Source organism: Pimephales promelas, chromosome 13, assembly GCF_988280905.1.
Source record: "Pimephales promelas chromosome 13, fPimPro1.hap1.1, whole genome shotgun sequence".
In the NCBI taxonomy this organism is placed as follows: domain Eukaryota; kingdom Metazoa; phylum Chordata; class Actinopteri; order Cypriniformes; family Leuciscidae; genus Pimephales; species Pimephales promelas.
This window is the reverse complement of record NC_142781.1, coordinates 1,533,534-1,655,429: the sequence shown is the minus strand read 5'-3', so window position 1 is coordinate 1,655,429 and position 121,896 is coordinate 1,533,534. Positions and strand designations below refer to the sequence as shown.

General features: G+C 38.4%; 3 protein-coding genes and 2 non-coding genes across 9 annotated transcripts; 2 read left to right on the top strand and 3 right to left on the bottom strand.

Annotated features, from left to right (window-relative positions):
* Nucleotides 1–3,740: 3,740 nt before the first annotated feature.
* On the bottom strand, nt 3,741–68,579 carry cdk19 (cyclin dependent kinase 19). Of its 4 annotated transcripts, none has more exons than XM_089118288.1 (13): nt 68,440–68,579; nt 60,965–61,040; nt 41,406–41,516; nt 37,991–38,131; nt 28,931–28,988; nt 28,109–28,240; nt 27,889–28,032; nt 27,113–27,182; nt 26,445–26,517; nt 25,132–25,229; nt 24,702–24,780; nt 20,551–20,754; nt 3,741–4,347 (listed from the first exon to the last, which is right to left on the bottom strand). In XM_089118288.1, exons 2-13 carry the CDS (start codon nt 60,986–60,988, stop codon nt 4,234–4,236), a joined length of 1,248 nt encoding a protein of 415 aa, XP_088974414.1. In that variant the 5' UTR covers nt 60,989–61,040; nt 68,440–68,579; the 3' UTR covers nt 3,741–4,233. The 4 variants fall into 4 exon arrangements, with proteins under 4 accessions (XP_088974414.1, XP_039522190.1, XP_039522191.1 ...); XM_039666256.2 differs by lacking the exon at nt 68,440–68,579 and adding an exon at nt 67,770–68,036; XM_039666257.2 differs by lacking the exon at nt 68,440–68,579 and adding an exon at nt 67,770–68,036 and having other exon boundaries at nt 20,551–20,748.
* Nucleotides 68,580–68,585: 6 nt separating this feature from the next.
* Nucleotides 68,586–85,324, top strand: amd1 (adenosylmethionine decarboxylase 1). Its single transcript, XM_039666259.2, has 9 exons — nt 68,586–68,904; nt 74,064–74,150; nt 76,233–76,359; nt 78,913–79,015; nt 79,100–79,142; nt 80,088–80,232; nt 81,027–81,119; nt 81,207–81,362; nt 82,992–85,324. Exons 1-9 carry the CDS (start codon nt 68,792–68,794, stop codon nt 83,130–83,132), a joined length of 1,008 nt encoding a protein of 335 aa, XP_039522193.1. The 5' UTR covers nt 68,586–68,791; the 3' UTR covers nt 83,133–85,324.
* A 12,203-nt stretch (nt 85,325–97,527) lies between these two features.
* ppil4 (peptidylprolyl isomerase (cyclophilin)-like 4) lies at nt 97,528–116,351 on the bottom strand. Of its 2 annotated transcripts, XM_039666261.2 has the most exons (14): nt 116,200–116,351; nt 115,836–115,903; nt 115,523–115,587; nt 115,318–115,435; nt 115,088–115,230; nt 110,099–110,195; nt 108,725–108,838; nt 108,521–108,645; nt 105,160–105,226; nt 104,664–104,775; nt 101,988–102,084; nt 101,152–101,254; nt 101,000–101,065; nt 97,528–97,852 (listed from the first exon to the last, which is right to left on the bottom strand). In XM_039666261.2, the coding sequence occupies exons 1-14, from the start codon at nt 116,267–116,269 to the stop codon at nt 97,685–97,687; spliced, it is 1,413 nt and encodes a 470-aa protein (XP_039522195.1). In that variant the 5' UTR covers nt 116,270–116,351; the 3' UTR covers nt 97,528–97,684. The 2 variants fall into 2 exon arrangements, with proteins under 2 accessions (XP_039522195.1, XP_039522196.1); XM_039666262.2 differs by lacking the exon at nt 101,000–101,065 and having other exon boundaries at nt 116,200–116,350.
* A 1,781-nt stretch (nt 116,352–118,132) lies between these two features.
* trnad-guc (transfer RNA aspartic acid (anticodon GUC)) lies at nt 118,133–118,204 on the bottom strand. Its single transcript has one exon. It is a non-coding gene; the product is annotated as a tRNA-Asp (tRNA).
* Nucleotides 118,205–121,318: 3,114 nt separating this feature from the next.
* Nucleotides 121,319–121,436, top strand: LOC120475549 (U5 spliceosomal RNA). The gene has a single exon (XR_005621980.2). It is a non-coding gene; the product is annotated as a U5 spliceosomal RNA (small nuclear RNA).
* Nucleotides 121,437–121,896: the final 460 nt, after the last annotated feature.

Below are 121,896 nucleotides of genomic sequence, written 5' to 3'. Positions count from 1 at the left end.
TGCAACATATCATAACATGGCAATTATTTTAAATGCTGTACATATAAAACTCATTTTAAAAACATTCATTGAAAGCATACGGATTATAAATAGGACAATAACATATGGGCATCTCCTTCAAGCTCGTCAGATCATGACTGTGGAGAATCAAGATGATTTCTGTCTTGTATACCAATCATAAATCCAATCACAAAACAGCAACACCATTGTTTCCAAGAAAAACAGTATTGAAAAGACAATCTGCAGAAATGAAAGGGGGAAAAAAATCCATGAGCTCAGATTTTTCAGTATAAAGATTACAAGGAGAGATAGATAAACACACTTATTTCTTGCAATGAGGTGTAGAAGAACTATTGGGCTGCTCAAAAGAGGACTTGACCGGTAGACAGTGCAACGAACGACGCTAGAGCCGAATCTCTAAACCAGCAAAGGGAGAGTCGTGACACACAAACGGGTCTCTTATGACAGCGGGGGAAACTATGGCAGAGACAACTAAAATAAGGGCGTTTTACATATAGCAAAACCTGAATGCTTTCATCAATACGACATGCTACATGCTACTTTTTTTTAAATAGACAGATGTAGGGAAATCTATTCTGGTTACTTTAGTTTTTTAAACTTTTTTAAAACTGAATCAGCCTCGAAATCCCTATAAGCATCAGGAAAATATCTGCCAATTAACACTGTTGCATTCTGGACTGCACTGTGTGTACAAGAGTGGACTGTTTGTATACTTAATTAATTGTACTTTATGCCTATTACATGTTTTATAATGTTTTTACATTGTAGTATATTGATAAATGGTTAGAACTGGCTTCGGGCTAGGTGCTCAAAATATATACTTAATAGTGTAATGCAATTACACTGATAAAACTGTATTTCAACATGACAAAATTATGATACAATTCAGTCAGTCTTATGATGCCAAATGTTTCTAATTCAAACACTAAAATGTTATTTACTGTAAATGTCACAATCTACAGAAACAAAATGTTTGTCATTTTTTTTATTTTGCTAACCCTTATGCTGCATTAGGGACATTTTTGGTCTTTTGCAGTTTAATTTCTTTGACCATTTTGGCTGTTTTAATGCAAATGGTATGAAATTTGGCAAAATTGTGACTTTTTGGATACATGTAAAAAATGGGATCCCATTTTGCAAAATATGTATAACACACACTGTGTAGATCAAATAGTAACACTCAGCACCATAAAGACCAAAAATGGCCCATTGAAACCCATTAAAACTGAGGCTGTCAGTAATACATGAAACATGATTTTTGCACAAACATCCTTTCATTTTGAAGCAAAAGCATTATATTTGCACCAGATGACGTCACTACATATTTATTCCCTATGGGTGGAAATGCACCTTATTTTAGGCAATAGGCAATGTTTAATAGGTGGCCATTTTTGGTCTCTAATGCGCTAAGTGGGATTTTTTGCAAAGTGGGACTGTGATAATCCAAATCTAAAGTTTTCTCTTTGCATTTAGTTTATTGAAAATAATTGAATTTTTGTGTTTTTTCCTCTTATACAAATCGATGGTTTCGCAAACAAAACTGGTAATTAAAGGGTTAAAATCCTGAAATTGAATACATTTTTGGTAGTTATGATGAGGACTGATGCTGGTTAAAAGATTTAACTTGGTAAAAGTGGAAAATAATAATAATATATAATATTTTAGGCAATGTTTAATATGTGGCCATTTTTGGTCCTTAATGCACTCAACGGTGTTAAAAATCTAATGCAGCACAAGGGTTAATAGTTAATTTAGCTCAAAATATGGGGAAACTGTAAACAAAGGAAATGTCAAGGAAGAGAGTTGTAACATTAAACTGAAGATATGATATGCACAATAGATAATCTTAGGATGAAATAAAAAACATCATATGAAACTGAAATGAAACTCGTTTGAGACTTATAAATATCAGAAAATGTGATAAACACATACAGAGTCACATCCTCATTAAGAAAAGTACCCTATGTACACTTCACATCAATGTTAGAAGAAACCCAGAAGTGACATTGGATTTTGATCACTTTCACGAGAAATACAAAGTATATTACACAAAAACAAAAAAAAACGGGACACAAGAGTTTGCTGGCAGACGCTGACCGCTAGCTACATTCTTCTACGAACCGTACGATTGAAATCAATTGTCAGTCTCAACAATTCATGGTGGGTGACAGCAATACTATCCTTCAGGGCCTTTTAAACTCACTTTCAAAACACTAAAAACCAGAGATTTCCTTCTAATCCCGCTTGAGCTCGTATCTCCCCCATGATGCCTGATTAATCGTGCAGCTGTCACACACTTTCAGTGTTTCAAAGACAGCTTGGAAGATACACAGCTTTGCCTGATGAGACATCTAACTTTTAGTGAACTACTTCTTAATGAAAAAAAATAAAAAACTCGCTTCCAGTCCACATACCGAGCTCAAATAACACAAACAAAACAAAAACCAACAATAATCAGATTATAAAAGCATAGAAAACACTCGACAAAATAATCACAGAAGCAGTTCAACTGCTAGCTGCCCCAGATGAGACGCACATGCAAGTCAATTCACGTGCAAATTCACACACACTCACTCTCTCACACACACACATTTCGAGATTTTAGTCCTGACCAAAATCATAAAACACATTCTTCTGCAAAAAAGAGAACGAGTAAAGCATGTCCTCTGATGTGATGTTATATAGCTGAGAGACAGAGGCATGCTGGGTTTCATTTCTCTCAGTAAGTGCTCTTTGTTCTTCAGTCTTTATAATACACACACATCCAGTCTCTGCTCTACTGTCTGCACATGCAGGAGATGGAGGACGCGTTTCAGTTCCTATGTACAATTGCTTATATACCGTAAATGTCTCCATGTGATCCGTTCCAGGTGTGTCTCAGAAAGGCTTGAGATGATACATCAACACTAATCAACCCACCAGACAATTTTCAGTTCCAAAGGGACACACACACACACCATCACAGACATCTACAGGGTGATAAGTCCAGGAATTGTAACACCACCGTGACAGGACGGTCCGAAATCATAACTCTACATCAAACGTGAAATACAGTGGTGTGAATAAGTGTGCCTAAAAAGAGGAATAAAAAATCATCTTTTGGATATTGATCTTAATGCCTTAATTGGAAAAATGAGGAAAACTCCAACCTTTAAGGACACCAATTTTCTTTGTGAATGAATAATGTATCATAAATAAATAAATGTTTTCCCTTAAAATACAGGGTGCATAAGTCATTGTTAAATTCCCATAGAGTCAGGCAGATTTTTATTTTTAAAAGCCAGTTATTTCATGGATCCAGGATAATATGCATCCCGATAAAGTTCCCTTGGCCTTTGGGATTAAAATATCCCCACATCATCACACACCTAGAGATTGGCATGGGGTACTTTCCATAAGATCATCTTTCAATGCAAATCAAACCAGCTATTAGGCTAACTGAAGTAAAACCATGCCAATCTGAAGGTGTGTGATGATGTGGGGATATTTTAATCCCAAAGGCCAAGGGAACTTTATCAGGATGCATATTATCCTGGATCCATGAAATAACTGGCTTTTAAAAATCAAAATCTGCCTGACTCTATGGGAATTTAACAATGACTTATGCACCCTGTATTTTAAGGGAAAACATTTATTTATTTATGATACATTATTCATTCACAAAGAAAATTGGTGTCCTTAAAGGTTGGAGTTTTCCTCATTTTTATAATTAAGGCATTAAGATCAATATCCAAAAGATGATTTTTTATTCCTCTTTTTAGGCAACTTTAGCATGGGGTGCCAACACTCATTCACACCACTGTATCTGGCAGAAGTTTGACATTCAGTGAGGATGGACGTTACTTTGGACTGGCTGAGGTTTGGAGGATGTCTGCCTCGTGTCTCTTCTTTCTCGAACCTCGACCTGAACCGCATTTGGCTGGTCTTTTTGACAGTCAGCAGATTGTATAATTGGAGCTGGTCAACTTTTTAAATGTATTGAAATCTTGTTGATTATGGATCTGGTTCTTCAGAGGTGTTTGAGGGGAAGGGGTTGCAAAGATGTGCTTCGATTGGTGTGGCGTTTGTTGAGAATTGTAGACGGCTTTGATTTGTGAAAAAATGAGGTTTTGTGTTTATTTTGGGACAAACCCCGACGTTTCTTCGGATGACAACACCGACTTATGCTCGTGGTTAATGTTTCTTTGCAGTGCTCATGTATGGGTTTGAGTCTCAGTATCGATGAGACTGATGAGAGTGCTGAGATGAGGACGAATATCCCATAGTGCTTTGCGACTGGGTGGAGCCTTGGACATTGCTCTGGTAACCGAGCCGAGAACTGGAGTGCTGCAATGAAAGAAAGTGAGAAGAAAGTTCAATTATTATAAAAAACTGAAACTGAACCGTAATATTATAGGTCTTGTTTATTTACGTGCATATTAGCGGTTATTCGACACACGTGAACTCACCATACCATATTATTGCCATACGCCAAGACATTTGGTAAAAGGTTCACAAAACATCTACTGTTGATTAAAAAAATGAAATGTAACACCAGGATTGTGAAGCTGAAAATACAGCTTGATTTCTGTCACTAAATAGATATATTTAATATCATGTAGGACACTTTTACTGAAAACAAGACATTATCAGGACACACAGATATCCCCCAATGCATTATTATTCATTATATTCAACATTAGATATAGTAGTTTAATGTAGTACTGACACTAAAACTCTGTAAACTTGAACTTTTTCACACATTAATTTTCATTTTGGGTCAATTATACATGACACATTTAGTCACTGCAATATAAGGTTACAACGATATATTGTTACGCCCCTATTGCATATTGTTATATGGTATAAAACCTCATAAATGTCCTAATTAACATTTTTGAGTTGACTACATATACAATTTGTTGAATTGTACCTTGTTATGGATATGTTAATTGTTTGAATCCCTCTTTGTTTGTATGTTTAACCTAACTTTGTAAGCGAGCTCTGTGTATTACTCTCTCTGTGTGTGTGTGTGTGTTGTGCTTTAATGTTTATTTGCTTCTATTTCCTTTCTTCGTTAAGCAGCCTTGGCTGTTGAAAAAGAAGCTATATAAATAAAATAAAAAATCTACTAATACTATGGTGCTATTCTATACTCAGAAAGCCCAAGATGATAAAGTGGCAAATAAAAGCCAGAACACAGAGCTAATTAATCATTTATTAATGCCGAAATGCACTCTGGGGGACAGCATAGTACTCGTGTCTCATAATAAGTCTTCTTTTGAACACATTTTCTTGTTATCTATATGTTACATGTTATCTATACAAAGTTTTATTAAGCTTTAGCAACTCAAAAATAATGAAGAAAATTACAGTTGGTTTGCTGTTGTAATAATTCAACTTGTTACAGTTTACAGTGTAAAGTTGGAGTGTTTTGATGGTATTTTGGGTGCTGGGTCATTTCGCTACACTCTTAGAAGAAATGGTTCTATTTAGAACCAGAAATGTTTCCATCCCCCGCTTCATTTATGGAACTCCAAAATGGTTCTATATATTTTTTTTTGGTAAAAGGTTCTATTGGCCAAGTTTGGAACCCCAGGGTTCTATATAGAACCTTTTTTTAAGAGTGTATGGAACCTTTTAGGGGTTCTAAATACGTAGCGCTGATAGAACCTTTTAAGGTTCTATATAGAACCTTTTCTTCTAAGAGTGTATACACCATACAATTTACAGAAAGAGAAAGCTGCAAACCATCAGAAGAGCAAAAACAAAAAGAATGATTAGAGATGAATGACATGTATAGCAGCATGCGGTTTATGATATATCATACAGCCAGATCTATAATAAAGACATTTCCAGCCCTATTGACATCATATCCGGGAGATAAGTCGGTAAATGCGAGTAAAATCACAGGCTTCGCTTATCCCGTGCGAATGCGTCACACGAAACCCAGATGTGTGGGGGGGGGGGTCATTTCAAATTGACACAAGATACTAATCCTATGTGAATAGGGCTAGAGTCTCTCACAGAGTGATTTATTCTATCTATCAGACAACACTGATCCAGACCCGCCTAATGCCTTGATCCAAGTCCAGATATTACTTCCACAATCTACATACAGTAATAATGTGAAATATTAGCATAATTCCTACCCAGAGTTGTTGTCAAGATGTTGAGGTTAAGATTTATGAATAAAGTTGTTGCTGGACAGAAATTAGCGTGTTTCAGAGAGACTGGGAATAGAGGAGCTCCAATAATGTACAGTATGTGACAAATAAATGTGTCTTAAATAAAGCCTGATAACTTATTATATTACACACAATAATCCAAATAATTTTAAACTTTTAAAATAGCATCATGTGACCGCTCTAAGAGAGCAAGACTCGTCAAACATCCTTTCTAAATCCACTTACTCCTTCCAGCATACATTATGAATGATTACTCAATGTCTTTAATAAAGATGTAAAAAGTACAGTATTTATATGTTATATTAGTTTAGTCCGTTTATTATGTTCACACCAGAATGGTGTCTGTTTAAGGATGATGCTGTTGTTATCTCTGGTTGGACACTAGGTTGTGCTAGAGCACATGTGCAGTGTGTCTGTGTGGACAGATCGAGGCTATTCTCTTTGTGAATGACCAAATATTATATTGAATAATAATATATTAAATATAAATTATGTTGTATATATATTCCATTCACTGTATATAGGCCTATATAAAATCCCTTTTTGTTAAATATCAGTTTAATGATCAATATTATAATGTTTCATATTTTTTTCATAATATTCTGCAATTGATATTACATTGCATTTGCTGTTCTTCTTATTGTTGTAATATTATACCACTTACAGCTATGCTGTTAAATGATTGTACCATTCAGTCACTATTTTACTTATTTTCTATTGTCTAATACTGAATTGACATTTCTTATTCCATTAATATTATAGTATTAATATAGTATTTATTATACACAAACTATATGCTATTATCAATAATGTATGTGAATTATACTATTCATTACTATTTTATTTGCTGCACACTGTTATACTACTCACTTTATCTTATATTTACCATATTTGCATTGCACTGTAGTTGTACCATATCATATGTATTACCATAACGGATCCATCAGTTATCTTTGTTACTTCTCAAATCGGGTCAATCACAGAAAATGCTTTTTCCACAATAAGAAAACTTTGTCAAATTGAATGTGAAAATAAATTGTATCTCAGTATTGGGGTCTTCACAATTCTTATCCAAGAATAAAAAGCCAGATACATGACAAGCCTGAGCTTTGACAATTCGTTATTGAAAAATATATATATATATATATTTTAATTAAGTCTAACTATCGAGATTTTAAATAACTTAGAGATGGAACGTTTTGTACACCACGTACAAACCACTGAAATCAGTTGATACATTATTTTTTTTTGTCAGTTCTCTATTTACTTGCATTTGATGTGTGCAGTCTTACAAAATGGCGGATGTGTTGACATATCGCAGCAGTACGGAGGCGTATTGCATTCACTTGAAGAAAAAAAATCTACTCTGTTTTTCTGAATTAACAAGTTAATTTTTCATGAAAAAATTTTTTTTGCTCTGTTTTTCTCAATTAATGAGTTCATTTTTCATGAGAAAAAAAAAATTTTGCTCTGTTTTTCTGAATTAACGAGTTAATTTTTCATGAGAATTTTTTTTTTGCTCTGTTTTTCTGAATTAATTAGTTAATTTTTCATGAGAAAAAATTTCTTTGCTCTGTTTTTCTGAATTAATGAGTTAATTTTTCATGAGAAATTTTTTTTGCTCTGTTTTTCTCAATTAATGAGTTCATTTTTCATGAGAAAAAAAAATTTGCTCTGTTTTTCTGAATTAACGAGTTAATTTTTCATGAGAATTTTCTTTTTGCTCTGTTTTTCTTAATTAATAAGTTAATTTTTCATGAGAAAAAAAATTTTGCTCTGTTTTTCTGAATTAACGAGTTAATTTTTCATGAGAAATTTTTTTTTGCTCTGTTTTTCTCAATTAATGAGTTCATTTTTCATGAGAAAAAAAAATTTTGCTCTGTTTTTCTGAATTAACGAGTTAATTTTTCATGAGAAATTTTTTTTGCTCTGTTTTTCTTAATTAATTAGTTAATTTTTCATGAGAAAAAATTTTTTTGCTCTGTTTTTCTGAATTAATGAGTTAATTTTTAATGGAATTTTTTTTTTTGCTCTGTTTTTCTGAATTAATGAGTTAATTCAGAAAAAACAGCAAAAATAAATTTTCTCATGAAAAATTAACTCGTTAATTCAGAAAAACAGAGCAAATTTTTTTTCTCATGAAAAATTAACTCGTTAATTTGGAAAAACAGAGTAGATTTTTTTTTCTTCAAGTGAATGCAATACGCCTCCGTACAGCAGCGCTCCAAAGCGGCCAATAGGGCGTCGATGTATTTATTATGTTTATGGCCTCATACGTCTGCACATACGGTCACCTTGTAATCCATTTGCTAATTCTGGATCATTTAAAAGCAAATACTGCGGTGCAAAAATCCCAAATACGACATTTCCGGAACAGGATCTGGTAGGATCCGACTGAAATTAAACACTGATCTGGTCTGAATAATATTTCCATCTGTGGTCTGGCTATTCCGATCTCTGATCATACGCTTATTACTGTTGATTTTACAAAAGTAATGTTGAGGCTATCCTATAAGCCTGGTATAGATGGCATGGTGTTCTCAACACGTAGCGGAAAAATCCAAAGGTCCAAACATTTGCTCTCTTTGGGTGGTGTTCCCGTTTATTATAGATAGAGGTACAAAAAGGGAATAATTTACATTAAAATGATAGGCTACTTCACCCAGTTGTAAATATTAAAGTGCTGTTGGTAAATGAGTGCTCACGGCTACGGTAAGAACTGTGTGTCCCACACCATACCTAACTGATTACCACACCTGTAAATATACTTAATTCCCAGCGATGTCATGCCCAGTGAAACACTCCCACCAAGTGGCTAGACTAGGTAATAGCAATACTAACCTATCTATAAAAGGTGAAGGTATAAATGGCTCCTACAAGTAACTTTAGCCAGACAGTTTAAGAACTGGACTGCAGATTGTATCTCGATCCCACAAGCGGGTTGTGAATGTAAAGATCGGGACGTTGTTAAAGAGTCTCTGATGTGTGTGTTGATTACATTGTTCCTGAAAGTCTGTAAAGGTATATATCCAAACATCAACCCATGGATATATAAATCACTCAAGGGACTGTAAAAAAAATGACAGCATGTATTTTAGGAAGGAGATGAATTGATTAAAAAAGAAAGTGAATTTGGAAGTAACTAAAGCAATGCTGCACTACACAGAAAAGATGGGATGACATGAAAACCATTGTTGGCACAAAGCCTAAAAGAGATTCTAAGGTGTCATTGAAAGAGTACAGAGACGAATGATTATTAGCTTGCGTAAGAGATTTTATGAATTTTATGTGAAGATTGATGCACTTGATTTTAGGAATATTATTTGTGAGCAGAAAAGGAGTTTATCTGGCAATAGACCGGCAATAATTCATATGTTTATCATTCTAAAGTGAGCAAAAACCCGAGTCCTGATCATAGCGAGGATCGGCTGCTCAATTCCTCGGCCTAGCAATTGGGATCTTTTTATTTGATCATATCTTTCAACTGATCCTCATTCAAACAGAAGCTGCAGAGAAACCTCCAGTCATTCCAGTGGCTGAAAACAATCACCCAGTAGTGTAAATGATCCTTTAGTATGAAGTCTTTTTTTTTTTTTACTAGAATGCTTCTTATAAAGGTAGAAGATTCCTCCGATCCTCTTCAGTTTGCATATAGGGCCAAGCGAGGGTTTTAGTACCGTAAAACAAAAACAACTGCTGTATTTTACTGTAATTTTCACAGGATTTCTTTTTTTTTTTACACTGTAGAGGATGCTAAGGCCATTTCGTTTAATTCGGCACTTAATCATTTGGAAGGAACCAAGACCCATGCTAGATTTTATTTGTTGATTTCTCATCTGCTTAATAAGATACGACCTCATATTGAGCTTTGGTCTTGATTTTAGCATTGTTGGTTGGATCTTTCCTTGGTCAACTGACCTTTCTCCACTCCTGTATATTTGCCAGGCATGATAAAAGACTTCTCTTAAAATTAGCAGACGATTCAGCTATTGTTCGCCTCCTCTGTGCCAACGAAAATGACCCTGTCTGAAAATGATGCTGTAGATGATTTTGTCTAGTGGTGTGATCCCTGTGTTTAAAATGCGTATTGATTTCAGGCGTAATCAAATCGCTTTAAAGAGAACAACTATCAAAGTGCAGGGTGTTGAGGGTGAGGAAAGTATTTGTGATTGATAAGACGTTGAATTTTAATTTCAATGTGGAGAAGATGGTTTGTAAAAAAGGCCAGCAGTGCCTGTTCTATCTGTGGAGACTGTCCAAGTTAACGTTTGTTTTAACATTGGCAATTTTATTATGGTATGGCAGTCTAAGGGCCCAATTTTAAAGGGGTTATATAATGGTACATGCACTTTTTCAAGTTGATTGTACTGAAATGTGTGTGGCGTTGCCTGTACACAACCATCATTTAATGATAAAAATCTATCCAGTGTTTTTGTTTTAATCTCTTGTCTTTATATGTTTTCCCTTGCCTCAAATCGAGCCGTTCTTGACGTCCCTTGATCGGACGCCCCTCCCACGACTGTTGATTGACAGCAGCGTTTCCACAGAGACGCGAGCTGTCATCATAGTCCGCCATTGTTGATATACGCTGGAGCAGAATGGCGTCTAAGCGATTGCGGTGTTCTGTTCTCGGATGTAATAACGAACACAGAAATCATGTTGATGTTCCTAAATCCGAACCGCTGAAGACGCAGTGGCTAAGTTTTGTTTCTGAAAGGAATATTTCCCACGAACAACGTCAATACTTTCATGTTTGCGCGATTAACGTCATCTTGTTCTGGTGCGACTCCGGTTCAAACTGATACGGTTGCACTCGGGGTGTAAGGATTCACTCGTTTTCTCGATGCATCGATTCTAAATCCTGACGATGCAGATGCATCGATCCTGAAACATGTATTTTGAATCGTGAATCGTTTATTTACGTGAATAATCGATTTAAAAGGCAAAGAATTGAATTAATCGCGATTTTATAGCGATTCAGTGGTTTAAAATATATAAACACAACCTTAAAGTGTTCCTGGTACAAGCTGCCTCACGCATTGGCCGTCATAAGACATCCGCATTTGATTGGTTTCACGCGCTCACACACCCCTGATATCATCACGAAAACGTCAATCTTTTATCATGAAAACGTCTCCATTAATTTGTGCATCTAGTCAATTAATGCAATACTTTAAAAGCCTTTTTCAAAATATTGGCTACTTAGGTAGGTTTCTACAAATGCTAATTTGTAGGCCATTGATTTTTTTATAATAATATATTCATTAAAATCATTAAAATTAAAAACAAACATTGTAAGTGTAGAAAATGTTTTGTCTTTTATTTTGTAATTTACGTGCGCTTCCAGGTGTGACGGTCACATGGGTATTGGTGGGTATATACCTGATAGTGTTTCCTGTTTGGGGGTGTGGAGAGGGGGTGAGTAGCGGGGAGTGCTCACTTTCTGTTGACCGTTAGCATGTATGTTCTTCATTGTTTCTGCGTGTATGTCAATAAAAGCTACTGAATATTCAATGCAAGAAAACGCGTCACGGATATTTCCTGCTGCCTAGCCTCTCAGCGGCTATAGGTTGCCGCTACATTTAAGTCAACAGAAAACTACACAACGAAGGGATTATGGACGCAACTTGGAAACGGCTGTTCCTGCATACAGCATAGTGGCGGACGTGCACTGCAGAGTTTGGATTGACGGACACGACGCACATACAGACGGCAAATGAGGTACGTTCGCGGTTTCAATGGATTGTGCTGTATCGCCGTAGTGGAAGTTGTGGAAGACGCTGTTGTTGTCATTGGATTGGCGTTGAGTTGAACGCGCTCTGTGTTGCTCTGGTACTTATGGGCTCTCGTGTGATTTACTGCCTGGTTACGTTCATTCATTGTTTGGCTCTGTGAGCGTGCGGTTTGGAACGGAGCTCGCATTGTCCGTTGCGTTGGAGAATGATGAATTCAGAGGATACGGATAACGCTGTTGTTGATGGCAGCAAACGAGAGCATAAACCCACGACAAAGGCGTTGGTGGCTAAGATTGAAGCCTTGCAAAGGGATCGCAAGAGTAAAGTAAACAAAGTGAAGAATTTGATCGGATCAATGAAAGAGCTGATGAAATGCGATGATAATGCGTCTCAAGTGTGTTCTATGTTGAAAACGATACAGGTGCTTATGGATGATGCAATTGCGCTACATAAAGGAGTATTGCCTCTGCTACCTAACGAGGAACGAAGTAAACAAAATGAATGGTTTGACTCCATTTTGGAACATTATAATGGTTTTGTGGATGACGTTCAACGATGGACAAACGAAGCTTGCACCGCTTCTTCTATTATCCGTGGGCCTGTGGTTGGGGAAGCCATTGTTACATCTCAAGGAGTTTGTGCATCTGACATTACATCCTCTATTGACATGTTGTCTACAGCACACAATACTCGGCCCTTCAATGTACATCACCTACAAGCTGGAATGTATTCCGGGAACCTTGAAAATGAAATTCAACCAACGGACAGTGCTTCAAATATAAGCAGTAAAAGATCTTCTGGAGCTACATCTCATGGGTCTCGATCCTGCCGATCTTCTATGCGTCTCAAGGCTGAGGCAGAATTGGCTGCTTTATTGGCTTCTCAAAAGATGCTGCAATTGAAACATGATTTAGAGGAACGAGGGGAACAGTTGAGAAAAAGGAAGGAAAAACTGGATTTGGAAATCAAATTAGCTGAGTCAATGGCAAGAGTAAAAGTGTATCAAGACGTTCAATCCGTATCCTATTCATCTGTGGATAGGAATGTGCTGAAACCCCTACATTCGGTAGCAGAACCATTTGTTCCTTCTGCTAGTGTCCCAGCAGCATCAGAGTCCATACCGGTAGCACGTACATCACATATCAATGGTACACAAAGGATCCCAAATTATTCTCCACCTCGTTTAGGACAACAACAATCAACAAGACCTAAAATGAAACCTTCACAAGCTACATTGCCTGATTTGTCATCATTGGATATTCAGAATCGCGATGGTCATGGGTCAAGAAGACCAAGTTCCCAAATTGACACAGGCCATTCAAGCATGCTTCAGCTTATGGGTAAGCAAAATGAAATAGCTGCCCTATTGGTTAAACAGCATAACTTGTCTTCCCTTCCACCTAGAGAAATACAGTACTTTGATGGAGATCCTTTGCGCTTTCATGAGTTTATGCGTACATTTGAGGAAGTGGTGGAAAAAAGGGCAGACAACCCAGGAGATTGTCTGCACTTCTTGGAGCAATATACACGAGGACAGTCGAGAGAACTTGTTAGAAGTTGCCAGCTCATGACCCCGTCACAAGGTTACTTGAAGGCTAAGGCTTTGCTTAAAGAGAACTTCGGCAATGAGGTAAAAATAGCTTCGTCATACATGGAAAAGGCTCTTTTATGGAAGGCTATAAAATCTGAAGATGCTAAGTCTCTGCAAGAGTATGGTCTTTTCCTAAGGAGTTGTTGCAACGCTATGCAAGATATTCACTATATGAATGAGCTGAATCTCACCACTAACATGCAAATCATCCTCTCAAAGCTTCCTTACAAACTCAAAGACAGATGGAGAGTCGTTGCATACGAGTTAAAGGAGCGACGCCACAATCAAACCACCTTTTCTGATGTTGTTGATTTCATCGAGAAACAAGTAAAAATTCTATCTGATCCTGTGTTTGGTAATATTCAGGATGTGTCACCTGTTGGAGGTAGGAAGATGAATTTTAAAGCGGGTCAGCCGAAAACTAGAAGCAGCTTTGCAACTACTGTCACTGCTATACCTGAAATGAAAGAACACCATAAGATATCAACTAACAGAACCTGCCTCTTTTGTAATGGTAAACACATGCTGGATGTCTGTAATAAACTGATCAGAAAAAGTCACAAAGAAAAGATGAATTTTCTGATGACGAGAGGAGTTTGCTTTGGCTGCTTGCATACAGGTCACCTTAGTAGGGACTGCAAAATGAGAAGTGTCTGTAACGTATGTGGTCTTAAACACCCAAGTCTTCTTCACATTTACCCTCATGAGAAGGTAGAAACATTGGACAAGAAGAAAGCTGAATTTAAGTCCGCAGTAGCTAGTGCTATGGTCTCTCTCCAAACTAGTGGTCTTACTGGGGCTGGTAACGACAGCTGTGCATTACCTATCGTCCCAGTTTGTGTCAAATCAAGAAAGAGTCACAATGTGGTGATGACGTATGCTTTTCTCGATTCAGGAAGTTCTGCTTCTTTCTGTACCGAAAGTTTGATGAACAAGCTCAACCTCTCTGGAAAGAGAGTTAATATCCTTCTCAGAACTATGAGCCAAGATAAATCAGTCGGTAGCTACGTTCTAAAAGACCTGGAGATTTCTGGATTGAGACAAGAAGATTACTGTGCATTGCCGGAAGTGTATACACAAGAGAGCATGCCCGTGACCATGGAAAACATCGCCTCACAAAAGGATCTTGAACGTTGGCCTTATCTGAGTCATATTTGTCTACCTACGATTAATGCTGGTATAGAGCTTTTGATTGGAGCTAATGTTCCAGAAGCATTGGAGCCTTGGGAGGTCATACGTAGTCAAAATAATGGCCCATATGCCGTAAGGACCCTGTTCGGATGGACCGTTAACGGACCACTCAAAGGAGTTGGCATGAATGGAGATGATGCTGCTAACCAAATTTCTGTGACTGCGAATAGGATTGCAATGATGAAGTTGGAAGAGTTGTGGAAGCAGCAATTTAAGGCCGATTTTCCAGAGACTGCTCAGGAAGAGATGGTGGGAACATCTAAAGAAGATCAGCAGTTTATGAATTTTGTGTCCAATTCAGCAAAGCTAATTAATGATCATTATTATATTGGTCTTCCATTCAGAAATGCCGAAGTAGTCATGCCTATGAACAGGAGAATTGCAGAACAACGTGCTCTAACTCTACATAAGAAGTTCAAAGTGAATTCTTCCTTTCATGCAGATTACACCACTTTTATGGAGGATGTGATTCATAAAGGTTATGCCGAAAGGGTACCTGCGGCTGAACTGGAGAGACGCGACGGACGTCTGTGGTATTTACCCCATCACGGTGTCTATCATCTCACAAAACACAAGATCAGGGTTGTGTTTGATTGTGGAGCTTCTTTTCAGGGCACATCACTGAATAGCAAGCTTCTACAAGGTCCAGACTTAACCAGTTCGCTGGTGAGTGTACTAGTACGATTTAGATTGGAACCCATTGCCCTAATGGCTGACATTGAGGCCATGTTTCATCAAATCAGAGTTCACCCAGAAGACTGTGACTTCTTGAGATTTCTGTGGTGGCCAGAAGGTGATTTAAATAGCAGTCTGGAGGAATACAGAATGGTGGTTCATCTATTTGGGGCTACATCATCACCTAGTTGCTCAAGTTTTGCATTGAGGAAATGTGCAATGGATCAAAAGGATCTATTCAACCCTAAGACAACGGAAGTTGTTCTCAATAACTTCTACGTGGACGACTGCCTTGTTTCCGTATCTTCTGAATCAGAGGCTGTGCAACTGTACAAGAATCTTACAAGTATGTGTGCTAAAGGTGGATTTTGTTTAACAAAATGGACGAGCAACAGCCGTGCTGTGTTGAGTGTAATACCTGAGAATGACAGGGAGAAAAAGGTAAAGGATTTGGATTTCGATCGTGACATCTTGCCAGTGGAACGAGCATTGGGAGTACAATGGTGTGCTGAATCGGATGCCTTTCAGTTCAAAGTGGTAGTCAAGGATAGACCTCTTACCAGGAGAGGAATTCTCTCAGTGGTTAGTTCCATCTACGATCCTCTGGGGTTCTTGTCACCTGTGATTCTGTCTGCCAAGAGGATACTGCAGGATCTATGTAGGGAGGGAATTGGATGGGACAATGATATTCCATCAGTGTATGTTCAACGTTGGATGAACTGGCTGGATGATCTGCGTTGCTTGGAGGGTTTTGAGGTCAGAAGATGTTTGAAGCCTGATGGGTTTGGAGATGTAACTACTGCTCAAATGCATCATTTTTCAGACGCAAGCGAACAAGGATATGGAGTGGTATCCTATTTGCTGCTCCATAATGACCAACAACAGGCATGTTCTACCCTCTTAGTGAGCAAGGCAAGAATTACACCATTAAGATCTGTTACAATCCCTCGCCTGGAACTTACAGCTGCCACTCTTGCAAGCCGTATTGACAAAATCTGGATGAAGGAACTCAAGATGCCCTTTCAAAACTCAGTTTTTTGGACTGACAGTACTTCAGTACTCAAATACCTTCGAAATAGCACCACTAGATTTAAGTGCTTTGTGGCTAATCGAGTGTCCGAAATCCTGAAGGTTTCCGATGTAGAACAATGGAGGTACGTGAATTCATCAAGCAATCCGGCAGACCTGGTGTCTAGAGGAGTGAAGGTGGATTCACTTTTGAAGAACGAGACGTGGATTTCTGGTCCTGCATTTCTCACTCGATCACCTAACGAGTGGCCAATGGACCTTACCTGTAGGGATGTAATATTGCCTCGTGACCCTGAGATTAAAAGGAGTGCTTTGGTAAACATGATAAAAGTCAATGAAAATTCTGACTCCATATCGGATCTCTTTGATTACTTTTCATCTTGGATTCGACTAAAGAAAGCCGTAGCATGGATCCTTCGCCTGAAACGAATTTTGATGGACCGTAGCAAGGAAAGGAAACGACTGCAGACTGTTCTCGTCTCCTCTAGTACAGATCCATACGTACAAGAGATGATCGTTAATCAGGAGATGCAGAAGTTTAAATCTACATCGTGTGAGGACTTACTTTCGTTGGAAGAATTGGAAAGGGCCGAAATGGAAATCATCCGACTTTCTCAAAGAAAGAGGTTCCCGGAGGAACTAAATAGTCTACGCAAACATGGAGTAGTCAAACAAAATAGTCCTCTTTATAGTCTTAATCCAATACTTCAGCATGATATTATCAAGGTTGGTGGACGTCTTGCTAACACATTGATCCCTGAACACTCTAAGCACCCAATTATATTGGCCAAAGATCTACACATTTCTAATCTAATTCTGCGACAAATTCACGAAGAAGTGGGACATAGTGGACGGAATTTCATGTTGGCGGCTCTTCGACAGCGATATTGGATCCCTGGAGCCAGCGTAGCCATAAGAACATTTCTGTCAAAATGTGTGGTGTGTAAAAGGTTTAACGCAATTGCAGGTCATCAACAGATGGCTGATTTACCTCACGATCGAGTCTCACCAGACAAACCCCCCTTTACTCATGTTGGACTGGATTGCTTCGGTCCATTTGAAGTAAAGAGAGGAAGAACCACACTAAAACGTTATGGAGTCATTTTCACTTGCTTGAACATTAGAGCCGTTCACATTGAGATGGTTGCTTCACTGGACACCGACTCATTCATTCACGCACTTAGACGTTTTATCGCTCGACGAGGACAAGTGACAGAAATACGTTCAGATAATGGAACGAACTTTGTCGGGGCTGATCGTGAATTAAAAGAAGCGATACAAAATTGGAACCAGAGTCAGATAAACGACGTTCTTCTACAAAAGAAGATTAAATGGACTTTCAATCCTCCTACCGGTTCACACCACGGGGGGATCTGGGAAAGGCTCATCAGATCTACAAAGAAGATACTGAACTCCATTCTGCGAGGGCAGAGTTTGAATGAAGAAGGTCTTCATACTCTCTTGTGCGAAGTAGAGTCTATACTTAACAACCGACCCATAACCAGATCATCTTTGGACCCTGATGACATGGAAGCTTTAACACCTAATCATCTTCTCCTTCTAAAAACAAAGTTTACATTACCACCTGGATTGTTTGAGAAGGAAGATTTGTATGCCCGTCGAAGATGGCGTCAAATTCAGTTTTTAGCCAACCTGTTTTGGAAAAGATGGATTAGTGAATATCTACCTTTACTGCAAGAACGCCAAAAGTGGATGGTAAAGACGCGGAACTATCAGTTGGGAGATGTTGTTCTGTTAATGGATGAAAATGCACCAAGAAGTTCCTGGATCATGGGTAAAATTATTCACGCAATAACGGACAAAAAGGGATTGACAAGGCAAGTTAAGATCAAGACTAGGAGTACCTGCTTAACCAGGCCGATTACCAAAATTTGTCGTCTTCTGGAAGCTGAGGAATTTAAAGATTAACTATGACTGACATTTGAGAGCTCTCAACTGACTTTTGACATGACCTTTTGACTTGGACTTGACTGATTTACGGACTTTACTGACTTAGACTTGAACTTTGTATGAACTTTACTCCGTTACAATGATGAACACTTGAGTGCCTTGGACACTTTCGCACACATGTATTGTTTCACATTTCTTAAGCCTTTGTGAGAAAAAAAAAAAAAAAAGGAGAAAATCATGTATAACAATTATATGTGTTAATATTGTTCATGTTTTGATTATATTTGTGATTATTGCATTAGTATTGTGTAATAATCAGGGGCTGGAATGTAAGTGTAGAAAATGTTTTGTCTTTTATTTTGTAATTTACGTGCGCTTCCAGGTGTGACGGTCACATGGGTATTGGTGGGTATATACCTGATAGTGTTTCCTGTTTGGGGGTGTGGAGAGGGGGTGAGTAGCGGGGAGTGCTCACTTTCTGTTGACCGTTAGCATGTATGTTCTTCATTGTTTCTGCGTGTATGTCAATAAAAGCTACTGAATATTCAATGCAAGAAAACGCGTCACGGATATTTCCTGCTGCCTAGCCTCTCAGCGGCTATAGGTTGCCGCTACAAACATGAACAATGGACAAAATCCCCACTATCTGACCCCCGAAGGCCACTGTGTAGGCTAATTCAAACCCAGACAAAGACCCATTGGGTGAAGCATTGAAATAATGCATATAAAAAATTAAGAATCGAATCGAATTTGGATGTGAATCGCATCGAATTGAATCGTTCTGAATTCGCACAAATCGTTCTTGAATCGAATCGAAAACCTATGAATCGTGAATCGAATCGATTCGCTGTCCACCCAAAGATTCACAGCCCTAGGTTGCACAGATGTGTCCTCAAAGACTCCCGCTGCCATTCTCTCTCCAAAATATACCCTCAAATATAGACAGTTGGTAAACATGGTGACGTTTTTCTGTGGGCGGAGCTTAGGTGGAGGCAGAAAGATCGCTCTGGCCGCTTCACTAACGCTAGTTAGCAAGGATTGTTAGCTTGTTTTTTAACAATGACTGGAGAAAATCCGATATTATCTTAATGTGTAAGGTCACTCAGTGTCCAGGACCGCGATTGTTATTTCCAAAAGTTATTTTTAACGGACGGAACCAGATTGGCCGACCCGTAGCCGCCTACACGCTCACTCGATGCATGGACTACCTGACAGGATTAGCGTACGTTACCTCGGTTGAGTGGCCTGACTTCTACGATCGTAAATAGTAACTGAGGGCATATACATTTTTAAATGCCTATGGTCCTGTACAAGACTTGTGTGTACGATCCGCAGTTCAGCGCCGAGACCACGACAATGTAAAGAGTGACATTACGGTGCGATTTTAATGATGTGAATATTTTCTAGAAATAAAAGTTCCAGATACAGCATATTCATTTTTCATCAATTCTTGCACCAAACACCACAACAAGATGACATTTAATAATAGTAACAATCATTTAAGCTCTTTATTATGTAGCCGAATCTGTGCTGGTTTGTATTGGCCGCCTCCAGTTTACACTTTGTTTTGCCTCCAGCTAGCGCCGTGACGTAACTGTGACGTCAGCGCAAAAGGGGTCTATACCCACTGCACGTGTGTTGTGTCGAAACGCCCGCAGAACAGAGGGGCGGAGTTAGCGAAGCTCATTATCATTTAAAGACATATGCACTGAAACGGAGCTGTTTTTGACCAGGTAAAATCAGTGTTTTCTTTCGAGTTGTACCCACCAATATGGCCTACATTACAAACACGCTCTTTAAATAAATTAAAAAAACACTGCGCCATTGATTGACTTTAGAGCAGGTTTCAGTTGGTTGATGGCTCAGTCTATTTCAGTGCCTTAAAAATAACAATGCGCCAGAACACACACCTCGTTTTCAGACCAGCAGCCCATGGGCACACATACATTTGCTATTTAAAGACCGTTTTGCAAGATGTAAACAACACTGGTCCAGTTTGTAACTGTTTTCTTTATTTCACATGTAAAGAAAAACATCTTAAAGATGTTTGTTTAACTTTTTGATTCAGTTTTACATGTTCTGTTGGTTGTATTTTATCCCAGCTTTTATGTAGTGTTAAAAAACTGAAACAGGAAGTGCTTCTGGACCAGTGTTGTTTACATCTTGCAACAACGTGGCGCAGGACGTGAAAATGATGACCTCTGCTTCCTCTGACGTTTCTTCCTCTTACCTGGTAGTCTGTTTGAAGAACGCCGGTTCCTGAGGTGCGAGGTTTTTTGTTGGGTGGCCCCTGGTCCTGGCCGTGCTGCAGGGAGGGGCCCGTGTTGGCCCCCGCAGTGCCTGATGTGCCGTTGGTCTGCGCTGAGCTCTGCTGGGTCGGAGCCTGCTGCGTCTGCGTCTGCGCTGCCGTCTGCTGGTGCTGCTGCGTCTGGTTCTAGAGGACATGAAGGATATCTCTGAGTTTTCTTTTAGTTATTCTTTTCAGGATCTTATTATTTCATATTAACACACACCAAAACTTTTCAATGACCACATTAAACAAGACGAGCACAGTTTTATTTCAGGGTGGACCATAAAATAATAAATGAATAAATAAATAAATTGCCCTTTCCTATTAGTTACTGTCAAGTTGTGCAACCATTGATTGTCCTGTGTCAGAGTACATGGAGAGAGAAATGGATGGTTAATTTAGAAATTAATTTAGCATTTATATATAACCTTAAAAAAGGTAATACAGAAATGGATAACGGAGAGGTCATTAGGAAGAAAACATAACTAAAAAGAGAACCCTCCCATTTTATCTAGATTAGGACATGGAGATAATATTAGTAACAATCGAAATAGAATAAATTACAACATTGCAACATATACAACTGTGTAAATCATAACATTTTTCATGTTTGCTGTGGACATTGTTTTTAAGTTACAAAAAAAAAACATTTTATATAGACCCATATTTATATATATATATATATATAACTATTACATATATTTCTTTATTTGTGGAAAACACTATACTAAGATTACAGAATCAAGAAGTTTCTATAAGGTATAATTTTTAATCAAGATTTTTATTTTTATTTTCAAATGGATTGATTTTAAAATTATTTTTTGTATAAAATATTATGTAAACAATTGTTATTTATGTGATATTTACAATCTTTACATTAAATAGTGTGATATAATTTATATTGTCTATCCACCATCCCGCTCTATAAGGGTGTTTTCACATATAGTCGATATGAGTGAACCGCTGATTAAAAAAACATACACGTCTGCCTCTAAAACCGCTGTAATCAACCGAAACTGTAAGATCATAGAAGTGTCCGATCAATGGCTATTTGCTTACTCGATGGACGCAAGCAAGTCACATGTGGGCTATGTAGGATTATATGTAGAAAACATTATAATATTTCATTTATTGACATGCTGAACTGCCGTGGTTAAAGGCTGTCAAAGCATTTTATCTTAAATATAAATATACTTCTGAACAAAACACAGGAAGCGATTGAATCCCGACAGGAAAGCCCTGGGTATGTGATGACAATGCCTTGTGTTTTGTGCGGGAAACACACAGAGAATGACACAATAGAACGAAAGACGCAGCCTACTATTGGTAGATCAGCTTTTTTGCGTGTGCATCTTGTTTTTCCTACATGCAAACCTTTGGTAAATAAGGGTTTTTGTGTGGTAGAAAGAAACCCGATCCAGTGTAATGATGGAAGTGTGTTTGCGAGGTTCATTTACTACACAGAAAAAAATGAGTTGGCTAAAGTCACTAAATGTAAGAGTAAATATTGGCTCAGTCAAGCATTGGAGACGTGAGATGGTTGCTTTGTGCTGCGTGTGTTTGTTTGTTTGCATTTGTTTGCCTTTTGCCTGGATACCTTTCATCCTTCATTGCTCAACAACACTGCTATCTGAGCAGTCCTCATTTCTCACACTCAGATTCACTCTTGGTTTCACTGGAATGAGTAACATTAGAGATTAGCTGTGGAAACGGTAATAAAGCAATCATTTTAGCAGAAGCTTTTATCTCGGTACACTTTTTGAGGGACAGACTCCCTGAAGGACCAAAGTGCCCTGCTCATGGTCACAATGTCCTGTGCAAGGTTGACATCAGCAACTGCTTATGCCTATTGCCTACACTAACCCACTGTGGGTTAGGCTGGTCAGGCTGGCAGAAAAATTGTGAAAACAAATACATTTTAATTGAACTGTAAAAGAAGTAACAGATTTTATGGCCCTATTTTAATGTTATAAGCTCATGGTCTAAAGCACAGGGCGCAAGTGCGAACCCACTTTTGCTAGTATAACGACAGGAAAAATGGTCGCCGCTCCCGGCGCATGGTCTAAAAGTGTCGTCCCTGTTCTCTTAATGAGTAATGGGAGTGTTTTGGGCGTAACAGGAATAGGTACTAAACCTATTCAGCAATAAATCAATCAGAGTCTCGTCTCCCATTCCCTTTAAAAGCCAGTTGCGTTCGCGCCGTGGCGGATTGGTTTTTACATGACGGAATTTGCCAGCGGAAAACCTGAACGCTTCTCCAGAGCGCAAACGGATCTGCTCGTGCGCGAGGATCAAGAGCATCTTCGGTACAAGCCGGATTCCACCATATCTTTATGTACACACTATTAATCTTTTACACTGTAATCCTTTTATTTTTAATACTAGGCACACATTACAAACACGCTCTTTAAATAAATAAATAAATAAATATTGCGCCATTGACTTTAGAGCAGGTTTCAATTGGTCAATGGCTCAGTCTATTTCAGTTCCTCAAAATAGCAACACGCCAACATCATTTTCAGACCAGAAGCCCAAGGGCGCACATACATTTCCTATTTAAACAATGTGGCGCAGGACGTGAAAATGATAACTGCGTCGGGCTGAAACTAGCAAAAAAAACACTTGTATTGCACCAGGTGTATAGTAGGGCTCTTCATTTTATGCCTCAATCCTTTTTCACGACCTTGGATTTAAAACAGTTCACATGTTCACCTTTGAGCTATAAGTGTTCACGCGGATTCGAAAGAAGTCAATTGTTTGCTTATCTCAATTCCATTTTGATGAACATTTTGAATGTATCTGAGGATGGACTTGATCCCAACCCTCCAACCTGAATGAATAATCTGTTTATGGTTGAAATGAAAACCATAAGGTAGGTGCAATAAGACCAGGGGCTTAGTCGGACTCGTGAATGTATGTTAAAATCACCAAGAATTAAAATATTATCATAGGATTAAAATATGACAAAAGTCTGAAAACTCCTGATAAAATCTTCATTGTATTTGTAAGACCACACACAAAAACGATTCATTAAGACTCAAAGCTCTGATGTCCTTTATCGTCATTCAGCGAAGTCCGATCATTTCACTGTGTATTAAAGAGCAACTAAACCCTGATCCAACTTTTTTTAGTTAATGATCTGTAAGAATGGATCTTTATTAGTACCACTCATTGATTCGAGTAACTTTTGTGACATTTGTGTATAAAGTGTTTTATTTCTACAATATATGGTGTAAAAACGTCTTAGTGCTGCCCTCTTCAGGTTGAACGGTGGCTACTGCAGTTGGATTTTCCTATTGGATGTTCCGCACTTCGTGACGTACGCAGGTTTCAGCTCACCACGTATAAAAACCAGCTTGTTTAGTCAAAACCACTGTAGCGAGTCAGGAGTTGTAATTGTGAGAATTGAAAACGATCAGGATAGAGTGTTTTAGCATCTATTTCGTCGCCTCTATCTCCGCTAGGGGGTCTGTCCACTTTTCCAGCATTTTCAAATATTGCCAGTGGGTGGAGTCAGGCTCTGACCAGGGGTTTAGTTACCCTTTAAATGAGAATGGTTCTTGTACTGACAACTAATGAGACGTCTTAAAACTGATCATATGAGAGATACTAAAAACATGGGCAAAATTTCCAGTCTACTCACATGTGTCTCTCGCCATCGCTCCGACACCTAAAGGGATCACCCTTATGTTGTTCCAAACCCAATAGGATAATATCTGAGTTTATGAGTTTCTTCTGTTGAACTAAACTGATATTTTGACGAATGTTGATAACCAGACAAAAATAGGACAAAAATACTATGGAAGTCAATGGCTACCGTCAACTACAAACATTCATCAGAATATCTTCTTTTATGTTCAACAGACGAAAGAAACTCATACAGGTTTGGAACGACATGAGGGATAGTAAATGATGACAGGATTTTACATTTTGGGTCAACTATTCCTTTAAGTCATAGTTATAGCAACCAATGCAGATATGATGGATACTGACTACACTGTGCAAACTCAGGAAAGTCAGTGTTATAAATCACAAATCAGAACTGGATGCAGTGTGAGAAAACCTGAAGTTTCTTGATCAGGCATTGTTACCTTCTCTGTTTTCTCCTCTGGTTCATCCTCACTTAGGAACTCTCGTTTGGGGTAAGGAATCTGACATCCGGCAAACACACTAAAAACACAAAGAAAACGTTACAACTATTTTTATAGGAGCTGCAACTGTTTCCCATATAAATAGATGACAGGTGAACGACCAGAGTTCATGTTTATGACAGGAATATTTGTGTTGTGCTACACAGACACCCCCTTCTAGGCAACAACACAGAATAACACTCCTTTTCTCTTCCAAATCCCCAAAGCCTTGTTCTGCATCAAGTGGAAGGCTTTAGGAAAGGTCATGCTGACCAGACACATACTGTATGGCTGTGGAGTTTGTTTGCTTTTTTTTCATAAATCTGATCCTTCTTCCAGATCTCTCGGCATGCATTTAAATGTGTGTGTGTGTGTGTGGGATGAGTCTTACTCAGATGTAGGTAAGGGGTCCTCCAGGAAATAAGGGTCCTGCAGTGCCTGCTCAGAAGTGATTCTTTTGGTGGGGTCCATCGTCAGCAATTTCTGGAGCTGGATCAGATTAATATTCATCACTATTTCTGTCACGATGTGTGTTTTCTGTTCCGTTTTCAAGAACTTTAAATTTGCTTGTTGTCTTTTTTCTTCCGTCGCCATGGTTATGCATCGATTTACACACACCTATTCCTAGTTTGATGATTAGTTCTCTGTGTATAGAAAGTCTAAGTCCCGCCCCTCCGCTTCCGGCTCATGGGACCTTATTTTGTAAAAAATATGAATGGTAGTCAATGGCGAGAGACGACTTATCTTTTTATTCCGTCTGAACTGTGCCCTCAATTACACATATGATGTTTGTCTATTTAAAAGATAATTCTGAAAGTTAAAAACGTCGCAGTTTGTCATAAAACAGAAGAGTAACATTTAGTTTTATGTGAAAATCGCTCTGTGAACTACATCTCCCAGGAAGTGAAACAACGAGTGAGATTCGCTGCTCGTGTGTGTGCAGTCTGGTACAAAACACTCGTAACGTTACGATTATAACGTAAGACTGTAGAAACAATGACGGACGTTAGCCTCAGTAAAGTTAGCTTCATTCATTGGGAGAAAATGTGCGCCTTTGGGGTTTGTAGTCTTTGTAATTATGTATTTTCACAGTCTTATACCTCAACGGTTTTACATCAAACTGCCACTTTCTTTACTTTAAAATGTATATTTTAAATTGACAAACATCATATGTGTAATTCAGGGCACAATTCAAACGAGATCAAAATATTTGTTGTCTCTCGCCATTGACTACCATTCAATATTTTTCCGAAATAAGGTCCCGTGGTGGTCGACGGGAAGGGGAGGGGCTTAGGCTCTCTATAAACTGCCCTCAGCTTCTTTAGGTCACTGTCTGGTGTTGTCTGTGCTATTACTCTTCATTTTATCCAGTAAAGTACACTGCTTATTGGTCCGCTTCGCTGCCTCGTCTTCATCCTCAGCCCAGCCTTGACAACTTCTAAGGATTTGCAAAACCAAATCTGCATAATCGAGTTGGTGGGATTTTGTGAATGATTAGACGACTAGTGTCCAGAAAGCCCTTTACAGTGTGAGTCTCTGTGAGCCAGATCTCTGTGTGGACAATACCAGTATCTGTAGTAGGAGTCTGGATTATTACAATATTTGCAAAAGTATTGAAATTTATTATACATAAGTAACCATTTTAAAAGAAATGTTTTTGTGAATCATATAATGTAAACGTTGAGATAAGTGTAACAGACTCACCAATAGAAACACTTTGCTGTCTGGTTTGACTTTATGTTTCTCCATGTATTTGATGAGACTGCTGTTGGCATATCTGTAAAACACATCTGAACAATCACTATATAATGCTCATGCACACGGTGGTAAAATCTACTCTAGGTATACACAAAATGCTCTCAAACTCAAATATAATGGTAGACAATTAACATTTCAACCCTTCGAACGATGAAAAGAATCACATTGCCATTCATTTTAATCTCGTGAAACATAGTTTGCCCTCTTTAACGTGTTTTGGTATATGAAGAAAAGTGAGTAGTATCAACAATTTAGTTCCACAAAGAGATTACTTTTAAGTTGTAATCTTACTGTCCTCGTGTCAAAACAATGTTTTGTCTAGTATAACATGTTTGTGAAGATTGTGCTGTCATTTAGTTCTTATTTGAAGGCCTTTTTAAAGCTTTTTGGTCACGCACTGCTCAAAAAGCTCATTGTTTTTGGGATGCGCACATACCATTTCATTTTGTATTAGCCTTTTATGTCATTACATGAAATATATAAAGTTAGCTGTGTTCAAACAGTGCAGCACTGTATTGATAGACAAAATTTAAAGTTAAACACTCACATAAATGAATATAAATCGTGATAATCAACACTCATTTTGTTTTTGCCGTCGGTGTTTCAGCACTCACGTGGTTCTTCTGAAGTCTTTCTGTAAAGTTGGATATTCTGGCATTTTCCGGATATCCTCCCAGTCTTTATCTAGGAATTACAAATATAATAGATTATATAATAGCACACAGTGACAATTAACAAGGCTAAGAGTTAAAATAAGCATTTGTTACATTGTACAAGTACCTGCACTGGTTGCACTTGTTAACCCATAACCCTAACATATTTCTAAGTATGAAAGAAAATCAATTACATGCTAAAATTTAATAGAATAATACAAAGAACGTTGCTTATGAGTCATGAATCGTTCAGAACAAATCAACAGAGAAACAGAAAAGTGTCTATGTTACACTTGGGGGGGGGGGGGGATCATTTAATAATACATAAAGGAAAGTAGTACTGGATATGTGAAATCAACTGACTATTGAAAGAACCAATCAGAACAATGGCTGAACTATTCATATTTGCAAGTTATATACTTGTTGAAACTCAAATACATGTGAGAAGAGGGTCCACACAAGCCCTCAAACAAACAAAACAAACTAATATAGGCTTCGAGAACACGTAGATCAATTAAACTTAATGGAAATGGCAATATCAAGAACACTACTAGGAGATTTTTATTGTTGTTGAAATTTCATAATAATGTATTAAGTTGTTAGTTCCTTGTTCCTAACCTAAAGAAATATAAATCTCTGCGCAGACACCAACAGGTTGTAATTTGACTATCATCGTCTATTTTAACACTTTCTGTGGGTATTGCAGCTCTCAAACTCATAAGTTCAGGACCAGTCACCTGCTGGGAAGCCCATGACGCTGAATATGCGATCTAACTGGTCATGATGGAAAGGATTGCTGGTTTTTATGTCCTCTTGTCGACAATGGAAGATTGGTTCTGACGTCAACAGCTCTGCAAAGATACAGCCTATTGCCCAAATATCTAAAACGAAACAGAATATTAAATACGGATTAGATACGGATAGGGCAGCCTGAAATACACTCAGTGCATAACTTACCAATTGCTTTGGTGTAGTGTCTCGCCCCGAGCAGTAGTTCGGGCGCTCGGTACCAGAAAGTGACGACCACTGGGTCCAGATCAGCCAAAGGCTTCAGTGGAGAGTTAAATAGTCGAGCAAAACCCATATCGGCTATGACACACAAACACATTAACATAATAAATATCCTCACTCCGATCACAGGTACTCAAGTTTTTCATTTATAGAGGAAGAGAAGATTATCTGATAAAAAGGACCAATAATGAAGGTAAAGGACTGTGTTATGGTCTCTGGACCGGTGGTTTCAGGGCTAGTCATAATGTGGTGTCATAACTGTATTATTAAAATAGTCAATTTACATTGAAAACATTCTAGGGATCATTTGATTCATATAAAAAGTTGAAATGTTGCCATTTTAAAAAATGTAATAGGAAATAAAATTGTGTGAGAGATTAAATTAAAAGTTGTGAAGTGGCTCCAATGCTCAAGCAAACACTGAAAGCAAAAGCGTAACCAAACACAAAAACAAATTCCAATGGTGATAAAAATAGCGGCCACAGCCTTCAACAGTCATCACCCAGAATAGTGCTTTATGTAAGACAATGGCTTCACATTTACCCAGACTGAACCTATAGCCCGCCTAAGCTCTCTAAAGCTTGACGATATCACCTAAAAAGGAAATAAGGTTGGCCAAAAAAGAAAAGGTTCAGCAGAATTACATAATATATCACATAATTTGCTACAAAACTCTAATTGAAGGGATTTTTCACTAAGACAGCCTAATATAACAGTCCTATAGTTATATTAAAATGATATGTACTGTAGCCAGTACAGCTTTTTTACCAATTTTGACTCTTCCTCGCTCTGGGCCCTCCCCCATTACCAGGATATTGGCAGGTTTCTGAAAAAGAAAGGTCACAAATTCCCACAAATGATATATCTGTTTCTCTGAGAATGGCATGTGAACTTGTGGTGCTAAGGCAAAACATCCTCATCAAATGGATAAGCTAATTATTATTTCAAACTTTGGGGTAATTCATATTTTTGCCTTGATCAAGTCATGGCCTCTTAGTGGCTGTATATCTGTATAATAAAAACTATTATAAAATTTAACTCAGATGATACTGAGCCTTAATTATACGAAAGAGGATTAAAATTTGTAAAATTTAAAGAAAAAGTCGAAATTCAATCTTGATAATAAACTCATTAAATATTGAGAATAAAGTCGCTGTGTTTCGAGAAAAAACTTGTTAAATTTCGAGAAAAAAGTCGAAATACAATCTTGAGCGTAAACTCATTAAATATCGAGAATAAAGTCGCTGTGTTTCGAGAAAAAAAACTCGTTAAATTTCAAGAAAAAAGTTGAAATACATTCTTGAGAGTAAACTCATTAAATATCGAGAATAAAGTTGTGTTTCGAGAAAAAACTCGTTAAATTTCAAGAAAAAAGTCAGAGTACAATCTTGATAATAAACTCATTAAATATTGAGAATAAAGTCGCTGTGTTTCGAGAAAAAACTTGTTAAATTTCGAGAAAAAAGTCGAAATACAATCTTGAGCGTAAACTCATTAAATATCGAGAATAAAGTTGTGTTTCGAGAAAAAACTCGTTAAATTTCAAGAAAAAAGTCAGAGTACAATCTTGATAATAAACTCATTAAATATTGAGAATAAAGTCGCTGTGTTTCGAGAAAAAACTTGTTAAATTTCGAGAAAAAAGTCGAAATACAATCTTGAGAGTAAACTCATTAAATATCGAGAATAAAGTTGTGTTTCGAGAAAAAACTCGTTAAATTTCAAGAAAAAAGTCAGAGTACAATCTTGATAATAAACTCATTAAATATTGAGAATAAAGTCGCTGTGTTTCGAGAAAAAACTTGTTAAATTTCGAGAAAAAAGTCGAAATACAATCTTGAGCGTAAACTCATTAAATATCGAGAATAAAGTCGCTGTGTTTCGAGAAAAAACTTGTTAAATTTCGAGAAAAAAGTCGAAATACATTCTTGATAATAAACTCATTAAATATCGAGAATAAAGTCGCTGTGTGTCTAGAAAAAACTGGTTAAATTTCAAGAAAAAAGTCAGAATACAATCTTGATAATAAACTCATTAAATATTGAGAATAAAGTCGCTGTGTTTCGAGAAAAAACTTGTTAAATTTCGAGAAAAAAGTCGAAATACATTCTTGAGAGTAAACTCATTAAATATCGAGAATAAAGTTGTTTCGAGAAAAAACTCGTTAAATTTCAAGAAAAAAGTCAGAATACAACCTTGAGAATAAACTCATTAAATATCAAGAATAAAGTTGTTGTGTTTCGAGAAAAAACTTGTCAAATTTCGAGAAAAAAGTCGAAATACATTCTTGAGCGTAAACTCATTAAATATCGAGAATAAAGTTGTTTCAAGAAAAAACTTGTTAAATTTCAAGAAAAAAGTCGAAATACATTCTTGAGAGTAAACTCATTAAATATCGAGAATAAAGTTGTTTCGAGAAAAAACTCGTTAAATTTCGAGAAAAAAGTCTAAATACAATCTTGAGAATAAACTCATTAAATATCAAGAATAAAGTCGCTGTGTTTCGAGAAAAAACTTGTTAAATTTCGAGAAAAAAGTCGAAGTACATTCTTGAGAATAAACTCATTAAATATTGAGAATAAAGTCTTTGTGTTTCGAGAAGAAACTCGTTAAATTTAGCAAAAAAAGTCGAAATACATTCTTGAGAGTAAACTCATTAAATATCGAGAATAAAGTCACTGTGTTTTGAGAAAAAACTCGTTAAATTTCGCAAAAAAAGTCGAAATACATTCTTGAGAGTAAACTCATTAAATATCGAGAATAAAGTTGTTTCAGAGAAAAAACTCGTTAAATTTCAAGAAAAAAAGTCAGAATACAATCTTGAGAATAAACTCATTAAATAGAATAAAGAATAAAGAGAATAAAGTCACTGTGTTTTGAGAAAAAAATTGTTAAATTTCGATAAAAAAGTCGTGTTTCAAGAAAAAAAAAACGTGTTAAATGCTTTTTATGGTATCCTGGGAAACCACGAAACCTTGATGAATCGCGCATAGGTGAAGCCAGCGATTACCTTGCATTTGTCCACTGGTTGTCATTACATGTTGGACAAAAACGAGTATATCTTTTATATCTTTAAAGTTCGTATGATAATTATTATTCTGTCATAATTAGCTAAAGTTGATAGTATTGCTTTGTTACTGAAAGAAAGTCTAAATATATAGTTTGACTAGTGATCCAACTCTGCCATGTCCTCTATCAGTAGGCTATGCAATGAATACTGATCGAATGCGTTATTCTCTACATTTCGACTTTTTTTCTCAAAACACAGCGACTTTATTCTCAGAATTTAATGAGTTTATTCTCACGATTATTTTGACTTTTTTTCTTGAAATTTAACGAGTTTATTTCTCGAAATGTAATGAGTTTATTCTCAAGAAGAGTTTAATTTCGCATTATAATGACTTTAATCTCAAGATGGTTTTAATTTTGTATTATTGCTCGGCCCTAATCCTCTTCCGTATAATTCTGCAGGCCACGTTTAAGTGAATATACTTTCTATGCCGGAGGAAACAAGTTTTTTTTTTTTAACTGCATGAAACCTAAAAATGACTTTAAAATTCTAATAAAGCATATATTTCACAGATTTTCATATTTTTATATATATATTTTTAGTAGGATTAGTACTAGCAGCACCAAACAGAACTGCAAAAATAATTACATTTCCAAACGGCACAACATTATTTTTCTGCCGTTTTCAAGAGATCACAAATTATTTCATGGCACTGGTTTCTGTATGCTTGGTGCCACTAACACAGAAATGATATACATTAACTTTAAATCAAATAAAATGCACGGACAGAGAGACGCAGAGACGATATTACTGCATGTGGTTGTGGGTGACTGATTGTTGCATGTCTTCTAATTATTCCAAGACTCTTGAGTTTCTACGAGCCTTAATGAGGGTATGTTGCTATGGGAACAGCAACCATAAGGTTTCTGTAATTCAATCAACACAACACTGCATCTCAAAACTGCTGTTGTCATTCCCTTAACATTATTATGTAATAAATGTAGTCGTCATTTACTCACCCTCAAGTTGTTCCAAACCTATATGAGTTTCTTTCTTCAGCTGAACACAAAAGAAAATATTTCTAGATATACCCTAATCCTAAACCTATAGTGAGTACATAACATTACTTAATATTACTCAGTACTTAAATGTATAATCCCAGTGTAACAAAGTCACTGTAAAATAATTGTAGTTATTCCTACTATGAAAGTTAATGGCTTCCATCAACTCTTTGATTACCATAATTCTTGAAAATATTATTTCATGTTCAACAGAAGAAAGAAACTCATACAGAGAGGGAGAGTAAGAGATGACAAATTAAATTATTAGGTGAACTATTCCTTTTATATGAATAGACATCATTGAATGCAGATTCCATGTATGCTTGTGAAATCATTTACATACCAATCTGTCAACATATCTAGCAGATTATAAACCCTCAAATAAATTAAAGTCAGTGTAAAACTGCATGGACAAAACATTGAGGGAGTCTCACACACACACAAACACAATTTTTACTCTACCTTAATGACATCTTTGGAGCTTGAATCCTAACTTAATTATTATAATTATTAGGTAATACTTTACTTGAAGGGGTTTGCATAAGAGTGACACAACACCTTCATAATCATAACATGGATATTTTTCCTTGACCTCAACTACAGTGGTACTCATTCAATTTGTCATTAAAAAGTTATAATGGCCTCATGACAGCCAATGTCAAAACCAATTACCTGACAGTTTAATGTAATGTTAACCCATAAAACTAAGTGATTTCTTAAGTTTGATCATTAATCTGCTATGTCATGTTTATGACAGGTTGTGTTGTCTTAGTAATGTCAAGTTGTCATGACAAAGACACTGACAGGTTATGATTTATTGGTTTATGTCAAGGTGTCATAACAAAGACATCTCAAACAATGTCATATTTGCATTAAAAATGTAATTATTGCGCCAATGACACTTAATGACGGTTGTCATAAACATGCATAAACCCTCCTTCATATTTCGTGCCATATGTCATGTCATGATTATGAAGGTGTCATGTCAGTCTTATGCACACCCCTTCAAGTAAAGTGTTACCAGTGTTTAAACTACTATTTATTAACATTTAAATTAACAATTTGATATAATTTTTGTACTCATATCTGAAAAATAATGGTATATAATTATTTTGTGTAACTGCATCTGTAATTACCAAACAATTATTCATATTTTAGTTATATTTTAGCAAATATAAAGTGGAGCCCATTTTCATTGTGTGGTGGGAGAAAAAATATCTAATTTAAAGATCTTCTGTAACAGAAGAAAGAAAATCCTACAAGTTTGGAAGGACACAAGGATGAGTAAATGATGACAGAATATAGAATTAGTATAGAATTACTTTTATGCAAGTTTGAAGTTTCTAATGAAAGAACTGTTTACCTAAAAATAAATACTGTGTCATTATTTACTCACCTTCATGTAATCCATTTACTTGACATATATAGCGTTTATGTAATATTGTTGTATGAAAAAGCATATGGGTTTGGGATGAAAGTAATTAGTGAAATAATTTTCCTTTTTTGGGGGTGAACTATTCCTTTAACACTTGTTAACACTGTAAACTGCACAAATTGTGTCTGAGGAGAGTAAAAAGAGACATATGCTTCCAAAATACAAAAGCATTGCATATCCTGCTGACAGATCACATTTATAATTCATGCCGACTCTAAGTCAGTTGTTAAGCAGTCTAACAAAGTCTATTTCTCTAATACACAACTGGGTTAATGACTCAGAGTAAGCTATTGATCCACACACACACCAGGGATTGATGGGATTACACAACAGTGGAGAGACAATCAGACAGCCACAACTTTCCATTGGACTGGATCCATATCAGTCACCATTAACAGCTGCTGAACATTACACACACATTGTAGTTTAGTTGAGATTGGAGGAAAAAAGAGCCTAATATAGTCAAAATACAACTTTACATTTACATTCTTCTTACTTTGACTGTAAAATGTTTTCATATGTAAAACTATTTGCATAGGCTGGAAAATGGGCAATGTTTTAAATAAGCCAAAACACCTTCAATAAATGTAGACATATGTAGATTACGTAGATATTTTCATCATTTTGTCAGACTTTATTAAATCTAGAGCATCTGTGCAGTGCATAATCCTGCCCGCATCGCATAAGACTCTTCTGCTGACGGAGATTTGACTTATGACTCTCTTCTGACTGCCGTAATTCATCTATATACTGTACAATATTTAAACCTAAAATATTTTAAAACAATTAAAGGAGTAGTTCACTTTAAAAAAAACTTTTGCTGATAATTTACTCACCCGCATGTCATCCAAGATGTCCATGTCTTTCTTTCTTCAGTCGAAAAGAAATTAAGGTTTTTGATGAAAACATTCCAGGATTTTCTCCATATAATGGACTTCAATGGGAACCAAACAGTTCAAGGTCCAAATGTAAGTTTCAGTGCAGCTTCAAATGGCTTTAAACGACACCAGACGATGAATAGGGGTCTTATCAAGTGAAAAGATTGGTCATTTAAAAAATAAATAAAAAAAGTTTAATTTTTATAAGCAAAAATGCTCGCCTTGCTCTGTTCTGTGATTAGCGTTCGTGACTCTCCTGTTCGAACTCGTTCATCAAAATGAGCAAATCTTTTTTGATTCATGACTCGAAGGGTCCTTGATAAGACCCTTATTCATTGTCTGGTGTCGTTTAAAGCCCTTTAAAGCTGCACTGAAACTGTCATTTGGACCTTGAACCGTTTGGACCCCATTGAAGTCCATTATATGGAGAAAATCCTGGAATGTTTTCATCAAAAACCTTAATTTCTTTTCAACTGAAGAAAGAAAGACGTGGACATCTTGGATGACATGCGGGTGAGTAAATTATCAGCAAAAGTTTTTTTTAAAGTGAACTACTCCTTTAACTAACAGTTCAATACTAACTAACAGGTTTATTGCACTCAAATATTACTGAAGTTATGTGAACGCAATAACTGAAACAGAAGTCACATTGAATAAGTTAATTGTAAAAGTTTAACCATTGTTGAAGACACCTGCGGTTGTCGAGCAGAATCACTGAAGGAAAGAGGAACAAGAGGAACAAGACCTGAAGAAGGACAGACATAAGTCCATCAACACACACCTAATGCTCGACAAGTCCTAATCCCTTCCTGGCTCCACACCATTAGGCCGTTCTGATTTGCATTTGAGATGGTATGCTTCTGCTTTTGGAGTGGAGATACTGTACATGTTCAGAAGAAGTGTATTTCAGCGAAAACACGGAAAGGCAGGGGAGGGGAGCTTCACTGAAAAAAGTGTTGGCTTTACTTAACTTTTTCATGTAAACAGGTTCCACCGGCTGCACATAACTTTGTTTTGTTAAACAAACATAATTTGTTCATGTAACGTCAACATCATGGAAGTCATTTTAAGCCATCCAATCAAACTCTGAGCTGAGTGTTAAATGAACACTGAAGCAGTGTTAAAGTTAATGAGACAATTAAGTGATTAATTGAGTGATGATTGAGCATTATTGAAGACACCTGATGATAACAAGCAGAATCACTGAAGGAGAAAATCACAAATTGTAAGCCACCGTTATGGAGATCAGTGTTTGCTTTAGTTGGGCTCTTGACCCCCACATTATTTACTTTAGATTTTGTCTGAGTTATAACAGCCAGATAATCAACTAGAAAATGTGATCTGTGGATGTTGGTTGTGTTTTCACGAAATCATTATATCACAATGATTTGACCTGAATCATTGAACTCATACAGATGCAAATTTCTGATTTATCTTATGGATTATAGCAGTATATATATATATATATATCACCTCTGAACTAGGGCTGGGCGATATATCGCACAATATTGTTATGCGCATCTAATCAGTAAAGCCGGTTCCTTGATTAGTAGTAAATCTCCTTCACCTGCTTTCAGATGGACGATATGAGTGTTAAATTAAGACTCAAGAGTGTTAAAGTTAATGAGATAATTAAGTGATTAATTTAGTGATGATTGAGCATTATTGAAGACACCGGATGATAACAAGCAGAATCACTGAAGGAGAAAATCTAAAATTGTAAGCCACCGTTATGGAGATCAGTGTTTGCTTTAGTTGGGCTCTTGACCCTTATATTTATTAACTTTTATATTTTAATTTGCTGTTGCACCTGAGTAATACCTGCCAGATGAAAAAAAGATAAACAATTATAAACTGATGTTGGACATATAATGACATTCATCATTTGAAATTTATGTCTGTGATTTATTCTGTTGGTTAGTGTATAACTGAGATTCTGTATAAATATCCAGAATGTTCTCAAAAGTTGTTTTTTTTAAATATATTTCTTTAAGGCAACAACGGTGACGAGTAGAATATTCAAGTAGGAAAAGTAAATTACATAGACAATTCAGATCATAATTTATTCATACCGCAATGCATGATGGGAGCCATTAATGAGTTGTGATTGGTGGCAACAAGGATTATTATTGTCACCATGGTTGAGATGCACAGGCTGATTATTGATATCTGTTTCTACATAAAGATTAAAGTGATTTGATCAGAAAAGTTTTATTAAATATTTTCTGTTATAAGAAAATACAGATGTGTTGAACAATCACTAAACTGTTGCTAGCAAGTTAATCCTAACCATCAGAATTACAATTTTTTGGAATTTTCAGATCACAGCTTGATTATGTCAAAACATAGTTTTCTTTGTTCATTTGACTGTTATAAATCAATAACAGCACACAAACAAAGTTTAAACTTAAGTTTTAAGGATCAAGAGCCCAACTAAAGCACACACTGATCTCCATAACGGTGGCTTACAATTTTAGATTTTCTCCATCAGTGATTCTGCTTGTTATCATCAGGTGTCTTCAATAATGCTCAATCATCACTCAGTTATTCACTTAATTGTCTCATTAACTTTAACACTGCTTCAGTGTTCATTTAACACTCAGCTCAGAGTTTGATTGGATGGCTTAAAATGACTTCCATGATGTTGAAGTTACATGAACAAATTATGTTTGTTTAACAAAACAAAGTTATGTGCAACCGATGGAACCTGTTTACATGAAAAAGTTAAGTAAAGCCAACACTTCATTTTTTCAGTGTTTTTCTCACAAATGAGAAACACGTGATTTGTTGATTGTCTATTGCACTCAAAAAAATTAATTGTTGAATGAACGTGATTTAATCGTAGCACCCATTATGCATCTAATCAAATCAAGTAAACTTTAACTACTTTGAATATTTTATATGAACACAATATACATTTGAAGAGTTCAGATGCAAAAGCCTCTAAATGCCATTTGAAATTTTCTTCTTTAATGATGATTTTTATCAAACTTGTATATTTAAGTTCAGTAATTTCACTTAAATAACAATTAATAGGTAATTATCATTGCCATTTAATTGAAATCACTGAACTTAAATATACAAGCTTGATAAAAATGATCATTCTAGAAGAAAATGTCAAATGGCACTTAGAGGCTTTTGCATCTGAACTCTTCATTTTGTTTGGCTGCTGTTACTGAGTTATAACAGCTAGATGAACAAATGGTCATGGTCGTCTGATAGTGTTGGTTGTGTTTTAACATAATCATTAGTTCACAATCATTTAGTGATATAGGGCTGGGCGATATATCGCACGATATTGTTATGCGCATCTAATCAGTAAAGTCGGTTCCTTGATTAGTAGTAAATCACCTTCACATGCTTTCAAATGGACAATATGAGTGTTAAATTAACAATCAAGAGTGTTAAAGTTAATGAGATGTCAGCCGTGTGTTCAGGACTCACCAGGTCTCTGTGCAGGACCCAGTTGGCATGCAGGTAATGGATGCCGTCTAAGATTTGGTAAAGCAGCGACTTCACCATCCCCCTCGGCAGTTGCATGGGCTTCTTGTTGGCCTTTGATGCTCGATGAAATTTTATGATGTGCTGCAACATAAGAATGGGTAAAACCTGAGTCTGAGACAGTTGTGAATAGGCATATGATCACAAGAAATCTTCTTCCTCTAGTGTTTCTGCTGCCAAGGTCACACACACCCAATTCGAGATCAGTGATGTTTACCAGTAACACCAGTTCTCCTGTCCTCCTCCACCTCACATATCTCTCATTACGGATGACTTTGCATACTTTCTCACTGATCAGGTGACAACCATCAGTTCAATCAATATAGCACTGGCATGTCTATGACTGAGTGTCAAGGTCAACAACCAGATACATAAAAAACAGTTTAACAAATACTACTGAAATGACATTTATGAATAAATAATTCATGCTATTTTTATTCATTATATATATATATATATGTATGTATGTGTGTGTGTGTGTATCAAATGTGTTTTTGTTTTTAAAAACGTGAGATCCCACACAATAGTGTGAAACAAAACTGCAGAGCCCCAGTGTTGTTTAATTACTTTACACTGTAATTTAATTACTTTTCCCTTGAAAATGCAAAGTAAGGGATTACTCTTCATTTACCTGTAATTAAATTAAAGTTACTTCTGATGTAATTGAGGTAAATACTGTGTATAGATCAATCCGATCTCACAGTGATTCGTATGCATTTTATGAGGTGCCTAAATCGTACGACCGCACTCGTACAAATTCGTATGAATTATTGTAAAACATGTATGAAAAAAGTGTGAAATGTCATGAGATCAGACATAAAACAATAGTGGGTTTAACATCAAAATGTATTGTCTGATGTTAAAAAGTGTGTTTTTATAATGTAACCTTCTCCACCTTGGCCTGTTTAAGGATAATTCATGCAATTTTATAGTATTTATTTGAAAGAATTAAAACAGATTCATGTCTATCCTTGTATTATTCAGCTGGTTGAGATTGATATGGGATTTTGAAAGTAATTAGTAATTAAAAGTAATTAAATACTTTTTAGAGAGAGTAATTAGTACAGTGATCTAATTACACTGTTGAAGAGGTAATTAGTAACTAGTAATTAATTACTTTTTTAGAGTAACTTACCCAACACTGGCCGCAATGATGATAAATAAAACAAGAAGCCAGAGTCTCGAGATATGTTTTCCAAAGAGTAACTTTTTTCTGAATTTTTCATTTTTTTTGTGGTATTTTTGCCTTTATTGGAGCTAAACTGTACGAAAAGTGGAAGACAGGAGACAGGATCTCAAACACAGAAGCGCAGCTGTTCATGAGGAGATCTGCTCTGACAAAGCTGAACTTCTTTTAACTTGGCAGAGTGCGCAGAGGTCGTCTAGCTCATGTTTATATAGAAAAACAATGACACAGCAGAGCAGTGGATCACAGTGTGGACTGGCACTAAGATACACCTGCACACACAGGGCCGGATTAAGAGTTCAGAGGCCCCTGGGCACAATGTCACTTAGGCAGGCCAAATGTATATTTTGTCCAAGGACATTTTAATGTGGCATTTACAGTTTTTCTGACTTAAAAGGAACTTTGTCGTACTATGCTGGAGTAAAGTTCATAAATGGTTGTTCTTTCCCATAGGAATTTGTAAAATTTGACCTCTGTGCCTCTAGGGGGGTTCGGGGGCATGCTCCCCCACAAGAACATGTTGTACATTTTAAGGTTAAATGCATCAATCTCGTGCTCTTTGAGATATCAAAATTAAGAGCTTCGACCCACGAACTGCTCGGTTAAACAAAGATAAAGCATTGATTTGTACCAGGACAATAAAGAGGGCTCAAACATTTTAATTATGAGAGTCTCAGTCTACATTACATTATCAATAGATGCCAAACGATTATTATAATAATGTAATAATGATTTATATAATTATTCCTATGACGTAAAATCCATATAGCCTATAAATGTACTTTATAAATGAAAATGAATATTTCAAAAGTATATTTTAGTCTACATTACACTATAATACAGGAAAATTAAAATACTTTTGTCTTTATTTCTATACTTGAAAGAAATAAACCCTTGAGCTTATATATAGGAGTAAACAGCAGATGACCATGATGATCGCATGAGCAAAGTAATCACCCAGCACAAACAGGATGCCTATTTTTAAAGTCTTGTGCTGTTTTATAAAGGCACAAAGCCATATCATGGTTTCGATTTTAGTTCGTTGGCAAAATATAACGCTAGAGACCTTAATGTTAGGTTATACATTTTCCATCTCATATGTATTGGGAAAAGGGAGAAGAGAGAGTTCGGCAAAAAGCGGACTCGGGTCGAGCACATCAAAAGCTCTTTCAAGCACTTCACGGCCAACGACCTATGCCACTGTAGCTATTTCGTGACAGGCGTCTTTTTGCTAAAAACACATGCAAATATACCCTCCATTATCGGAAATTAAAAAAAAAAAATTTTGTTCCCCTCAAAAGTGCGCAAGCGAACTTGCAATGAATACATTTAATCAGACCGGCCCTCACGCCCTCGAAACACTACCGGCCCACCGGGGAAACCTTAGATGTCGTGGGCCCCTGGGCAAGTTGCCCTAATGGTTAATGCGGCCCTGGGTACACATACTATAATGAAGGTGTAACTAAAACGTAGTGTTGCTATGATTGTTTTTGTGACGTGTTTTCTCAAAGATTTTATATATTTAAGATATAAATAACTAGTCAATTGTTCAGTAGCTTCCTCAGCTAATTTCTCAAAGGATTATTTAAACCGAATATGAAAACTTAATTTACTCAATCTCATGTCTTTTGAAACTCATTTGACTTTCTTTCTTCTGTGGAACACAAAAAGAGTTTGTTATGGCAGAATGTCCAAGTTGCTCTCCTCCTAAAAATGAAAGTGAATAGGCAACTACGGCTATTAAGATAGATTTTCAGTAGAAGTAGTAGTTTGAATACCTGAAAAATTTATTAATAAGTAATACTAAATAATAATAAATAATAAGTTTCAGTCAATTTCACGCAGAGCTATCGTATGAATTTAGATGACCTTGAATATAATTTACAAGTATAGACTTGTTTTGTGATGCTTTTTGAACCCCAGTCCCAATCCACTTACATTGCATGGAAGAGCACATCTGAGACATTCTGCTAAACATCTGCTGTTGTGTTTAGAAGAAAGAAGAAAAGAAAGAAAGTCATACAAAACTGAACCTAAAATGAAATGGGGAGGGGGGGGTAGAAAATGGTCCATAAGATAAAAACTAAAGTGTAACTATTAAAGCATTGCTGAACCTAATAAAGTAAATGGTAAAAAAGTATTAAAGTACCAAATGTTTGTATACATACTCACCCACAGGTCGTGCTCAGCATAGTCGAACAGGAGCCAGACCTTGCGGTCACTGTGAGAAAGAAAAACTTTCTGCAGGGCGATGACGTTTGGATGCTTCAGCTCTCTCAGTAACTGCAGCGAGAGAAAAAACATTGTTTATTCACCAAACATATTTGGCTTACACTTTATTTTAAGGTGTCCTTGTTACAGTGTAATTACTGATTATTATTAATTAGCAACATGTACTTACTAAATAATTATGGTTAGGGTGTGTTGCTTGGAATTATGCATAATTTACTTATACATTTTTACTTGAATAATTTTACTTTACTTTCTATATTTAACTTATAGTACATGCAAGGTTAGTAACAGGGACACTGTAAAATAAAGTGTTACCCACCTTTGATACAGATACAGTACATGTAGAGGACATTTACATCAGAGAATGCAGAACACTGAACTTGTTAACACCTGGTATTAACCAAAGATATGTGTGCCTAGATGGTATTAACCGTAGATAAGTATGCCTAGATGGTATTAACGCTAGTTACGCATGTAACTGTGGTTATTGCCAGCTAGATAGGTCGAGAGAATATACCAACAAAGTCACATGCCATGACGTATGCTGAGCTCTGGAGGGTAAGCTAGAGTAGCTCAGCACTCTACCTTGGTATTTCGATTGACTGAGAACTCTGGTGGTCATCCACAATTCACAGAACCTCAGTTACATGCGTAACTAGCATTCTGTTTCATTCTTGCTGACCGCCAGAGGCAGTGTAAACACTGTGGATGACATATACCAACATAGTCATGAGGAATCCCACCCACCTGATAAAATTAAGGCTGCTCCCGAAGAATGGCAGAACTAACAGCATGACGAGCAGCAACGTTGACCTTATAAAACTGGGCAAAAGTGCATGAAGAAGCCCAGGTAGCGGCAGAGCAGATATCCGCCAGGAAACTCCTCTAAAAACAGCCCATGAAGATGAGATGGACCTAGTGGAATGGCAAGTTAGTCCCCCGGGCAGTGGTCTCCCTGCTGCCTTGTAAGCCAGTGTAATGGTCCCTACTACCCAGTTCGACAACCTCTGCTTTGACACAGGAGCACCCTTCTTCACACCACCATGGCAGACAAACAACTGGTCTGAGTGTCTAAATTGAACAGTAGAGCTCACATAACACCCCAAGGCTCGAACAGGACACAAAAGTTGGGCACTTGAATCAGACCCTGAAGAAGTCTGAAAAGAAGCCAGTTCAGTGTGCTGATGTACTGAGGAAAAAGGACCTTCGGAAGAACAGAAGGATTAGGTTGGAGAACAACCCCGGAGTCATCCGGTAACCAACGCAAGCACAGTTCACAAACAGACAGCGCTGGCAACTCACTGACTCGTTTTGCAGTAGCAATAGCTAACAAGAAAGAAGTCTTCAAGGACAACCATTTAATGTCAATGCTTTGCAAGGGCTCAAATTGGGGTGAACACAGGAATGCAAGCACGAGTGACAAATCCCGCACAGGAAAATGAGGATTCCGAGCAGGGTTCAGACGACACATGCCCTTCGGAAAACTGCATACAAGACTGTGAGAGCCAAGAGAAGAGCCACCATGTTATGCAGAAATTGCAGCAACGTACACTTTCAACATGGAAGCTGCTTTTCCTTCCTATGGAAGCCCCCATTCCTCACACCATACAGAAAAAATCTTCCAACGGGAAGCATAAATCTGTTTTGTGGAAGTAGTGCTAGGGCTACTACAGATGGTGTGAACAGCACCAGGGTCACAATGCTCCAAGAAAAGATTTAACCCAATGGCAAAACCCAAAGCTGCAGACGAGCTGGGTCCGCGTGCCAGACACTGGACTCCAGCTGGGAGAGGAGGTCCTTCCTGGGGGGAAGCTTCCATGGATTGCCTGTCAGAAGTTTCAGCAACAAAGGAAACCATGATCTGGCTGGCCATTGAGGTGCCACGAGTAACACTCTGTGCTTGCACAGGCAGATCCTGTCCAACGTCTCCCATGACAGAAGGATAGGTGTAAATGCATAGAGCAGGCAGTTCAGCCATTCGTGAGACCAAGGGTCTGGACACTTTGTTCCTTGCGAACCATAAGCGACAGTGGGTGGTCGTCTCTTAAGCAAAAAGATCCACCTCTGCTCTCCCAAAACATAGCCCGATCCCTTGCACTTCCTCTGGATGAAGCCTCCATTACCCTGGATGTACTTGATCCCTGGAAAGAGCATCCGCTGTCTGGTTGCATACTCCTGGAATATGAGCTGCCCTCAGTGAAGCGAGTCGTGAGACCTGCGGGATCTCGTGCCGCCCTGGTGGTTCAGGTGGAACACTGTCGAGGTATTGTCTGACCGAACGAGAACATGGCAGCCTACCAGAACCGGCACGAAGTACTTTAGAGCAAAGAACACTGCAACTCAGTTCTAGCAGGTTGATATGTTCTGTGACCTGGATTGGTGTCCAGCGCCCGCAAATACCCCATCTGATTCCACCTTTCCCCCCCTTCCTGTGAGGGAGGCATCTGTTGTGACCAACTCCCAACGAGTGGGGACAACACCCAGGGGCACTCCTGCGTTCATAAACTCTAACTGTCTCCATCGCCTCAACACACATATGCAACGGTGAGAAATTATAACCAGTCGATGGCGATGTCTGGTGGGGTCTAGCCGCAAACAGTTGTTCCATAACTGGAGTGGTCTGAGGTGGAGTAAACCCAGGGGGATCACCACTGTAGTCGCTGTAAACATCCCTATCAGTTGTAGGACCACCTCGTACTGCAAAGACACACCCGGCCGAAAGCGAGCCAAAAGTTGCCGAATGCTTGTCACCCATTTCTGAGAAAGGGGGGCAGACATTAGGCAGGAATTCAGGGTCATTCCTATGAACGTAATGGTCTGTGATGGAATCAGACAGCTCTTTTTCTCGTACACAGAAAACCCCAGCTTCTGCACATGTTTCAAAAGCAGTCATGTCTCAAAAGCATGCAGTACATAGCATTCGAAAAGGGAGGACCTACAGGAACAAATTCAGAAGCCTAAAATCGAGAATTGGGTGGAAACCACTGTCCCTGAACGAGGGGATGAACTTTTTCTATGACTCCCTTCTCTAACAGTGAACAAATTTCCTGAGAGAGAGAGCCACTGCGCAAACCGCATCTCTGACAATCGTAGGAACAATTCTTGAAAATCTGGGAGGCCGGCATCAAAACTGTAGAGTATAACCCCTGCTCAGGGTTGCCAACACCCAGGGATCTACTGTGCATCTCCAGTACTCCAGTTAATCTTTGGAAAAACAATCGACCGCCGGCCTGACTGTCTCAGGCTTTATATGTGTGATTTTTAGTGGACGCGGGGGGCGCTGACGGGCATTCTAAAGGTAGGGTTGCACTGTACCTGTGTCAATTGACGAGTGGCTTCAGACAGTTTCACCCTCTTTTCCAACAATTCCGGAATATTTGGAACAAAAAGAGCCCAGGAACAAATGGAAGGTCCCTCAAGGTTTTCTTACAGTCTTGGGCAAGCCACACTTGGCGGTGGGCTGCCAGAGGTGTGGCTGTAAGACTGCCCAGCTCACGGGTCACATAGCCTGTTGCCAACAGAGCAGTTTGCAGAAAATGTGAAATACAGGGATCCACATTTGCAGATTCCAGCATATTAGAGGCAGCAAGAATTAACTGGCAGATTGTGTTTTCTGCTCGAGTAACATAGGCAACAGACTCATATGCCTTCTTTAGCAAGGAATCCAAACGACCACATTGTGCGCTGGGACAACACACATTCCCTCGTAGAGCCTCATCAGGCGACACCACCAAAGCTGCCACAGGCTGGTCTATGTCCAGAGCACAACCCATCCCAATAGAATCTGCTTCAGTCATCAGTCATAGATGTTAGCATTCGAGCAATCCTTGAGTGCCGCTTAGGTGGACCAGAACCAGTGAGAGCATTTGAGAATTCAGCCACAAAATCCTTACATGTTGGCATGGCAAAAGTTGTAGTAGCTGTGGTCTGTCTAAAGAACATATTTGTTTGAGCAGATTGGACAGGTGGCACATCAAGTCCTAGATGAGCAACTGCCATTCGAAGCACAGCCAAAGTATCATCGGAGGAAGACTGGGTTTGTCCAGACGACTGAACTGACCCCCAACTAGACCCCTCGGCTGCAGAGTAACCAGTGAAAACAGCCTGAGGTGATGGTTGTGCAGAAACCTCCTTAGTATCCCCGTGATCATGAAAAAAAGGAATCAGAAGCACTTGTAGAAAGCACATCAAACTCTGAACGATGAGAAAAACAAGGGGGATCCAGAGACTCTTTCCCAGCCCCCGGATACTGAACATTCCCATCATCCTGTGTTATGATGTAGATGCAGATGTGACAGGATGAAGCGAGTGAAGTAAGCTTTTCAGTTCTGCCATCTCTGAAGAAAGCACAAACACCGTCATCAAGGTTCATCAACTCACGATTTGGCCTTCTTAGCTGGGAGGGGAGCACCAGCTGCCCCAGACGCCCTGCGCTTCGGAGTGCGCAATGGGGCTACATCGAACTGCCCAAGTTTCACTGTTCAATTAGGATCCAACTTTGCAAAACGGAGTCGTCGTTCCGAAATAGGCAAAAGGCTGCAGTGCATAAATGGGTCCATGAGAGCCTCTCGCAAATGCTGAACACCTAAACACGACGGGCAGATGTCATGACCGTCGTCAGGGAGAAGATTATTGGGGCACAGCTTACAAGTCAATGGAAAACTAGTGGTGATCGAGCTGTGAGTCATATTTACTGGCTATAAACACCTTTGCACAATAACACAATTAAAACGATTACCTCGGGTGAACCGACAGGTAATACCAACAAATATCTCACGAAAGATGAAAAGTGTCTAAAATGACCGGCGGATAGAACCGAGGGACAAAGTGTAACTTGGATTCGAGGAAAAAAGCCCTCTAAATATGTCAACTGGAGACCATTAACTAATAGGCACGGAAACACAAGCCACCGGATTGCACCGAGAGGCACAGAGTGTTACCGACAAAGCAATTTAATTAAAAAACAAAATTTACCAAGTGCTGTAATTAATCAAAATCCTTGAAAAGCATAGAAACACGCTGTCACAGCTTGTGAGGACGTATCTCACTGCTCTTGTAAGCTGCACTTGACAGCGCGAACATCACTCAACCAAAACAATCTATCTCAACCAGGCGAGAAAGCGAAAGAGGTAGCCCTCCAGGGCTCAGCATACATCACGCCACGTAACTTTGTTGGTATATTCTCTTGACCCATCTAGCTGGCGCTGCGATAATCCGGTGTTTACACTGCCTCTTGTGGTCAGTAAGAATGAAACAGAACCGTAGATATGTATGCCTACATGGTTTAAACCATAGATGTATGCCTAGATGGTATTAACCGTAGATATGTATGCCTAGATGCCACATTCGACTGCTTCAGACACATGAGTGTCACTTACAGTAAAAATGAATGATGCCATAACACTGTGAAGCTTCTGGTTGTGAATCAAGAGATGGGATAATCTTTCAAGGGTGAGAATGTGGTTTGTGTTTTTATATGCATTTACTCAATATTATAGGTTTTTATACTATGGTAACTTTTAAATGTTTCGGTAGCTGATACCTTCATCATGTATTAGTTTAGTTTAAACTGTTATTTTGATACAAATTGTCTGATACAATTCAATTCAAATAAAACACAGTGGAAAGGTTAAATGTATAATCTAAACCTCCCAAAGGATGCAACCATGCATTGTGATTCAATTCAAAGCAGTAAATTAACAGAAGAGTACGGTAGTAAACAATTGCTACAGTTACAGTAATACTAGGAATATAAAATTAAAAAAAAATATATATGAAAATGAGAGTTCCAGCAATTCACCCTAATCTCACCAGATTCCCAGAAATGTGTAAGAAAAGTAAAAACCTTGACTGAAGCATATGTCTTGTAAATATACCAAGAGTTGACAGTAGAGCATTTAGAAAAGAAACCATTTTGAGTATCTAATTACCAAAATATCCACTATGTACAACAGATATTCAAAAACAAATTAAAGAAATGATGTATATAGGGTGACCAAGCCAAGTCCTAAATGATGAGTGCTTTAAAGGGATTATGCAGTTTTTTTTAGCTTAACTGAACAGCTTCATAGTTATTGAAATGGTTATATGACTTCTTTCTTGTTGAATGATGGCCGTCTCACAAAAGTTACTACTGCAGCTTTAATGACAAAATGCTCAGGAGAACAGAGAAACAACAGACATTACACAAACAAGACCGAACAAGGAACTAAGGAGACCTCCGGACTTAAATGTGTGAAACAAACAAGGGAACTAATCAGGAAACATCTGAACAGAATGACTAAACAAGCAAACAAGACTAAAACTGAACATAACAGAATACACACTTTACAAGCTACTGCTAAACCTCTAACATCAAGGCTAACTTACAAAAATGTGTTGGCACAACTACACCTTTTTGTTGTTGTTGTTGTTTTTTTCCATGGGAGCTACTTAAGGGGGCATTTATCTTTTTAAATATAAACAATATCATCTGATAGCTGTTTGGTCTAATTTATTACACTAAATGGAACTAATGAAACTAGATAAATAAATAAATAAATAAATAAACAGCATTAGATATTTAGCTATAAAAATAGCTGAAATCAATTAGCCAAAGTACAAATAACGATTTACAAGCTAAATTAAACACCTGTCTCCTTTCACCCAGCCCTGAAACAATATGACTATTGTTTTGCCTTTCCAAGAACGTAAAAAAAAGAGGTCGGAAAATGAGAGTGTGAGAGAGAGAGAGAGTGTGTGTTTGATCTTTTGGTAATATAAGTCCAAACAGGTATTTAAACACTATGTGAACTGTATGTTAGCAACACACTAGACGAAGAATAACTCAATTTAAACATGACTTACAAAAGATGTGCAATCAATGCAAGAACAATGCTCAGTGGCGTGACTCACACACAATGTGGCCTTCTGAGACCTTTACACCCATGACATTTAAACCCAACAACAATGTTGTCATGCGGTTGTTTTCAATCTCAGGAAAGACCGGGGCAGATTGGGCTGCAACTCAATCCATTCTGTGTACGGCTACTTTGGTTCGTTTGTAAAGTTCTCTTTGTATGAGGTTTAGAAACTGCATGTTTTGGACATAAATGCCAACCGGGAAAATACTATTACTACTGCTACTATTGCTAAGGACTGAATTATTAAACATCTTTGCCATTTGGGCCATAAATTAACCATTTATAACACCCTCTAGCATGTGCACAGCTAACTCTGAGAATTGGCAACCAAACACCCAAGCCTGACCTAGTACACTTCACATTTTCTTCAGTAATGTAAAGATCTGTGATTGAAGATACTAAACTATGATACATTAGTACCAAAAAATGCAGTTAGCATTGAACATTTCATTAATAAATCACACAAATTCTAAATAATAAACAGGTTGCAAGAAATAAATGGGTAACACTTTAGTTTTAGGTACAATACACTCTCAAAAAAAAAAAGGTACAAAAGCTGTCACTGGGGCTGTACCTTTTCACAAGGTACACTTTTGTACCCAAAGGTTGCATATTGGTACCTTAGTGGTACATATTAGCACCTAAAATGGACATATTACCACCTAAAAAGGACATATTAGCTCATTAAATTGACATATTAGCACCTAAAATGCATATATTAACACTTAAAATATACATATTAGTACCTAAAATGGACATATTAGCTCATGAAATTGACATATCCTGAAATGGACATATTAGCACCTAAAATGTACATATTAGCACCTAAAATGTACATATTAACACTTAAAATTTACATATTAGCACCCAAAATGTACATATGAACACCTAAAATTTACTTATTAGCTCATGAAATGGACAAAAGTTTACCTTTTGAAAAGGTACAGCCCCAGTGATAACTTTTGTACCTTTTTTTCTGAAAGTGTACTCACTATTAAAGTTGCTTATAAGCACGCATACTAGGATATATGCTGTTTATTCGTACTTATAAAGCAGGTATTAATGCCTTTTTCTGCATGACCATATTCTACAATCCTAATGCTACCCAAATAATTTACTAATTGTTAATATGCAGTAATTAGGAGTTTATTGAGGTTAAAGTTGTAGTTAATAGTTTGTTAGTGAGAATTGGACCCTTATCTAACGTGTGACCAAAACATGCTAAGAAAAAACTTGGAATTTAATTTAAAATTATTGCAATCATGCATAGAGATTGTAAAAAAAAAAAAAAGGCTTTGGGCATATAGTAAAAAAAAATTAAATAATAATGTTTAGAGGCATTGCGTGTGGTATAATCCACAAAGAGAATGCATGACACACAATGAACAATGAAAGATACTTGAACACCAAGAACACCAAGAACATGAAACGCTACACATATTAGGCTAACCATTTACAAGGAAAACTGAGGAAACATGTGCTGTGTCCCAAATCGCCCTTGAAGGGTCATGAAACCCCCTCTTTCAGCTCAAGTACTGCTCACAATCTTTTTGAAAAATGATTGTGAGCTAGACTTGAGTAAATGGTAAAACGTGAGGAAATGCTAGATTATTTTATATAGCAAGCAAAGTTAAAGTCTTATGAAATACACTGACACTTTATTAGCTATTGTCCTTTCAAAAGTAACTGAATGCTACATAGGCTACAGTAATCGTAATTCCATTTAAAACATATTAATGTAGGCTACTTGTATAATTATAATGTCATTATAAAATATATAGAGGTTTATATAAACACTATAAATGCATTTGAAAATTATTATGATGAACTGAAAAATCTAATTTTCCTTGAGTTTTTGACATTTAAGAGGTCATCATATTATAAGAATATCCTGTAAGTTTCAGAACTGAAAACGTCCTTGTTAGTCCAATAAAAGCTTTTATTGACACCAGCCTCTGAAAACGACTCGTTTTTAAAAAGTGGGGAACTATGACGACAAAGAGGATAAAACACCACCCCACGGCCGGTTTAGCCCCGCCCACCGATTCGCACATTACATGCATAGCTAAATAACATAGATGCCTACCTTGTGATGACTAACCGGATCCAGCTACTGAGCAATACAGAATATTGTGCAGTGGCTGGTTGTGGAAGAAGACAGTCGCTGCATAAGCTTCCAATAGGACTGCATGAATAAATTTTATTTTTAATGGCGTTCCAGCTGATGAGGTAAAACATCGTCCGTCTGTTCGCTTCATTTCACTGAGGATTGTAAACAAGACTGGATTTGCAGAGCGATTAAGAGTAAAGAACGGTGCTGTGCCGACTATATTGGATCTGACAGGAATGGTGCAACACACGGACTCTGGGTCGAACATGTATGGGCGAATCATTCCGGTTGCCATTTTACAACATAGGACGTTTTCAAAACGATTTCCCCCACGTGAACCGACGGGTGAGTCGAAACTCATTATAATATGCAAAACTGTTCTCCACTCACAGCAGTGGGCGTTTACTTCCAAGTCTTCAGTGCGACACGCCCATAAAAACCGACCGTTTTTCAGGAAGGCTCACAACTTAGGGTAGAAAATAGGCTATTACTTGTTCATTTGGATGTTTTTGAATGCAAAAACCAAGCGAACGTCAATATAACAACAATATGATAAAAATTTAAAAAGCCAGTTCATGACCCCTTTAATTTTCCGCTTAAAAAAAATCCTTCCGTGCATAACGGAATATAAAGCCATCGGTAACACTTTATTTTAAGGTGCTTGTAATAAGCAGAAATTAACAGTTAATGAGACACATGCATATAAGTATTAACTACTTCATATAAGGGTTAATTAAAGCAGCCCCGGAGTGGTCATGACCCAGCTGGACCCCAGGGGATGGAGTCGGCACGTCGGCAGCACGGTTGAGTAGAGCGGGAAAAGTTCAACAAAGCGTCCTCAGACGTTATATGAAGTAGTTAATGCTTATATGCATCTTATTAACTGTTAATTACAAGCACCCTAAAATAAAGTGTTACCCCAAGATCTACGCGCCCCCTGAACCCCCATAATAAAGATGGCACTGCGGAGGTGGATGACTTCTCATTTTAAACACGCCTCTGAAGGGATAGCAAAGTCCTCGGGACTTGGTACCGCATCACTCGCAAGACACAACTTGGATTGGTCGTCAACCAGGCGAAGTCCAGCACTTCTCGCAGCTCTCTCTCGTCAAAATGTTGGCGGCACACACTATAGTTTAGATCGTGTTTAGATGCGTCCGTGGTTGATGGCAAACCAACCCGAGTCTGGCCCTGGCAGCATCGCGGGGAACATATTCAACACACTTGGACTTGGCACCATGAAAACAAACACTTGCGTCCCATGATTGCCTCTCTCATCTACTGTGCGATCTCACAGTTTGACATGTCTGACGTTGGAAAGATCCACGTGTCATGAATAATTAAGAGACCGTGTCTTCTCATAGGATATGAAAACTCAAGTCTCGTTAATAATTATGAGACACCAATGAGTCATCAAGCACTCACAGTGTACGGCCACATCACAGCCGGTGCAACCCGGCCTCATCCCAAGACGTCATATAACTGACGTCTTGTGACGTCTTTTGACCATACGTCAATATTCGCCTTTTTAGGGCCCCCTTAAACGTCGGTAGATGAGGTTATGGGATCCTAACTCTACCCCAGACCTAAACCTAACCCTAAACCTAACCCGTCACCTAACTGACGTTAAAGGTAAAGCGTCAGTTGTATGACGGCCCGGGATCGCCATCTACCGACGTTTAAGGGGGCCCTAAAAAGGCGGATATTGACGTATGGTCAAAAGACGTCCCAAGACGTCAGTTATATGACTTTTTGGGGTGAGACTGTGTTAGCCGGTGACATGGACACGATGAACATTTAAACTAGGAGAACGAAAAAAGCGGGGGAAAATCAAATTTAACCATTTTAACCCTATTATTAAATCTAACAGATGCTAACATTGTCTTCAATGGTGTTCAAAACACATATCTCTGTTAAAATCTCAGAAAATTTGGTGTGGGGTTTCATGACCCTTTAAATAGGGCACTATTTAATAGGGCTGGATATTGACACACATTTCACAATTCGATTCGATTTCGATTCACAAGCTTGCAATTCGATTCGATTCCGATTCGATTCAATATTGATTATTTTGGATATCAGTTACAATAAATGTCAAATTTTCTCAAGGGAATCAAATCTCTTAACTAATGCTGTAAACTATGGGAGTCTAGTTGTAGCCTATAGGCTTCATTAGCCTAATATAAAGGTAATAATTAACTGTTTTGTAGCTATACAAGCACTTAAATTACACTTTTATTTATTTTTATAATAGGAAGATTATATGAAATATAAACATTTAAATGGTGGCTGTCATAAAAACTTGCCAGATTTATTCAAATATGCATTAAATATTGAAGAACATTAAGATTATAATGCATATGTAATATGGTGTATATATTTAGCAAAATGCTCCTCTCTAGAGTTATTTTTTCTAGCTGACTAACGAGTTTATGTGGGTTTTCGGAGGTAAATATGACGATATTGATTACAAGCTGTTTAACTGACGTCTTTCCACGGTTGAAACGCTGATTGAGTGAATCAATGTGACATGATATGGATTTGGATAAGTTGTACTCTATCTTTAACACTCTTTCAGATGCTCATTCATGTTTATTTGGCGCTGTGACTGGTATTATTAAGCCGGAAGAGAGATCAGCGCTGCTGCTTCTCCAGAGCGATCTCACGCCAAAACGGCAAAACATTATTTATGTTTCTGAATTTCTAAAGAAAATGGACGTAATTTGAAAACTGAGACTTTGTTTCATATCAATAGTAACAAAGGACAAAGATTATTGCGATTTTTTTGGATGCAGGATGACTAATCGACGACTAAATGAAACAGGATGACTAATCGATTCTTGAGATTTAAGAATCGATATCGGTTCGTAAAAATGAGAATCGGTTAATATCGAGAAATCGATATTTATTACCCAGCCCTACTATTTAATCATTCACTATTCTTTAAATCAGGGCACTATCCTTCAGTCTCATTATCACGATCATCCACGCACTACATTTCCCATAATTCACTGCCTGATCTCATCTTCACGTACCATGAACGTCCAACAACGTCTTATCCCATAACACTCATAATGCAATTGTGCAACCGTTGTACACCCCACGGCTTGAGAATACCCATAATGCAACTGTGACATCATGCTGAAAGAATTTCTGAGTCTGACCCGAAGATGCATGCATTTTCCAAAGCGCCGGTCCAATGTGGCGACAGGTATTAATTCCTTTTAATTGATTATTACGTTGTTTAATCAAGAGTTGCACGTAGTTTCCATGATGGAGTCAATAGATCAATGGTTTCATGTCTAGTGGAGCTGCTTACAGTATTGTGAATGTTTCCATTTACAAAGTTCAGGCAACAAAAAGTTCCTGTGAATGAAGAAATCCCCCATTCAGAGGACCGCAGCAGTCAGTGTGTTTGCATTTAGTCTGCACACTTCTGTCGACAGGAGTTACTGCAAATACCAGCAAACCTGTTTCTGTTCAAATATGTCCACACCTTAAAAGACTTTTCGCCACATTTCAGTCATTTCAGAGGAGACCAACTGAGACCAAGAGAAAGTCTGTGACGGACATTGTGTTTGAAAACAAAGATCACACACCCACAATCTAGAGTACAGAGGAAACACACAGGAGAAAATGCCAAGCACTTCCCATGCATTCACTGCTAGGATATGTGCATTTTTATATATTTATGTGCATAAGCATTTATCGCAGTCCTATAATATTTATGGGCCATATAGTTTGCCCGTCCTTTAATCGTAACAGTCTCCATGTAAATTAGACAAATTCACAAAACGATCCACCCTGAAGTGTGTGGCATAAATCGCTGAGATCAGACTGAACTTGTTCTTCAGGAGCGAGCATGGACACACTCCACCGCACTTACTCTTGGTTTCTTTGGACAGGGACATTGTACATTAATAAAACATTCCTGTAAATGTACCAGGCTATTTTTCATCAAGTCAACCTGAAGAAACAAAACTATTAAGAAAATGCAATAGAAAATGCAATAGCTGCACAATGCAATAAAATCTAAACAATTTTGGATCAATTAAAAACAATGCAGCAAAATACAAACGATAACAGGATGGCTAACAGATCCTCTTAAGTGTCACCCCCCCCCCCCTTTTTTTTTTGAATAGACATGGAAATGCTCATTTCAAACTTAAATGGTTGTAATTTCAGAATGCTTTGGAATATAGACGTAAGATTGGTCTCGTTTTAAAGAAGACATTTGGCAGATTTTCCTCAAAGTGAAATAAATTAGGAAAGTGAAACAGAAAAAAAGTTATAGAAGTTTGAGTTTATAGAAATGTACAATGTAAAAAAAACAATTATTCATATTTTATATAAAATATATGTTTTCAAAACCTGGGCTACTCTAAAACTGCAGAAAAATCAAAGCCAAAAATCTGAACAAGTTGTGTTTCAAATTTTAGGTTGATATCTCCAAAAATGAGCTTTCTGTGAGATTTTGTTTGAGCGCAGTACCGAACGCTTCCACTAGGGCACAACCAGACTCCATTACTGCCCATATAAGGGCGCCTCCATTTCCATTCGTGTTTTGAGTGATATGAACCATTATTTTCACAAATTTCACACAATTTATGAAGTAGAAATCCTATTCAGAAGTAGTATGGGAAGTTTGGCAGATTTTGATATGAATTCAACCTCTAGGAATCACATACAAAGCACACGCATGCGCGTTATAGCTTATTGCCATAACACAAATGGTGAATCTATTTTTTTTTTCGTAATATTTAAAACATTTTCAGACCTTTTTTTCAAAAATAATTGAATAGATGCGATCTTTCGAACTCTTGGCATGAAATCAAACTGAGGTTTCTAACTTTTTTTCATGATTTTTCATGTTCACTGCTATTTCAAAATAAAGGTCTGAACACACTTTATGAGTATGAAAATATTCTTGTTGCAAATTGATAAATTACGGCTCCTGTGTATATTATTTTGAAAATCAGTCACCAAATATGGAAATTATAGATTGTAAGCTTTCAAATGATATATAGTTTGTCAATATTACTTAAGGTCTTTTCTAAGATATTATTGTTTTAAAAATATAATGGCAAGCGTCCCACCTGTGGGACAGTGACAGTTAAGTGGATAAGATCCCGAGGACTGATTCACCAGTTCTTCAACTGAACCCTAAATCAAGCAGATGTGTCCAGATCTTATAGTTGTCATGAATATATTCCATTCTTGTGCAGATTCGACAGAAAAAGCAGAGTAGACTGGCGAAATTTACTTACAAGATACAGTCTTGTCTTAATACGAACTAGCTGACCAAGAGCAGGAGAAGATAAACCATAAAGCATTTTATATATCAAATTTGCGTACTTAATCATGTTTTCACAACATAATAAATGATATTCAAAGACCTTAAGTGTACGGCTTTAGAGTCACTGAACTCGCATGAGACCAGGTGGATAAACAGAAAGTCATGTGAGAAATAACCAATTAATTATTATTAGTAGTAGTATATGCAGAGGGACTTTAAAGTCCCCATGAAATCAAAATTGACCATACTTACTTTGTTTGCCTAAATTGATCATTTTGTGGTGAACAATTCATACATGCAAGTCAATTTGTTGGCTTCGTAATCTTTAATCAAATTTTGAAAATGCCCCTCCCCTCTGCATTGGAGGACCTTGCCCGATGACGCAGGCTTTACGGTTTGGGTGTCTCCTTAACATCCATAACCACGCCCCTCCAACTGACAGCTGTTGTGTGTTTGCGAGCGCCGAGCGAGCATTGATTGACAGCGTGTGTAAACTTGCGTCATCCTCCATTTCAGAATGAAACACCTATTTTTCTAGATCCAATCAGGTGCTAGTTGGAAAAAAAGCCACGCCCACTATTTTGCCTCATTTAGTATTCCGTTTCTCTCGGAAATACGTCACAACACTGGAGAAAAGTCGTTTGCAACTTCCGGTTCACGGGGACTTTAAATACAGATTGATACACTCACCTGAAGGATTATTAAGAACTCCACACTAATACTGTGTTCGACCCCCTTTCACCTTAATTCTCCGTGGCATTGATTCAACAAGGTGCTGAAAGCATTCTTTAGAAATGTTGGCCCATATTGATAGGATAGCATCTTGCAGTTGATGGAGATTTGTGGGACGAAGCTCCCGTTCCACCACATCCCAAAGATGCTCTATTGGGTTGAGATCTGGTGACTGTGGCGGCCATTTTAGTACAGTCAACTCATTGACATGTTCAAGAAACCAATTTGAAATGATTCCAGCTTTGTGACATGGTGCATTATCCTGCTGGAAGTAGCCATCAGAGGATGGGGACACGGTGGCCATAAAGGGATGGACATGTTCAGAAACAATGCTCAGGGAGGCCGTGGCATTTAAACGATGCCCAATTGGCACTAAGGGGCCTAAAGTGTGCCAAGAAGACACACCATTACACCACCACCACCAGCCTGCACAGTGGGAACAAGGCATGATGATCCATGATCTCATTCTGTTTACGCCAGATTCTGACTCTACCAACAGAAATCGAGACTCATCAGACCAGGCGACATTTTTCCAGTCTTCAACTGTCCAGTTTTGCAAATTGTGGCCTCTTTTTCCTATGTGTAGTGGAGATGAGTGGTACCCGGTCTTCTGCTGTTGTAGCCCATCCGCCTCAAGGTTGTGTGTGTTGTCTGCATACCTCGGTTGTAACGAGTGGTTATTTCAGTCAAAGTTGCTCTTCTATCAGCTTGAATCAGTCGGCCCATTCTCCTCTGACCTCTCGCATCAACAAGGCATTTTCGCCCATTTTCACTGGATGTTTTTCCCTTTTCACTCCATTCTTTGTAAACCCTAGAAATGGTTGTGTGTGAAAATCCCAGTAACGGAGCAGATTGTGAAATACTCAGACACCAACAACCATGCCAAGCTCAAAACTGCTTAAATCTGTTTTCTTTCCCATTCTGACATTCAGTTTGGAGTTCAGGAGATTGTCTTGACCAGGACCACACCCCTAAATGCATTGAAGACACTGCCATGTGATTGGCTGATTAGAGAATTGCATTAATGAGAAATTGAACAGGTGTTCCTAATAATCCTTTAGGTGAGTGTATATATGATATAAAGCAGCTTGGTTAGTTCTTCAGCTATTCAGGAATAATAGTGTTTATCCTGTTCCCTCCTGGTTACAACAGAATCTGATGACCTCAGCGTATGACCCATGACATGTTCCCTACATGGGTTAGGGTTAGTGTGGGTTAGGCATATAAATATATGCTATGTTTGTGATGTTACTTTAGCTAAATATTTTTAGTTTACATTTCAAAATATAAAGCCATGTTAATTATGTTCTTGATTCTTAAAACAAAATAAAGATAAGAATACTGTTACAAGCACCGGGTCGATAAGCAGTATCGGTAAGACCAGTAATACCATTAAAACCTTAGCGATGCCTAACTAAACAACAATACAAGAAGAAATTACAGTGTGTTATCTTCTAGAAACTAACACTAAAGTTTCCATGACAAGAAAGAATGTGTTTCAGCGGTGGTTATGCAATGTGTTAGCAGCTGTATCAACAATTGGAGTGTGTTTTACTGGAGTAATGTGTGTTTAATCCTAATTCTTATTTGGCTGTTTCCCAGTTTCAGGGTTTATTGGTCTTACATGTTTTTTGTCCTGTTTTTTCTGTCTTGCTTCACCTTATCAATGAATGTCCATGATTTGCACATTTAATAACTGTATAAGTATATGTGGTATGATGTACATGTGATTGTGATAAGTGACTGAGTGAAACCCAGCTAGCAGGGAACGTTCTCAGCACATTGGCTAACATTGCCTGTTTGGTTAATGTTTTAAAGAAATGTTCAAAGAATGTTTAAGGATGTTTTCTCATTTCTCATGTTTTAAGGATGTTTTCTCAAATGTAAACTAAAATATAACGTTTTAACTGTAATATTCTGAGGATGTTTTGGGAAAATTGTTGAGATAAAAGATTATACAATGTTCCATAATAACAAAGGAGGAACATTATCAAATCAATGTTCGCATAATGCTGAAGCAAAAGCATTATTGAAGACACCTGATGATAACAGGCAGAATCACTGAAGGAGAAAATCACAAATTGTAAGCCACCGTTATGGAGATCAGTGTTTGCTTTAGTTGGGCTCTTGACACGATTTCACTTTATATTTTATTTGTCTGCTGTTATTGATTTATAACAGTCAAATGAACAAAGAAAAGTGTGATCTAAGAGTCTTGGTTATGTTTTGAATAATCATGCTGTGATCTGAAAAATGAAACTTATTCAGATGATTTGGTTTATAGCAATAGTTTAGTGGTTCTGCGGCATATGATAATCACTATTTTTCTTATAATCTGAAACATTTAATAAAAATTATTCTGATAAAACCACTTTCATGTTTATTTAGAAACACAGACATCAATAATCAGCTTGTGCATCTCAACCATGGTGACAATAATAATCCTTGTTGCCACCAATCAAAACTCATTAATGGCTCCCATCATGCATTGCGGTATGAATAAATTATGATGTGAATTGTCTATGTAATTTACTTTTCCTAATTAAATATTCTGCTCGTCATCATAATTGAGAAGGATTGACTGAATCTTGCGGTCTACGTGTGCCTAAAAGAAAGATTATTTTAAAAAAAAACAGCTTTTAAGAAATCCATTATATTATATCTAAAATTCTGGATATTTATGCAGAATCTCAGTTATTCTTTAACCTGTTAACTGTCACCCCCCCTTTTTTGAATAGACATGAAAATGCACATTTCGAACTTAAATGGTTGTAATTCAAGAATGCTTTGGAATATAGACATATGATTGGTCTTGTTTTAAAGAAGACATTTGGCAGATTTTTGTAGAAGTGAAATAAATTAAGAAAGTGAAACAGAAAAAAAGTTATAGAAGTTAGAGTTTATGGAAATGTACAATGTAAAAATATTAATTATTCATATTTTACATAAAATATATATTTTCAAAACCTGGGCTACTCTAAAATGGTAGAAAGATCAAAGCCAAAAATCTGAACAAGTTGTGTTTCAAATTTTAGGTTGATATCTCAAAAAATGAGCTTTCAGTAAGATTTTGTTTGAGCGCAGTACCAAACTTTTTCACTAGGGCACAATCAGACTCCATTACTGCCCATATAAGGGCGTCTGCATTTCCATTCATGTTTTGAGTGATATGAACCATTATTTTCACAATTTTCATACAATTTCTGAAGTAGAGATCCTATTCAGGAGTAGCATGGGAAGTTTGGCAGATTTTGATATGAATTGAACCTCTAAGAAACACATACAAAGAACACGCATGTAAGTCATAGCTAGCTGCCACGTCACAAATGGTGAATTTATTATTTTTTTCTTGATATTTTAAACTTTTCAGACCTTTTTTTTCCAAAATAATTGAATGGATTCTATCTTTTGAACTTTTGGCATGAAAACAAACTGAGGTATCTACCATTTTTTCATGATTTTTCATGTTTATTGCTATTTTAAAACAAAGGTCTGAACACGCCTTATGAGTATGAAAATATTCTTGTTTTATATTGATAAATTATGGCTCCTCTGTAATATATTTTGAAAATCAGTCACCAAATATGGAAACTAGAGATTGTAAGCTTTCAAATGATATATAGTTTGTCAATATTATTTAAGGTATTTACTAAGATATTATTGTTTTAAAAATATAGTGGCAAACGTCCCACCTGTGGGACGGTGACAGTTAAGTGGTTTTAACCAACAGAAAACACCACAAACATATATTTCAAATGACGAATGTCATAATATAACCAACACCTTTAGATCACTTTTTTTCTTTGTTCATCTGGCAGTTATAACTCAGATAGAGCAGTCAAACGAAATCTAAAGTTAATAACATAAGTGTCAAGAGCCCAACTAAAGCAAACACTGATCTCCATAACGGTGGCTTACAATTTTAGATTTTCTCCTTCAGTGATTCTGCTTTTTATCATCCGGCGTCTGCAATAATGCTCAATCATCACTCAATTAATCACTTAATTATCTCATTAACTTTTATCGCTGGAGTTTTTGCTGTGTTCCCTTTCTAGGAGAACATTCTGGGAACCAAAATAGAACTACCCGCTGAAAACATTACTAGAACTTTGTGGTGTGTTCCCAGAACAAAACATTTCTAGCTGGGTACATTTGGGTTTTTACAAGATCAGAAGTTGACACAGATGCCCTAGACAAAACTAAACCTCCAAAGGTTATCTTCACAGGAACCAAGCAGAAATTAAAGGCTTTCCTATACGCTGGTCACACCATTGTGTTGATTAAATGAAAGATGCTAATATGTTTAATCAGCCTAATACTTAAGAATTACGGTTATATTTTGGAAACGATTCCCAGTGCTGGGTTCCTATTAACACATTATTGTAGACACATTTTAGTTTGTTTAAAAAAAAAACGTACGGGGTAAAGCAGTTCAGAAGTAGATTAAAACATAACTTACAGCGATTTCCCTGCAGGCAGACATGGATATACCAGTGCCTTCGATCTGTTTCAGTGCATACTCCTTCTCATCGTTCCTGTAAAACACAAACACAGCGTTACACAGGAGACACACACACACTACAAACACCTGTGCCACAACAACATTCAACCACTCATGTAAGTTTATAACGATACATTTCTCATTTAATTATTAAATTATATGGAATTCAAAGTAATACACAAATACCATACGGCCGCCAATTCAGATCTCTTTCACGTCTTATTGCACTTGAATGGTCGACTCCACACGCTATCATGTCAAAATACCCATCGTGTGGAGTATTTGTTAAGTCTCAAGGGAAAGTAAATAGGACGTCTATCAGTATGATGGATCTACCCTCCTTTTTGAGAATGGATATTAAAATGCCCAATTCAATGGATATGGATGCCCTATATAATGGATATTAAAATGCCCGATATAAGAATGCTTTGGAAAGTTTGCTCTTGTTTTAAAGGAAACAGTGAAAACAGTATGAAAAAGTATGAAAAAGTTATGGAAGTTTAAATTTACAGTAAATCAAATATATTGTATTTTGTTTTCTTTTATATAAAATATATATTTTACAAAATATTTTTTACTATTAAAATTACTATAAAATCAAAGCCATATCTCTAACCAAGTTGTGTTCCAAATTTGAAATTGATATCACCAAAATTGAAGTTTTTGTTTAGGCGTAATACCAAAAATAGCCACCAGGTGACTTCCATTCTGTTGAATTTGGTTGGATTGCTTTGAAGGAGACTTGTATGAGTGAACAGTGACACATGTTTGACCACACCTTCAGAAATCATAAAAAAGATCACAGTCATCCTACAATCATCAGAGCAAAAACAAAGAAAACAATCACTGTTCACCATCAAATAACAGTGTGTGTAATCAGTCACTCATCAGCTCATTAGACGTGTGTGTGTGTGTGTGTGTGTGTGTGTGTGTGTGTGTTTCAGGACCAAATGTGTAGTGCTGCTGTACTCTTCTGCATCATGTTATTTTTCCCACATATCGCAGTGACCATTTGGAGAACTATGATGTCACGATCAAGATCAAGACAAACAGCCAATTAGACACCAGCATACTTTGTGTTGTTCCTCTTGATATAATCTGATGCATGACTTTTTTAAACCACATAATGTAATGCCAATGTTGTCTGCCAGAGCGGCTAAACTTGTTCAATTTATTTAATGAAAATAAGGGAAAATAAGCCACACAATTGCTGAACATTTTTGCCACGGCTTAATTTCATTCATCGAGTGAAATATGTCAAATTTAAGTTTATTAAATTGGTGATGGGACTACATGAATCATTTCAGTTGCATTTACATTTAGTCATTTAGTAGATGTTTTTATCCAAAGCGACTTACATCTGAGGACTAGTCAAACAAGTCATCGTGAAGAGGCAACAACAACACAAGAAGTGCTCAAAATACAAAGTTCAGACACATTGCTCAGAGTATAAACCAAGCGAGTAAGGTTTTATTTATTATATCAAGTGCTCACGGAAGAGCTACTTGCATTAACTGAACTGATGAGGGATTTTTAGTTCCCGGCCTGTGTGCCTTGCACAGAGCCAAATCAGATTAGGGCTTCAGAGCCAGACCAGTGCATCAGGGCCTGATCAGAGCCAGACCAGAGCCAGACCAGAGCCTGATTAGGGCCAGATCAGAGCATCAGAACCAGATTAGAGCTTTAGAGCCAGATCAGTGCATCAGGGCCTGATCAGAGCCAGACCAGAGCCAGACCAGAGCCTGATTAGGGCCAGATCAGAGCATCAGAACCAGATTAGAGCTTTAGAGCCAGATCAGTGCATCAGAGCCCTGGTCAGAGCCAGATCAGAGCCAGACCAGGGCCAGACCAGAGCCAGATCAGTGCATCAGAGCAAGACCAGAGCCTGATTAGGGCCAGATCAGAGCATCAGAACCAGATTAGAGCTTTAGAGCCAGATCAGTGCATCAGAGCCCTGGTCAGAACCAGACCAGAGCCAGATTACGGCCAGATCAGGGCCAGATCAGAGCACCAGATCCAGATTAGGGCCACATCAGAGCATCAGAACCTGATTAGAGCATCGGGGCCAGATTAGAGCAAGAGCAAAGCCACATCAGAGCCAGATCAGAGCAAGATTAGAGCCAAACCAGAGAAAGATTAGAGCATCAGAGCCAGATTAGGGTCAGATCAGAACCAGACCAGAACCAGATCAGGGCATCAAGCCAGATTAAGGACAGATCAGAACATCAGGGCCAGATCAGAGAATCAGGGCAAGACCAGAACCAGATCAGGGCATCAGAGCCAAATCAAGCCTTCACACTACATGATTTTAAAACGACGAGCTGAACTGTGCGGTTCACACTACATGACTTGCTCTCTGTGAAATCAGGAGTGTTCAAGTTGTTGAGCTGTTCACACCACACAATGATTCTATCTTGTCTACAAACCTCATGATGTCACGAAAAATCACACGATGAAACGAACCAAAAATGACGTGAAACGGCACGCACGCCAATAGAGTGCAGAAGTGATGACATCAACCCTCAGGTGCTCTTCGTTTCGGAGTCACACTTGTTATCTTCCCGGTCAAAAGTGACCGGACACCTAAAAATGAAACTTTCTCCATCCCAGTAAAACCAATGCAATTTATTTTTGTTCTATAATATTTATTCTTTTTAATTTAGTATTTTGAGACAATTTAATTGAATTTATTAATATTTATGCAATATTTATGGTTTATTTTTGCCATGGAAAAATATTTTTTTTTCTGTATATATATTATTTTTTTTCAAAAAAATATTAATGTAGTATTTTAGTTTAATATAGAGTCTAGGCCTTCAGAAAAAAATATCTTTTGAAGAAAATTAGCACCATCTGGTTACAGTATACAGAAAAAGCGTAGAATCATGGTGTAACCACTAGATGGCGTGTACAGCTCTCTATGGAGAGGCATGTGAATTCCCCAGCTGTTTATGAACACTTTTTTTTGTTTGTTGGTGGATTTGTATATATAGTTGAAACAATCTCAAAAACTATTTCTTATAAAAAAAATGACAAAAAACAAATATTCACAATTTTTTTTTACAATTTCCCATTCATTTCCTATGGGGGTCATTTTTGACCGAAGACCACAAGTGTGACTATTTTTTTAAAACCACTTAGCATGCTCAGATCATGACCTCATTTTTTTTGTGTGTTCACATACATAATGCCATAAAAGTCACCAAGTTTCATAACATCGCGATGAAGCTGTGATTTTTAAAAATTCAAAACATAATTTTTGTAATCAAAATGTATTGGTGTGTATGTGTATAAAAGTGTGTTTGTGTGTGTGTGTGTGTGTGTGTTGGTGGGTGTGTCTGTTTTGCACTCTAGATGTTGTAGAGTGTCACCCCTTTCCTGCGGTGTACTTTTTTTTAGAATTGTGGCCGATTTGTAGATTGTACATACAAAAATTCAGAGATTTTTTCATTCATTTCCTATGGGTTGTCATTTTTGACAGATGAGCAAAAGTGTGGCTCATTTTTTTTACGACCACTTAAATTGCTCGATTCATGACCTCAATTTTTCTGTGTGTTCACATACCCAATGCCATAAAAGTCACCAAGTTTCGTAATTTTCTGAAGAAGCTGTGATTTTTAAATATTCAAAACAGATTTCTTTAATCAAAATTTATTGGTGTTTTTGTGTATAAAAGTGTGTATGCGTGTGTGTAGGGGTGGGTGTGTACTGCACTCTTGATGTTTTAGAGTGTCACCCCTTCAATGCTGAGCACTTTTTTCTGCATCGTGGCCGATTTGTAGATTGTATACACAAAAATTCTCAAAGTTTTTGTCAAATTTCCCATTCATTTCCTATGGGGGTCATTTTTGACCGAAGACCACGAGTGTGACTATTTTTTTACGACCACTTAGCCTGCTCGGATCATGACCTCAATTTTTTTGTGTGTTCACATACCCAATGCCATAAAAGTCACCAAGTTTCATAACATTCCGATGAGGCCGTGATTTTTAACATTTCAAAACAGAAATTTTTTCGTCAGAAATGACAGAAGAGCACCTGAGGGTTAAAGCCCTTTGAACAGTTTGCACTGAAACTGTCTTTTGGACCTTGAACCGTTTGGTTCCCATTGAAGTCCATTATATGGAAAACAATATCAAATACCTTAATTTCTTTTCGACTGAAGAAAGAAAGACATGGACATCTTGGATGACATACGGGTGAGGAAATTATCAGCAAAAGTGAACTACTCCCTCAAGAGTAATCAGTCTTACTTTTGGGCATCAAATTCGACCAATGTACATTTCAATGTAACTGACTTAAAGTTACAGAAAAATAATGATGACTAGTTTAATGCTAGTTGTTTAATGTTCATTTATGCTTGATATTTAAAAGAGTTTCTCTAATGTTGGGGTTTTGTGGTTAGCAGAAGAGGTTGTGTGTGTGGACACATCAATGAAGTCAATAGTGTGTGTTGCTTCACTCACTGAGCAATAGCTGTGCTAAATAACTTTACTAAATCGGAACTGATGCAAAGTGAATAACATTACAACAGTCTTCAGTACAGCCTTCCATAGCCGAATGAACTCATTTCATAATTGAACTGGAGCTGAATCAGCATTGTACACACTTCGAGTTTAATGACACGATTGTCTTTTTCACAGCAGAATTGAATTGATTCTGTAATTTCCTGTTTATCATGTAAAGCTGCTTTGAAACAATCTGTATTGTGTAAAGCGACATATTTAACTTGACTTTAGTGAGAAAAATCTAAGATACATAAAGCTATTAATTCAGTCATGGTGTCAGATGAGCATCAGGAAAGAAACCAACTACTTTTATCCACTGATCTGATCAAGTAGTAAAGATAAACCGATTGATTTGTATATTTCGATTCTTCCGTAGGTGGTTTTACCTTTTTTTTTGTGTGTGTAAAATGGATGGAGTAAGTATCATTTCAAAATCAATCTTTTGTTCCCTCTCTTGACAAGAAAGATGCAGACAGACCGAAATACAGCTAACACCCGCACATACAAACACATCCGGTGCGTTTCACATGTCAAACGCCTCCTCTTGAATAGTAAAAAAGGCAACGTGACCACATTATTGAAGATACTGCTGCCTTCACATTTAGGCGTTGTGTTTGTTATGGTCTTTTTATATCACATTTTGGTTGATTCATATCACATATTCTATTATGCAACATAACGGTGTGATTGTTCCAAGTCAATAGAGGTTAAAAGGGGCGGGACATATTGAACAGCCCCTCCCCTTTTTTAAAAATAGCCAATAGTGTTTAGCTCATCCCAGTGTTCTCGTTAAAGCCAGTTTCCTCTTAATCTCTAACCATTTCTATTCCCAATCTCCGCCATATTACTTTAGAATTCAATATACATAATTCAAACAGGTCTATGTTTTCTAGTCTGGACTCACTAACATGAAACCAGTCTACCATCCCAACGGAAAACATGTCTGAATCATTCCCTATCCACTATATATAGTACACTATCTGCCAATCACTATAGAAAATAGTTAATGTGTGAACAAGTGACCGATTTCAGCCACAGCTTCAAGTCCCCGTGAAATCAAAATTGAACCTATTTACTTTGTTAGCGCATATTACTAGTCTTGTGGTGAACAATTAATCCGTGCAAGTGAATATATATTAAAAAAATGTTTTACCTTAGTAATCTTTAATCAAAATCTGAAAAGTTACTTCCGGTCTGGAACGGTTTCTTTTTCTGATGACGTAGGTTTCACAGTTTGAGTGGGGAAACGCTTAACCACTCCCCTCAAACCGTTAGTTTGCTATGAGCGAGAGATGGAGAGGAGGAGCGCTAGAGTAAAACCCTGCCTTCTGTTCAATATTCCGTTTCACTTGGAAATACGTCACAGCACTGGAGAAAAATCGTTTGCAACTTCCGGTTCACGGGGACTTTCAGTGACTATTTGGGGGCAGGGCTTCAGATTCAAGCGAGATTTTAATTGGACAGAAAATATGATGAGAAGCTGAAGTGCAGAGTGATGTCATCAAATTGGCGGAAATGCACTAGTTGTCATTCACTAGCTTATAGATAACCTTGAGGCTAACATAATAACTAAAATTTTGATTTCATGGGGACTTTAAGCTGCAGGAAGTCGTTTCCCATGTTTTGTGCAGTTGGAGGAGAACAAGAGCCACCCGAGGCCACCCCGCTGTCACTCGAGTATTTCACATACGTCACAATAACACCATTTTTAACTGGCATAATCAATCAGTTATTGGTTCTGGGTGGAACTTGCTGAATCCGCTATGAGTCCAGTAACTCGTCACGTGACTTCTGAACAACACTTGAATGAACACATGAACTCCCGCGAAACTGCACACTATACATAAATTCATGAAAACACGCTAACTGCACCTTTTAGAAAAGTGTGGACTTGTGCACAAATCAAGGTGACTTCAGAACTGCACAAATGAACATGCACATCTGGATTCCTGGGCATATAAACTCCTGCACAAGCGAAAAACTGCACTTATTAAAATATGAACGCATGAACTACTGCGCATTCGGATATATAAACACGTGAAACACACACACACACGTTGGTTTGGGGGGTGGACCGTTGAAGTGCGTCCATGAAAACAAAAACAATCACAGAGGGTAACGTTAGAGATTACAGCGTAATTCCCCCGATACACAAGAGCATCCCGAGCGCACTCTCACACACTCACACACACACACAGTGACAGCAGAAGCGCGTGCAGTGAGTGAAACGCGTCGATCAATCGCGTGTCTCTTACCCGTCTTTACGCTTCGCTTTATAAACATGCCCGTATGTGCCGCGACCCACTTTACAACCTTCATATTCAAACAGATCTTCCACTCTCTCCCTCTCGGCGGCGAGCTTCGTTTTGAAGTCGTAGTCCATTTTAACCCATAAATATTTCTTAATTTACAATAAAATAAAATATTAATTATTACATGCATTAATTAAATGATCCGATCGTTTTATTACCCCACCATTTCCTTGTTTGGGATTTTGGTCGGCTCCGCTTAATGATCACGTGCTCGGTGACGCTATTTATTGTGGCGGGTGGCCTTCTGGGATATGTAGTGTTCTCAGATCAACCCTGCGGTTTGAGTCAACGACGATAGGACTTGTGGAAAACTACAACGCGCAAATCGCGCTGTGGACGTCTTTCCTACCGTCGTTACGTTCCCTTTCAAAAATGCATTTTCAAACAAACATTAGTTGTGATTGCAGCATGAGGACAATCTAACTCTTGTTCTCAAAATGTGACGCATGATGAATAAAATGTGTAAAATACACTCCCTTTTTCCTTCAGTAAACTGGTGAATAAACGGACACGTATGTCTATGCACTGGTGGTGCAGCGTTATAGCAACGCGAACGCGAAATGTTAATTCATCTATACACGGGCATGTGCGGATGTGCCGCGTGAATTCATACCTTTACGCAACATCTCATTTGATTGAAAACAGTCACAGCCAATCGCTGCCGGGACGAGCGCCGCCTCTTGGCCGTGATTGGTCGCGACCGCGATGACGTCAGCTGGTAGGTAATAAAACCTCCGCGCAGTCTGCCGTTCTGCGCTTACACAGTATGGCCGGCGATATTAGCTAGCACTCGCTCACGGTATTCTCTGAAAAAGGGAAGACGGTAAAAAAAACAAGGCAACTACATCTGGACTGCTCAAGGACTGTAACTAAGCTTATAAATTATAACTACCAATAAAGGACTAATTAAATTGGGATTCCATCCGACGCTTAAATTTCTGTTGTTCGAGTCTGCTTGTCTCACGATGGAAGAGGACAACGGTGCACACTTCTTCGAGGGGACCGAGAAGCTCCTGGAGGTCTGGTTCTCCCGGCAGGACGAGGCCAAAGGGACCGGGGATCTGCGCACTATCCCCAGGTGGGTGAATCCGTATCAGGCTGGATTTTCCGTTAACCGAGCCAGATTTGACGTTACTGATCTGATTCACGACACCCTGCCCATGAAGCCCTGCCTAAAACATGACAATGCTGTTAGTAATGTTAATGTAATCGCTAAGAGAGTGAGTGGGTGAGTGACATGTGGCCCTGACACCCGTGGCGTGATCAGCAGTTTTGGCCATTTCTGACACACCATCCCCCTTTTCACCCATTCATTTGTGCTGTCATGACTGGAGCTGAACCTCGAGCCCCGATTAGCTTTTTCTGCAGCGCGTAACGTTACTTAAATTATTCCAACGTCAACAACGTTTACCAACATATTGATGTAACGTTATCTCGCAACATCAGGCTTTATCTGTTGATATCTCGTATCGCCGCTCTGCGGGGCTCAGCGAGATTGATGCTTTGCTGTGTTCGGATCAGCTCTGCTTCTGTCTAAACCCGTTATCGACGCGCTTTAGCGTTGATCAATTGATTAGCCAGTGACTAGTGGCTACCGCTAGCTGATCTGTATATATTATGGCGCCATAGTGAACCCCATCATATCTCCTGTATCTGTGCACTTAAATGAATGGATTTATTCTGTTGACCACCAGATGTAACGTTTATTGGAGTTAATGTTCATTTTAACAGGAACTCCTCTCTGAACATTTTTAATCGCAGAGATGTGAACACATGCGTATGTCAATGACTGCTCGTAAGGGCTCTATTTTTGGGAACTATCATGGCGGTTGTCGAGTTGCGCCGCAGAGCCTGCATGTGAAGACACGTGCTGCGTCACATGCTGTAAGCTCCGCCCCGCGCTGTGATTGGCCGAGAGTCCCGCTCGCTCATTGGTCGGTTTCTATTGCGCATTAGCTCGACAGCTGCAGGTCAGTGAGTGTGAACTGATGATTCAATGCAGACACAACAACATCGTCGCTTAAACACCAACGTGCAGGAATGCTTGGACATTTACAAGGCTGTATTACAGTGTTAAGAGATGCATAAAATAAAAAATTGCTGAAAAATAAACACTTTTTATCTAATAGATTTATATTATGTTGGCTAAAATTATGCTTGGCTAGACGGATAGATAGCAAATGGATAAATAAATATATTGTTTTCTAATGAACACGATTGGCCAATACTGATATTCTCAAAATATTTTTCGGTCTATTACTACAAAACCAACCGGTGGTGATGGTTACCATGAGTTATATTAACAGCAAAAACCTACAATGATGATGCCAAAAAGGTCGAAAAAATAAGTAGTTTCCAAAAATATCGTATATTTTTTATATACCAATCTTGTACTTTTTTTACAGTTCAGTACAACATGTCTTAAACCCTTAAATAAAAGACTTTTCAGCTCATTTAGGCCATAAGTGTATAAAACATGAATGAGGATGTGTGTGTAGTATCCTGGTGTCCCTTTGGTTTCTCTGAAGACTGAAAGCTGATCTCTGCGGTATCTCTGACTACGGCTGTCTGAGTGACTGATGAGGGTATTAGTTTACTTCCGGGAAAGCGTTGGTTAACCCTCTCAGAGACGCTAAAAGAGGATCACCGTGGAGCCGCCCCTCCTCCTCCCACAGGATGACCAAGCACTATCCCCAGGGACTGGCGCTGTGTTATGCGTCATAAATCATGTGATCAAATCATATTTTCACAGTAGTTTTTTTTTTTTTTTTTGCCAGTTGCAGATTGACTGGAAATGAATCAATGTTTTGATTTCCTTTATCTTGGTTTTCCTCTCACATCACGGCTCATATTTCATATCAACAAGTACATGTAATATGTTAAACATTAGTAGCATTTAATTTAAAATAGTTTATTCACAGTTCAAATGATAACTTTTTTTTTTAAAGTAATGCTTGATGTATTTTTATTCGGGCTGTCAAACGAATAATCGCGATTAATCGCATGCAAAATAAAAGTTTGTGTTTACATAACATATGTGGGTGCACTGTGTATAATTATTGTATATATATATATATACATATATATATATATATATATATATATATATATATAAATACACACACATGCATGTATATTTAAGAAAAAAATATTATTTATATGTAAAATAAATATAAATATATATTATATTTATTATATATAAATCTCTATATATGGAAATATTTCTCAAATATATACAAGCATGTGTGTGTGTGTTTTTATTTATATATATATATATATATATATATATAAAATAATTATACACAATGCACCCACATATATTATGTAAAACACGAACTTTTATTTTGGATGCGATTAATCGCGATTAATCGTTTGACTGCCCTAATTTTTATATTTTGGAATTGAAAGCGCTCCAGGACCGTTTTAGTGGAGATGCTTGATAGATCGAGCACCATATCGGTATCGGCCTGATAACAAAAGTGGCCGATATATTAAAGACAATAAAATTATTATTTATTTTTGCGGAGTCGCTTTCGATGTGCACTGTTCGCCATGAGGGTTTTTATTTGCTTGAAATATGATTGGAAGAGGGGAAAATCCAGTAAAGTGCAACAAAGGTGTCAAATAAGCTACATAAAATTATATAATGAGAATGTTATAATTTTGTGTTTGGGTCATGGCTTTTCGGCCAATGTATCAGCTTTCAAAATGATTTAAAAAAAAAAATTACATGCAAACTAGAGGTTGTGACAACAAATGTTCATTGCTTTAGTTTAGCCTGTTTAAAATTATACTATTAATTTGAACGAAATAATAAAATGTTTTTGGATGTATTTCTTATTTATTTATTTATTTGATCAATTATTGATTCAATAACAAACACTCACTTTAAAAATCACTCTAAAATAACAAACACTCATACACTCACACTCTTTTAAAACTCTTTTAAAGATAAGCAACTCAGTACGTGTCAAAATACTTTCAAAAGATGATTTGTTTTGTCAAACAACATGTTGCACAGTTGAGCTACTGTTAAACATGGATGAAAAATGAGTATTCCTTAATAAAATTTTGATTTATTATTATTAGTGTTCGTATTATTACAGTGAGGCGTATCTAAATTCTACTGTACAACAGTTATATATTACTGTTTAGTTAAACTGGACTTATTTTGAAGGGTCGCCATGAAGACCTCTTAGTTTCCCCGCGTTTAAGATATGATAGTGAAGATGTAATATCTTCCTAGTTTTAAGATATAATGGGGGTTTTTTTCTCAAATGAAATGGTAGAATGATCATGAAGTGACTCTGGAGCCGAAGTTCATACATCGTTTATCGGCTCGGCTCAATAATACACTCAGAACAGGTTGACTCGTGGGCCGATCTTCCCATTAAATGAATCACACACAGTAAACAAATCCTTAACAAATAAAAAACTTTGCAATGAACTGCAATTTAGACGCATTCGGCTTGAAGTCGTTTATCCGCGGATGCGGCGTCGCGCGCGCTGTCACCAAAAAAAGCCTTGCACACAGTAAAGTGAAATGAGGTCTTGCACACCCAACGCGTCATTTTTGCCGCTCATGAGGACCATAGATGTTAAAAAAAAAACGGATGCGTCGATTATAAACGAGGCTTTATCCGTGTCAGCGCGTTCTTGTGTGAACGTGCGGGAACAGACCTCTTCTGAATCATCTCCAGCAGTAGCAGCCTCTGCACCACTAACTCCGTATCCGTGTCCTTCGAACGAAGGCTGATATTATTTAAACATGATAAAAAATATTTTAATATCACGATTTTGGCGTTTAGAGAGTTCTAATGACGGTGTTCAACTATAACCGTCGATCTCACGGTTAAATAATTACCAGCACACCCCTATTTCAGAGTTCGACATTCAAGTGCTTCAATGCACATGATTTTTGTTCATAGATGATTTTTAATCTGATCAGTTTAAAGGAGTAGTTCACTTTTCAAAAAACTTTTGCTGATAATTTACTCACCCCCATGTCATCCAAGATGTCCATGTCTTTCTTTCTTCAGTCGAAAAGAAATTAAGGTTTTTGATGAAAACATTCCAGGATTTTCTCCATATAATGGACTTCAGTGGGAACCAAACGGTTCAAGGTCCAAAAGAAACTATAAGTACAAACTGCAACCTTGTTCAAAGGGCTTTAAACGATTCCAGACGATGAATAAGGGTCTTATCAAGCGACACGTTCACTCATTTTATAAATAAATAACAAAGTTTAAGTTTTATAAGCTCAAACGCTCGCCTTGCTCTGTTCTGTGATGCACTCCTGTTCGAACTCGTTCATGAAAATGAACAAATCTTTTTCCGAGTCATTTGGTTCATTCGGCGAAAGAAACGAACGAATTGATTCGGAAAAAGATTTGTTCATTTTGTTGAACGAGTTCGAACAGGAGAGTCGCACAGAACAGAGCAAGGCGAGCATATGATCTTATAAAACTTAAACTTTGTTATTTATTTATTAAATGAGCGATCGTTTCGCTTGATAAGACCCTTATTCATCGTCTGGAGTCGTTTAAAGCTCTTTGAACAAGTTTGCAGTTTGTACTGAAACTGTCTTTTGGACCTTGAACCGTTTGGTTCCCACTGAAGTCCATTATATGGAGAAAATCCTGGGATGTTTTCGTCAAAAACCTTAATTTCTTTTCGACTGAAGAAAGAAAGACATGGACATCTTGGATGACATGGGGGCGAGTAAATTATCAGCAAAAGTTTTTTCAAAAGTGAACTACTCTTTTAAGGTGTGCCCTAAATGTTCTGTAAGGGGGCCAGAAGGTTAGTTTGCGGTCCTGTGATCGCCACTCTCTGTGTCGAATGTTGGAATGACACCAGACTAGAAGTGCTACTAATATCACAAAATAATCCCGTTATATGCACGATCTTCAATAACGCCTGAGCTTGAGCCACACGTGTGTAATTTGAGTTCTCTCAGCGAAAGCCAGAGCGGATGACCTCATCCACACACCACGACATCCAGCCAATCAGCGTCCAGATGCCGTCCTGCGGACTCCTAACGAGCTGCTGACCTCATCAGCTTCTGCCTTTTCCTTTTGCTTTTTTTCCAAAAGATCTAACTTTGGAGATATTTGATATTTGCTGACTTTCTTCAAATATGAAAAGTAGCTCACCTACTCAGATTGATGTAGAAAACAATAGGTCATTGTTGCCTAATCTTAATCTTTCTCTTTCTGTGTTTTTTTTTTTTTTCAGATTTGAGTGGGACAAACTTCTGGAGAATGTGCATTGCTTGATTATAAGTGTGACAAAGACTGACAAGCAGGAAGCTTATATACTCAGGTGAGCTTTTGACATTGTCGTCTGTGTGTCTGAGGTCAGAGGACAGGATTGTAATGGTGACGCTTGTCCTCCCTTCATTGGCCAACGCCTTCAAATCATCATGAAATGAAGGTTTCTCACACCGAGAAGAGGTTATTTGTAGTGACGTTACTGCTCAAAGTGATTTACTTTAATGAAAGCTTTCACTGACAGAAGCGTAAAGCGCGAGCACTGAGTGTTTACGTGCTAACAGCACTCACACACTGGCCTCGCGCAGCGCTGATAAGCCCACAGTAGTGGTTCAGATCCCAGATAACGCCAGTATGAATGGCATCCGTGTGACATTCACCAGGTCACCGGCGCAGGATTGTAAATGCGTCCCGCTAAGCAGACGCTAAGCTATTTATTAGGTCTGAGACACAGAACGGTCAAAGGGAGAACTCGGCTCAAAGCTATTCATAGCCGTCCGAAGAAATCACTGTAGATATTGGCATTAATGTGTTTTTGCTGAAATAAAAAGGAGAATATTTAATCATGGTAACACTTTAGAATACGGTTCATTTGTTAATGAATAACTACACAAGAACCAATGAGTAACACAATATTAACAATCTAGTAACTATTATTAACTAACAAGAAACTCTGATTAACGAACTAGTAAGTAATAGCGCACAGACGAAAGTGGTAGCTCACTATTAAGTAATCAATAACTACTATTTTTTTAATACTTCCCAGAGAACTACTGAAAAAGTTTATTAACAATCTAGTGACTACTATTAACTAAAAGAAATTCTTATTAACGAATTATTAAGTAATAGCTCACAGATAAAAGTGTTCTGTGGGAATTACTAATTATTTGGATTCGTATTATAAAGTGAAGATCATTGGAACTAACTAGTAATTACTAAAGACATTTTCTAAAAGTATACTAAAGTTCACCAAAAATCTCAAACGTTTGCACAAATCATGACTAGATCATGTAGTAACACTTGAGTCATGTTACTTTCAATGAAGGAACCGTATTCTAAAGTGTTACCAATAGGGTTGGTTGACCATCCATTACACACAGATGTTGTCCAATCAGCATTAGGGTTGGGTATCGAGAATCGAGTATCGATTGGAACTGGGACTAACTTTTCGTTTTTCCCGGAATCGTTCAAAAGTTAAAATTTCGATTCCTAGTTTCGATATTCACAGTCCGCCGAGCGGAAGAAGAAACCGCTGAACAACACCAACGAAGAAGCGTCTACCGGAAGTGTTGGCATAACCGCGCGAGTCGAACATGAGTACCTTACGTCAGCGATCCAAAGTGTGGCTTCACTTTTTTTTAAAAATAACGAAATCTCGGCAAAATGCTAAATTTGTGACCGAAGGATTATTTCCTTCCGAAAGACCGTTGGTTAGCAAGGTTAGCTAAACTTTTTTGACCCTGCCTCTTAAAAGAATCGGAATCGAGAATCATTAGGAACCGGAATCGAAACAAGGAATCGGAATCAGAATCGTTCAAATTCAAACGATACCCAACCCTAGTTACCAATCATTAGCATAATTGTATATCGCATCCGTTTAGTATAACCAAATAAAAATGTTCCCACTAGCCTGAGTTTCCCCATACCGCGGTTTTATTCGCGCTGCTAGGAAATCTGGATCCCATGATTAGCGAGGGAACCAATCACAGGACGGGATGACTCCGAAGCAGTTTGTGTATACCAATGGATCCAACATGACCGCAGACCTGAAGTTACCTTTCAATGCAGCGTAGATGCAAAGACATAAATCGTTTTCCTTGTCTACTCTCACGTCGTCTGGTATCATTGACCCGATTGGCTATGAGCTACGCACAGGCGCACGTAGCACCCAATAAACGGCTCTGGGCATTCGTAAACCGAGAACATGAACATGTGGTTTCCAGACCAATGAGACGTGGTTTGACGTTAGCCAGGCTAGGTTTCCATAGACGACCCATTAACAATTCACGACAACGGATTCGCATTAAACTTCTACAGGCGTTTGTTATGGGTGTGGGAAAGATTCAGATCATTGATATCCCAGTGTTGATCTCGCTATATCATTGTCCTCCTCGACTGTCTCCTTCTCTGCCAGTGAGAGTAGCATGTTTGTCTCCAAGAGACGTTTCATTTTGAAGACATGCGGAACCACCCTCTTACTGCAGGCACTGGTGCCACTGCTGGAGCTGGCTCGCGAGTACTGCGGCTTCGACGCCATCGAGGTACCCCACACACACACACACTCTGAACATCGCTAGCGGACAGCACTGGAACTACAACTCATCATTTAGATATCAATTCTGGAAATTCCCATCTGGTTTAATACACTGTGAAATCTAACAATTGTAGTAACTATCACTTTTTGGTTAACTTAATGTCTTAACTTAATTGAAAGAAATCTAGTAATATTTAATATTTGCATACTATTTCTTTGATGCCAAATTAAGATTTATGGTTTGAGGTAGAGCCAGACCGATATTATCGGCCGATATTAGGCATTTTCCAAACTTTAATGGCCGATAAATGAATATTTCAAAAATAAAATAAAAACGGACGAAACACGCTTGAACCATGTCATGAGTGTTGGAGTTGTATAGTTTGTCCACCAGAGGGCGCTCTACACCGTTCCTGTCGGCAACACTCGTTGAGTTGGTCACGAGACATACATCGCTTGAATAACAATTAAAAGATCATCCCCATCAGTTCTCTGAACTCAAATACGCAGGACAACATTTGTGACTATCATGTCTAGTTTTGCTGCTGTTAAATAAGCCGAGAGTGAAGCGGGATTAGCTAGTAATAATTACGTTACGTTGTTACAGTGTAGTTGACTGACTGTCCTTTTAACTTTTGACAATGTGACTGAAGTATTTCTTTAATAGCGCGTGACAGTTATAGCAATGAGACGCATCATCTCTCCTCGGCCTGTTATATTGAAAATGTATGTTTTACAATTTGCAGTATCACGTAATCCATTGCTAAATTATGGCTCATTATTGTCTAGCTAACCATGAAGCTAGCTAACGCCACTATCGTCAGTCTGTTCTGTCGTGACAATAAAAGAAACAAGTTTCTTTTTAAAATGCATTATCATATTATTTTAGTTAAAACTCATAGATAACTACAAATAATTAATGTTAGGGAAATCTGTTAATGTTTTGTTGCGCGTTTCTGAAATAAAAAAATAAATAATAAAATATCGGCCGATATATCGGATTTTAAAACCAAAAAAATATTTGTATCGGTATCGGCCTTCAAAATCCTTTATCGGTCGGGCTCTATTTTGAGGATGCCATTTTGTAATGAAAAAGAGCGTTTGATGTCTCTATTTAAACCCTTCCCTTCCACCCCAAAACTTATAAATGCAACATAAAACCAAGAAAGAAAAGTTGAAATATTAAATCTTAAAATCAATAAATGGATTAATTAATAGAAATGTATAGTTATATTGCGTTGTTTTGACTCATTTCCTGCATGTGTGCTGTTATCTTTCTCCTCAAGTCACTTTGAATGTTGAATGTTCGACACAACTGAACATTTTGAGGGAACATCATTCATGTTTCGGGAAGGGAACACGTCGCACATGATCCCCAACCCTAGTAAAGGCAGATGATGACGCACTTAAGAACAAACATTGGGTTTATGGGTTCATGTGAGAGTTAGTCACACTGAAGAGAGTGAGCTCAGATGAGTCCATTTGCATGTGATGTCATGAGGATGAATCATTGGTCTTCAGTGTGACCCTAAAGAGAATATGAAACCGATATAGGAGAAAACATTGTTAATGCGTCGCAAATATTTCAGGGGAACTCATTGGCTGCTTCTGAAATAGTTCTCTACTGTATAGTTGGTGAAAAACTGTAATAATAATCATGTTTAATTAATGTAGCGTCTTTCCCAATCTCAAGGACGCTTAACAATAACAGTAAGGAACAGACAGTTCATACATGATAATGGATGGTCCACGGACACGAGCGATTGCAGAAGACGAACACACTATAACGGGAAAAAGAAAAGCGTAACCCTGTTTACAGACGGCGCAGAAGGTGGGCGGCAGCAAGGGTCACATGGGGACTAGTGTACTTAAAGGGATACTCCACTTTTTTTGGAAATAGGCTCATTTTACCACTCCCCCAGAGTTAAACAGTTGGGTTTTACCGTTTTCGAATGTACCGATTTTTTTTTATTTTATTTTTTTTATATATATATATATATATATATATAGAAGAATATCAGTAACCAGACAGTTTCTGGTCTTTTTAGGAAAAAAATATACTATGGAAGTCTATGAGACCAGAAACTGTCTAGTTACTGATATTCTTCTAAATATATATATATATATATATATAAAAAAAATCGGTACATTCGAAAACGGTAAAACCCAACTGTTTAACTCTGGGGGAGTAGTAAAATGAACCTATTTCCAAAAAAAAAGTGGAGTATCCCTTTAAGGACACGTTATGACTGTAATAGTTATGGAAAATGTTTAAGATGATCGATAATACTGGTTGAACACAGGTTTTTAGGCTTAAATGTGTGACAAAAGGAGAGTCTGAATTCACAGTAGGGATAGTCCCCGGGTGACCTCCGACCTCTGGTGAGGCCACTGTACATGCAGTGTTACACTCATACTGTATAAACATGTGTCTTCAGTACGTACTCGAGCGTTTCAGGTGCAGCGTTGACCGAGTTCTCCATCGCCACGTCCTTGTGTTCGTACGACGCGTCTTTATGGGAACACGTGACCTGATCATCTCTTTATTTTCCCTTTGCAGAATTTCTTCTATTCTCGTAAAAACTTTATGAAGCCCACCCATCAAGAGTTCCCTCACCGCAACTTCCAGGAGGAAGTCGAGTTTCTCAGCCAGATTTTTCCAAGTACGGTTTCATGACACTGTGTATGAAATGGTGACGAGCGAATATTGAGTCTGATTGATGTGTGTGTTTTCTGTGTGTGCACAGATGGAGCACCCTACTGTATGGGGCGACTGAACTCAGACTGCTGGTGAGCTTTACATCTACACTTCAACACCTCATGACTGCAGATAAACCGTATTATGAAATAGGGCTCCGCAATATTGAAGAAAAATATCTTTAAAACTCATTAAAAGGATACTTCAGGATTTAGCATTAAGCCTTGTATTAGTAGGAAACCTGTAGTATTATCAAATTACCACCCTCATATCCCCCTGAGACGAGAGATTTATGTTTTTTTTTTTTTTTGTCTGGAAAAAAAATCATCAGATGACACAAATTGTCATTGTCCGGCATGTCCTCAACCCGCCCATAGAGGGCGATCTCACTCACAGAATGTGAGAACACATAGTGTCGGCCATCTTGTTTTGGAAGCTAAGCTAGCAGGCTCTTGTTCCGTGGAGAAAGCTGAGTAGTAGGGGTTACCGTCCTCTTTTTCCCGGACATGACTCACGCCGTTCTCCCGCGGCTCTCACTCGTCCCGCTCGCCACAGTAAATACAATGAATGGCGACTCTAGACAGCAAAAGCTGAATCCCGGACGTTTTTGGCGATCTCGAAACACATTTTCTGGCAGACTCATCAAGTAGACTCACTAGTAGCCTAGACTTGTTGTTTAACTACTGCGATCTGTTACCGGTAGGCGTGGCCTCCTAGGGCAGCGAAGCAAGTGCATTCTGGGAGTTGTTGTCTCATCCACATAAGCCAAAAATACATTTTCTTGCTTTCCTTAAAGCTACTGAAGCTATTCAGCCGAGAGCAGTGAGCGAGTCCGTTATTGCAAGCCGTTGTGATGCATATTGTGAGGTATATATTTCGATAGTTTCGCTGTATTATGTTTAGCCCTATTACGAGAGGTTCGATGTCCCAAATCTTTGACTAGTGGAGTGTTTGGCTGTTCCTAAAACCAAACAACCAGACTGACATCATTTGGATGTGCCGTTTTCTTGCTCACCCGTGTCCTCTGTGTCCTGTAGGTACTTGTTTACGCTGGAGCTGCCGGAATACTGGGAGAACAAGCAGGCGGACCAGACTCTAGAAGTTCTGATGAGTGACCTTGACCCAGCTGTGATGGACCAGTTCTACATGAAAGACGGTGTTTCTGCTAATGATGTCACTCGTGTACGGTTCACTTCTGCTCTCAAGTGTGTCGTGTGTTTTTTACTTCGTGCAGTTTTTTGCTCCTTGGTGACATTTGTAGAAACCAGAGCGTTAATTGTGGTTTTAGACGACTCCGAACGACAAATTCTGAGTCTCTCGGAGTCTTGAGTCTCTCTGAGTCTTGAGTCTCTCCGAGTCTTGAGTCTCTCGAAGTCTGAGTCTCTCGGAGTCTTGAGTCTCTCGGAGTCTTGAGTCTCTCGGAGTCTTGAGTCTCTCGGAGTCTTGAGTCTCTCGGAGTCTTGAGTCTCTCGGAGTCCGAGTCTCTCCGAGTCTGAGTCTCTCCGAGTCTTGAGTCTCTCGGAGTCTGAGTCTCTCGGAGTCTTGAGTCTCTCGGAGTCGGAGTCTTGAGTCTCTCGGAGTCTTGAGTCTCTCGGAGTCTTGAGTCTCTCGGAGTCTTGAGTCTCTCGGAGTCTTGAGTCTCTCGGAGTCTTGAGTCTCTCGGAGTCTCTCCGAGTCCGAGTCTCTCCGAGTCCGAGTCTCTCCGAGTCCGAGTCTCTCCGAGTCCGAGTCTCTCCGAGTCTCTCCGAGTCCGAGTCTCTCCGAGTCCGAGTCTCTCCGAGTCTCTCCGAGTCCGAGTCTCTCGGAGTCCGAGTCTCTCGGAGTCCGAGTCTCTCGGAGTCTTGAGTCTCTCTGAGTCTTGAGTCTCTCCGAGTCTTGAGTCTCTCCGAGTCTTGAGTCTCTCCGAGTCTTGAGTCTCTCCGAGTCTTGAGTCTCTCCGAGTCTGAGTCTTTGAGTCTCTCTGTCTGTCTCCACAGATGAGTGGAATTCGTGACCTGATTCCAGGTTCAGTGATTGATGCCACGATGTTCAACCCTTGTGGATACTCCATGAATGGAATGAAAACGGATGTAAGGAGACTGTGTTTAAGGCTGTGTTTCTTCACGAGAAGTGGCTAAAGTGGCTCTGATTTGATTTAAGCTCGCTTCTCTTTCTAGGGAACTTACTGGACGATTCACATCACCCCTGAACCAGAGTTCTCTTATGTCAGCTTTGAAACCAACCTCTCCCAGACGTCCTATGATGACATCATCCGCAAGGTTGTGGATGTCTTCAATCCAGGGAAATTTGTTACCACGCTTTTCGTCAATCAGGTACGTTACGCAACGCAGCGACACATCAGAAACGTTAGAAATTAGACCGCTAGTATTACGATTATACATCGGGCCGTATTCACAAGATCCCGGCGGCTTTGTGAATCGGTTTAAGAGGAGAACTGTTAGTGGTGAGATGACACATTTCATGAATCCAGCCTGTTGTAAATGTTTCTCGTACTAATACACCTTCAGTTGAGGGACGCCAGTTCCTATTTCAGACAAACCGAACACCATCTCTAATAAAATTCTTTGGTAACACTGTATTGTACAGTGTCCTTGTTACACATTACTTGTAGTCACTATAGTAATTACTATAAATTGTGTGTAATTACACGCAACTAACCCTAGTAATTACATTTAGTTCCTTAATATTACTTTACTCTATTCTGATTGGCTGCAGGGTGTCCATTAAGTGACGCCTAGTAAAGGAGTTCGGGTGAAACAGACTGTTCACCGTTCAACATTTAATAATTAAATGCACTGGCGACATCAGCAGTGAGTAACCATAGCAACAGGCAGTCAAACAACTAGTTAGCTGTTATATGCCTACCTGTGTTTTAATTATAGGTTAAAAATAAACCAAAGAGCCTAGCTTGCATGGAAAATAAATATGTTAGCTTTCTGGCCCGTAAGTTAGCTAAACTGAAGAGTTCTACGAATATAAATATATCCGGTTGCTAAATAAATCGTCAGGCGTACCAGCGAAACCAAGGTATTGTGTGTAAAAACGTTAGATTTCGATTGTAAAACTAATGTGTTGTTTGGTATTAGTGGGTTAACGCCCTTCGAGGTGTAATGGAGTTCGGTTCACGCCATTAATACCGGACAATGCTCCGTACTCGAACATAATTGCACTGCAACGCGCTTGCCTCAAAATAAATTGTTACAAATAATTTTATTCATAAATATTATATTATGTGTGAATATTTTATTTATTTGTTTATTTGAAAAGGGACAATGTACACTAATCAACATTCAAAACAAATGTAAGTGCACCCGAGGCTAGTTTTCATCGGCAGTCCCCTTGCCAGATGTTACTAGGCATCCTAAAATAATAAATAATAACAATGCAATACAGTTCTATATACAATAAACAAAAAGTAAAAAGATTAGACTGTGTCAAAATCACAAATAATCGAATAAACAGATAAAACGGAGATAGACGATACAATTATTGTTGGTGAATTGGACCCGCATCAATGTTGACTGTTGATTTTCAACAAGCCATTTCTTAACATTAATCTTAAATGAGTAATAGGATGTGGACTCTCTAATTAGTGGGGGTATTGAATTCCATTGATGCGACGCAGTAAATGAAAAGAATGCTGTTTTTTTGAATGGGCGCCTGACGATGCATTGAAAGTGTCTGGATTTCTAATCGCAGCTCAATGCCGTCGTAGCGATATCAGTGTGTATGTGGTGTGAACCTGATTTGATAAAATAACTCGTCCTCTGTTTAATTGTATTTTTTCCGTTGCACTGTTACTGCAGTCAAGCCTGGAGTTTACAAGGGCCGTTGTTAGTGAGCATTCAGAGGTGACGTGCAGATCCTGAATATCTTCAGCGCCGACGCTGTGATTCTGAGTGATCAAACGCGCGCTCATGTGTGTGTCTCGTTCCCAACAGAGCTCCAAATGTCGCAGCGTTTTCTCTCCGGCGCAGAAAATCGAGGGCTTCCGCCGCCTTGACCGCCAGTTGGCCCACTTCAACGACTACAACTTCGTCTTCACCAGTTACGCCAAGAACCGGCCGCAGAACCAGAGCTGAACCTCTGAAATGAAGAAGCGCAAGAAGAAACGGAGCGGCTGCGGAGAGAGACGGCGTGTGTGTGTGGAGTCTTCTGGCTGTAGATCTTCCCTGAGTTCAACATTTATGCATCCTTGTACCTATGAAGTAGATATCGTGCATGAAAGCTCTTCTCGTGTCCCTGTAGATATTCTGGCCCACTCTTGCTGTGATCTTGAAGTGCATGTAGAGTTCTTGAACTTGGTGGTGTGTGTGAGGCATGTCACACCGGCCCAATACATGCAGTGCTCCCTTCCCTTCCTCCAAGTGTCCCCTCGCATCCCCCACAGACAGGGTTTCCGCCCTCACTAGGCAGGCGCCCTGACGTGCTCGGACCAATCAGAAGAGCCGCTTTTTCTTTTTGATTTCCCTTTGGTTTGGTACACATGACGTAATTTAAAGGGTTAGTTCACCCAAAAATGAAAATTCTGTCAGTATTTCCTCACCTTTATGTGTTTATTTGTTCTGCTGAACACAAAGGAAGATATTTGGAAGAATGTTTGATCTCATTCCCCATTGACTTCCATTGTAGGAAATAATACATAGGCTACTATGGTAGTCAATGGGGAATGAGATCTGTATGATTAAAACATTCTTCCAAATATCTTCCTTTGTGTTCAGCAGAACAAATAAACGCATAAAGGTGAGTAAATACTGACAGAATTTTCATTTTTGGGTGAACTAACCCTTTAAATATGCGCAACTCGCTGCTGTATAGCTAGCTAACGTTTCTGTGAAGATATCCCTCCTCGTTCATCTCGCAGACGGTTGTTAATTCCGAGTGCGTAGAGAAGTGAATGTTGTAGAAGTCGAGTAACTTACCCATCGCTCCGGGCCTAACGGCGGCTAGTGAAAACGCAACGCTAGCATTAGGTAGCTAATTTTTCTTTGTCAGTTTGAAGATACAAAAAAGACGAATGCTCATCTGATTTTCTTCAGCTTTCCAGGTTTTGTCGTTATTGAAAGTACTGAGGAAGTGAATGTCTCAGAAGATGAGTTGCTTAACGGTTGCCTTACTCTGCAATATATAACCATCATGGTGAAACCCAACTGTCGTCTTCCTGTCCTCAGAAGGCCTTTCTCGTGAATGTGTCGAGTGTAATTAATCAATAAAGAGCAGTAGTTAGTGGAAAGGTGACTGTGTGAACTGAAAAAGGAGGATGTTTGTGAATGATGTGGAAGACCAGATGTGAAGGAGAGTGGTGTGTGTGTGTGTGTCCTGCTGTTGAATTGAAACCGTTGGACAGACACTTTGCTTTCGTGTGTCGATCGCACAGCAAAGCATTTTTCTTTCTCCAAACAGTGAGTTCTGTGTTTCTCTACATGAGCCGGTTAGCACACACACACACACACACACAATAGGCGCGCGCTGATCTGAGCACGTCAGGGTCGACCCGGATCATTCCACAGAAACCGCAGCTTTATTACAGTTTCTTCTTCTGTTGCAGTAGGTTTGTCCCTCTCCCGGTCGTTGTGCATCGAGGGAAATGTTTAGTTTTCCATGTGCTAGCGGTTAGCGGCTAGCGGGATGTCCACTTCGCAGTGTGTCTGCTTCAGCTCTTTGTAACGTTATCGAGTTTAATTTCTGTTCGTACAATGTAAGCAGCTTGGTTCACTGGTGTGACGCGCAGTGGGTACGGTGTATATCCGTATCCGAGTGTGTGTCCCTCATGGGCTGACACACACCTTTAGCTAGAGAAACCCGCTGGTGTAGTAATGAACGTCTCTGGGTGTTTACAGTAGGAGTTCAGAAGTTAATTTCACGCTGCTTGGAGAACTAGCATCACATATCACACCGAGCACTTTTTGTGTGAAGGGTTGGTAGTTTCGAACATTTATACATGGGATTTCTACATATACACACTATACATTGATGTTGCGGACCAAGTATATATTTATATACTTTACCTTTTCTTTTTTTTCTGGCCCTATTCTGAGGTGGGGAGTGAACTTTTGAAATGTTTGGGACCTTTTTCATCTTTCTACCAGTTCTTCCGCGCCTGTGAAGGTGGTGAGGGAACTCGAGAAAGGGTTCGGTTGCGGGAATGTCATGGGAAGTTGGGAAGGGGAAACTTTGCTGTTCAGTTCTCTTGCTATTTCCTTGGTTGGTCAAGATGTGCTAAATATATCTGTACTAAGAGCTTGATGCTTTCAATAAAGTTAACAAATATTAACTGTGTACTTGTGAATCATTTTATTGAAGCGTGCAATAACTCAATTCATGGTACGTAATCATAATTCAAATGAATATGTATTAAAAAAATGCACCTTTAAAAAAATTGCAATACATCATCTCTCAGGTTACGCGTGTACTTTTTAAAGAATTTAAGAAACCATTTTTGTGATTTCAAAATTATAATTTTATTTTGCCCATATAATATTGGCGTATATCAATAATTATATAAAGGTTCGGTCGATTCTGATTGGTCAATAGTTGTGCTATGATAAAGCACGGCTATGACCAACGGCTCGATGTATCACTGCGGTTTCCTATGTTCCCAGACAGCAAACTGACACTGAATCAACGTGGAAACGACGTCTCTCATGACATTGAAACAACGTTGATTTTGCTCATCGAATTAACGTTGAACCAACGTCAGACGCGGCATTCTTCAAAGCTAAATGAAAATCGAAAAATGGTTTGCTTTCATAACGTTGAAACAACGCGTTGATTTCAAGTTGATTTTCCGTTAGTTTTGAAAGAATGACGCGTCTGACGTTGGTTCAACGTTAATTCGATGAGCAAAACAATGTCAGATCAACGTTGTTTCGATGTCATATTTCCACGTTGATTCAATGTCAGTCTGCTATCTGAGTTGTGTTTATTTGAGCTCTCATCCATATTACACATTGGACCGTTGTTGCTGTTCACGGTCAGGGACTATTTTTTTCTAGCGGAAGGAAGGCTTTTAGTGATTTTACTTCATGAAAGTTGCACTAATACATATTTTTTTTACTTTAATATTTGTATTGTGTGGTAACCGTTTTATAAAAGCAATAAGGTACTCGAGGCAAGTGCTGTATCGTGAATAAATGACGGCTGAAGGGCGTTGTTGGGCACTTTTCGAAGTGGTACGACACAGCCTCTCGTAACGTTACCTTGTGATATCAACTAGCTAAAAACGACAAATCTCCACAATGCAAATTAAGAATAATCCACAGACGCAAATAGATTGAATTATGAAATAAACAGATTGTTTATTTATTTATTTTTTGTTATAGAAGCCATTTTAATGTCTTTTTATACCCAAATTATGATTAGTGTTATAATATTGTTATTTGTAGTATTATGTCACAATTGAAATGTTCAATGGGGTACTGAATCCCTTCATTCTGTGACTGAGGAATGATTGCTTCGTTTGAGGGACTATTAACCCTTGTGCTGCATTAGATTTTTAACACCGTTGAGTGCATTAAGGACCAAAAATGGCCACATATTAAACATTGCCTAAAATATTATATATTATTATTATTTTCCACTTTTACCAAGTTAAATCTTTTAACCAGCATCAGTCCTCATCATAACTACCAAAAATGTATTCAATTTCAGGATTTTAACCCTTTAATTACCAGTTTTGTTTGCGAAACCATCGATTTGTATAAGAGGAAAAAACACAAAAATTCAATTATTTTCAATAAACTAAATGCAAAGAGAAAACTTTAGATTTGGATTATCACAGTCCCACTTTGCAAAAAATCCCACTTGGCGCGTTAGAGACCAAAAATGGCCACCTATTAAACATTGCCTATTGCCTAAAATAAGGTGCATTTCCACCCATAGGGAATAAATATGTAGTGACGTCATCTGGTGGAATACACTATATAATGCAAATATAATGATTGGCTTCAAAATGAAAGGATGTTTGAGCAAAAATCATGTTTCATGTATTACTGACAGCCTCAGATTTAAACAACGTTTTAATGGGTTTCAATGGGCCATTTTTGGTCTTTATGGTGCCGAGTGTTACTATTTGATCTACACAGTGTGTGTTATACATATTTTGCAAAATGGGATCCCATTTTTTACATGTATCCAAAAAGTCACAATTTTGCCAAATTTCATACCATTTGCATTAAAACAGCCAAAATGGTCAAAGAAATTAAACTGCAAAAGACCAAAAATGTCCCTAATGCAGCATAAGGGTTAAAGGGCACCTATTATGCCCCTTTTTACAAGATGTAATATTGGTCTCGGTTGTCCCCAGAATGTATTTGTGAAGTTTCAGCTCAAAATACCCCATAGTTAATTTATTATAACCCTTTGAAAATGTCATTTTGGGGCCTGTTGGAAAATGAGCTGTTTTTTAGGCCTGCCACTTTAATGCAAATGAGCTGCATATTCCCGCCCTGCCTTTGGATGAGGGCGTAACTTGACACCTATGGCCGTCGGTAAGCAGAAGGGGAGAGTGAGAGACGCGCTGTTTTGTCTGTCATTCAGCGTACGTTTGAATCGGAATATATAAATAGCACAAAGAGACTCCGGCAGAATAAACACAAATGAGAATGGACCAGTACATCTCGGTATGGTTATTTGATACATTTATGTACTTACAGAGTTGTAATCGCGTCCTCTTTGCAAGTATGGAGGAGCAACACACACACAGACACACAAACACTAACGCTGGCGCATTTTTTTAAAACTAACGCTACATTCTGTGATAAAGTTTGCTACGTAACTTACAAGCGAAATTACATTTATGCGAGGGACCTGTGGCGTCATGTTTACTTGTCATACAGGTGCTTCTGTGGCAAATGTGAGGAGATGGCTAACATACAGAACATATATGCAGTTTTTAATACAATATCTTTAAAAATATATATTTATAAACGTGTGGTTACACACTATACAAACAAGGTTTAAATTATATACACTGACATCCTACGACGACAACAACTTTAGACGCTTTTGTTGTTGAATTGGCTGACATCGACTGAAAAGAATATTTGCTCAAAAATCATAAAATACACTTACTGTTACTGGAGGTGACGGTGGATCGCAAACAGTAGACGACGATCCACACTTGAGGATTAACTTTTAAGCCACAACAACAGGATTAACCCACGAGTCGATAAGTTATGTTTCCAAGAGACATTACCGGCTGTCGTTGAAACAATGGAGGATGGTGTGTACAGATCACCGAGGGCGGGGTCTAGGCCACAGCCACACTGTCAATCAAACCCCTGTCTCCCGTTCTACGTCACAAAGAGCTGAATCTCAGAACAGCTCGTTCTCAGACAGTGCAGATGATTTATTGAGATTGTAAAAAAAACACTTGGTGGATTTTTATCATTCCAGGGTGGTTTTGCTCACACACTGCCAACACACATTTATGTTCAAACACCATGTAAAAGTGAATTTTCCATAATAGGTGCCCTTTAAAGGTGCCATCTGGAACTAAAAATCAAAAAATATTCCATATTCCATAACAGATGGGGGCAGTATACCTCCAGAAAATGTGTTGTGCCGCTGCCGCACGCACTCACGTCTTCAAACAACACAAACGACCGCTGTTTTGCTCTCTTTCTCTGCATATTATTCAAATCATTTGACACGATAGTAAAAGGTCGGAAGACCGCAGTTTCACATGGAGCATTTGGAGATTTCTAGAGATCAGAGACTCAATGAACAACATCTCAACACTAAATGATGAAGACCGACTCATAGACGCCTGTCTCAAAAACAAGCTGTTGCATTTCGACGATATGGGAAAATAAAAGCCTGCAGGCTATTATTTTAAGTTTATGGTATTCGTTTTGTTCATATTACACTTTTATTGTTAGTTTGAATTAATTTGACTGACAGCATTCGCTGCTGCCAGCTCTCATGAATTCACCGTGAGACACATGCAATTAACACTTAGCAAGCAGGTTAGTTAAGCTCTCAGATTCTGTCAATTTTATTATGTAATTCAAACAATAAATACCGTTTTGGCGCTTGTACATGTTACGCACGTGAACCGATCGTCTCTACTAGCTAATGATAAAAGAACACGAACACTGTTGAAAGATACAGTATGCTACAACTTACCAAAATGTATTCCTCATGCATAATGTCAACCAATCATTTTTTGAACTCTTCCCTGAACTGAAATGTAGTAATGGGCTGTATTTTCCACACGACTGACATCAGGTTTAAGTACACACAAGCCGGCGCGAGCGCGACTCACTCGTGTACTGCAGTTTGGCTGGTGGTAACGTTGCCCGGCCACATACCGCCTCCCATGGCCGGAACTGGTATTACGACACCTGCCGGGCCGGGGCTAGTAATTTAGCATGCTAATTTAGGTTTATATCTCGGCAGCACTATAACTTGCCAGTTTTTTAATTACATCATTGCACTTATTTCTTCTCATTCTTTTGATGCGTGTAGCTCATTTTTTGAAAATTTTTACCTCAATTATTACATATGGCACCTTTAAGGTAAACGCGCTCGAGTCATGTGCCATGATGACACTCGCCGGAAAGACCCCACACTTGAGCTTACCACTGAAGGTCAGTTATACTGCTGAAATATTTCTGTTGAAACATCCTAACCAACAAAACGAAATCAGTCGATTTGTAATGACTTAATTGCACGACAGTCCAAGCAAACCACAAACTACTCTGACACCAGCGCGCGGCTCTATTAAAGGTGCAGTAAGCGATTTCTCAAAGTCTCTGTTGAAAGTGGATCAGTTTCTCCATACACGAGTGGTATTGATTTGAGTGTGCAGCTGGCGACTAACAAGCAACTCTTTCCTTATACTATTGTGTACGGTGTTCTTTTTTTTTTCTTCCTTGTCATTCGTTTGCTAGCTTCGCTTGCGCTATGATGCAGACCTCAACTCTTCCATTTTGGTGGCGGGGCAATCAAGGGAGGGTGTGGGTGTGTTTGGGTTGATTTCAGATATCAACAATGATTCCAACAAGGAAATGAGGCTTATTAACCCATTATTAAATTTTAATTCCTTGTTGAGATCATTGTTGATATCGATATGAACACTCAGGTAAGCTATCCGTTCGCAACAAAAACTTCTGATAATTTCTGGTTTTGGAGCCTTACTCTGGCTTTGACTGCTAAATACAGTGAAGAGCCAATTGTTCAAAAGGAAAAATATAAAAACACACTTTTGGAACATTTTTGACTGCTAAATATAGTCAAGTGCCAGAGTGACAGAGGTGGGCACAAATACATCAAAAACTATTTTGTTACAAAATACAAATACTGGCTCATGAAATGTATTTAAATAAAATACAAAATACTGATGTGAAAAATGTATTTAAATAAAATACAAAATACTGATGTGAAAAATGTATTTAAATAAAATACAAAATACTGATGTGAAAAATGTATTTAAATAAAATACAAAATACTGATGTGAAAAATGTATTTAAATAAAATACAAAATACTGATGTGAAAAATGTATTTAAATAAAATACAAAATACTGATGTGAAAAATGTATTTAAATAAAATACAAAATACTGATGTGAAAAATGTATTTAAATAAAATACAAAATACTGATGTGAAAAATGTATTTAAATAAAATACAAAATACTGATGTGAAAAATGTATTTAAATAAAATACAAAATACTGATGTGAAAAATGTATTTAAATAAAATACAAAATACTGATGTGAAAAATGTATTTAAATAAAATACAAAATACTGATGTGAAAAATGTATTTAAATAAAATACAAGTAATTAGTATTTTGAAAATACAAAAATACTCCCACAATAATCTTATTAATAATAATAAATAATAATCACAATAGTCTTTTTTTATTACCCTAAGGCCAATCACACAAATAGTAGCAATAACACAAATATTATAAATGTGTAAATTCAAAATGGCAAAGTAGCAAAATAAAAAAGCTTGGGCATTTCACTAAATCTCTACAGGGCCTGAAATAGCACCCTCTGACATAACTGGCATGTATAGCTAAGTTCACATCAATGGTGTGGTAGTTTTATACAAAATAGATATTTCTCATATGTAATACATTTATATAGTGTGAACGCTTGCTTATCATGGAGATTTCAGTAAAGTTGCGACAGACGCGCTGTTTCATAATAGGTAGGGCCTATGAAAGGTTAGGGTTAGCGACGACTTCGCGTGCAGCCGTGGACGAGCGCAAAACCTCACAACACCCACCGCGTCAGTGATTGCTAACATGGAACAATGTTCATTTAGGTTTTAGTGGTTGATGAACCCATTGTTTTTGTATGCAGATCTAAGAGTCTTGGTAGCCTACAGAGACAAGGTTTTTCAAAACATTCCCATCCCAAGGCGGCATATACAACGCTTTTGCCAAAATGTAGACATCCAACACACATGGCACCCTTTAGCGTCTATATAACATGCACAGAGTATGGATAGGTTTAGGTCTGGGGTAGGGATAGGGTTAGACCACTAGGAGGCGCCTTCTGCCCCATATATATCTGCGTCTCATATTGACGCTAAAGGGTGCCATGTGCGTTGGATGTCTACTAGGGGTGTAAGGATTCACTCGTTTTCTCGATGCATCGATTCTAAATCCTGACGATGCAGATGCATCGATCCTGAAACATGTATTTTGAATCGTGAATCGTTTATTTACGTGAATAATCGATTAAAAAAGGCAAAGAATCGGATTAATCGCGATTTTATAGCGATTCAGTGGTTTAAAATATATAAACACAACCTTAAAGTGTTCCTGGTACAAGCTGCCTCACGCATTGGCCGTCATAAGACATCCGCATTTGATTGGTTTCACGCGCTCACACACCCCTGATATCATCACGAAAACGTCAATCTTTTATCATGAAAACGTCTCCATTAATTTGTGCATCTAGTCAATTAATGCAATACTTTAAAAGCCTTTTTCAAAATATTGGCTACTTAGGTAGGTTTCTACAAATAATTTGTAGGCCATTTATTTTTTATATAATAATATATTCATTAAAATTAAAAACAAACATGAACTAACATTAGCAATGGACAAAATCCCCACTATCTGACCCCCGAAGGCCACTGTGTAGGCTAATTCAAACCCAGACAAAGACCCATTGGGTGAAGCATTGAAATAATGCATAAGAATCGAATCGAATTAATCGAATCGCATCGAATTTGGATGTGAATCGCATCGAATTGAATCGTTCTGAATTCGCACAAATCGTTCTCGAATCGAATCGAAAACCTATGAATCGTGAATCGAATCGATTCGCTGTCTACCCAAAGATTCACAGCCCTAATGTCTACACTTTGGCAAAAGCTTCATATATGACGCCTTGGGATGAGAACGAGCTGGGTTTTTAGACGGCATGCTAGCGGATTGCTAACAAAAATGAGATGAATGTGATAACTTATGTTTCTGCCTTTTTTGGTCTGAAATCACAGTGAATATAGAATCAGAAGTCTCTCTAGATAATACTCTTGACAGGATACTCACAAAGTAAGGTAACACGCAGGTAATAATCACAATGAACCAACACAGGACAGCAAACACAAGGGATGATATACGGAGAAACTAATGACAAGAACAGGTGAAGCTGATAATGACAAGACGATGAAAACACGGGGACGGGTTACGTAACGAGACAACACAAGCACATGGCCCAAAAAAAGGCCGTGTGCTTGCACACAAAACATGGGTCTGTCATGATCCTGCCTCAAGACTAGAGAAAATCAAGGACACAAGAGCAGAATCATGACATTACTATAGTGATTTTTGTTAAAGGAAAACTCCACCGTTTTTTGAAATATGGCTTATTCACATTCTTTCCTACATTTAGATATGTGTGCAAATTCATTTTTGTCTCAGTGCATGCATTGTTTTAGTTTGACAGGGTCGGCGCTAGCTTAGCTTAGCACAATGAATGGATTCCCTTGTTGCCAGCTAGCATGTCCTGAGTAAAAGTGGTTAAAAAAATAAACAAACCCACGTAATTACTTCTTGTGGCCTGCGTATTCACAACGAGTACAAATAGCGACGCAGATTAACACTCTGCGATTTCCTAGGCAGATATTGACTTGGGACTATATTAGGGGGAAGCACAGGCGAAGCACTACTGCTAAGGCGAATCACTGCTACTGAGGCGCAGAGACGTCACGCAACACATGAAATCGCACGACTTCCGTAAACATACCGGCTTGAATGGGCTGTAGACGAATCCGGCGAAACTACCGGAAGTAAGCGGGCGCCATTACTGAGCTGTTGCTGGGTAGCGTTGCGCCATTGCCTCCTATTGTTTTAGTTGCAACTTGCGTCCACTGGAATAAACAGCCCGCGATTTACGACTGTCACTAACGCTACAACGTTATCCTTTGTATAATGTCGAGTGGGTAAACAGTTTCCGTTATAAATTGTTTCAATGGTGGCAGTAAAATTTCAATTTTGAAGAGAAAACATTGTGAATACCCCGGGTCGACTGGCCCTGTCTGGAGCCGTACGGTTTACAGATTTCCTGGGCGAGTACAAGACGTGGACATTCGCGTATAATAACAATTATTTAATGACATAAGTAAAAAAAATATAATCAATATGTAATATAGTGATCAGCAAAATCTCCTCTCTTGCTATTTTTTCTATTCAGTTAACATGCTATGGTCATTAAATGGCTTTCCTGAGCTAAATGTAACGTTATGTGACATAATTGTTTTCCTGCTGTTATATTGACCTCTTTCCATGGTTTAAAAACACTAATTGGTCGATATTATGTATACTTTCTAGCTGTAACGTTACCTTACACTTGCCTGTTGCAATGTGAAAATGAGATAAATAATGGACACAAATGAAAAACATGAATTTGTTTATTTGATTTCATTCATTTATTTATTGCTGCCAAATGGACAGATCTTTTTATAGTTTCCTCGTTAGCAAACGTTAGCCTAGCTAGCTTGCCAAGCTATTTTCATAAATAACGTTAATCTGTAAGATCGTTTACCTTCATCTGTGACTGGAGGCCACTGCAGTCACAGATCAAACCAACAAGTCATTCTGCCTGGCTGTAGCTGTCATCGAGGGTGAGTTCGCGTTATCACCGAGGTTTGTTTGCATACCGGTGCATATGTCTATATGCCTGTGTAACAGCTCAGTAATGGCGTCGCCACAAGATGGCAGCCTACACAGAACGCTCGTCGGATTCGTCTATATGTACGCATAAATTCCGCATTTGACGCAAGGATGCTCGTCCATTTCCGGTTGTGGAGATTAAAGCGGAGGAAAACCGAGGAAAACGGGATTATGGCAGAGTCTTCAAAATTTACTGTCCTCCAGTCTTTGAAATGAAACGTACATACGTTTAGATGTAATTTTATATATAGTTATATTTATTTAATATAATTTTAAAAAGAAGCATAAACACAACGAGGGGTGTCTGTTTTATCTGTTTTTGTGACTAACGTTTCTTTAGTATAACCATGGAGTACAAAATTCAATATAAATTCTCAGTATTGCATTGGACTCTACAATCGGCGGAAGTTATCGAGCATCCCTAATGCTTCACCGGAAATACCGCCGTGCATAGAGCCCATAGTAGCTACCTGACTATTTTCCTTACAGTACATGACTGGCGATGAACATGGCTGATTTTGTGAGAGACGAAGAGGGTGACTTCTCAGACAGTCAAGAGCCAGAGCCATAACGTTACCTATTTGAACCAGAGTTTTCAGAAGAGGAGCTGCGTGCTTTAGAAATAGACCGAGAGGAGGAGGATGTTGCGATCGCTCAACAGCCTGAGGATGAGGATGAGGGCCAACACGAACTGGTGGTGTGAATGTGGGGGAATATGCCAACCTATGCCAACTGAGAGTGTCTGTGCTGTGGCGAGTGGGGCCGATGGCCAGGCTCAACGCGTCAGATAAGATGAGCGTGCCCGCAGTTGTGTCACAGCTAACATTACTGAGGATTTCACGGCACTAACCCTGATCCATCCTGCAGTACTCGTTTTTTTTCCCCGGTGCGATAAGGTGAACTGGAAAAAAAACGCGCCACGCCGAATGGACCAAATGGGTAAGTTATAACGATAACAGGTTGTTCATGCTAAACAGGTGGAATTCAACATGACGTTCGTAGTCTAGATAAAGCTTCTCAGCATCGATCTTACAACAGAATAAAGACACCGATAAACATAAGGAAGAGAGTAATAAAAGAACTTACTTTGTTCAGCCTGCGCTTTGAAAACAGATGGGATGGCCGTATCTTTCAGACGTAGTGACTTTACCGTCTTTCTGGGCACATATTCCATTTTTTCAAGGGTAACGTTAGTCCTCTGGTGCAAAATGCTGTTCGCAAACAAAACTGTTTTATTTTGTCGAGTGGCGTTGATGTAGGCTACAGATCTCCAGACAGAGCAGCTAGCCATTTATTTCTCAGTTTCTGTGAAACATTACATTCGTGTAGTTCTTTGCTTGTTCTCACAACCTTTTGCTATGCAGGTAATTACCATGTTTGCTGTAACTTCTCAAAATAAATACTCCTAAAGCGAAGACACTTGTTGCAGGTCGCGCCGCTATGTTCTTCTTCAGTTTTTTTTTTTTTACGCGCAAAACACCGGTATGCGTGACGTCTCTGCGCCTCAGTAGCAGTGATTCGCCTTAGCTGCAGTGCTTCGCCTGTGCTTCCCCCTAATATAGTCCCAAGTCAATATCTGCCTAGGAAATCGCCGAGTGTTAATCTGCGTCGCTATTTGTACTCGTTGTGAATACGCAGGCCACAAGAAGTAATTACGTGGGTTTGTTTATTTTTTTTAACCACTTTTACTCAGGACATGCTAGCTGGCAACAAGGGAATCCATTCATTGTGCTAAGCTAAGCTAGCGCCGACCCCATAGATATCATATAGAGACTCCGCCATCTTGAACCGGTCGTATTCCTAGTTTCGTTGCGTGGCAGCAGATAAGATGCCAGAGCACTGTGAAGCATTTTCCTGTTCTTATCGCCAGACCACCGAAAATAGGGCTTTTCACAAGTAAGTCTTAACATTACCGTACTATTGGTTGTATTTTGTGAATAGAATATTACCAGATAATCGAGAAGGAGCAAGGATATTTGCTATTACTGTATTGAAATCGTTGTGAAATGCTGTTTACTGCATCAGCCGGTGTTCACCCGGCATGGAGAGGTGGGGTAACTGTTAAAGTAATAATTACAAAAGCTTCTAGGTTATCAGATAAGCATTCAACTGCCCTGTTGTATAGGTTATTTGTGTTTACGCACATCAGGAAGCAACGTAATATACACGCATGACAGCGATGCGCAAATTGAGTTACCTCTCCAACTTTTAGTTTTATTGATAACCTATATCTTACCACATGCGATTTGGCTATTGATATTACAAAAGTCCTGTGGTAAAATTACATTAACTTACTCCATCTACCCTTGTAAAGTTAATCCGAATATGGCTTTAGTCTCGACATTTTCCCCTCCTACATCCACATACAATAAAATAAGGTATAGCCTTAATGTTGTCCGAATTTAATTTTTAGAAATTAACGTTACTGATGCAAACACGCTGAAAAGCTTCTTCTCAATTTTTATTACAGGTGGCTGCGTTCTGTGTGTGTGAAAGTGTGTGTGTGAGAGAGAGAGTGAGAGACAGCGAGAAAGAGAGTGTGTGTCTGTTCGTGTGTATGTATGTGCGTGTGTCAATCATAAACTGTTTCTTCAACTTATTAAAATATCTTACTTTACTGCTACTATCTGTTTCTGCTTCTTTATTATATTTATAGTGTGTGATTTATAAAATACACTATATCCTTCATCACATATATTGTGTCTGGTCACTTTATATCTTATATCAGAATATTATATTACTGTTAACCTACAATGGATATTAAAATACGCCGAACCATGTGTCCTGTATCACAGCTACATGAATGACCTTTGCAGCAAAAAAAAAACGCGTGAAAATCAGTTAAGTATTCAGTGAGATATGATTAATTTAATGCGCTGACAGCTCATTTCACCTGCCATTCAGAATACACTGAGCGGAGCGGATGACCGGTTTAAGATGGCGGCTCCAATTCTCGTCCGTGCCAATAGGCAGTAGCGGTCGATAGGGCGTCTACCTATATGATGTCTATGGCCGACCCTGTCAAACTAAAACAATGCATGCACTGAGACAAAAATGAATTTGCACACATTTAAAAGTATTTAAAAAAAGTATTTAAGTATTTAAAATACTCAAATACACTCCGTCAAAATATTTTGTTACAAACTACATTTTATTTTTTCCACACCTGCAAAATACAAATTACAAAATACACTAAAGCAATTAAATGCGTATTTCAAATGCATTTAATTGAAATACTGCCCATGTCTGCAGAGTGAGACCAAAACCAGACATTATCAGAAGTTAGAGCTCACCTGAGTGTCCATGCTAACACTCGTACACCATAAATACACACATTTCAGAAACATTTTAGAACTTTGACTTTATTAACATTCCATGAATTTGCAATCTTCAAAAAATACAAACATGTTGAGTGTTATTTCCTGACGTGAGAAATGACTGATAGAGCGCGTCTAGTGTGCTCTTCCTCCGCGGGATCAGGACGTAGCCCGTGCTAGCGTCAGCTGTAATGCTTGGATCTCTTGGGGCTGCGACTGCGGTCTCGTCTGTGGCGTTTGTGGTCGCCGTCTCGATCTCTGCCTCGCTCCTTATCCTTAGGTCTCTCTCGGTCTCTTGAACGCGACCGCTGTCTGCCTTTATCCTTTTCTCTACGACTCTCGTCGCGATCCTAGAAAACAGGAGAAAAACAAATGATGAGGCACAACACTGAGAAAAACAAGTGACACCAAGACAGATTTCATTCGGTTAATTCCCCCCGAGATTAACGCGCTGTGTCCAAATACGCCTAAGTCCATATTATATAGTAGGCGGGGAAAAGTATGTTAGCCGAGTAGCATGTGTGGATTCACAGTATGTGGACAGGATTGGGAATGGAGGAGAAGCGACAACTGAAGATGGTCGGTCACATGATAACGAATATTCCACTCATACTACACATGTACAGTACAGAACATACTTTTATAACGTTTCACAGGAAATACAGTGTGCCGCTGAAGTCCATAAAACATGTAGAGATGAACACTGACATTCCTGGTTGTATTAAAGGGGACATATCATGCAAAATCCACTTTTTTAGCCCTTAAATGCATTTTGTTGTATTTTTGGAGTGTTTATAAGTACAGAAAAGATGAAATTATTCTCTTCAGGTGCTTCGTTTATATCTTTATATTCTGTTTTGGTCATATTTTTCAACCTGTTCAGATTTTTCTGTTTTCTATGACGTTTTTTGAACTACAGCGTCACCGTATTTGCAGCGGAACTGACAAATAAAGACATTGACTACTAGGGCTGTATTCAACCAAAGAAATCCTTAGTCGACCAAAGTCGAGTCCTGCTCAACGATTAGTCGACTAAAAAAAAAAAACCGTGATGTTTTGATTAAACATTTTTTAAACAATTGTCATTGAGCATTTATAAAACAACAACGAAAAAACATCACAAATAAATAAAACTATAATAATAATACAATTCTTTGAAAATTAAGTGATTTTTTAACTGCAAAAAGTAAAGAGCTCTGTCCTAGGTCTATAGTAACAATTGCGCACCTGACCTCACCACACGCTGCAAAAAATATAACTGCTATCTGCCACCTAATGAAAAATCCCAACAAAAGCTCTCGTTTATACAGGCTTTATATTCTTCTTTACTTTCAAAGCTATGGGTTAACTTTCGTCCTGACGATCAAGGCGTTTTAAACAACACAAAAAAACCCCCAAATAACTTAAAAACTCCTAATAATAGGCTGTAGGACCGCGTATAGGTTTATTTTCGTTTTGTTGCATTATTTAGGCTATTTTCAAATGCGTCACCGTCAAGTGTACAAATAAAAACGAAAACATTAAGAAAACACAATCTATTGAGTCAGCATGATATAGCCGTTAAAAGGCTGCTCGTCTTTTGCGCGCTCAAGTTCGATTTCAAATGTAGGTGCGCGACTTGCGCGCTCATAATGGAGCAACGCGATCGCCTCCCTCCACAGTCTTGTCGTCTTTGTTTTAAAATGCAGCCAGACAAAAAGATTTAGATTTCCTGGACATTTTGTCGACTAAAGCCAAAACAAGCAGCGTTCTAACTGAATGAATACAGCATCCCTTACCGAGCGCGAGCAGAAGCGCAGCCAGCCACAGGTGCGGTTCCCGAATGTAGTGTGTGCGCTAAACTGTAGCGCAGTTACAAAAATAGCCTAAATTAAAGCATTTTAAAGTTGGGGACAAAACATAGGCTTATTATATTTAGAATACAGTAATAAATAACTGCTTATAAATGAATAAATATCAAGGAGTAGATCATTTAAAAATTCTTTCTATTGGTAAAAAAAAAAAAAAAAAAAAAAAAAAAATGCAACTGGTCGTGGTCGACCAATAAGAATGTCAGTCGACCAAGACGGCATCGACCGATTAGTCGACTAAACGACTAAAGTTGACAGCCCTATTGACTACCGGCCCAACACTTCGAGCAATCCGCCATTATTATTTCTCGCACATTTGTGGTCTATATAAAGCATAACTGCAATGCTTGGGTCTGTATTCCTCATTATTATAGCTCCACAAGCCCCTTTTCTGATGTGCGTCTGTGAGCGACCCGTTTCAATGCGGCCCCTTTAAATAAAAAGGAGATGCGTCACACCCCGCCCGCTCTCCAGGTCACTGAGTTCACGGTCAGTTCAACTCCCCCGTTCGGCCATTATTGTAGTTTGATTAGAGATATACGATTATATACGATACCTTCAAAGAACATTTTTATTCACACGTTAATAAAACGTCAACAACAGAAGACTTGTCCATCAAGCCGAACATATGCGAACGAGTTGATAAAGACGACGACGAACCTGCAGAACAATGTAAGTTAACTGTTCTGTGTTATTAGTGAAAGTCGACTATTTCTCTTGTTAAAACAAGCACACTGACAAGATAAATGACTACGGTCTTACCACTAAAAATCTTACCACAAACAATCTGTATTGATAATATGATACGTTTAGAAAAGCAGCTAAATGAGCATTGATGAAACTCAAGAACAATAATACTGCAGACGTGTAACGTTACTTCAAAACCAAAACAAAGAAAGACAAAGGTACTGCTAAACCATGACCACCATGTGTTTTAAGAAAGTAAAGTAATTTATTTTTATTAACGATATTTACAGCTTATCGAAACGCTCTGTTCGTCGCCTCCAAAGATAGAAGGAATTGACCTCTCATTCAGACGAAGTCGATCGGCAAACCCTTCTTTATACTGGCGGAGGTTGTTGAAGTGGAAATCCTTGAAGTGCTTCAGGTCACTAACGTACATCCAACAACCGAACATTTTGACTTGCCCTCTCGTAACTTCTGCATCATTGAGCTCGGACTACAAAATCGGAGCGAGAAATAATAATGGCGGATTGCTCGAAGTGTTGGGCCGGTAGTCAATGTCCTTATTTGTCAGTTCCGCTGCAAATACTGTGACGTGATAGTTCAAAAAACGTCATCAAGAACAGAAAAATCTGAACAGGCTGAAAAATATGACCAAAACAGAATATAAAGATATAAACGAAGCACCTGAAGAGAATAATTTCATCTTTTCTGTCCTTATAAACACTCCAAATATACAACAAAATGCATTTAAGGGCTAAAAAAGTGGATTTGGCATGATATGTCCCCTTTAAGATACTGCAGACCTGCGTCACACATGCACAGCGTTTATGTCGCACACATTTAAAGCGGTTGTGTTTTATATGCCGTGTGCTCTTGTGTTGTGTGCTGCAGATACGAGCCTGTTGTGATCATTGAGGAAGACACAACAAAGACGATCCAACGAAATGTGCTGATGTTTACCATCCCTTTCTCTCCCGCCTCCTGTGGTCCTGCCTCTGTCTGCTCGTGGGCTGATACAAGTACTGACTTTGTTGTATAAAAGAGTAAAGATTATAGCGGCAGAGTCTGAAGAACGAACAGCCACTCGACTATTCAAATCCACAGCATCGTACCTTTGACTTCTTATCCTTGGTCCTTTCGTAGTCCGAGTGTCGTTTCCGGTCTCGTTTCTCTCGGTCGTCCTCTTCCTCATCTAAGAGAAGCTCATACCGGGAGCTTTAGGAAACAGTTAAGAAGGACGTACTTGTGGGAAGATTCGTTATCTATTTTTGTAATTAAAATAGCAGTTTTCACAGCTACTGCGATAAGAAAAGCAGGTTAAGAGGTTAAAACCAAAAGATTAAAGCCGTCCTAGTCATTAATGTGTAACGGTTAGTAGGGTTGGGTATCGAGAATCGAGTATCGATTGGAACCGAGACTAACTTTTCGATTTTTTCCCAGAATCGTTCAAAAGTTAAATTTCCAATCCTAGTTTCGATATTCACAGTCCGCCGAGCGGAAGAAGAAACCGCTGAACAACACCAACGAAGAAGCGTCTACCGGAAGTGTTGGCATCGAGTCGAAGATGAGTACCTTACGTCAGCGATCCAAAGTGTGGCTTCACTTTTCTAAAAATAACGAAATCTCGGCAAAATGCAAAATTTGTGACAAAAGGAGTATTTTTACAGAAGGAGTATTTCCTTCAGAAAGGCTGTTGGTTAGCAAGGTTAGCTAAACTTTTTTGACCCTGCCTCTTAAAAGAATCGGAATCGAGAATCGTTAGAAACCGGAATCGAAACAAGGAATCGGAATCAGAATCGATACGAGAATCAATTTGGGTATTCAAATGATACCCAACCCTAACGGTTAGATCAATAACATGAGCTCCTTGTCAGGGTGATGTCCTGATGACTAAACCCGAGCCGTCTCTGCTGTAGATTGGACTGTACAGGGATTATCAGAAGGATACTCCTGCTTGCTTTTGACTTTGTCTTTCAAAGCCAGTTTGGATTTGTTGTCCAGGTCTTTCTCATAGGCCTTGAAGTCATCTTTGGTGTACTTCCCACCTAGAAATGAAACATACTGACTATAAATATATGTATTACTTAAATGCACAACACATTAAAGGAGTCATTCACTTTTCAAAAAACTTGTGCTGATAATTTACTCATCCAAGATGTCCATGTCTTTCTTTCTTCAGTCGAAAAGAAATTAAGGTTTTTGATGAAAACATTCCAGGATTTTCTCCATATAATGGACTTCAATGGGGTCCAGACGGTTCAAGGTCCAAAAGAAACTTTCAGTGCAAACTGCAAACTTGTTCAAAGGGCTTTAAACGACTCCAGACGATAAATAAGGGTCTTATCAAGCGAAACGATCGCTCATTTTTTTAAAAAAATAACAAAGTTTAAGTTTTATAAGATCAAATGCTCGCCTTGCTCTGTTCTGTGGTGCGCGTTCGTGACTCTCCTGTTCGAACTCGTTCATCAAAATGAACAAATGTTTTTCCGAATCAATTCGTTCGTTTCTTTCGCCGAATGAACCAAATGACTCGTAAAAAGATTTGTTCATTTTGATGAACGAGTACGAACAGGGGTGCGTTACAGAACAGAGCAAGGCGAGCATTTGAGCTTATAAAACTTAACCTTTGTTATTTATTTATTAAATGAGCGATCATTTTGCTTGATAAGACCCTTATTCATCGTCTGGAGTCGTTTAAAGCCCTTTGAAGCTGCACTGAAACTTACATTTGGACCTTAAACCGTTTGGTTCCCATTGAAGTCCATTATATGGAGAAAATCCTGGAATGTTTTCATCAAAAACCGTAATTTCGTTTCGACTGAAGAAAGAAAGACATGGACATCTCGGATGACATGGGGGCGAGTAAAAGTCTTTTTTCAAAAGTGAACTACTCCTTTAAAGGGATACTTCACCTTTGGAAAGATGAATGTGTATTTAAAATGGGTCATTTATGTAGAAGAAATGAGAGTCTCGACTGAGAAAATGTATTCTTGGCTTATGTGGAAAGACAACAACTCCCAGAATGCACTTCCTTCGCTGCCCTAGGAGGCCACGCCCACCGGTAACAGATCGCAGTCGTTAAACAACAAGTCTCCGTCTCGTATCTCTCACGGAGGAGCGGGAATTTTTTTAGCCATGTTAAAACGCACATCAACCGATCACTTGTTTAGTGTTCATGTAAACACTACATTCAGATCCACCAATAGGAATGATTTCAGTTAGACTGAAACAAAAGCTGTGCATGTAAACAATGAATGGCGACTGCAGAAAGCAAAAGCTGAATCCCGGACATCGACGGCCGGACATGTCCGGGGAAAAGAGGACGTAACCCCGACTACTCAGCTTTCTCCACAGAACAAGAGCCTGCTAGCTTAGCTTCCAAAACAAGATGGCCGACACTATGTGTTCATTCTGTGAGTGAGATCGCCCTCTATGGGTCGGTTGAGGACATGCAGGACAGACCTCTGCACAAAACATCCTCCGATGACGCAAAATGACGATTTTTTGTGTCATCGGAGGATTTCTTCCAGACAAAATATACATAAATCTCTCGTCTCAGGGGGATATGAGGGTGGAAAGCACGGTAATTTCTAATACAAAGCTTAATGCTAAATCCTGAAATATCCCATTAACACAACTAAACTGATTAACATTGCAGATAAACAACAATGACTGAGCAGCACCACAAAAAAAAAAAAAAAACGTACACACTCAATTGAGGAGGATACATTTTTTTTATACGGTAAGACGACATGCGCATGAACTACGATGGAAACACATTTACAGAATAAATCCCTCAATGCAACAAAAACTCCAGTGACTTTGCCTCAGCAAAGGCTGTGATTGGATAAAAGGAGTATCCAGCGGACCAATCGCATCTCAAATGTTGGTTTGGCGGTTCTGAAACGCCCGAGTCAAAGTCTGTCATGAGAGTGATTTGGTTTAATTCCCTCCAGAAGCGTCACACGAGTGTGTTCCCAAACCCCAGCATCCGAACGCAAGAGATCATGGCGGCGTTTGCTGAGCCTCATTTATGATGGAGGAAAAAGAGCCAAAGTTTCTTCTAGAGCCAGACCGCCGATATTAGGCATTTTCCAAACTATCGGTATCTGCAGTTATAATGGCCGATAAATGAATATTTCAACAATAAAATAAAAACGGACGAAACACGCTTGACAAACACGTTTGTCCACCAGAGGGCGCTCTACACTCGTTGAGTTGGGCACGATACATACATTGCTTGAATAACAATTAAAAGAACATCCCCATCAGTGCTTTTTAAAATGCATTATCATATTATTTTAGTTAAAACTCATAACTAATGTTAGGGAAATCTGTTAATGTTGTGTTGCGCGTTTCTGAAATAAAAAAAATAAAAAATAAAAATATCGGATTTTAAAACCAACAAATATTTGTATCGGTATCGGCCTTTAAAATCTTTTATCGGTCGGGCTCCAGTTTCTTCCCCGATTGCAGGAACGTTTTGGTGCCGATTTCCCAGGAAATGACTATTTTAAACGCTGCTTTATACGATATTGTTGCACAACTTTAAATGGAAACATAGCTAATAATTATATTTCTATTACTTTACAGGGTGTGCGTTTAATAAGCACGACAGACTTACCTTTGCCTTTCCATTTGATCTTAGACACAGACTGGCTGAAGTCCACATGAATGCGACGGTCGTCTATCAGCACGTTGTCCATTTTGAAGTACGCTTTTTCACAGTCCTCCTCCTTATTAAATAATATACACAAATGCATTGATAATTCCATGTATACGACCATTTGATGACCTCCCAGAGTAACCCACTTAAATCATTTTCAAAAATTCAAAAGCCCATTGGACACACAATAAACCCCTTTTTTAGTGTAAAGATATGGCAGATATACAGAACAGAGACCTTTTAATTTTGCTTAAAAGTGTCCAGAAGCTGTAGAGGACAATTAGTAACCTTGAGTCAAACAAACACACAGATTCTGAGATGTTTATATCGTATCTACAGCGGATGTGAGTGGTGGGAACCCATTATAATGACAGCGAAGCCATCTGGATCTTCAGTGTAGACGTCGCATACAGATGATTTAATCTAACCGGATTTCATTAGAAACTTTACCAACCTTGTCAAACTCGATGAATGCATAGCACAGAGATTCTCCTGTTTTCCAGTCTCTGATGATCTCACAACTGCAAATGAACATTAACATGTTAGATCAAAGCCAGCAGACAACACACACTACACACACTGTAACGTACCCAACAGAAGAGACTGGAAGTTTGATGTGTGTGTGCCTATGAATATCACACACCGATGCCCCTGAACAGCATTGCACTAAGACTCAGGCCCAGGCTATGGTCGGAGCCGAATACTAGCATACTATTAATCGCACGCGGGACATCCCGCCTGTGTGATGCTATACGCCAAGATAAGCACTTCAAACAACAGTATGCTACATCTGTTATCACAAGCACATGTTTAATTAGCAGTATGTGAATGGTTCATAAGCGTCTTTAACCCTCTGGGGTTCTTCGTTTAACAGTCACACTCGGGAACTTCGGGTCAAAATTGACCCAAAGGGCGGGATTCATATTTAAAAAAGAAAATCATAATTTTTAAAAACTTTGAGATTTTTGGTGTTTTGAGAAAATTTCAAAAATTGATAATTAGTATAAATGCAATTATTATGACCAAATTTCCTCCATTGAATATAATAGAAAAAAATATTTATTTATTTATTTATTTTTTTAAAGCTGTATTTCATTTTGGAGTCAAGCCTAGGCCTCATAAAAGCAATTTTTGAAATGAGATGGATGCCATCTGGTGGACAAACTGAGCATTTTAAAAAGGCAAAACACATGTATAATCTGAATTTTTTGGTGTGTTTGTGTGTGTGTGTGTGTGTCTGTTTTGCACTCTTGATGTTTTATAGATTCACCCCTTCACTGTTGTGTGCTTTTTTCAAGATCGTTGCTGATTTGTAGATTGTACGCACAAATTTTTTTTCCACATTTTTGCCAATTTCCGATTCATTACCTATGCGGGTCATTTTTGACCCGAAGGTCCTGAGTGTGACTATTTTTTTACGACCACTTCGACTTTTCAAATCCTGTCCCCAATTTTTTTGGGTGTTCATATACCAAGTACCATTAAAGTCACCAAGTTTCGGACCATTCCGATGAAGCTACGATTTTTAACATTTTTTTATTTTAACACTTCAGGTCATTATTGACCCGAAGAACCCTAGAGGGTTTTAACCACAGATTTCCGTGACTTTTCGGCAAATAATCATGACCTAAAGTAAAATAATAAAAATCCATGTTCAAATTTATCATAGCATATATGAACTAACATGAATGTCTATTAATGTCGTTTTTAATAATAATTGTAGTACAATTTGCAACTGTGCCAGATGTTACTCTAAGCAGAGAACAAAAGGACACTTGACAAAGCCTGAATGCTAAGCATTGTAATGTCTTTGAAGAAAGAATAAACCCAGAAACATTTGGAAGAGTCTCTGTTTAATTGATAATATTAGTTAAACAATGTCCAGGCCTGAAAATTGCTATTTTAAACATGTTCATGACCGTACGAACCCAGTATCTAGTCACGAAGTTGGCCTAGTTTTTTTTAATCACACCAGATATTATTATCCAGCTCATCTGTCACATTTGAAATAGAAGGTCACAAAGCACATTGCATTGTGGGATACAGTATTCCACACAGTGTGCTTGGTTGCATAACGCACATCTGGGCATGCCATGCATACAGAAAATACTGCGTGTGCTTTACATGCTGCCTGCTGCTAAAACAGTCCCCGATGAATGTATTGCCGGCTTAACCCTCAGCCCCCTCTCAATCAAAAGAAAGATGATTTACATAATAATAATAAAAAAAGAAATACATACACACATGGCATAGTCAAATACAACTAAAATACGTTTACTGTGTTTATTCACTTCAAATCTGTAATAGCAAAGTTATGGTGACACTTAACTCACTATTAACTATTTGCTTATTATCATGGATATTAATACTTATAAAACACATATTAAAGGGATAGTTCACCCAAAAAATGAAAATTCTGTCATTAATTAGTCACCAAACAAATTAGTTCCAAACAAATAAGACATTCGCTCATCTTCAGAACAAAAATGAAGATCCTTTTGATGAAATCTGAGAGCTTTCTGTCCCTCCATTACCTGAACAACTACCACTTTGATGCTTCAAAACGTTCATTAAAACTTAATCCATATGAATTAAGCGGTTCAGTATAAATTTTCAAAAAAGGGACGCCATCTTTGTTACAAGACGCTTTATATGATGAACAATTTAATCCACATAAAAACATTGATCAGTGAACAAACAGAAGCTCAGACAAATCTCCTTGAAGTGCCAGAACAAACCTCTCGCTGAAGCTCAAACGTGATGCGTAACACGAGGATGAACCTCATTGGTTCTCGCATTAGCTTTTGTTTATTACAAGTGCTTTGCGAGTTGATAAATGTTTATGTTCATCGTATAAAGCAATCATGTCTTTTCAGAACATTTGGACTAAACCACTCAATTCATATGGATCAGTTTTATGATCTCTTCATTAACGTTTTGTTTTGAAGACGAACAAAAGTCTTACAGAATTGTCGTGTTTGGGTTAACTATACCTTTGATGTCTTATTCTGCATCCCTCAACCCTACCCAACACCTAAACTTAACTACCTTACCTTACTAACTATTAATAAGCAGTAATTAGGAGTTTATTGTAGGGATGCACCGATATAAAAAATTTTGGCCGATACCGATAATTCTTTATATTTGAAAGCCGATTACCGATATATCGGCCGATAAACTCAAATCCAAATATGCATCTAATTTTAGAGCCTGATTACAAAAACAAAAGTCTCACAATAAAACCCATGTCCCAAGCGCACGATTATAATGATGTTCTCATTATAGTGTTGTATAGCCGATATGACAGGTTCGCGCTGCACATGTTGTACCGAACCGTATTTTCATTTTTTGAAGAGATTTCAATCCTATTTCAAGAAATTCAAAAACATAAACAGCTGAAGGGAATAATAGATCATTTATCGGCTTTAATATATCGGCCACGTTTTCTTACCAGGCCGATAACGATAACATTAAAAATGACATATATCGGTCGCTATCGATATGCTGGCCGATATATCGTGCATCCCTAGTTAAAAGTCATAGCTAATAGTGAGTTTTGAACCCTAATGTACTGTGTAATGAGTTTTTATTTAATGACAGATCACTCATATATAAAACAAGAAACGCACCACTAACTAAAAGTGCTTTAAGAGCACAAAAGGTAAAGGTCCTTGGATCAACCCTTGCAGAGGATCAAAAATGTAATCTTTCAGTTCCCAGCCCTAAATTTCACTCGCAATCTTTATCCACAACGACGAGTGAGAGACTATCTATCATTGGAACTAATACAGCAGTAAAATATTGTATTATCTCACCATTTAATGGAGCCGAAACGTGAGAAGATGATCTCCAGATCTTCATCTGTGGTCACAGGATTCAGTTTACACACGAACAGCACGTTCTCTGGAGGCTTGACTTCTGCATCTGGCAGATCACCCACCTTTCAACACGAAGAAAACATTCACATGTTTAACAGCATGAGGTGATCAGTAAAACATGTCTGAAGTGATCAACTTTACCATCTCTAGTAAAATGGCTTGTGTCTTTGCTTCCTTGTCTTTTATCAGTTCATCCAGCTGCTCAGCATCTTCGTCATCATTGTTTATGGCCTCGTCTGCCCCGATCCGACCACTCTAAAACATGTAAAGCATGGATCATTCAATCTAAAATCAATAACAAAGCACATTTATAAACACAAAAACACATCACCTGCTCTTTCTGATTTGAATAGCACCCCACACACACACACACACACACACACACTGCAATAATAATAATAATTCATATGGTTATATTAGCATTAAACCACTACATTTAAAGGGTTTACAAGTGAACATATAAAAAGTTTAATATTCAACATAATAATGTAAATGTTTTACACACAATTATAAAATAATCAGGTCATGTATTTCTTAGGAACTGAACCCATTGCTTATTTTATAGGGCTGTGCAAAAATTAATTGCGATTAATCACATCCAAAATAAAAGTCTGTGTTTACATGTACATATTTAAGAAAATGAGTTATTCATATATAAAATATTTATATTTATATAATATAGATTTTGTATTTATATATATATATATATATACATATATATATACAGAATTTAAGCGCAAATAATTCTTACATATATACATGCATGCATTTATATATACAAAATAATTATATACAGCACACACAAATATATTATGTAAACACAGACTTTTATTTTGGATGCAATTAATCGCAATTAATTTTTGCACAGCCCTATTATTTTATAATACTTAAAATGTCTTTATTATGCTATTTTAAAGGCTCCTAATTTTGTTTTGGAGTCTCCTACATGTTTACACGCATACAAGGTCAAAAAACACTTTCAATTTCACCATAATCATCATAATTTCATTTTTTCTCAGTGTCTGAAACAGAAAGGAGGGGTTTAGAAAGCCTCCTCCACTCTGATTGGTCAGATGGTGTTGTTCGCGGGCAGCCAATGAAGATCATAGGCTGGAATTATGCAAATGTGTTACCAAGTAGAAGGTTCAAGCAGAAAAAATAAAACTCGTTGGTATTACTGACTCGTTTCATGCACTTCAGAGTCAGATCGATAGCTATTTATCTGCATTTTCATCTTTGAAACTTTGGGGAGAAAAAAAAAATCATCAAGCTATTTTGAAACACATGATCCTTTTCTTTTAGTGCGGCTCATACCCAAACTAAAAAAAACATTACTTTCTTTCCAAACTGGATTCATTATTAATGAGAGGAGGTGGACCAACACATTTAACTGAATTGGGAAATCATTGTTTACTACTAGCGGACTCTGCATGCTAATTTTAGGATTTTTTACAAACTAAGTTGTCATAAATCTGTCAGTATTGTAATTTAGTGAGCTTGAATGAAGACACTCACGTCCAGCTGCTCTTTAGTGGGTTCAGGCGATCGGTCTGGAACCGGGAGGCCCGGGGGATCGTCAAACGGGTCATCCAGAATCACCGTGTGATTAATCCTGCAAACACAATGTCAAGAAACTTAATTTTTCGCCCTAAAATGAAAAAAAAACGAAAGGGGTAACACTGTCGTTTTTTTTTCGGCTCGAAATTTTTAATTTCGATATCTCAGCTCTGGAAGGGTCTAGAGCCTCCAAGTCTTGTGGCCCTCTATCAGAATCCAGAGTTTTGAGAAGATTGGAGAAACTTATTTTTTCGCCCGAAAACGGAAAAAAAAAAAAAGGGGCACCACTGTCGTTTTCTTTTTCAGGGTCGAAATTTTGAATTTCGATATCACAGCTCTGGAAGGGTCTAGAGCCTCCATTTTTGCAAAGTCTTGTGGCCCTCTATCAGAATCCAGAGTTTTGAGAAGATTGGAGAAAACACAATGTCAAGTCACCTTTATTTATACAGCGCTTTTTACAACCACCCTCAGTAAGGCAGATCAATAATATTGTTGAATATTAAATGTCCCCAACTAAGCAAGCCAAAAGCCAAGTGTGACGCTGTGCGGAGAAACAGAGCTGAGGCTGGGTCCAAACGCAGTGTAGCTTTATTAAACAAACTTAAAACAAGACACTAGAAGCAAGACTCGAGAGACGTGAAAGCACCAACGTAACACACATAAATTCAACAACCAACAAAGACAGGGCAGAAACACAGGGCTTAAATAATCAATGAAAAACGAGCTAGACAAGATAACAAGGGGGCGTGAGAAATGAGAAACACCTGGGATAAATAATAGACGGGCAATAACTAATAACGAAAACACACAAAACCACTTCGTGACACCAAGGAAATTGAACTGGAAAAAGTGAGTTAATACAATGAAGGAGATTAATTTAACCATCAGAAACTCAAAATTATATGTTATCTGAACTGAATAAATTATTTAAGTTGATTTGACAAAAGAAAAAATGTTGTGATTACTACACTGTAAAAAAAATATTGTTGGTTTAACTTAAAAAAGTAAGTAACCTGGGTTGCCTTAAAATTTAAAGTTGATTTAAAGATGAACTGAACTGAAATTTGAGAAAAGGTGATATAACAGATGTATTTTATTTATTCTCATTGGTACAATTTTTAAAATGGCAGAATTTGTTAAAAGGGATAAAATGGTACATTGAAAGTGTTGTTTTTGTTACACGGGCGCCGCCATGTTGGATTTCAACGTTCGACTACGTCACTGGCATGGTAAGCCACTCCGTTGCCTACCCGCACCAGCAGAACAGCCGTAGCTTGTAAACAGTCTGAGGCTCGCTGACATGGCTGAGGAAACAGATTTTTTTTGCGAAACACTATTTAGAGATGTGTACTTTCGTCAATGAGTACATGAAACGTCTGACAATGCACGAAATGTTTTATTTACACAAGTTACAAGTTCAATGCATCACGTTAACGTTACTCGAATCCTTGATATTCAGGTGAGGGGGAAAAGATCCCTGATGTATAGTTCACTGTAAAGGATGGGATTCTCCTTCCTAAATGCACCCTCGCCCATAGAGTGAACTGCCAGTACGCTGTTAACCTAAACAATCTGAGAAAAGTGTAACAAGTTAGCCCAGCCGTCACCTATTCGTAAAATACCCTGCTACTTATGGGGCGGTCCAGCGTCTCAGCTCGGACATCCATTAGAGACAGCATAGCATCCTTCAACACGTTTCTCTCACTGAACAGCATCCGAAATGAACGGTGCATGGTGATGCATTTTTCGCCGATCAATAAATGTCCATGTTGACCTCTCTGCAACAGATCGTCTCCGTGCAGGGTCTATGCTCCACAGCGCTCGCGCCCACAGTCACTTTCCCCCAAACGATCCTGTACTGCAAGTGAAGCCTGAAACTGATCGTCCTCCATGTGGTGGTAGTTAGACACTACCGGCCTGTCCCTCACGGGCTCAAATGAGTAATCCATGCCGTTAAAAGCGCTCATTTTCGTCTGTGTATACAGGACCTACAGCTGTTGTCTATGGCGCTCCGCGGGTCCTACCATGCCAGTGACGTCATCGGAACTGCCAGCGCTAACAAGCGCAATTTTGCGTTGCTTAAAAAAGCTATATTAATATATATTTAAAAAAAATGTTTAGTGTAATTTACTTTTAATTGTCATAAACAACACGTTTTCAACGTCGATATTTTTCAGTTCAGTTCATCTTTAACTGGAAAAAGTGAGTTAATACAATGAAGGAGATTAACATCAGAAACTCAAAATAATAAGTTATCTCAACTAAATAAATTATTATAAAGTTGATTTGACAAAAGAAAATATGTTGCGATAACAAATCTTGAAAATATTTTTTACAGTGTATCTGATGAGCACAAAGCAGCTCTTGCGTCTATGAATCTGGACCACCCAAACCTCAAAACTATGAGGAAATCTAAAGTGTGGGAATTTGTGTACTGTGAAACACACTCGTATAATTGGTGTCTATGTTTGTGCCTTCCAGACACGGGCAGTCAAAGGGTTTTCAGTTGTGAGTCATTGAATTATTCAACTGATTTGATCAAAACACTTGATTCATTCTGGAACGCCACTACTGTGTGTAACATCATCCAAATAAAGCCACGGCAGAATTAAGAGTAAATGGCCACACTGTGTTTATAATGAAAACCGTCCCCGATATTGTCACATGTCACACTCATGCTGTAACTGAGCCAGGTCTAACTTGTCAATCATGTTTATTAATACTCAAAACAAAAGCACTCATTCGTGTGATATTGCTTAATGTATATTTTTTAATACATAAAAACAACACAGATTCTTCCGATTTGTGTGAAGACGCAAACAAATAGCTGAATCATGGTTTTGAATCCATCACTGAAATAGACTTGAATGATTCACAGAAACTCAAACACCATTTCATCAACTAAAGCTTAAACCAGCTAACCGGCACGAAAAGCGATCAGGCAGCATTGGTTTGGTTTTTGTGTTATTTAGCGGTGAAAATGAATTATACCAAAATAATACAGCAAATTAATCTGAATTATTTCACGGTCCATCCAGATGGTGATTGTTGCGGGCAAAACTCCTTGAATATGCGTCCCGCTTTCTTCAAAAATGTGATGGATAATGCGGGATATTTATGCAGTTTAATCTGGTGAAATTGCGGGAACTTACAAAAAAAAAAAGAGAAAAACAAGCGATTCCCCAACACCGTTCTCACTCGGCTCCTGCCTTAATATAACGAGTCATTTCTTATTACTTCCTTCCTATGATAAGCAAGCATACATCACAGTTACTTTGTTTTATTTCAGACCTTAATAAACACATCAAACTTACAAAACACTGATGAGTCAAACACGTTCTGTAGCTTTACAGAAGGAATATGCTATAACTTCTGTACAAATCAATAAATAAAATATAAGAAAATAAAAGTGTGCTCCTGTTTTACAGCTTTTCGAATTACGTCACTTCATTACGTTCCCATGGCAACAGGTTACGTCACTTTATAACGTTCCCATGGCAACAGGTTACGTCACTTCATAATGTTCCCATGGCAACAGGTTACGTCACTTCATAATGTTCCCATGGCAACAGGTTACGTCACTTTATAACGTTCCCATGGCAACAGGTTACGTCACTTCATAATGTTCCCATGGCAACAGGTTACGTCACTTTATAACGTTCCCATGGCAACAGGTTACGTCACTTTATAACGTTCCCATGGTAACTAACAGGTTACGTCATTTCATAATGTTCCAATGGCAACAGGTTACGTCACTTCATAATGTTCCCATGGAAACAGGAGGAAATGATTATTCTCTCCTGTGAAGCAAACGCAACATTTCTCAACTTTCTGCTACGATATACGTGACTTTTTTGCAACGAAAATGCGAGGATTATGAAATCATGCAAGCCCCGCATATTCTGCATGGAAATCAGCAATTTAAGCGGCGGAAGTGTGGCGTATTTTAAAAAACGCTCCCGCATAAATATGCTGACTTTGGCTGATTATGCACTCAATCATGCGATCGCATAATCACGTTTAACTGGAGGGGCTGATTTCATGGATATTTCTCAGTTCACCTTGTAAATAACTAGTTTACTTGCAACTAAGTGCCTCGGAAAAAACTTAGTATCTTCCAAAGGTCTCAAGTCACCAAAGCTGGCATTTTCCAACAGGAACACATCCACGACATTTACATGTACACCAATAATGCCATTATTCCCAATAATCAGAGTAAGAACTGAGTCACAGCAAGATGTTTACGTGACGTGGATTTTCATTATATTCTGATTATTTGCTAAGAAGTGTGGTTATTTTTACCGCCATTCTACAAATGGTGAACTCACATACAGTAAGTGTGTTACTGGTCCTTGTTTTAATCCACTTTCATCAAACGCAAAACACATTTGACGTACTGGAAGGTTATTCGTCGTCGTGATGAACACTGGAGTGCCGCTGTAACTGGGTTAGCCTACGCTGCATTGCTTTCTTCACACACTCTCTGGATGAAGACGGAGCAGAGACTGCGAGTCAACACAGTTTATTGATTCAGAGTGGAGGGAAAACTTCAGAATAATGTTACGGAGTTCATTCATGAAGTTGTGTGAACAACACACGTCATCCGTGTACATCTAAGCACATGCGCAGCTTGAGTGTACGCCACATAGTTTAATGCGAGTTTAGTTACTATGATTATGAGCGTAATCACATTGAATATTTCTCAAAGCATTGTGTTCACGTGAAGTAACGTTTCATTGCATTATCGCCAAAATCCCATTATAATCGCATGAGGGTGCATGTAAACATGCTTACTGACTTTCTCTACTTGATTTATTTATTAAATAGTTATTAAATATTGATGACTCTGCATACCTGTTCTCATACACTTACAAAAATATTTGATATCTTTCATAATAAAAAATAATATAACAAATGTGTTCTCTCTCTAAAAACACTTAGTCCTACCTGATGTCCTGAAAGGGGATGAAGTCGTTGTCAACAAAGGTCTCGTTGATTTTAGCGAGCACGTCCATGCCCTCTGTGACCTCTCCAAACACAGTGTGAACGCCATCCAAATAATCCAGATTCTCCCCTGAGGTGATCAGGAACTGGGAGCCAAAAGAAAGTCACACACTCAAACACTGACATCCACATCCACATAGACACTGTTTATTAGATATACGTGCACAATTAACCTGAGAGCCGTGCTGGTCGCTGCCGTTATTCACCATAGACACCGTCCCTTTCTTTCTATGCTTGATCCTGGGCACCTTCTCGGACTCAAAAAAGCGTGCCTGATCACCATACAGCTTACTGCAAACACACACACATCACCATCACACAACAACGCATGTGTATCCGGTCAGCACAAAAACACAAAAACATGAACCTGATGCTTACCAGAACACAGACTCTCCTCCTCGGCCCGTGCCGGTGGGGTCTCCCGTCTGAACGATGAAATCTCTCTGGACCGGGTCGAGAACACATGCAACAACATTACTGCCAACAGTCAGATGTGCAGTGATAACTACAGTAGAAATATTCATTAACTTATCCTCCTACAGTAATCAAATGTTGCCTAGAATTTATGAGATGAATGTGATTCTATGAAAACAATGTAACTTTCAGAACTAAAAACTATAACGTTAATGGTTTGAACGATATAACACACACAAAATGCACACCGAATGTAAGACATACATATATATATTACCTGAACATTGTGGATCAGACAATAGTTGTAATATTTGATTTTGCACAGTTTCAGGAAGTTCAGCGAGGCTGGAAAATTAGAAGCACAATTCTGGTTATCAATCAGTACATATATTAATAACATATCATGATATCATGTAGTTGGTTTAGTACTCTTCTAGTGAAACATTAAATATTATAACAACTAGAATTCTGGTCAAACATGCAAATTATCACGAAATTAACGTTATCAAGTTGAGATTTCTTATATTTATTACGACGTTTTGTTGATTGTCTTAAAAGAACTAGCATTAGGTGTAATCTTGCTAGCACTTGCAGTGCAAATATTTTGAAACTTTTCGCCTGTCATTAATGTTATTAATTACCTTTCGGTCTCTCTTCTGTGTATAAATCAATCACGATATCTCCTAACGTTGTTTCCAATAACACCGCCATGTCGTTACAATCTCATCGACATGCGCCGGACGGACACCGCGCATGCGCACTGAGAACAGTCGCAGATAATAACGTCATTTCTTTGAGACAGGCGGCAAGAGCAACATTACTCGTATCTAAGGACATTTTTTTGGAAAGATTTGATTAGATTTATTAAGTGTGTAAAGTAAAGCCACTTTTTTTGTGTGTTTAGAACATTTTTGTTTCACTAAGATCCCTTAAAAAAGTAAGAATACTATATGTTATATCTTTTATTTACATTTTTTCTATTCATAGACATGTAGATATTGTAACTGCTAAATTCAAAGGTCATAGCAGCAATTCCTTACAGGCTGTAAATACATCAATCTAGACAAATCCTGTTCACCACAGTGGTACTGATCTCTAGATTCACTTTCCTAGACTCCTCATCCTGCCTCATTTATTATAAAAAACTCTTTACACACTCTATAAAGACTGCGAAGTCTTAAAGTAAAGTCTTAAAACTATAAAACACCAAAAGAATAAGTTCATTTCTATGTGATACGAATAGCAGGCTGTGGAAAGATGTGTATATTTTTTTAGTTGACAAAACCCTTCCAGATTTTAAAATGAATGAATGAATGTCTCTTTATTTGACATGGACATACAATTACATTGGACAGAGACAGACCATATGCATTTGTTTTCTAGTGATTATAGAATACATGCTAATTTTCATCACCTGTCCACAGGTGGGCTTTTAAAAGAAAGTAAAATAACTAGAAAAAAATAGAAAAATAAATAAATAAGTGATCAGAATCAGGAAGTAAAAGAAACATCAAGTATCAGAATCAGAAGTTATTAGTAGTATGCTATAGTATACATGTGAGCAATGTTGTTAATTTTTTAGCCATTGTTTCAATCCAAAAAAAAAATCATCATTGTTTATTTAAAGTATGGTTTATGATTTGTATATCAACCTATAAGTTCAATTTCTCACAGCCTACATGAAAACCTCCAACAAATAGGCTATCAGTTTTTACTTAATATGAACTAAGAATGAGTAATACTTCCACAGCATTTATTCATCTTAGTTAATATTTGAAAACATTATTCAAATAAAATGTTGTATTTGTTAACATTAGTATCCAACATGAACAAACGTTGAACCACTGTATTTTTATTAACTAATATAACAAAGATTAATAAATACCGTAACAAATGCATTGCTCATTGCTAGTTAATGTTAGTACATTAATGTTAACAGATTAAACCTTATTGTAAAGTGTTACCAGTTCATGTTATCTTTTTAAGATGTTTGTTTAATACCGAGGGGTTTATTTGTGATTGTTTTAAAATCATTTTTAGATATTTTTAATGATGCATTTGTATAATAAAAACGAACAGTTTTAGTTAATAATAACAAGCCCAATGATTTAATGGTATTAGATGATTCATTAAATGCATGTGAAAGATTTTACTTCCAATAAATGGATGTTTGGCCTGAGTTTCTGTTGCATTTCCACTGTTCTGACCAGCAGGGGTCACCAGCGTGTGGCGTTTTGAACGCTTCGAAACAGTGAATCATTTTGATTCGCTGATAGATTCACTTTGATTCACACAAACAAAGCTTTTCAAAGCTTTGAATCAATTGAACGGCAAAATGATTCACTGTTGAAGCGTTCGAAGCACCACACGCTGGTGACCCCTGCTGGTCATAACAGTGGAAGTGCAACAAAAACTCAGGCCAAACATGCTTAAAACAACCTTTTACAAACCAATTGCCAACACTAGCTTGAAATTATTTTTCAAGAAACTATATTTTTCTGGGTCGCTTTATCAGCAGCTTCCACGGTAAAGTCTGAGCTTGTACAAGGTGTTTGGCCTTCATAAAGAAAAAGCCTCCCCGTCGGGGAATCGAACCCCGGTCTTCCGCGTGACAGGCGGAGATACTGTCCACTATACTAACGAGGACTGGCCGATGAAGCTATGTCTCTGCACTGCTTTGATAAGTCACTTCATACTAAATATGCTTTCCATTATGGGAGTGATTGTTATTTAATCCTTTTATTTTGGCCAAGGGGGGCAGGAAGAGGAGCTCTCCCTCTCCTATAGAGGAATCCACCTGCAATCCAAGGAGATGAAGAGTTTGTTCATTTAGCGTCCAGGAAGTTCCTAAAAATCTTGAGTTCCCATTCGAGAGCGGTAACTTCAACATTGTGGGAACTCCTCCCTTCTCCGCTTTTGTTGAAATCGTATAGGTTTATGCCAGCTTGGAACAGCTGGCCAACTGTTGTGAAGTATGCAAATACTGACAGGCTCAGGGACGTATAAAATGTATGGGAGCGACAATTGTGTCAGAATCTCTTTCTTCACGCTGTCATTTTTGAAGTTGCACCTGAGGACTAGTTTCCTTTTCTTCCTCGTATCCGATGGCTAACCTTTGCAAGATTTGTGTGGGCCCCATCGACCCGCCCGACACCTATGAGTACTGAGTGAGCCGGCCTTCTTGGCGGCCTTCTTGGACTCCACATGCACTGCACCGACCTGCCGGTGTGCACTTAAGAACCATTAGGGTTTTTGCTTATGCTATTACAAGACCCACTGCCGCCAGCGAGCCGCTGGTGGGCCCTCCCCCACCCAGAAATGAGGCCTGGGGCTGTCATCCTCTACTGTCGCCATGTTCCACCGGTCCTTTTCGTGGATGTGCTGGACTCGAGCCTACCTAGAGTAAGTTGGATTGCTGGTATCTCCAGTCAGGCTGAGAAGGAGGACTCATTCTTCCATGATGTCCACGAGCATGTGGTGGGGTCGTAATCAGCACCCCAATCTGTGTGCATGGCCGTCTTCTCCCTGTGTTACGGGGCGGAAGCTAATAGCTATATGCCCTCCAGTCAATGAGACCGTCACCGTGCACCTGATCCCATCCTTTAGTTTCTGGGCACGGATCTCAGCCTGCAGTCCATGCCGTGCAAGTTCACGGTTCATCTGTCTGACAAAGCCTATGCTTCAGCTAGTGCAGCTCTCTGCATTTCGTGAAAGACCTGCGCACGGCAACGGACTTCACACTCATGGTTACAAACCACTCTGCCTAAAGTGGTTGACATCATGGGCTTAATGGTCGTCCTTAACAGGTACCTGTAGTTAACCCTAGCTGACCTGAAGATACGGACTGCGGACTGCTTGGTGACGCCGTGGTGTCAGTTACTGAGCGTTTCTCTGAGGCGCAAGTTCCAGCCGCAAGTTGCTCGTTCCAGTCCTCGTCAAGGTCTCACTCTTCGTCGGCACCTCGCCCCCCCCAGGATCCGCTGCTACTCCTCACCCTGAGCTGTATGTTTACCATAGGCAGTGGACGGGACCGGGAAGGAAGCATCACGGACCGAGGAGAAGCCCGAGCCGCTATGGCACGCAGCCTCCGTCCTGACTGACCATCCGAGAGAGTTCGGTGGAGGCTCCGCAGTGTTCTGCATCATGTCCCCCCTGTTCCTGACGGCAACGTTTGCAATGCTTGTGTGAATGCTGTATGAGTAAATTATGAAATTTTAGTGGGATTACATATTGATATGATAAACAATCTTATTAAAAGTAATATAACTTGACTGCGAAACATAGATAGATAAAATGACTCATATAATGATATAACATTTAGCTCATGTAGTTGGTGACCTAAAGTACACTGCAGTAACTCATAGCCCCGGGGCCCAGTGAGCTCTTAGGGCCAATCCCAATTCTACCCCTTACCCCTTCACTTTCCCCTTCCCCTCCGTTTTGCGCGTCCACGTGAAGGGGTAGGGCTGTCCCAATTCTCTTTTGGTTGGAGGGGGAGGGCTAGGGTGAAGGGCCAGATAGCCCTTCAAACGAAGATTTTCCGGGAGCACACTTCAAACGAAGGGGTATGAGAAGTGTCACGGCTAACCCAGGCTGGCTGCCCAAGCGACAAAGGAGACCCATAAATTTAAGTATTTGTGGCTTTAATAAGTATTATAATGACAAATAATGATTTGCTTTATGTTACATTCAATATTTTGTTCATATTTACGGTCAGTTTCTTCAAAGAAACGTTTGTAAAAAAATCGCTAAAATTACTGTAGTTTGCTAACGATAGTCCCGCAACATATTTTCGTCGTCTCCGTTGTTTCCTGCGAACTTCACAAGATGCAAGAAAATAGCTGTAACCCACGCGACTGAGATAACTGCAGCTGTCGGCGGGATCTTGGAAGTTGTGATAAATATCGGCGCATATCCTGTGACGTAGGCGCTAGCGACGACTTATAATGACGTTTAACGGAGGCGTAGTGGTGTCCCATTTCTTAGGGGAATATTTTCACCCCTACGCATTGCCACTCTGTTTCAAGGGTCAAGGGGAAGGCGAAGGGGTAGGGCTAGGGGAAAGGGAAGGGGTAAGGGGTAGAATTGGGATTGGCCCTTAATGCGTCCCTGGACCTGCTGCTAATGTTAAAACAGTTGTTACGCTACCGCTGTTGACACTGTGTTTTTCTTTCATGCATTGAGAGCTTATTGTGTTGTGTCTGCCCTAGTTTCAGTGCAGCCTTCGCTTTCATTGTGTTGAATATGCAAAGTTTAATGGGTCGGAGCTGATGTTTCATTGATCTAACTTCGCCTATCAGATGCGAACACTCATTGGCTGACTGTCTTTCTCTCTCATGGCTGGTGTAGCTTGGCCTCACTTTCTCTGGCCTTATCTTCACTACTCTCACAGCGGATTTAATACAGTCCCCGCAGTGCCATACCTGACACAATGTTTTAGTTACTGCTCTCAAAAGGGAACGTCTCCGGTTACTATCGTAACCTCGGTTCCCTGAGAGGCCGGAATGATATATTGGGTTAGCCGTCGTGTTTGCTGTTCGACTAGCTGTGCAAGCGTTTAGTCGTGATTCTGACCCAATTGTCATGCCCGTGCATTTTATACTGCTCGTGAGCCTTTCAGAATTTGCATACTTTGCAAAAATTGGCCAGCTGTTCCAAGCCGGCATAAACCTATAAGATTTCAATAAAAGTGGAGAAGGGAGGAGCGTCATTGCTGAGACAATGTCTCGTTCCCGCCTCTCAGGAAAGCGAAGTTACTATAGTAACTGGAGACGTTCTAGAAATCCACGCATAAATCGTTTGCCTTTTACTAAAAATTTCCGTGGAGGGAACATTTGTGAATTTCTGGGATTTTGTACGCTCTGCTCACAACAGAGCTACTTGTGTTTGTTCAAAAGCAGGGGATGTTTTGTGTCTTGCTGTGAGTTCCTCAAGTGTGCACCGGCAGGTCGGCGCAGTGCATGCATTTGGAGTCCAAGAAGGCCGCCTCGACGAGGCCCAGGCCCAGGCAGGCTCACTCAGTACTCATAGGTCTCATATTCCAAGCTGGCGTAAGCCTATAATATTTCAACAAAGTGGAGAAGGGAGGAGTTCCCGCAGCGTCACAACTGACGCAGTGTTGAAGTTACCGCTCTCGAAAGGGAACTCAAGATTTTTATGAACTTCCTGGAAGCTAAATGAACAAAACCTTCATCTCCTTGGATTGCAGGTGGATTCCTCCATAGGAGAGGGAGAGCTCCTCTTCCTGGCCCCCTTGGCCAAAATAAAAGGATTAAATAACAATAACTCCCATAATGGAAAGCATATTCAGTATGAAGTGACTTCTCAATGGTTGAACA

Excerpts from the sequence above, each read along its gene's own strand:
- cdk19 (XM_039666256.2), bottom strand. The coding sequence starts at position 67,897 with ATGGACTACGACTTCAAAACGAAGCTCGCCGCCGAGAGGGAGAGAGTG. Across the intron at positions 26,518-27,112 it reads AAAGACTTCAGAAGAACCAC|ATATGCCAACAGCAGTCTCA; the intron begins GTGAGTGCTGAA and ends TGTGTTTTACAG. Across the intron at positions 25,230-26,444 it reads ACAGCAAAGTGTTTCTATTG|CTCCAGAAATTGCTGACGAT; the intron begins GTGAGTCTGTTA and ends AATCTGATCCAG.
- amd1 (XM_039666259.2), top strand. The coding sequence starts at position 68,792 with ATGGAAGAGGACAACGGTGCACACTTCTTCGAGGGGACCGAGAAGCTC. Across the intron at positions 81,120-81,206 it reads TGAATGGAATGAAAACGGAT|GGAACTTACTGGACGATTCA; the intron begins GTAAGGAGACTG and ends TTCTCTTTCTAG. Across the intron at positions 81,363-82,991 it reads CCACGCTTTTCGTCAATCAG|AGCTCCAAATGTCGCAGCGT; the intron begins GTACGTTACGCA and ends CGTTCCCAACAG.
- ppil4 (XM_039666261.2), bottom strand. The coding sequence starts at position 116,269 with ATGGCGGTGTTATTGGAAACAACGTTAGGAGATATCGTGATTGATTTA. Across the intron at positions 108,646-108,724 it reads AAGCCATTTTACTAGAGATG|GTGGGTGATCTGCCAGATGC; the intron begins GTAAAGTTGATC and ends TCGTGTTGAAAG. Across the intron at positions 101,066-101,151 it reads CCAAGGATAAGAAGTCAAAG|TCAGTACTTGTATCAGCCCA; the intron begins GTACGATGCTGT and ends TATACAACAAAG.